A 141,880-nucleotide genomic window follows, 5' to 3' on the forward strand; every position below is an offset into this window, starting at 1 on the left:
ACACACATAATGGGGCTCACCCAACTTTTATACAGTTGATTTCAGTATAGAAGTACCCTCCCCCTTACATTCTTCTACCTCCTGGATGAGTTTGGCATTAGGCAATCCTGTCTGCCTACTTGCTGTTTCTGTGAACTTGGAGGAACAGGGGGTATCCTGTCGGTGTCTCATCATGTCATTATCCTCATTGTCTTTATTCACAAACCTGCTGTTGTTCTAATTCACACCTTCCCGACTCTCAGGGCTACAACTTTCTAATATGCAGAACTTGCTAATTCTGTCTAAGGCTAGAAGACCCTTATCTTATTCAGACTAACTTTACTTCCTACATTCTAATATCTATTCTTATCCTATTCATACTGGCTTTATTCATTACACATATATCTATACTAGTTTCCTCATCTTCATATTTTTCTATCAGTTTTACTCATCTCTCACAATCCTCACTTTTCTTTTAGATCAGTGTTACCCATCTCTCACAATCCTCACTTTTCTTTTAGCTATGCTTCGTGACTTCTCAACTGGAATGTATTACTTGCAAACTTGGTCTTTTTCCCAGCTGGTCAGTAAACGAACTGCAGTCTCAGCATCATCAGACAGAATTAGGGAAACATACATCCTTTGGGTTATAGTGTTCTGACGAGGGGTTCGATGAATGAAATACTGCACAGAAGTCTTTAAGCAGGGGAGAACCAGAATGGCCAGAAGAGCGAGTCCAGCTGCTATAAGGGCTGTGGGTATCAGACTCCAGTTACCAATAAAAAGTCTAGTCCATCCCACAGCGGACCAAGGTTGCCAAGTCTGAACCTGGGTATGGGAAGATTTTCGAACTCCTGAAGAAGTGTCTTTAACCGCTTGACCGTTGTGAGCATTGTCATTAACCAGTCTTTCACAAACGCTGCCTTCAGCAGCCAACGAGTAATCGAGAGCCAGGCGGTTTTGTTGAACTGTGGCTCGTATCTGTCGTCTTTCTTCAGCCCATAAATTCAGGGCCTTCACTGTCTGTTCGGTGATGATCTCCAAGGCTGCCTGGAGTCTGATTAAATGATTTAAATGCCAAGCAGCTTTAGTGTTCTGTAGCAGCTTACGTCCTCGTTTACAACTGGAACTCCCCTTAACGAGGTGGTGCTTAACATTCCGAATGTCTGTGTGACCTAAAGGATGCTTTTTTTAAAAATTTTTTTATTTTTCACACCATAAATCACATTAGCCATGATACACGCTTTTTCCTTTTCACACATATACAGTGACATTTTCTCCCCCCCTCCCTCCCTCCTCCCAACCCACCCACCCCCACTCCCCCCCTCCCATCCATTTAAGGTATACAATCTAGGATACATTAAACCAGTCAGACAATGTTGTCACTCAACAAAAATACACCAGAAATTCTACTGAGCCCTTTCTTTTCATTTCCTTCTCCTTCCATCAACTTAGATAATGATTGTCCCCGGTAGGTTTTCGCTATTGTATTTAATGTAAGGCTCCCATATTTGTTCGAATATTTCAATATTATTTCTTAAACTATATGTTATTTTTTCTAATGGAATACATTTATTCATTTCTATATACCATTGTTGTATTTTCAAATTATCTTCCAATTTCCAGGTTGACATAATACATTTTTTTGCTACGGCTAGAGCTATCTTAACAAATCTTTTTTGTGCATCCTCCAAATCAATTCCAAATTCTTTGTTTTTTATGTTACTTAGGAGAAAGATCTCTGGATTCTTTGGTATATTGTTTTCTGTTATTTTATTTAATATCTGATTTAGATCTTCCCAAAATTTTTCTACTTTCTCACATGTCCAGATTGCATGAATTGTTGTTCCCATTTCTTTTTTACATCGAAAACATCTATCAGATACTGTTGGGTCACATTTATTTAACTTTTGAGGTATAATGTATAGTCTGTGTGTCCAGTTATATTGTATCATACGTAGCCTCGTATTTATTGTATTTCTCATCATTCCAGAACATAACTTCTCCCATGTTTCCTTTTTTATCTTTATATTTAAATCTTGTTCCCATTTTTGTTTAGTTTTACCATTTGTTTCCTCATTCTCCTTTTCTTGCAGTTTAATATACATATTTGTTATAAATCTTTTGATTATCATTGTATCTGTAATCACATATTCAAGGTTACTTGCCTCTGGCAAACTCAAACTGCTTCCTAATTTATCCTTCAAGTAGGATCTCAATTGGTAATATGCCAGCGCTGTATCTTGAGTTATATTGTATTTATCTTTCATTTGTTCAAAGGATAAGAATCTATTTCCTGAAAAACAATTTTCTATTCTTTTAATCCCTTTTTTTCCCCATTCTCTAAAGGAAAGGTTATCTATTGTAAAAGGGAGTAACTTGTTTTGCGTCAATATTAGTTTTGGTAATTGATAATTTGTTTTATTTCTTTCTACATGAATCTTCTTCCAAATATTGAGGAGATGATGTAATACTGGACAACTTCTATGTTGTACCAATTTTTCATCCCATTTATATAATATGTGTTCAGGTATCTTTTCCCCTATTTTATCTAATTCTAATCTCGTCCAATCTGGCTTTTCCCTTGTTTGATAAAAATCTGATAGGTATCTTAATTGTGCGGCTCTATAATAATTTTTAAAGTTTGGCAGTTGTAAGCCTCCTTGTTTATACCATTCTGTTAATTTATCTAGTGCTATCCTCGGTTTCCCTCCTCTCCATAAAAATTTCCTTATTATTTTCTTTAACTCCTTGAAGAATTTTTCTGTCAGTTGTATTGGCAATGCCTGAAATAAGTATAATATCCTTGGAAAAATGTTCATTTTAATACAGTTTATCCTTCCTATTAGTGTTAGTGGTAAATCTTTCCAATGCTCTAAATCGTTTTGCAATTTTTTCGTTAGTGGATAATAATTGAGTTTATATAGTTGGCCGAGATTTTTGTTTATTTGTACACCTAGGTATCTTATTGCTTGCATTTGCCATCTAAATGGTGATTCCTTCTTAAATTTTGAGAAATCCGCATTATTCATAGACATTGCTTCACTTTTATTTACGTTTATCTTGTAACCCGACACTTCTCCATATTCCTTCAATTTCTTATATAATTCTTTTATTGATAGTTCTGGTTCTGTTAAGTACACTATAACATCATCTGCAAATAGACTGATTTTATATTCCTTGTCTTTTATTTTTATTCCTTTTATATTATTATCTATTCTTATCAATTCTGCTAGTGGTTCTATAGCTAACGCAAACAATAAAGGTGATAGTGGGCATCCCTGCCGTGTTGACCTGCTTAAGTTAAATTGCTTTGATACATGTCCATTTACTGTCACTTTCGCTAACGGTCCCTTATATAATGCTTTAATCCAATTAATATACTTCTCCAGTAAACTGAATTTTTGCAATACTTTGAACAAATAATTCCATTCTACTCTGTCAAAGGCCTTCTCTGAGTCTAAAGCAACTGCTACTATAGGTGCTTTATTTCTTTCTACTGCATGAATTAAGTTAATAAATTTACAAATATTGTCTGTTGTGCGTCTTTTTTTGATAAATCCAGTTTGGTCTAAATTTACCATTTTCGGTACATGCTCTGTTAATCTGTTTGCTAATAGTTTAGCTATTATCTTATAATCTGTGTTAAGTAAAGATATTGGTCTATATGACGCTGGTGAGAGTGGATCTTTCCCTTGCTTTAGTATTACTGTAATTATTGCTGTTTTACATGAATCTGGTAAGCTTTGTGTTTCATCAATCTGGTTGATTACATCCAGGAGGGGCGGAATTAATAAGTCTTTAAATGTTTTGTAGAATTCTATTGGGAATTCATCCTCTCCTGGTGTCTTATTATTTGGTAATTTTTTTATTATCTCTTGTATTTCTACTATTCCAAATGGCTCTGTTAATTTATTTTGTTCCTCTATTTGTAGTTTTGGTAGTTCAATTTTAGTCAGAAATTCATCTATTTTCCCTTCTTTCCCTTCGTTTTCAGTTCGGTATAATTGTTTATAGAATTCTCTGAAGTTTTCCTTAATTTCTTTTGGATTATATGTAATTTGTTTGTCTTTTTTCCTTGATGCCAATACCATTTTCTTAGCTTGTTCTGTCTTAAGCTGCCATGCTAGGATTTTGTGCGTTTTTTCACCCAGTTCATAATATTTCTGTTTTGTCTTCATTATATTCTTCTCCACCTTATATGTTTGTAGTGTTTAATATTTTATTTTTTTATCCGCCAATTCTCTTCTTTTAGTTGTATCTTCCTTCATTGCTAATTTTTTTTCTATATTGACTATTTCCCTTTCCAACTGCTCTGTTTCCTGATTATAGTCCTTCTTCATCTTGGTTCATAACTTATTATTTGCCCTCTAATGAATGCTTTCATTGCATCCCATAGTATAAACTTATCTTGCACTGATTCCGTATTTATTTCAAAATACATTTTTATTTGTTTTTCAATAAATTCTCTAAAATCCTGCCTTTTAAGTAACATGGGGTTTAATCTCCATCTATACATTCTTGGAGGGATGTCCTCTAGCTTTACTGTCAATATTAAGGGTGAATGGTCCGATAGTATTCTAGCTTTATATTCTGTTTTTCTTACTCTATCTTGCATACTAGCTGATAACAAAAATAGGTCTATTCTTGAGTATGTTTTATGTCTAGCTGAGTAATATGAATATTCCTTTTCTTTTGGGTGTTGTTTCCTCCATATATCCAAAAGTTGCATTTCTTCCATTGATTTAATTATAAATTTGGTTACTTTGTTCTTTCTGTTAATTTTTTTCCCAGTTTTATCCATATTTGAATCCAAATTCAGGTTGAAATCCCCTCCTATTAATATGTTCCCTTGCGTATTTGCTACCTTCAAAAAGATATCTTGCATAAACTTTTGATCTTCTTCGTTAGGTGAATATACGTTGAGTAGATTCCAAAACTCCGAATATATCTGACATTTTATCATTACATACCTCCCTGCTGGATCTATTATTTCCTCTTCTATTTTAAATGGCACATTTTTACTAATTAATATAGCTACTCCTCTTGCTTTTGAATTATACGATGCTGCTGTTACATGTCCTACCCAATCTCTCTTTAAGTTCTTGTGCTCCAATTCAGTTAAGTGTGTTTCTTGCACAAATGCTATATCAATTTTTTCTTTTTTCAGTAAATTTAGCAGTTTCTTCCTTTTAATTTGGTTATGTATTCCATTAATATTTAAAGTCATATAGTTCAACGTAGCCATTTTATACTTTGTTTATCTTCCCTTTCCTTTTTTCCATCATTACCTTTCCTCCTTTTCCATTTCTGTTTTCTTGTTTTAAACCCTTTATAAGACAACATTCCTAAATCATCAAACATTTGACCCAAAGGATGCTTTACAGGAGACCAAGTTGGGGAGGGTTGTTTCTTATCACTTAAGCTGTGAGTTGCAGCTTGTCTGCGAACATTAGCATAAGTATCACTGAACCTGTGAGTTGCAGACTGTCTGTGTACATTAGCATATGTATTCACTCTATCTCTGCTACGTGTACAATCCTGACTAACATTCTGTCTGTCTTTGTCCCACCATTTTCTTTGTGCTATCCCTTTAAAACTCCTCTTTTTAATACCTGTAGAGGCCAAAATACAAATCAAATCTACTCCTCTAGAGCCGTTCTGTTCCCCTGGTCCATGTTGGGATCCTATATTAACCCATACCTCACTGTGATTATAACCTATATCTATGCCCTGTCTACATTCTAAAGGTAAATAATGTCACCTCTGCTGCCCCTATTCCAGGAGGACTTAATTCATTGTGAGTAATTTAGTGATGTCTCAAAAATTGGGAACCAACAAGTAAACAATACAGTAAATGGTAAAAACATTACAGCACTTTTTCCCGGCGTAGTGTAACTTTCAGATTAGAAGGATGAAGGACTGCACGCCAGGTGGAGGGTAGATTATCAATGTCGTTAGTCTGTGGTTCAGTAGCTTGTTTAATACGTTGGATGTGGCTCCATCCTTTTTCTTTCGTTCGCACGGCAGTGTCTATAATCAAAAGTACACAATAGGGGCCATCCCAGACAGGTTTTAGTTGGTGATCTTGCCATGCTTTTACATATACCCAATCACCCGGTTTAATAGAATGAATAGGATACTCCAGGGGTGGAGTTTGAGCTAATAAACCCCTCTGTCGTAAGCCATGGAGAGAAGTAGAAAGTCCCTGTAAATATTTAGATATATATTGGTCATTAGCCTCAGGGATACGGGTATCAGTGTGGAATCCCATGTAAGGAAGACCAAACATCATTTCATATGGTGAGACAGCAAGGTCCTTACGAGGGGCTGTGCGAGTCCTAATTAGAGCTAAGGGTAAGCATTTAATCCAGGAGAGACCAGTTTCCTCATGAAGCCGAGTGAGCTGATTTTTCAAGGTCTGATTCATTCGTTCAACACGGCCTGAGCTCTGGGGGTGCCATGGGGTATGTAGCTGCCAGTCTATTCCCAGTCTTTTGCACACACCCTGGAGTACCTGAGAGGTAAAATGTGTACCTTGATCTGAGTCCATGGTTTGAATCATACCATATCGTGGAATCACAGACTCCAGTAGTATCCTGATAACGGTGCTGGCACGATCATTAGGGGTCGGGAAAGCCTCAACCCATCGTGTGAAATGATATACCATCACCAGGAGGTATTTGTAAATCCCGATCAATTTGTATCCGTTGAAACGGGCGTACAACTATATCGCGACCGCCAGGCATTTCCTGGTGCACAGCTTTCTTATTTACTCTCTGACAGATTGGAGAACCCCGAGTACTTTGTTTGGCTATTGTATATACGCCTGAGAAATAAAAGGACCGTACAAACGTATCCACAAGTGCCTGTGTTCCCCAGTGTGTATGCTGGTGTATCTGATCAAAAATTTGCCAAGCCAAGGCTTTGTACAGCACTTGACGTCCTTCTGCCGTCCACCACAACCCATCGGCAGTTTGACGCATTCCCTGGTCTTTCATGAAAACCCCCTCTTCCCGTGAAAAGATGGGAGTCTTTTTAACCTCAAGTGGGGTGGGCAGTAACAGCTGCATGTCTATTTTCTCCGTGAGCGCAGCCAGTTTGGCAGCTGCATCTGCCTGTCTGTTCCCCTGGGCTTCAGGACTGTCACCACTTTGATGGCTTCGTACATGTACTACAGCTATTTCCTCAGGTAATGTAAGAGCATCTAGGGATTGGACAATTAAGTTTTCATGGATTAACTTTTGTCCTTTTCCAGTTATCATTCCCCGCTCTTTCCAGATCTTCCCAAAGGTGTGCACATCACCAAAAGCGTATTTTGAGTCCGTGTAGATAGTGCCCACCTTGTTCTCTAGACCCTGGAGAGCTCTACAGAGGGCATACAATTCACAAGATTGTGCTGACCAATGACCGGGAAGGCGACCGGCTTCGATCACCACTCCTTCTTTCCCATCCACCACACTATACCCGTTATGGCGAGTGCCATCAATGCAACGAGAAGATCCATCAATAAACCACCTTTCACCCTCCTGTAAAGGCTCATCACTTAAATCCTCTCTAATTTTGGTCTGTAAATCTATTACCTCTAAACATACATGCTCTAACTCATTTATGGTATTGTCAGAATTTGGAGAAACCAAGAAAGCTAGGAGTCACGTGATGGAGTAGTGGCCGGTCGGGGAACTCCAGCCCTCTCCGGAAAAGTTTAAAAAAAACAGAGAAAACGCAAAGGCACAAACACGAAAATTAAAATAAAGTGAAAGTAAAGGTGGGAATAAAATGTCAACGAAGAAAGAAAAGTCGAAAGCAACGGGAAGAAGAGAAGAAGAAAAGACATCGGAAGAAGAAGGTGAAGGCCTTACCTGTCCGAGGAGGCCCGCTGTGGAGAGAGAAGCCCGCTCCCTAAGTTCAGTCGAAGTCCCGAGCTCGGGACTACAAAAATGGCTCGTGGAGCCAAGCAAAAGTGCGCAACCACAGAAGCGAGGGGGAGGCGGTGGCCCTGGCCTCGGCAGAGCGAAGCAGGCAGAGGCCCCGGTCTGGGCAGAAAGAAGGAGGTGGCGGCCCCAGTCCGGGCACAGGGAAAGCAGCAGAGGCCCCGGTCCCGGTCCGGGCAGTATGGTCCGACCTAGGAGGGGAGGCAGGCCCCTCCAGCCTGGGTAAGAAACCTGCATAGGAGAAGGCCACTCCGATATAAAACCTACGACCCAAGGACCTCGATGCCACGTCCCAGCTTGCTTGGCCACGGCACACGAACCATGGGTGTAAAGGGTGGGGCCAGTACTGCGCACACTGCACTCCACCTAAAAGCTCCTTTGCGCAGGCCCGAGGACATGTCCACATTCTCCCCCTCCACGTCCTCCCCCTCAAAACATGCTTACAAACTCAAGCTAGCATGCTGGAACAACAGAACCATGCTAGACAAGGCTGACAGCCACCGACCTGAACGTTGGTCTGCCCTCATCGCACATGAACTCCTCAGACTTGACATCGACATAGCCGCTCTCAGTGAAGTCCGCCTTGCAGATGTAGGCAGCCTCCAAGAACGCGGCACGGGCTACACACTCCACTGGTCTGGCAAGCCTATGGATGAACGACGCCTATCTGGTGTAGGCTTCATGGTCAAGAACTCCATTGCCTCCAATCTCGAAAACCTCCCGACAGGCCACTCGGACCAGATCATGTCCATGTGACTCCCCCTTCAAAACAAGCGTCGCATCAACCTCATCAGTGTCTATGCTCCAACCTTCCAGGCGGAACAAGCAGAAAAGGACAAGTTCTACACTGAGCTGCGCAACCTCATTCAACGCACCCCTACAGTCGAAAAGGTTGTCATCCTTGGTGACTTCAACGCTCGCGTCGGCAAAGACTCAGAAACCTGGCCATGAATCCTGGGCAAGAATGGTGTCGGCAAGTGCAACGACAACGGGCGCCTCCTGTTGGAGCTCTGCGCAGAACAGCGGCTTGTCATTACAAACACCCTTTTTCAGCAGAGGGACAGCCTGAAGACTACCTGGATGCATCCCCGATCTAAACACTGGCACCTCCTGGACTACGTCCTGGTGCGAGAAAGGGACAAATGAGATGTGCTCCACACCAGGGTCATGCCCAGCGCGGAATGCCACACTGACCACCGGTTGGTTCGCTGCAAGCTCAACCTTCACTTCAAGCCAAAGTCCAGGAACAGTAAAGCCCCCAGAAAGAGGTTCAATGTTGGAAACCTGCTGTCAGCCGAAGTGAGAGGAAACTTCCAGGCAAACCTCAAAGCAAAGCTCAAGGATGCAATCCGCCTCATGGACTCGAGCCCTGAAACCTTCTGGGATCAGCTGAAGACTACCATACTGCAATCCACTGAAGAGGTACTGGGCTTCTCCTCCAGGAAAAACAAGGACTGTTTCGACGAAAACAACCAGGAAATCCAGGAGTTGCTGGCAAAGAAGCGAGCTGCCAACCAGGCTCACCTTACAAAGCCGTCCTGGCCAGAGAAGAAACAAGCCTTCCGTCGCGCATGCAGTCATCTTCAGCGCAAACTCCGGGAGATCCAAAATGAGTGGTGGACTAGCCTTGCCAAACGAACCCAGCTCAGCGCAGACATTGGCGACTTCAAGGGTTTTTACGAGGCTCTAAAGGCTGTGTACGGCCCCTCACCCCAAATCCAAAGCCCGCTGTGCAGCTCAGACGGCAAAGTCCTCCTCAGCGACAAGATCTCCATTCTCAACCGATTGTCAGAACACTTCCAAGCTCTTTGCAGTGCCAACCGCTCAGTCCAAGAATCCGCCCTGCTCCAGCTCCCTCAACAGCCCCCAAGGCTAGAGCTGGATGAGGTCCTCACCCGGGAAGAGACATATAAGGCAATTGAACAACTGAAAAGTGGCAAACCATCAGGTATGGATGGAATCCCCCCAGAGGTCTGGAAGGCTGGCGGCAAAACTCTGCATGCCAAACTGCATGAGTTTTTCAAGCTCTGCCTGGGACCAAGGAAAATTGTGTCAGGGCTGGTGGAGAGCGGTGGGGTTTGAACCGCTAACGGTTCGGGCGCCGGAGGCCCTCGGACGGACACGGAGCTCCGTGCAGGGTGAGGACCCCCCACCCCCTTCCTCCGTCCCGCTCCCCCCTCCACTCCTTTCTCCCGACTCCCCGTGAGGAAAACCCACGCATTCAGCCGGTGAAGCGGAGGTGGGCGAAGGAACTAAGCAGACACCGGCGGTGCCCTCCGAAGCCTGGGTCCGGGTCCGGGTCCGCCCCCCCCCACCCCGGTCGCCGCGATGGGCTGCAACATGAGTACCGAGGACAAGGCGGCGATGGCGAGGAGCAGGATGATCGACCGCAACCTGCGCGAAGACAGCGAAAAGTCGTCCCGGGAGGTCAAGCTGCTGCTGCTCGGTGCTGGAGAATCTGGAAAAAGTACCATTGTGACCTTTATGATGCCATCATCATCACCCTGTACAAAAACAAAGGTGATAAATCAGACTGCTCAAACTATAGGGGAATTACGCTGCTCTCCATTGCAGGCAAAATCTTCGCTAGGATTCTCCTAAATAGAATAATACCTAGTGTCGCCGAGAATGTTCTCCCAGAATCACAGTGCACCTTTCGCGCAAACAGAGGAACTACTGACATGGTCTTTGCCCTCAGACAGCTGCAAGAAAAGTGCAGAAAACAAAACAAAGGACTCTACATCACCTTTGTTACTAGAGCGCCTCGGATGCCCCCCAAAGTTCCTCAACATGGTTATCCAACTGCACGAAAACCAACAAGGTCAGGTCAGATCCAGCAATGAGCTCTCTGAACCCTTCTCCATTAACAACGGCGTGAAGCTTATTGAATGACAACATTGTTTGACTGGTTTAATGTATCCTAGATTTTGTACTTTAAATGGACGGGAGGGGGGAGGTAGGGAGGGTGGGATGGGAGGAGGGAGGGAGAAAATGGCACTGTATATATTTGAAAAGGAAAAAGTATGTATCATGGTTAATATGGTTTATGGTGTGAAAAATAAAAAATTAAAAAATTTAAAAAAACGGCGTGAAGCAAGGCTGCGTTCTCGCACCAACCCTCTTTTCAATCTTCTTCAGCATGATGCTGAACCAAGCCATGAAAAACCTCAACAATGAAGACGCTGTTTACATCCGGTATCGCACGGATGACAGTCTCTTCAATCTGAGGCGTCTGCAAGCTCACACCAAGACACAAGAGCAACTTGTCCGTGAACTACTCTTTGCAGATGATGCCGCTTTAGTTGCCCATTCAGAGCCAGCTCTTCAGCGCTTGATGTCCTGTTTTGCAGAAACTGCCAAAATGTTTGGCCTGGAAGTCAGCCTGAAGAAAACTGAGGTCCTCCATCAGCCAGCTCCCCACCATGACTACATCTCCATCGGGCACACAAAACTCAAAACGGTCAACCAGTTTACCTATCTCGGCTGCACTATTTCATCGGATGCAAGGATCGACAACGAGATAGACAACAGACTTGCCAAGGCAAAAAGTGCCTTTGTAAGACTACACAAAAGAGTCTGGAAAAACAACCAACTGAAAAACCTCACAAAGATGAGCGTATACAGAGCCGTTGTCATACTCACACTCCTGTTTGGCTCCGAATCATGGGTCCTCTACCGGCATCACTTACGGCTCCTAGAACGCTTCCACCAGCGTTGTCTCCGCTCCATCCTCCACATTCATTGGAGCGACTTCATCCCTAATGTCGAAGTACTCGAGATGGCAGAGGCCGACAGCATCGAATCCACGCTGCTGAAGATCCAACTGCGCTGGGTAGGTCACGTCTCCAGAATGGAGGACCATCGCCTTCCCAAGATCGCGTTATATGGCGAGCTCTCCACTGGCCACCGTGACAGAGGTGCACCAAAAAAGAGGTACAAGGACTGCCGAAAGAAATCTCTTGGTGGAGGAGTCACGTGATGGAGTAGTGGCCGGTCGGGGAACTCCAGCCCTCTCCGGAAAAGTTTTAAAAAAACACACAAAACACAAAGACACAAACATAAAAATTAAAACAAAGTGAAAGTAAAGGTGGGAAGAAAATGGCAGCGAAGAAAGAAAAGTCGAAAGCAACGGGAAGAAGAGAAGAAGAAAGAACGTCGGAAGAAGAAGGTGAAGGCCTTTCCTGTCCGAGGAGGCCCGCCGCGGAGAGAGAAGCCCGCTCCCTAAGGTCAGTTGAAGTGCTGAGCTCAGGACTACAAAAATGGCTCACGGAGCCAAGTAAAAGTGCGCAACCGCGCATGCGCGACTCTTCGCACATGCGCGATGCGCATGGAAAAAAAAACACTGATGGGAGGGGGGACCAGCTGAGAGTCGATCTCCACAGCTGAGAATGACAGCTGCAACACAACAACAGGAAGAGAACATAGAAAATAAAGAGAACAAGAAAGAAGAGAGTAAAAAGAAAACAAGGAAACAACAGATGACCAACCCAGAGGAAGAAGAAGAAGAAGAACATAGAGAAATGGAAGAAGAAGGGAAAGGCAAGACAATGGATATATTTTTTTGAAAAGAATATATGGAATCAGTAAAAGAATGGCAAATACAAGAATTTAGTGAAATAAAAAGAAGTATTAAAAGTACAGAAGAAAAAATGAATAGATTAGAGATGGTCATGTCGGATAAAGGAAAAAGAGTGGACAAGGTGGAAGAACGAGAAACAGCCGTAGAAATGGAAGTAGAGGAATTAAAAAAGAAATTAGAAGAATCTAATAAAAAAGTTAAAGAGACACAAGAGCTGTTAGCTCAGAAGATAGATATAATGGAAAATTATAATAGAAGAAATAATATAAAGATAGTGGGCCTTAAGGAAGATGAAGAAGGCAAGAATATGAGAGAATTTATAAAAGATTGGATCCCCAGGGTCCTAGGAAGACCAGAATTACAGGAAGAAATGGAAATAGAAAGGGCACATAGAACATTAGCCCCGAAACCACAGCCACAACAAAAACCAAGATCCATTTTAGTAAAATTCTTAAGATATACAACAAGAGAAAATATATTGGAGAAAGCAATGAAGAAAATAAGAGAAGACAAAAAGCCGCTGGAATACAAAGGTCAAAATTTTTTTTTCTATCCAGACATAAGTTTTGAACTCCTGAAGAAGAGAAAGGAGTTTAATACAGCAAAAGTGATCCTATGGAAAAAAGGATATAAATTTATGCTAAAGTACCCACTACTTAAAATAGTTATTCCAGGGCAGCAAAACAGACTATTCTCGGATCTGGAGGAAGCACAAAAATTTGCAGAACAACTACAAAACAGACAGAGAGATGAAGACATGTAACAAGAGTCAAAATGACCACGAACTATATGTGTGTGTGTGTGTGTGTGTGTATGTATATTTGTGTGAACATGAGTGTATCCGTATTTAGAGGAAAATATATAGAGTATAGATAAGAATTAATAAGGGAATGAAAGGGAACAGAGGAAGTAAGGAGGGAATTAAAAGAGTGACCTTTGTTATATATGAAAATTGAATTCTTTTCCGGGGGGGGGGGGGCTGGGTGGGGAGGAGTTACGGTCACTGCAAAATCAGTTGACGCTTGCGAGTGAATTCGCAAATCCAAATGGAGAGGGGAGATGTGGTTGCCCGACAAGGGATAAAGGGCAACTCAGGAAGGGGAGGGGATAGTGGGGTTAAAGAAATTTTAGATAGGAGAATAAGGGAAATGTTTGATGTTTTAGAAATCTTATCTTATAAAGTGTTCAAAACAAGAAAGCAGAAATGGATAAGAAGGAAAGGTGATGATGGAGAAACGGAAAGGGAAGATAAACAGAGTATGAAATGGCTACGTTGAACTATATGACTTTAAATATTAACGGAATACATAACCAAATCAAAAGGAAGAAACTGCTAAATTTACTGAAAAAAGAAAAAATTGATATAGCATTCGTGCAAGAAACACATTTAACTGAAATGGAGCACAAGAAATTAAAGAGAGATTGGGTAGGACATGTAACAGCAACGTCATATAATTCAAAAGCTAGAGGAGTAGCTATATTAATCAGTAAAAATGTACCAATTAAAATAGAAGAGGAAATAATAGATCCAGCAGGGAGATATGTAATGATAAAATGTCAGATATATTCGGAGTTTTGGAATTTACTCAATGTATATTCACCTAATGAAGAAGATCAAAAATTTATGCAAGATATTTTTTTGAAGATAGCAGACACGCAAGGGAACATACTCATGTATGATTTCAACCTTAATTTGGATTCAAACATGGATAAAACTGGGAAAAAATTAACATAAAGAACAAAGTAACCAAATTTATAATTAAATCGATGCAAGAAATGCAACTTTTGGATATATGGAGGAAACATCATCCAAAGGAAAAGGAATATTCATATTATTCGGGTAGACATAAAACATATTCAAGAATATTATCGGACCACTCACCCCTGATATTGACAATAGAGTCAGAGGACATCCCTCCAAGAATGTATAGATGGAGATTAAACTCCATGCTACTTAAAAGGCAGGATTTTAGAGAATTCATTGAAAGACAAATTAAAATGTACTTTGAAATAAATATGGAATCAGTGAAAGATAAGTTTATACTATGGGATACAATGAAAGCGTTCATCAGAGGGCAAATAATAAGTTATTTAAGATGAAGGACTACAATCAGAAAACAGAGCAGTTGGAAAGGGAAATAGTAAATATAGAAAAAGAATTAGCAATGAAGGAAGGCACAACTAAAAGAAGAGAATTGGCAGATAAAAAAATAAAATATGAAACACTACAAACATATAAGGTGGGGAAGAACATAATGAAGACAAAACAGAAATATTATGAACTAGGAGAAAAAACGCACAAAATTCTAGCGTGGCAGCTTAAGACAGAACAAACTAAGAGAATGGTATTGGCATCAAGGAAAAAAGACAAACAAATCACATATAATCCAACGGAGATTAATGAAAACTTCAGAGAATTCTACGAACAATTATACCAAACTGAAAACGAAGGGAAAGAAGACAAAATAGATGAATTTTTAACTAAAATTGAACTACCAAAATTACAAACAGAGGAACAAAATAAATTAACAGAACCATTTGAAATAGTAGAAATACAAGAGATAATAAAAAAAATTACCGAATAATAAAACACCAGGAGAGGATGGATTCCCAATAGAATTCTATAAAACATTTAAAGATTTATTAATTCCTCCCCTCCTGGAAGTAATCAACTAGATTGATAAAACACAAAGCTTACCAGATTTGTGCAAAACAGCAATAATTACAGTAATACCAAAGACAGGGAAAGATCTACTTGCACCAGTGTCATATAGACCAATATCTCTACTTAACACAGATTATAAAATAATAGCAAAACTATTAGCAAACAGATTAGCTGACTATGTACCAAAAATAGTAAATCTAGACCAAACTGGATTTATTCAAAAAAAGACGAACAACAGACAATATTTGTAAATTTATTAACAATTCATGCAGTAGAAGGAAATAAAGCTCCAACAGTAGCGGTTGCTTTAGACGCAGAGAAGGCCTTTGACAGAGTAGAATGGAATTATTTATTCAAAGTATTACAAAAATTCAGTTTACCAGAGAAGTATATTAATTGGATTAAAGCATTATATAAGGGGCCTTTGGCGAAAGTGACAGTAAATGGATATATATCAAAGCAATTTAACTTAAGTAGATCAACAAGGCACGGATGCCCACTATCACCCTTATTGTTCGCGTTAGCTACAGAACCACTAGCAGAATTGATAAGAACATAAAATAAAATAAAAGGGATAAAAATAAAAGACAAGGAATATAAAATCAGTTTATTTGCAGATGACGTTATTGTATACTTAACAGAACCAGCAATATAAATAAAAGAATTATATAAGAAATTGAAGGAATATGGAGAAGTGTCGGGTTACAAGATTAACGCAAATAAAAGTGAAGCAATGCCAATGAATAATGCGGATTTCTCAAAATTTAAGAAAGAATCACCATTCAGATGGCAAATGCAAGCAATACAATACCTAGGTATACAAATAAATAAAAACCTCAGCCATCTATATAAACTCAATTATTATCCACTAATGAAAAAATTACAGGATGACTTAGAGCATTGGAAAGACTTATTACTAACACTAATAGGAAGGATAAACTGTATTAAAATGAACATTTTCCCAAGGATACAATACTTATTTCAAGCATTGCTAATACACTTGACGGAGAAATTCTTCAAGGAGTTAAAGAAAATAATAAGGAAATGTTTATGGAAAGGGGGGAAACCGAGGATAGCACTAGATAAATTAACAGAATGGTATAAACAAGGAGGCTTACAACTGCCAAACTTTAAAAATTATTATAGAGCCGCACAATTAAGATACCTATCAGATTTTTATCAAACAAGGGAAAAGCCAGATTGGACTAGATTAGAACTAGATAAAATAGGGTAGAAGATACCTGAACACATATTATATAAATGGGATGAAAAATTGGTACAAGATAGGAATTCTCCAGTATTACATCATCTGCTCAATATTTGGAAGAAGATTCATGTAGAAAGGAATGAAACAAATTACCAATTACCAAAACTAATACTGATGCAAAATCAGCTAATCCCTTTTACAATAGATAACCTTTCCTTTAGAGAATGGGAGAAAAATGGGATCAAAAGAATAGAAAATTGCTTTTCAGGAAATAAATTACTATCCTTTGAACAAATGAAGGATAAATATAATATAACTCAAGATACAGTGTTGGCATACTACCAACTGAAATCCTACTTGAAGGACAAATTTGGAAGCATTCTGAGGTTACCAGAGGGAAGTAATTTTGAATATGTGATTACAGACACAATGATAATCAAAAAATTTATAACAAATATGTATATTAAACTGCAAGAAAAGGAGAATGAGGAAACAAATGGTAAAACTAAACAAAAATGGGAACAAGATTTAAATATAAAGATAAAGAAGGAAACATGGGAGAAGTTATGCTCTGGAACTATGAGAAATACAATAAACATGAGGTTACGTATGATACAATATAACTTGATACACAGGCTATACATTGCACCTCAAAAGTTAAATAAATGGGACCCAACAGTATCTGACATGTTTTCGCTGTAAACAGGAAATGGGAACAACAATTCATGCAATTTGGACATGTGAGAAAGTGAAAACATTTTGGAAAGATCTAAACCAGATATTAAATAAAATCACAAAAATCAATATACCAAAAAACCCAGAGATCTTCCTCCTAAGTAACATAAAAAACAAAGAATTTGGACTTGATTTGGATGGTGCACAAAAAAGATTTGTTAGGATAGCGCTAGCTGTAGCAAAAAAATGTATTATGTCAGCCTGAAAATTAGAAGATAACTTGAGAATACAACAATGGTATAGTGAAATGAATAAATGTATTCCACTAGAAAAAATAACATATAATTTAAGAAATAACATTACAATATTTGAACAAATATGGGAGCCATACATGAAACACAATAGAGAAAACCTACTGGGGACATCTACCACCTAAAATGACAGAAGGAGAAGGATATGAAAAGAATTGTCTCAGTGGAATTTCTTGTTTATTTTTATTGAGTGACAACATTGTTTGACGGGTTTAATGTATCTTAGATTCTGAACTTTAAATGAATGGGAGGGGAGGTAGGGAGGGTGGGATGGGAAGTGGGGGGGGGGGAGAAAACGACACTGTATATATTTGAAAAGGAAAATGTATGTATCTTGATCAATGTGGTTTATAGTGTGAAAAATAAAAAATTTAAAGGAAAAGAAATCTCTTGGTGCCTGCCACATTGACCACCGCCAGTGGGCTGATATCGCCTCAAACCGTGCATCTTGGTGCCTCACAGTTCGGCGGGCAGCAACCTCCTTTGAAGAAGACTGCAGAGCCCACCTCACTGGCAAAAGACAAAGGAGGAAAAACCCAACACTCAACCCCAACCAACCAATTTTCCCCTGCATCCACTGCAACCGTGTCTGCCTGTCCCGCATCGGACTTGCCAGCCACAAACAAGCCTGCAGCTGATGTGGACATTTACCCCTCCATAAATCTTCGTCTGTGAAGCCAAGCCAAAGTGAGAGAGAGAAAGATGGGAAGCACCCAACTTTGCATTGTTGTATAATATATGTATTTTGTTCTCAATTTTTGTCTCGAGCAATTTCTGTGAAGGCACTTCTGTTTCTCACAATGCCTTCTGGTTGGAGGGTGCCCAGAAGGAATTTGTGGGTGGGCCACGGTTTCAGAGTGGAAACAGAGACGTTCTCTCCGTAATGCGGTGTTAAAAACAGATGTACCTTCACAGAATTTGCTCGGGACAAAAATTGAGAACAAAGAACATTCATTATACAACAATCCAAAGTTGGGTGCTTCCCCTTACCCTGGGAATACACACATACACTGGGGCTCACCCAACTTTTATACAGTTGATTTCAGTATAGGAATACCCTCCCCCTTACATTCTTCTGCCTCCTGGATAGTTTTGGCATTAGGCAATCCTGCCTGCCTACGTGCTGTTTCTGTGAACTTGGAGGACCAGGGGGTATCCTGTCGGTGTCTCATCATGTCATTATCCTCATTGTCCTTATTCACAAACCTGCCTTTGTTCTAATTTACACCTTCCCAACTCTCACTACAACCTCTTCATATGTAGAACTTGCTAATACTGTCTAGGGCTTACTAATTACATATGCAAAACCTGCTAATTCTATCTAGGGCTAGAAGACGCTTATCTTACTCAGACTGACTGCTTCCTACATTCTAATATCCATTTCTTATCCTGTTCATACTGGCTTTATTCATTTACCCATATATCTATATTAGTTTCCTCATCTTCATATTTTTATATCAGTTTTACTCATCTCTTACAATCTTCACTTTTCTTTTAGATCAGTATTACTGATCCCTCAACTGAAATGTATTCCTTGCAAACTTGGTCTTTTTCCCAGCTGGTCAGTAAACAAACTGCAGTCTCAGTATCATTAGACAGAATTGGGGAAACATACATCATTTGGGTTCTAGTGTTCTGACGAGGGGTTCGATGAATTAAATAATGCACACAAGTTTTTAGGCAGGGGAGCTCCATAATGGCCAGAATAGTGAGTCCAGCTGCTATAAGGGCTGTGGGTATCAGACTCCAGTTACCAATAAAAAGTCTAGTCCATCCCACATCGGACCTGGGCATGGGAAGATTTTCGAACTCCTGAAGAGGTGTCTTTAACCGCCTGACCGTTGTGAACATTGTCCTTAACCAGTCTTTCACAAACGCTGCCTTCAGCAGCCAACGAGTAATTGAGAGCCAGGCGGTTTTGTTGAACTGTGGCTCGTATCTGTCGTTTTTCTTCAGCCCCTAAATTCAGGGCCATTGCTATCTGTTCGGTGATGATCTCCAAGGCTGCCTGGAGTCTCATTAAATGATTTAAATGCCAAGCAGCTTTAGTATTCTGGAGCAGCTTACTTCGTTTACAGCTGGAACTCCCCTTACAGTGGTGGGTTTTTTTTAACATTCCAAATGTCTGTGTGACCCAAAGGATGCTTTACAGGAGACCAAGTTGGGGAGGGGTGTTTCTTGTCACTTAACCTGTGAGTTGCAGCTTGTCTGCGAACATTAGCATAAGTATCACTGAGCCTGTGAGTTGCAGCCTTTCTGTGAACATTAGCATATGTATTAACTCTATCTCTGCCACATGTACAATCCTGACTACCATTCTGTCTGTCTTTGTCCCACCATCTCCTTTGTGCTATCCCTTTAAAACTCTTCTCTTTAATACCTGTAGAGGCCAAAATACAAATCAAATCTACTCCTCTAGAGCCGTTCTGTTCCCCTGGTCCATGTTGGGATCCTATATTAACCCATACCCCACTATGACTATACTTTATATCTATGCCCTGTCTACATTCTAAAGGTAAATAATTGTCACCTCTGCTGCCCCTATTCCAGGAGGACTTAATACATCGTGAGTAATTTAGGGATGTCCCAAAAACGGGGAACCAACAAGTAAACAATACAGTAAATGGTAAAAACAACATTACAGCACTTTTTCCCGGCGTAGTGTAACTTTCAGATCAGAAGGATGTAGGTCAGCACGCCCGGTGGAGGGTAGATTATCAATGTCTAGTCTGTGGTTCAGCATCTCGTTTAATTTGTTGGATGTGGCTCCATCCCTTTTCTTTTGTTCGCACTGCAGTGTCTGTAATCAAAAGTACACAATAGGGGCCATCCCAGACAGGTTTTAGTTGGTGATCTTGCCATCCTTTTACATATACCCAATCACCAGGTTTAATAGAATGAATAGGATACTCCAGGGGTAGGCAGTAACAGCTGCATGTCTATTTTCTCCATGAACGCAGCCTGTTTGGCAGCTGCATCTGCCTTTCTGTTCCCCTGTGCTTCAGGACTGTCACCACTTTGATGGCTCCGTACATGAACTACAGCTATTTCATCAGGTAATGTAAGAGCATCTAGAGATTGGACAATTAAGTTTTCATGGATCAAGTTTTGACCTTTTCCAGTTATCATTCCCCGTTCTTTCCAGATCTTCCCAAAGGTGTGCATTACACCAAAAGCATACTCTGAGTCTGTGTAGATCGTGCCCACCTTGTTCTCTAGACCCTGGAGAGCTCTACAGAAGGCAGACAATTCACAAGATTGTGCTGACCAATGACCGGGAAGGTGACCGGCTTCAATCACCACTCCTTCTTTCCCAACCACTACACTATACCCGCTATAGCGAGTGCCATGAATGCAACGAAAAGATCCATCAATAAACCACCTTTCACCCTCCTGTAAAGGCTCATCACTTAAATCCTCTCTAATTTTGGTCTGTAAATCTATTACGTCTAAACATACGTGCTTTAACTCATTTATGGTATTGTCAGAATTTGTAGAAACCAAGAAAGCTGCTGGATTGTGTTCTTTATTCGTAATCAGGGTCAAATCATCCCTATCCATTAGGATCGCTTCATATTTTAAAATTCTAGAGTCTGTGAGCCACCTTCCAGCACGTTGTAAGAGAATATTGCGGACTGTGTGAGGGGTGTGAACTATCATCGGGGCATCAAACATAATCTTTCGTCCTTCCTCAACTAAAATAGCAGTGTCTGCGATGGCTTGCACACACTCTGGCCAACCACGACAAACAGGGTCTAAAACTTTTGACAGAAAAGCAACTGGCTGTCTGCAGCCTGCCCTCTCTTGTGTTAGTACTCCGGTGGCCACACCTCCTTTCGCATTGGTATATAGGTCAAATGGCTTATTTAGGTTGGGTAAAGCCAACAATGGGGCACTAATAAGGTGCTGTTTCACCAAGTTAAAATCTTTAATCTCTTCCTCTGTCCAGACAACAGCTTCGCCCCCTAGAATTGTGAGTTTATCATAGAGAAATCTGACCAGGCTAGAATAATTTTCAATCCAGATTCTACAGTATCCCACTAAACCAAGGAATTTCCTAAGTTCTTGGGAGGGGGGATCTGTAGAATACCACGTATCCTCTCTGGACTTATTTTCCTAGTTCCCTGACTTACCAGATGACCTAAGTATTTAACTTCTGATTGAACAAATTGTAATTTGGATTCGCTCACCCTGAGACCCTTATTCTCCAGAAAATTCAACTGTTCAACAGAATTTAACTAATTCGTAAGTTTTTCTCATAATTAACAAATCATCAACATATTGTATCAACTGACAATTCTCTCTCCGAGGAGCCTCATCTAGTATTTGTTCCAAGTCCTGGCTGAATAAATTTGGTGATTCTGTAAAGCCCTGGGGAAGGACCGTCCACCGGTATTGATTCTTACGTCCAGTAAAAGGATTTTCCCATTCAAAGGCAAACATGTCTCTGCTCTCTGTTGCTAATGGACAGGTCCAGAAAGCATCTTTGAGGTCAATCACACTAAACCATTTACTATGGGGATCGATTTTACCCATTATTGTATAGGGATTAGGTACAACCGGGTGACGGGTGAGAATAATTTTGTTCAGCTCCCTCAAGTCCTGCACTAATCAATAGGTACCGTCTGGTTTTTGGACAGGTAAAATTGGGGTATTAAAAGGTGACATACAAGGTTCGAGTATACCATCTTTCACCAACTGGTCAATTACTGGCTGCAGCCCTTTTCGGCCAGCCATAGGAATTGGATACTGTTTTCGTCTAATTACTTGTTCAGAATCTTTTAAAGTAACTTGCAGGGGAGGAATATCTAACACTCCTCTATTGCCTCTTTCTGCCCATACTCCAGGATTTATTAGTTCTCGATCTTCCTCGCTTAATACATACAATTGAACCCTGATAACTGATTCCTGTGGTCTGGTGCCGATAGCCAATTGGTCCTGTAAATCTCGTCCTAACAAACAAACTCCAGCTTGGGGAACTAGTAAAATATCCTCTGTTGTTACCTTTTCTCCCATTTGTATTCTTACATCTCTTAATACAGTAAAATCTCTTCCTCCTACTCCTGAAATCATCACTGTCCCCTCTATCTTAACACCCTCGGGTGGTTGTAAAATACTAGACCGGGCTGCCCCAGAATCTACTAAAAATACCATCTTGTCACTGTGGGGTCCTATGCTTAAATTTACCAATGGTTCTCCATGCAGCCCCACGGTGTGTATTGACTGAGAACCGTGACCCCCCCCATTCATAATCTGCACCCATCTGTTGGACTCTGGCTTTACCCTACCCTTAATTTAGTCTATGTGTCGTCTGAGTCCAGCGTGTTTGTTAAATGAAGTGATAGGAGAATCAGTTTATTACACAGCATAAGAATAAAGCTTAACAGACCACACATAGACTAAATTAAGAGTAAGGTAAAGCCAGAGTCCGACAATTTGGTGACCCCGGAACGGGCAGAGGGTAGGCGGCGGCGGCCCCGATCCGGGCAAGAGCTAAGGGGAGGCGGCGGCCCCGGCCTCGGTCGAGTGAGGCTGGCGGAGGCCCCGGTCTGGGCAGAAAGTAGGAGGCGGCGGCCCCAGTCCGGGCACAGGGAAAGCAGCGGCGGCCCCGGCCCCGGTCCGGGCAGAGGGTAGGCGGCGGCGGCCCCGATCCGGACAAGAGCTAAGGGGAGGCGGCGTCCCCGGCCTCGGTCGTGTGAGGCTGGCGGAGGCCCCGGTCCGGGCAGAAAGTAGGAGGCGGCGGCCCCAGTCCGGGCACAGGGAAAGCAGCGGCGACCTTGGCCACAGTCCAGGCAGTATGGACCGACCTAGGAGGGGAGGCAGACCCCTCCAGCCTGGGTAAGAAACCTGCATAGGAGAAGGCCACTCTGATATAAAACCTACGACCCAAGGACCTCGCTGCCACATCCCAGCTTGTTTGGCCACGGCACACGAACCATGGGCGTAAAGGGTGGGGCCAGTACTGCGCGCACTGCACTCCACCTAAAAGCTCCTTTGCGCAGGCCTGAGGACAGGTCCACGTCCTCCACCTCCACGTCCTCCCCCTCCACGTCCTCCCCCTCAAAAGATGCTCACAAACTCAAGCTAGCATGCTGGAACAACAGAACCATGCTAGACAAGGCTGACCGACCTGAGCGTCGGTTTGCCCTCATTGCACATGAACTCCTCAGACTTGACATCGACAGTGAAGTCCGCCTTGCAGATGTAGGCAGCGTCCAAGAACGCGGCGCGGGCTACACACTCTACTGGTCTGGCAAGCCTATGGATGAACAACGCCTATCTGGTGTAGGCATCATGGTCAAGATCTCCATTGCCTCCAAACTCGAAAACCTCCCGACAGGCTACTCGGACCGGATCATGTCCATGTGACACCCCCTTCAAAACAAGCGTCGCATCACCCTCATCAGTGTCTAGGCTCCAACCCTCCAGGCGGAACAAGCAGAAAAGGACAAGTTCTACACTGACCTGCGCAACCTCATTCAACGCATTCCTACAGCCTACAAGGTTGTTATCCTTGGCGACTTCAACGCTCGTGTCGGCAAAGACTCAGAAACCTGGCCAGGAATCCTGGGCAAGAATGGTGTCGGCAAGTGCAACGACAATGGGCGCCTCCTGTTGGAGCTCTGCGCAGAACAGCGGCTTGTCATTACAAACACCCTTTTTCAGCAGAGGGACAGCCTGAATACTACCTGGATGCATCCCCAGTCCAAACACTGGCACCTCCTGGTCTACGTCCTGGTGCGAGAAAGGGACAAACGAGATGTGCTCCACACCAGGGTCATGCCCAGCACGGAATGCCACACTGACCACCGGCTGGTTCGCTGCAAGCTCAACCTTCACTTCAAGCCAAAGCCCAGGAACAGTAAAGCCCCCAGAAAGAGGTTCAATGTCGGAAACCTGCAGTCAGACGAAGTGAGAGGAAACTTCCAGGCAAACCTCAAAGCAAAGCTCAAGGATGCAATCCGCCTCAAGGACTCGTCCCCTGAAACCCTCTAGGATAAGCTGAAGACTACCATACTGCAATCCACTGAAGAGGTACTGGGCTTCTCCTCCAGGAAAAACAAGGACTGGTTCGACGAAAACAGCCAGGAAATCCAGGAGCTGCTGGCAAAGAAGCGGCTGCCCACCAGGCTCACCTTACAAAGCCATCCTGGCCAGAGAAGAAACAAGCCTTCCGTCGCGCATGCAGCCATCTTCAGCGCAAACTCCGGGAGATCCAAAATGAGTGGTGGACTAGCCTCGCCAAGCGAACCCAGCTCAGCACGGATATTGGCGACTTCAGGGGTTTTTACAAGGCTCTAAAGGCTGTGTATGGCCGCTCACCGCAAGTCCAAAGCCCGTTGCGCAGCTCAGACGGCAAAGTCCTCCTCAGTGGCAAGATCTCCATCCTCAACCGATGGTCAGAACACTTCCAATCTCTTTTCAGTGCCAACCGCTCAGTCCAAGATTCCGCCCTGCTCCAGCTCCCTCAACAGCCCTTAAGGCTAGAGCTGGATGAGGTCCTCACCCGGGAAGAGACATATAAGGCAATTGAACAACTGAAAAGTGGCAAAGCAGCAGGTATAGATGGAATCCCCCCAGAGGTCTGGAAGGCTGGCGGCAAAACTCTGCATGTCAAACTGCATGAGTTTTACAAGCTTTGTTGGGACCAAGGAAAACTGCCTCAGGACCTTTGTGATGCCATCATCATCACCCTGTACAAAAACAAAGGCGAGAAATCAGACTGCTCAAACTACAGGGGAATCACGCTGCTCTCCATTGCAGGCAAAATCTTCGCTAGGATTCTCCTAAATAGAATAATACCTAGTGTCGCCGAGAATGTTCTCCCAGAATCTCAGTGCGGCTTTCGCGCAAACAGAGGAACTACTGACATGGTCTTTGCCCTCAGAGAGCTCCAAGAAAAGTGCAGAGAACAAAACAAAGGACTCTACATCACCTTTGTTGACCTCACCAAAACCTTCGACACCGTGAGCGGGAAAGGGCTTTGGCAAATACTAGAGCGCATCGGATGCCCCCCAAAGTTCCTCAACATGGTTATCCAACTGCACGAAAATCAACAAGGTCAGGTCAGATACAGCAATGAGCTCTCTGAACCTTGCGTGAAGCAAGGCTGCGTTCTCGCACCAACCCTCTTTTCAATCTTCTTCAGCATGATGCTGAACCAAGCCATGAAAAACCTCAACAATGAAGACGCTGTTTACATCCGGTACCGCACGGATGGCAGTCTCTTCAATCTGAGGCGCCTGCAAGCTCACACCAAGACACAAGAGCAACTTGTCCGTGAACTACTCTTTGCAGACGATGCCGCTTTAGTTGCCCATTCAGAGCCAGCTCTTCTGCGCTTGACGTCCTGTTTTGTGGAAACTGCTAAAATGTTTGGCCTGGAAGTCAGCCTGAAGAAAACTGAGGTCCTCCATCAGCCAGCTCCCCACCATGACTACCAGCCCCCCCACATCTCCATCGGGCACACAAAACTCAAAACGGTCAACCAGTTTACCTATCTAGGGTGCACCATTTCATCAGATGCAAGGATGGACAACGAGATAGACAACAGACTCGCCAAGGCAAATAGCGCCTTTGGAAGACTACACAAAAGAGTCTGGAAAAACAACCAACTGAAAAACCTCACAAAGATGAGCGTATACAGAGCCGTTGTCATACCCACACTCCTGTTCGGCTCCGAATCATGGGTCCTCTACCGGCATCATCTACGGCTCCTAGAACGCTTCCACCAGCGTTGTCTCCGCTCCATCCTCAACATTCATTGGACCGACTTCATCCCTAACATCGAAGTACTCGAGATGGCAGAGGCCGAAAGCATCGAATCCACGCTGTTGAAGATCCAACTGCGCTGGGTAGGTCACGTCTCCAGAATGGAGGACCATCGCCTTCACAAGATCATGTTATATGGCAAGCTCTCCACTGGCCACCGTGACAGAGGTGCACCAAAGAAGAGGTACAAGGACTGCCTAAAGAAATCTCTTGGTGCCTACCACATTGACCATCGCCAGTGGGCTGATATCGCCTCAAACCGTGCATCTTGGCGCCTCACAGTTCGGTGGGCCGCAATCTCCTTTGAAGAAGACCGCAGAGCCCACCTCACTGACAAAAGGCAAAGGAGGAAAAACCCAACACCCAACCCCAACCAACCAATTTTCCCCTGCAACCGCTGCAATCGTGTCTGCCTGTCCCGCATCGGACTTGTCAGCCACAAACGAGCCTGCAGCTGACGTGGACTTTTTACCCCCTCCATAAATCTTCGTCCGCGAAGCCAAGCCAAAGATATTCCAACACATCAGTGCGTAAGGTCGCGTCTCCCTGGCTTGCATTGGTAATTCTCTCTTAAAATTACACACCTCCAGACTAGTCAGGGGCACATTTACAAAACCGAGACCCCCTCCCATGGGAACTTCCCGTAAAGGTCTCATTCAGTTAGTTTCTGGCTTATTATGTCTAGGTTCCTGCTCTCTGGGAAATGAATCAAAGGGTTCTGCCCTTTCTTCCCGGAGGGTCTCACACTGCTCTGAATTAAAGTCACCTCTCTCTCTTGTCAATAGAGGTGGTAATCAAGTACTTTGTGAAGGGTCATCATACCACTCCTACTTTCTTCTCTTTTCTCTAGCTGTGGGGGAGGAGGGGAAGGTGCAGAAGAGTAGAGCATAGGAGGGGGGGGGGGAAGATAGGAGCCGGCATAGGAGGAACATAAGGTGGAGGAAGGGAATGTAACACATCCCATCCTTGTGGTTCAGGGACAAAAGGTTCCTCATCTCTCTTGTCCTTGCATTCCTTTTCATTCAAAACCAGTTGATCAAATGATCCCCTGAGCCAGCAGGCTGCATATTCCCTGCTCTCAAGATTATCTCTTTGGTTTTGATAGAGCCAGATGTTCAATGCTTGACACATTCAGTCATCCTCGGATCCGAGTTTTGGCCAATATACAGAGCTCCCCTTAATATACAGAGCTCCCCTTGATCGGGCTTTTAACCCATTCCAAACAACAATACCTGACCATGGTCAGTTTGTCCTTCCCACGGGTTCTCCCCGCAACCCAATCAGATAACTTTAATCCCAACGGGCTTTGCTTGGTTATTTGATCCTCTCATCCTTCACTAGGACTCTCTTCCTTACTACTCACACCTCCCATGTTAACAGGTAAGTAAAATTTCTCTTACCGAGGTCCAGTAGCTAGTTCTAGCGTGCTTCCTTAACGTCCTCTCGTTGTTTGTTCTCAATGCCTCTTCTCGGATATCACTCGTTTCATCCACTGACCAGTCACCCTTCGTCTGTGAGTCCAGCTGAATCAGCTGGGGTGCACCTACCCCCGTCGTCGGGCATTCTGTCAGTGGAGGGAGTGGGATCCCGGACGAGTCCCCATTTGTTAGAAACAGAAGTACCTTCACAGAATTTGCTCGAGACAAAAATTGAGAACAAAGAACATTTATTAAACAACAATGCAAAGTTGGGTGCTTCCCCTTACCCTGGGAATACACACATACACTGGGGCTCACCCAACTTTTATACAGTTTATTTCAGTATAGGAATACCCTCCCCCTTACATTCTTCAGCCTCCTGCCTGCCTACGTGCAGTTTCTGTGAGCTTGGAGGACCAGGGGGTATCCTGTCGGTGTCTCATCATGTCATTATCCTCATTGTCCTTATTCACAAACCTGTCTTTGTTCTAATTTACACCTTCCCAACTCTCAGGGCTACAACCCCTTCATATGTAGAACTTGCTAATACTGTCTAGGGCTTACTAATTACATATGCAAAACCTGCTAATTCTATCTAGGGCTAGAAGACCCTTATCTTACTCAGACTGACTGCTTCCTACATTCTAATATCCATTTCTTATCCTGTTCATACTGGCTTTATTCATTTACCCATATATCTATATTAGTTTCCTCATCTTCATATTTTTATATCAGTTTTACTCATCTCTCACAGCGGTGACTCCCCCAATGCAAAAGCTGGTGGGTGGTGTTGGAATCTAGGGGTTAAAACATTATGAAATAAATGATTAATTAATAATTTTATATTTACTGCATGGTTCAGGGGAAAAGAGGAATGTGATTAAGTGGCAATCACAGCATGGAGCAAAGTTGGCCGAGCAAAATTGTCTGCTCCGAAAATACAGGGAGAGGAAATGCATAAAACGATTTAGGAGGAATGCTCAAACTGAAGGAGGTGGTGAGTAGCACAGGAGACACAGGCCAGACCAGAACAAAGAATGGCCTGCAAGAAACAAAGGGAATGGAAAACCTGTCTAGGAGGAAGATTAAGGCAGGAGGAGGTGTTAAAGAGTACAGCAGAAATTGGCCAGACAGGAACAGAATGGTGATTAGAAATATCTGGGGATGAATTAATTTCTGATCAAAACAACAGGATAGTCTGGCCTGGAGGATTAAGATGGGAACGCTACACCCCAGATATCTGCAAAACAGGAGATGACTTGTGATAACCCTTATGCAAAAAGATCTAGCAAAGGAAGACAACTTTTGTTCTGTATGATAATGAAATCTAGCAAAGGAAGCCAACTTTTGTTCTGTATGATAAGGTTGATCTATATAAACTGAGCCAACTGGACAATAGGGGTAGTCTTGGGGAATAGCTCACTGTGCAGGTGACCTATGAACTAACGACTGACCCAGAGCTCTGTTAAGTTTTATTCTTGTGCTGTGTAATAAACTGACTGTTGAACCGAATACCTTCTCCTATCACTTCATTCAAAGAACACGCTGGACTCAGACCACACATAGACTAAATTAAGAGTAAGGTAAAGCCAGAGTCTGACAGTGGGGGGGGGGGGGGGGGATTAAAATCAATCATGGTGGCTGAGATTCAGAGACACTGAAGGGGAACGAGGACGGCATAGAGGGGACCACACTGTCTCGTCGCTGTGTCTTCACGTATGCAGAACACGCCGGCGTATGGCCAACCCGTTTTCACTGATCCCCTTCCGATCAACTTCCCCCTCACCTGCACATTGGGGTCCACTGACACCACATGAACCTCCGGAGTCATGGAAAGGAACTGGGGAGCGAATGAGGGTCTCCCTGGAGGGAGAAAAAGAATGGGAGGCGGGAGGGACGGGAGAGTGAGAGGGGCAGAGGAGAGTGAGAGGGGCAGGGGAGGGAGAGAGAGAATTACAGGTGGAGAAGGGGAGAGAGAATGGGAGGCAGAGAGAAGTGTGGGACAGAGAGAGAGAGAGAGAGACGGGGACAGAAGAGAGTGAGAGGGGCAGAGGAGAGGGAGGGGCAGGGGAGAGAGAATTGGAGACAAGAGGAGGGGCAGACGGGAGAGAGAATGGAGCAGGAGAGGTGTGGGGTAAAGAGGCAAGGAGAGAGAATGTAGGGTAGGAGAGAGGGGAGAGTGAGGGGCAGAGAAGAAAAAGGAGAGGGAGAGAGGGGAAAGGGAGAGAATTGCAGGCAGGAGGGGAGAGAGAATGGGAGGCAGAGAGAAGGTGAGGTGTGGGGCAGAGAGAGAGAAAGAGAGTGGCAGAGGAGGGAATCGATCCCCCAGGTACCACATTGGTTTCTCTTGTGTGATCTGTGAAGACGTCTCGCACACCGATTGGGCTCTGGATCAAATCCCTCTGAGGTGGCGGGGTGGGGAGGAAGCAAGGGGCACGGGCATTCACACCACCCTGGCAATGGCCCGTGAGATCAGGTCCATGGCCACAAAGGGGAACTCCAATGGACACTATCCCAAGCATAGATCTCCAAGCCAACATTCCCAATCTTCTGCTCCCCATCTGGAGGAAGCCCTGCCACTGGACTCCCACATTCGGCAATAACCTGAAAACTGCAAGCCTGAACAGGAGCTGCCAACTCCTACCCAAGCTTCCAGCCTCCACCTCTCCAAACAGGCCAGGTTAGTATCCCAGTTCAGAGGGGAGCGGGCGGGAACTGTGGCAACGAGGCAAGTTACTCCCTGAATCTTTAAAGTTCATGTTACTGTGCCCTGTGTGTGATATGTGACTGACCCCGGGAGTGTGTGATGGGACAGGTCAGAGGGAGCTTCATTCTTTGTCTGACCCGGAGGGGGAGGGGGTGTGTAATGGGACGTTGTGGAGGGAGCTTCACTCAGTGACTGACCCCTTTAAAAAAATGTTTTTATTCATCAAACAGTAGTTAACATTACACTTTCAGTCCAACTATGCTCATTACATCATGTCATATTAAAATATATCTTTGTCCACGTTACCGTCGATCTCTTGGGGTGCCCACCATTCCCGGGAAACTCCAAGGTGCACGTAAGCATCGAGAGCCCCTTCTCCAAGGACACCTTCGGGCACTCGACTGCCTGTTGCCTGGACCCCGTGGATAGCCATCTTGGCCATGCTCAGAACCAGACGGACGAGGACGTCCCTCCCTCAACCAACCCTCCCCCCTCCGTTCTGATATGCCCACATATCAGAAGCGTGAGAGTGAAATGCAACCAAAGTTTTCGGACCAACCCCCCTCAAGTTCGCGAACAGAGGCTGTAACCTTACGCACTACATAAATATGTGTGAAACACAGTCTGGTCCAAGCCACAAGGACAAGCAGCTGGTGAATTGACTCAAAAAACCGATTACAGCTTCATGCAACACCCTTCACCCGATGTAAAAGGTCTGGACTCTGCAATGGGGATCCTCCTCACTGCCAACGGGTAAGACAGACCAGCATGGCGTACCTGGCGGCAGACAAGGCGAGGAAGTGTAGGAGTCGGTATATATCCCGCTTCCCCACACAAAGGGCATCTCGTCGGGCGACATGAAGTTCTGGGACCTGTGATCAGTTGCTCTGCTGCCGTTAATATTCAGACGTCGTGAGAGTGTGTTGCCTGCTGTTCCTCGTTCCCAGACGCCTTACGGTGCTGAATCAGAGAATCTCGGAAATCTTTCATCTTACACCATTCATTCCCATGAGCGCACCCCATCTGGGCCCCCTTCATCAGTGACCCCTTCCAAATCCAGCCAGCTGGCTGCAGCCGACTGATGGCACCAAACGCGTCGATGAGAAACCCTGAATCTCCCTGTCTGTAACACATGACGTCACGTCAGGGTTGGATAAAAGCGTCCTTCATCTCACTGCTCCTCGGGACCCCAGCTACTGCTGGACCTGGAGCAGCGGGGGCCGCGAACTCACTTGTAGGCATACCTCTGTCACTGTCCCACCCCCCCCCCACCCCAGGAGGGGCCGTCTCTCTGCCCATCCTGAGGGAATGGACCTGCTGGGTGCTGCCCAGCAGAGATCTCCTCTGCCGTGTGTGTCGGGCCCAATGACAGCTCCAACACCCCCAGCTCCAGGGATCCCTCAGGGGCCTGGCTTGTTCCCACGGCACTGGGATCAACCAGGATCAGACACAGAGCGAAGCTCCCTGCGCACCATCCCATCACATACTCCCGGGGTCAGAGGGTCCGATCCTGGACCCCAGTCTTGAAGCAGGGTCCCACCACCACCCTCTCGCCGGCCTTTGGGATGGCCTGTGTCGCCGAGAGTTGTCTAGTCTATAAGCCATGGTTCAGGGACCCTCACTCCCATCCCCTTGCAAACCTCTCCAGCCCCCCCCCCCACCCTTCCCCCTAGTCCTCGGCCCTCGGCTCTACCAGGGACACCTGCTTGGCCCTGGTCTCCGCCAAGAGCTCCAGCAGGTTTTCGAGGCCCAGGAGGTAGCCGTCCTCTCGGTTGCCTTCCTGCCAGGCCTGGTCATGCCTCAGCGTCTGGCCTGCCGGCAGCATCCTTGTCTTCCCGAAGTCGATCATCCAGACGTTGACACAGCGGCCCCTCTCGTGGACAAAGAGCAGGGAGCTCCCGATTACCTAGGCGGGGTGGGGAAGAGAGGAGAGCGCTGTGAATGATCTGGATGGGAGACGAAGGAACTGTGGACGATCTGTGGAGGGGGAGGGGACGTAGCAGGGGACAGACGGTTTTCTAAATGGGGAGAAAATCGAAATTTCCCAGATGTAAAGGGACCTAGGAGCCCTTGTGTAGGACGGCCTGAAGATTGAGTCGGGAGTGAAGGCGGCAAATGCTGGTGTTCGTTTCAAGAGAAATAGAATATAAGAGCAGAAATGCGATGTTCAGGCTTTATAAGGCACTGGTGGGACCTCACATGGAGGATTGGGAGCAGTTTTGGGCTCATCCTTTAAGGATGCGCTGGCATTGGAGAGCGTCCAGAAGAGATTCTGGGAATCTTTGAGAGTTGACGGCTCTCAGCCTATATCTGTTGGGATTTAGGAGAACTGGGGGTGGGGGGGAGGAATCTCATTGAAACATTCTGAATGTTGAAAGGGGTGGAAGTAGAAAAAGTTGTCTCCCCATTGTGGGAGATTCGGGACAAGAGGATTGAAGGGGGTCTGCTGAGAGCAGAGACGTGGAGGAATTTCTTCAGCCGGAGGGAATTTGTTGCCTCAGGTGGGTGCGGAGGCCAGGTCATTGGGTGTATTTAGGGCGATTTGGGTCCTCAGTGGCCAGGGTCTGGAAGGTTGTGGGGAGTGGGGCTGTGTGGGGAGATGGATCACCTCATGATGACTTGATGGGCTGAATGGCCTTGTCTCTGCTCCTGTGTCTCATTACCTCAACTCCAGTGATTTGACCTCCTTCAGATGGCTCCGCTTTCCGGAATTAACCTCTGCCCCTTTCCCCAGTGAGTGGAGTAGAACTGCGCTCAGCGATGGGGAGGTGGGGGTGAGGGTTTGAGGGGGCAGTGTAGCTCTGGGAAGAATCCCCATCGGCCCATTGATTCTGCCATTCTAATCGTGAGCTGATCCTTCTGACCACAGTCCCATTCCCCGGAGTTTCTCCCCGAAACCCTTAACAGATACCTGTCAATCTCGAAGGACCTTGTTTCCACGGCCGCAACACGTTCCACATACTTGCGACCCTCTGGCTGACGAACATTTTCCATGTCCCTGTATTAAATTAACGCCCCTTTTACCCTGAGTCTTGCCCTGTACTCTCCAACTCCGGGAAACAACCTTGCCACATCTATTCTGTCCGGGCCTTTCGAAATGCCTGTCTGAGGTCCACCCCTCATCCTCTGGACCACAACGTGTCCAGTCGGCAAGATGAAGACACGACTTTGGGGTGAAGGGGGAGAGGTTTAAGGGGAAGTTCTTCACTCAGAGAGGGGTGGGTGTGTGGAACGAGCTGCCATCCGACGAGGTCAATGCCAGCCCACAGGTTTTAAGAATATGGGGGAAGTCTGGAGGGTTCTGGACTGGGCGCAGGGTAAGCGCAATGATGCGTTGGCAGAAGCTAGAAGGGCCAAGTGGCCTGTTTTCAGTGCTGTAGCGATCTATGATTCCCTGGTTTGGTGCCGGTTGATCTTCTCTGAATCCTCTCCAATGCCAGCCCGTCTTTTCTCAAATCGGGGGCCCAAAACTGTGCCCCGGCCTCCCGACGAAACCTCGCCAGCGCTTTGTCAAGACACTTTCTTCACCACCGACTCAATCCGGAGGACAATCTTCCGGGTGTCCAGCATGGGGACTCCCTCCCACCCCCCACCCCCCCAGCAGACTGATCGACGCGGAGGGGCAGGTCCCTTCGCCCCGCGCACCGGGTCCCTGGTCGCGCAGGCCAGTGGGGGGAAGAGGGGAGTGCGAACAGCCCAAGTGGAGCACAGCAGTAAAACCCCCAGCTCGGCGAGGGGGGGCGAAAGTGTGGCGTAACTTCCCGTCCACACCCACCACCCCAGCCCTCTCCGGGTTCCACCCCTCACTCACCGAAAAGGGAAGGCATTCAACTTACCGATAGTACGACGCTGTCACAGCGCCAGCGACCCCATGTCTGCGTGGGTTTTCTCTGGGGGCTCCCACCTTCTGGGGTGTGTGGGCGGCAGGGGCTCCTGGGCCGGAGGGGGGCTGAGGGTCTACATTTAAAACTGTATGGCTGTGCGAGGACATGCGTACTCACCAATACCCCAACGTACCTCATGAGTTTGGAAAAACTGGGAGCGAAGCAGGGCCTCTTTCATGGCCTGTAGTCGTTCTGAGTAGCCTTTCTGGGGACAGGAGACGGGGAGAGGGGCTGTCAGTCTCTGCCCATCCACAGCAAGGAGACTCACTGGGCGGCTGGTCCGGGAGAGGGGCAACTCACGCACTCTTCCAGTGGACATGACCGCCAGTGTCTGGAGGGCTACTGCTGCATGGGGCAGGGCCCTCTCCCCCCTCCCCCCCACCTTCACACGCCTATTATTCCCCACCCCCCTTCCGTCTCCTGGCCCCAAACATTGACCGGCCGTCTCTTTCCCTCCACGGATGCTGCCCGACCCTTCTCCACCCGCGATGACAGAACAGTGCCCACACTCATGCTGACACCACACACTTACGCTGACAGTCACACCGACACCGACCCTCACACTGTCATACACACACCCCCACACACAAGGGCAGACCCACAGTAAGCAGACACAGTCCCACAGAGACTGTGCACATGCACACTCAGACAGGCACACTGACCCCACCCCTCCACCCCCGCCACTCCATGGGCGAGATTGTCCTCGGAGCACCGTGAGAGGTTCTGCTCCACCCAGCTGCAGGAAGGACATCATTCAACTGGAGCAGGTTCATAAAAGATCCCCCCCCAGGGTGTTCCTGTGATCGGTAGGGGGTTGGGTTACAAAGAGAGGTTGGGACTTTTCTCCCTGGAGCGGAAAAGCTCATAGAGGTTTATAATATCAGGAGTGGAGTGTGTGGAATGAGCTCCGGAAAAGGCGGGGATAGTTGCAACGTTTAAAAGACATTTAGGCAGCTCAGCGACAAGGGAGGGTTTGGAGAGATACAGGCCAGGCATAAGTCAATGGGGCTAGGACAGTGTGCAAGATGGGCTGAATGGCCCACCTGAGATCCAAACGTCCCGTGGTAAGAGGCCACATTTACACCCAATCGTTGGTGGTGTTAGGGTAATGGTTCCTGCAGGCCACGGCAGCTCGTGAGAGGAGGGTCTGGCCAGAACTGTGGTTATCAACGTGGCTGTGAACTCCGGGAAGTACAGGCTTGTTCCACGGACAACACATCTTGTCCCAGCCTGCATTCCCAGCCCTTCACACGCTGTCTATCACATAATCACAAGGTCAGGTCTCTTCCTCTCTCCTGTCCCTCTCCCCCCTCCACTCTCTCCCCCTCACTCTACCTTCCCTCTACTCTCTCCTCCTCCTCCAGTCTCTCCCCTCTTTCTCTAACCCCCATGCACTCTTTATCCCCCTCCACTCTCCACTCCCTCTCCTCTCGCTCCTCCTCACTGCCCACCCTTCCTCGTTCTCACCCTCCATCTCTCCCTCTCCTGAAGTTCTGAAGGATAATTGGAAGGTGGAGAGATGACACAGGGAAGTGAATGGGCTCAACCAAACCACAGTGAATCTTCCTCCGCACTGTCCCATCACACACTCCCAGGGCAGGTTCAATATGGACTGAATATCGGGTACAAGAGGCTGTGGGGTGATGTATTCAAAATTAGGTGCAGCCATGGATTAGGTAGGTGGGGAGAAACCATGCTCATCTTCAGAGGTTCATCGACGCAGGGGCCGAGACAAGGACTGGGGGAAGAATGTGCTTTCATCCAGGGGAACACATTTTCCCCTGAGGGTTGGTGGCCACAATGACTCACAAGCCACACACAGGAGGCCAATGATGGCAGGTATTGGATGATTGGATGGCCAGTGTGGCCAAGCTCTGCTGCATTGGTCTAGCACCAGAGACTTTCTTTTTGGATTCCACCTGGGGAGGAGTAGACAGCCCCCGACCCATCACTCACACCCACCAGTACTTCTATGCTCCCCTCAGAGAAGCGTGCGAGGGTTAGGATTATCTGCTCCCGGGCCTTTGTCTTCTTGAAGTCTTTCATAACCGTCCTGTTGCCCATCTGGAAGGTAAGAAATCCGATAGATTCATCACTCCATTTGGTCCATCGCACGTGTGCTGGCCCAACCTCTCCGTCGAACCATGCACACATAGGCCACACTGGGGGGGGGGATCTCCCTCTGCACTGACCCATCACACATTCCCGGGGTCAGAGACAGAGTGAAGCTCCCTCCACACCATCCCGTCACACACTCCTGGGGTTGGGACTTTATTCCCTGGAGCGAGGGGAGATTTGATAGAGGTATTTAAAATTATGAGGGGGGAGGGATAGACAGAGTAAATAAGGTTGGGTGAGATCAGAAAGAGAGGACACGGGTTCAGGGAGAAAGGTGAGATGTTTTGTGGGAGGTACATAGTGGGAGTGTCAAACGAGTGGTCGAATTCTGACATTTAAGAAAGGACGAATAAACTGAACATCGTTCTTCAAATTCAATTTTTTTCAATCTATTTCCCTGCAAGATTCCTCAAAAATGTTTTAAAGGCCTGAATGCTTTGGTAAGGAGGATTTTAATGGAAAGATAAAGTGGTCATTATAGAGATTAACTTGGAAAAATGCATTAGGAGGTTTGCAATTTCCTAATTTTCTAAATTAGGATGAATCAGAAAAAGGGAAAAAGATTTGTAAAGTCTCAGCGTGACTAACAGCATAAAAGTCAGGTACAGATTGGCTCATTGTAATTGTTTTCATCAGTTATATTAAACCCCCGAGAAATTAAGGAAATATACATTTATTCCTTCAGATTAATGTTTCAGATGCCATAAGGAAGTTGGCTTCTTTTGACATTCTACTTGTCTGCGTGGGATGGGGGTAAACCTTTTTGGGGTAGATTTAAGGAAGTCTGAGAAGCTGCTTTAAAATTGAAAATTCCATATAATCCTTTGGTTTTTTTTTATTGAGTTAGATTAAAAAATTGAGCTTGGAGTAAAAAATTAATTTCAAATCGCTTTTTCGAGATTGGCTTATGCTGTGACTAATGTGAGTATTCAATGGTAGTATTTGGAAATGAGATCTGGAAAATGTATAATTTACGTAATAATTACTCTTCTGTTAAAAACTTGGAGCCTGTATGTGGGCTGAATTATTAATCCTTTTTCCTACGCTTATCCAAACCACAGAGTTTACGGTATCTCTTTCATTTTTGGGGTAGTCTAGAGGGGGGTGGGTTAGGGTAGGGTATTATTTACAAAAACATCATGTTTTCCTTTATTTATATATTTTTAAAATCATGATTAATGAATAAAATCTTCAAAAAAGGACAGGTTCATGGATGGGAGGGCCGTGGACTGGGTGTGGGTCAGTGGGATAATGGTAGTTTGGCACAGACTAGAGAACGGCCGAGTTGGGCCCATTTCTAGGCTGTAATGTTCCCGAACGGGCAGAGAAGTGGCGAATGATGTTGGAAAATGTTGGGTCAGGCACTTTGGTAGAAGAAATAAACGGGCCAGACAGTTTTTTCATTGAAATTTCTCAGATGCAAAGGGCCTGAAGGCTGAGTTAGGGGTGAAGAAGGCAAACGCTGGTGTTCATTTCAAGGGGAATAGAATATACAAGGAAGGATGCCCTGCCTGGTGGGACCTCACGTGGAGCGTTGGGAGCAATTTTGGGCTCTTCGTTCAAGAAAGGATGTGCTGATGTGGAGAGAGTTCAGGGGAGGTTCAAGAGGATGATTCCAGGAATGAAAGGGTTATCATACGAGGAGTGTTTGATGGCTCTTGGCCTGTACTTGTTGGGATTTAGAAGAATGGGGGGCATCTCATTGAAACATTTCAAAGGTTGAAAGACAGAGTAGATGTAGAAAGGTTGTTTCCCATGGTGGTAGAGTCCAGGACAAGAGGGGACAAGGTCAGGATTGAAGGGATCCACTGAGAGCAGAGATGCGGAGGGATTTCTTCAGCTGGAGGGTAGTGAATCTGTGGAATTTGTTGCCATGGGCGGGTGTGGAGGCTGGGTCATTGGGAATATATAAGGCAGAGATTGATAGATTCTTGATTAGCCAGGGCATCAAAGGTTGTAGGGAGAAGGCTGGGCAGTGGGGAAATGGTGGGGTAGAAACGATGGGCTGAATGGCCTATTTCTGCTCATGCTCTGATGTGGCAGAATTGGCGTTGAGGTCGGCACGGTCTGTCTGCGGTCCGTGGGGTGGGGCTGCAATCATACCGTGATGCCTTCAATCCGGAAACCCAGGGTGGCAGTGGAGCTGAGGGTCTCCCTCCACTGCATGTAGCGCGGTTTGGTGACGCCAGCCTGCCGGTGCTCGTCGGCGGTGGGTGCGCTGGGATCCACCTTGGTCATTTTCTGGTACAGGTCCTTGCGGATGGCTAGCCTCTGACGCGCCTTCATCAGCTCCTCCTCCAGGTAGGTGCTTGGGTGGGGGTGTGGGGGGAGAGAAGAGACTGTGAGGAAGCCCTCCCCGGTATTCACCCTGCCCGCCTGGCAATTGCCCCGCGCCCCGGCCGTCATCGAGGTCGGAATGCCGGGAGGTCCTACGATAGGCTGTGGCTGGGTGGATGTGGGGGGAGGGGGTGGGGGGGGCACTTGTGGGGACTTAAGGGGGTGGGGGAAGGAATAAGGAGGCCCACCATTCTGCGCCTCATCAGTAACGCCAGGTCCACACTGGATCGGGGCGGGGGAAGAGGGATCGACTCCCCATCTCTGACCCTCCCTCACCTGGTTCCAGGTGCAGGGGATACTGATTTCAACCCTCCCTTCTCCACACCCCCCTCCTTTCTGTCCCTCCCCACCTCTTCTCTCCCTGCCCCTTACTCTCCCCCCCACCGCCCCGTCCCCCCACTCCCTCCCTATTCCTTCCCCTCTTCTCCCCCACTCCCTCCCTTCGCTCCTCTCCTCCCTCTCTCCTTCCCCTCCTCTCCCCCAGATTCCCTCCCTATCATTTACCCTTCTCCCCTCACTCCCTCCCTTCCCTTCCCCTCCTCTCCTCCATCCCTCTACTCCTCCCCTCCCCATTCCTTCCCCCACTCTCTCTCCCCATCCATTCCCCTCCTCTCCCCATCCCTCCCTTCCCCTCCTCTCCATCCCTCTGCACAACCCACTCCCTCCCCATTCCTTCACTTCTCCCACACTCACTCCCTCCCTTCCCCTCTTCTCCTCTCCCCTACATCCCACCCACTCCACCACATGCCATCTTGTCCATGCTGCAGGGGACACCTCCCCTCCCTTCCCCTCTCCTCACCGCACACCCATCTTGCAGTCCATGATGCAGGGGGCATTGAGTCCATCCAGGAGATCCTCCATCTGGATGTAGCTCTCTCCATCCCGCTCCACCACGCCGTGATAGGCCGGCACGTGCGGCCGCAGCGCATCTCCCATCAGCTCCTCCAGGCACGCGCTCTCAGTGGCGCAAAATTTCTTCAAGATCAGGCCCCGGTTGCTCTGCTGGAAATGCCCTGGGAATGGTGAGGGGGTCAAGAGTGAACGGTTAAAGGGCAAAACCTCCCCATGCCCAACACTCACTCATGTACAGACAGAAACCTGCACACACAGCCCGCGCACACACAAACCCGTACACACAACCTGCACACCCAACCCTGTACATACAGACAAACCCTGTACACAGAGCCTGCGCGCACACAAACCGTACACACAACCTGCACACCCAACCCTGTACACACAGACAAACCCTGTAGACCCCGCCCGCGCGCACGCAAACCCTGTAGCCCCCGCCCGCGCGCACGCAAACCCTGTAGCCCCCGCCCGCGCGCACGCAAACCCTGTAGCCCCCGCCCGCGCGCACGCAAACCCTGTAGCCCCCGCCCGCGCGCACGCAAACCCTGTAGCCCCCGCCCGCGCGCACGCAAACCCTGTAGCCCCCGCCCACGCACGGAAACCCTGTAGACCCCGCCCGCGCGCACACAAACCCTGTAGACCCCGCCCGCATGCACCCCGCGCCCGCGCGCACCCGCACGTGCACGACCTACTCACGTGTGCATACACAAACCTATACACATAACCCCCACACAAACTGGTGTATATCAACCCATACACATAAACCATATATACAAACCTACACACATTTACACACGCATGCAAAATCCTATACACACATTACTCGCACAAACCTACGAACACACTCACACAAACCTACACACACAACCCACAGAATCAGAATACACGCAAAGCGTACATGAATGTGCATATACACATCATTTATGTACACAATCTGGACACAAACTTCGCGTGCATGCATACAAATCTAGCCACATGCCCACACACAAGCCTATGACAAGTACCTGCAGACACACACCTACACACAATGTATTCCTGCACACTATAAACTATCTATACAGCCTGCACACACATGCACATGCCCATGCACAGCCCCCACCCTCTGGGTGGGGTTTGTTGATGGCTCTCGCCCTCTGTGCCCTCACCTTCGTGGCCTGCAAGCTGCACCCAGGAGTTCGATCTTTGGAAGGTCCACTGCAGCGCTGTGAAGAAGGTTTTCCATGATTTGGTCTGGGAGAGATTGAGGAGGGAGGGGATGGGTGGAGGGGAGAAGGGGAAACGGGAGAGAGAGGCAGAAGGGTGAGGGGGGGGGTGGCAGGGAGGGGAAGGGTGAGATGGGGTGGTGTGGAGGGGGAGAGGGAAAAAGGGAAAGTAGGCAGTAAATCACACGTTCTCATGGCCGTGGAGGGAAACCTGATCCCATCCCCATCCCACCTCCTCACTCTCTGATTCTGCTTGAGATCCCGATGAGCTTTCTGATGGACGAGATGTCGAGGCCATGGTTCCCCATGTCAGACAGGTCGAGACTGGAGGGCGTGGGGTCAGGGTGCTTTGGGGAGGGGGAGGGGGTGGAAATCTGGGATCACCTTGATGCTCTGAATATATTTCTCGATGAGAGCAGTGGGCAACGTGTTGTGGATATGTCCACCGCTACATAAATGCACCTCTCCCGCTCTCTTCACCTGCCTCCTCTCTCCCCAAACCCCCTTCCTGCCTTCTATTCTCTCTCCCCTCGCCCCTGCCTTCGCCTGTCCTCTCCCTCCCTCTCTCCCTCTCTACCACTCTCACCTTCCCCACCCCCTCTCTCTTTCTCCCACTGCCTCTCATCCACTTCCCTTTCTCCCACCCCCTCAGCCCTTCCCTCCCTCCCTCCCTCCCTCCGACCCACCCTCCCCAGCAGGTCTGGCACCCCGTTGTTGGTGCGTTGAGACGCCGCAGTGTTCATGTCTGGGACTGCAGCCAACAGGACTGTTTCGGGAAACACCTTTTCATGTTTCTCCCAAAAGGTTGAACCAGTTCCTCACATGGAAAGCCCCATGAGGTCACAAGCACACCCCTTCAGCCCACTGAAACAATGCTGGCCATTGTCCATCCATTGTAACTGTTCCTACTCTTATACATCCCACACTCCCATCAACTCCCCCGACTCTCAAATTCTACCCCCTACCCACACAACTGAGGTGTAATTCACAGCAGTTGATTAACCTTGTACACACTCACTATCACACACACTACCACTCACACATTAACCCATGAACACACACCCACTACACACACTCACTAACATACCCAAATATACACACTCACTCACACACATTAACTCACGAACCCACACCCACTACCACACACTCAGACACTCACACACCCACAATACAAATACATAGACACACACCCACTCAACACACAAATACACATATATACAGACAATAACACACACACATACAGACACTAGCACACACAGACACACAGCCACTCACAACAGACACAAGCACATACAGATACACACAGACACTAACACACACTCACAGATACTAACACACACAGAGACACTGACACACACAGAGACACTGACACACACACACAGACAGTAACACAGACACTAGCACACACACCAGTACACACATGCACAAGTACACACACGTGGACACACACATTCCCAAATACACACTCGCTCAAACTGATACCAACAGATACACATGCACACACAGACACACTTTCAGACACACATACCGACATATATGCTTGCAGACACTCACATACACGCACAAACACATACACTTACACATGCGCACACACACCCATACATCCATAAAGACACACATGCAGACACGCACCCAGATATGCACACACACACACTTGCTCACAGACACAGGCATATCCTCACTAACTCACACAGCCACACTCGCTTGCTCACAGACACATGGACCCCCCTCACTAACTCACACACACATGCTCGCTTGCTCGCAGACAAACGCACCCCCAAACTCGCTCGCTCGCACGCTCACAGACACAAGCACCCTCCTCACTAACTCACACAGCCACATACATACGGTGTGGAACTCGGGATGTCGATGCAGTGTGATTCAGCAGGATGGAGTTGCACGAACAGACAGGGCAAGTCTGCAGCAGATCGAATATTGAGAGGTCTGGAAAGTGGAAACAGTGAATGATCAACGGTTGTTATGCAGTTGGACCCGGCTGTCTCTGCACAGGATTTGAAGAGAGTTAAACAGTTAGGAAGGCAAATTAAATATCGCTTATTTCAGGTATAAAATCGAGATCTGTCTGAACTGGGTCAGGTGGTATCCGTGGAGGGGAAATCAATAGTTGATATTTTGGGTGGAAACCCTGCTTCAGTGCTCGGGTGGTTGAGGGGAGGGATGGATGGGTGAAAGAGATGGGGGCAGGAGTCCATTCCCCCTCATTCTTTCCTCTACCTTCTCTGCTTCCACCTCTCGCCCATCTCCCGACCCCACCGTCCCACTCTCCAACCATCTGTCCCTCAGCATCTGCAGATGGTCCTGTTTAACTCCACCCCCACCCCAACTACCCGTTTTGTGTCGAGAGGCCGGGACATTTGGCTCCGATTTTCTTGGTGAAATGGCTCCCAGGCACTGGAGTGATGCCCACACCGACGGGAAAAAGGGAGATCCGGTGGGCAGCGGTGTCCCTGGGGTTGGAGTCACTCAGGACTGTGTAACTTGTGGTCTCACCCTCTTTAGATTATATGAATACTAACAACCAAATTGTCTTGTAAAATCCATCCGCACTGAATTAGATTAGTAACTGAGTGGAACCCTTTTCCGATATTTCTCCTTCCTTCCCGTTTATTACAGCTTCGTTCTCAAAATAAAGTCATTGATTCCGGGTTCTCAAACCCTAATTCCCACAAGATCGTCTCTGAAGCACCAGAAAACGTGACTGAACCAGCGACTGCGAAATCCCTGGCAGCAACAAAAACAACAGCACTTGCTTATTTTTGTGGGCAGGTGGAACCGTGCGATCCGAAGCCCCGTCGCCATCGGGTAACAATGGCTGCCCTGGCCCGGGGTGCATTGGAAGGCTCAAAATGGAAATGAGCGTCGAGAATTAGCCTCGCAGGCCTATTGGTTCATGTTGCACTGGGCCGACGAAAATTGTTTTAGTTGTTATAACCAACCGCAGGGGTATTTTTAAAATAAAAACAGAATAAATTTCTGCTGAAATGTTGCACAGAAATTTTATAGGCTGTCCTTTAGGTGTCACCCCCACCCCTGAAGGTGTCACCCGGTGCGGACCGCACTCTCCGCATGACGCCTATGCCGGTGGAGTTCACCGGGACCAGTTCGTGCGGTAGTAGGCTTTGCACTGCCAGCAGGAATTAAGACGAGAGGGCCACGCATGCCCCAGAGTTCAGGGGAGTGAATATTGGGATTATTAACAGTGCGGAGGAACAGAGGGACCCTCGGGGTACAAACCTGAGGTTGCCGCGCAGGTTGCTAGGGTAGCCAAGATGGCCACTGGGCCGCCGGGCTTCATTAATTGGGGGATCGAATTCAAGAGTCATGAGGTGATGTGCAGCACCAAAAATCTCCGGTGAGACCACACTTGCAGCATTGTGTTCAGTTCAGGTCACCTCATGACAGGAAGTGGATGTGGAGAGGGGGGAGAGGAGATTCACCAGGATGTCGCCTGGATTGGAGAAGGTGTCTTACAAGGCAAGGTTGGTAGAACTGGGACTTTTCTCTCTGGAGTATAGAAGGATGAGAGACTTGATCCAGGCCAACAATATTATGAGAGAAAATAGATAGGGTGGACAGCTTATCACAGGGCAGGGTCAGCAAACATCAGAGGACACGTGTACAAAGGAGGGAAGCTTAGGGGAGACGTCAGGTTGGAATATTTTTTTAAAAACAGAGTGTGGAATGCACTGTGAGAGGGGAACAAAGGGGAGATGAGCAGACAGGGGAATGGGGAGCTACAGGGAGGAGGAGGGGAGGGGGAGAGGATTGGGAGATGGAGGAGAGAGAAGGAGAGGAGGTGAGGACAGGATGAGATCGCGAGGGGGAGAGGGGGAGCGGGAGCGGGAGCGGGGGGGAGGGGGAGCGGGAGCAGGGGGGCGGGGGAGAGAGAGCGGGTGACGAGGGGCAAGGCGTGAGAGAGCGGGGGGATGGGGTGGTAGAGCTCGTGGGGCAAGAGCGCGGGTGTCGAGAGCGCGTGCGGGGCGAGAAAGCAGGGGCGAGAGCGCGCGGGGACGAGGGGGAAAGAGTGCGGGGTCTGAGAGACGTCACCACTTCCTGGGGTGGAGGTGGGGGGGGGGGGCGGGGGAGAGGAAACCCCATGGTTGGCTCCGACCGTCTGATGTCAGAGTTTCCATTGCCGTCTCTCTGCTACTTCCTTGTGTCAAATCCTGTGAGTAGCTCCTAACCTCGTCTTCCACTCACCGCTTGTTAACCCCTAGAATGGTCAGATGTCCTCTGCTTCGAGACACGCCATTCAACCCACCACGACCGTGCTAGCCCACCTGCCTGCACTCAGCCCCGAATTTGATCCTAACCCCACGTGAACCTTGCATCAATCTCCCCCCCCCCCCACTGACTTCCCCAGCAGCTCCTCACACGTTCTGCTGCCCCCACCCACCCACCCACTCACTCACTCGGGTGTGGAGGATCGTGGGGGAGAGGGGATCGAGGGAAGAGGGGATTGAGATTGGAGGGGATCGAGGGGGAGCGGGGAGAGACGAGGGGAGAGGAGAGCAAAGGTGAAAGGGGAGAAAGAGGAGGGGATTGACGGGGAGAGGTGGAAGAAAGGGGAGGAGAGTGGGGAGTAGGGAAGTAAGGGGAGGGGGATAGGGAAGGTGAGCGAGGGAGGAGGGTGTAGGGAGGGGGAGCGAGGGGGTGAAGGGAAGCAACGGGAGGGGGGGTTTGTGAGTGATGGAGGGGTGGGGACTGAGGGAGTGGGGATGGGAGCAAGGGAGGGGTGTGAGGGAGGAGGGGGAGGGGAGAAAAGGCAAGGGGGAGTGAGAGAGAATGAGGGAGCAGCGTAGCGAGGGGAGGAGGAGGGGAGTGAGGGAGGTGGAGGGGAGGGGGCAGGAGAACGAGGGAGAAAGTGAGAGGGGAGGGAGTGGGAGGCATAGGGAGTACCGGGGGAGGTGCAATGAGAGACATCACCCCCCCATCATTTCCTGGAAGGAGGGGGTGGGGGGAGAGGAAACCCCAGGGTTGGCTCCGTCTGTCGATGTCAGATTTTCCACTGTGGTCTCTCTGCTCCTTCCTTGTGTCAAATCCTGTGAGCAGCTCCTAACCTCGTCTTCCACTCACCGCTGGTTAACCCCTATAATGGTCAGAGGTCCTCTGCTCCGAAACACGCCGTTCAACCCACCTTGACTGTACTAGTCCACTCAGCCCCAAATTAGACCCTTGGTCCCACCGAATCTGCACTGGCCATAACCCCACAAGATCCCCACCCACTCACACTGGGAGCAGAGACACCACAGGGTCCGACTGCCCTGTCCGAAGGCCAGTAGCCAATAGGGGTCTTAGTTTAAAACCCTGCAACCGCGGTGTGCGTGCCCAAGATGGTGGCGCCCGTGCTATGCAGTGAACTAGCCTCCTGGTGGGGGGAGCAGCGGGCACCAGAAATGGGGAGAACGCCCCCCCCCCCCCCACCATCCCCGACAAGAAGGAGAAGCAGAGGAGACGACCCAATAGGATGGTGACCGGTGACCCCCCCTCCCTCCCAGCAGCGGACGAATGAGGGGGATCAGAGGCAGAGGGTGCCGTGCAGGCCGCTGGCAGCCCGCAGGAACTGGGCATCGGAGCCGGGATTCAAGAGGGCACCATGGGCAAGGTGTGAATCAAGATAGAGGTTTTGATCTGGAGCTTGGGCAGCCGATGGACCGAATAGGGGTCTGTGTGGCTGCGGGAGACGAATCCATGGACACTCAGTGTCTCTGAAGGGACTCTGTTTTGTTTCTCTTTCCCTCGTCCTGTGAGGGGAACCGGGTGACGCCAACATTGACTCTTTGCTTTACGGCAGCAGAGGGCAATTCTATGTAATACTACACGTTCTGGTCTATTATTTGTTTTGGTCCATTCTGGTTTATTACATGACAATAAAGAAACCTTGAATCTTTCCCCTCATGGTTTTGAGGTAACAGGCCCTTTTGGCCCACGAGTCTGTGCCGCCCATCAATCTACAGCCCCGGTACGTTTCAAATGGTGAGAGGCCCCCGGGGTGGAGGGGGGGGGGGAACCTCCACACAGACACGGGGAGAATTCACCGACTCCTTTCGGAGAGTGCGGGATTCAAACCCGCACCAACTGGGTCCCCCGTTGAAGGCTGGGGGACGTCTGCCTGTGAGCAGGTAGGCCCGGATTTGGGTAACCGGGGTTCTGGGGAAATCTGAGCGACAGTTCCATCGAACCGGGGAATCAGGCCCTTCAGCCCTTCTACTCTATGCCCATCCATGGACCTTATTCTGTTAAACGTCAAAACATTGAGCCTGCATTCACCAATTCTGCTCGTTCTGTGTGAAGATCCCATTAATCGTCTCCCTTTTCACCCTTAACCTGTTACCTCTGGGAATCTCTCCTAACCTCAGCAGAAAAAACCTGCTATGTCAGGGATGGCCAAACTGCGGCCCCTGGGCCCAAACTGCGGCCAGCTCCCCATTTTTAAGAGGCTTAGGGTGAATTTTAAAAATGAAAGGGAACACAGGGAGTCCCCGGGTTACGAGCGTCCGACCAACGGACAACTCATACTTAAGAACAAATTGCGCCCCCAATCCACGCATCCACGTAATGTTCTCTAACGAATGCCCCTTTTGGTAACGCAATGGAACGAGAGTAACTTTTAATCATGGTCTTTTTTCCCCCCTATCTGAACTGTAATGTTTTTGTACAACACTAAGACAAACATTTGACTAACTGACGCTAGATAAGGACCTGTTCTGACTTATCTCCATAGAACGTTACAGCCAGAAAACAGGCTAGTGCCCACCACCCTCTCCCTCGTCCCACTGACCTGGTCCCATCCTACCACTGTCCAGGCCTCTCCCATCCATGTATCTGTCCAATTTATTCTTAAAATGCGTTCACCACACCAGATGGCAGCTCATTCCACTCTCCTGCCACCCTCTGTTCCCCCTAAACCTTTCCCCCTTTCAGCTTAAAACTATGACCCCCTCCTATTGATCTCCCCTCAATCTATGTGGAAAAAGCCTATTCGCACCCACTCTGTCTTGTACCTCTCATAATCTTGTGAACTTTGATCAAATTTCCCCTCTTATACACTCCAAGGAATAAAGTCCTGACCTGTTTAATCTCTCCCTGTAACTCAACTCCTGAAGACCCGGCAACATCCCAGTAAATCTTCTCTGCCCTCTTTCTATCTTACTGATATCCTTCCTGTAGTTTGGTGCCCAGATCTACACACAATACTCCACATGTGGCCTCACCAATGTCTTAAACAACTTCAACACAACATCCCAACTCCTAGACTCAATGCTTTGATTTATAAAGGCTAAGATGCCAAATGTTTTCTTCACAACCCTGTCCACCGGCGACACCACCTTCAGGGAATGATGTACCTATATCCCCAGATCTCTCTGCTCCCCCGCACTCCTCAGTGCCTGACCATTTACCGTCTGTGTCCTACCTGGGTTGGCCCTTCCAAAACGCATCACCTCTCACTTGCCTGCATTAAACTCCATCTGCCATTTTGTGGCCCACTCTTCCAGTTGGTCCTGATCCCTTTGAAAATCTTCCTCGCTCTCCACAACACCTCCGATCTTCGTGTCATCAGCGACCTTGCTGATCCAATTGACAAATTTGTCTGAAAGACAGGCGCAGGAACGGATCTTGTTCGAAACCTGGAGACCCCCCTGTATGGCCCGTTGGAAAATGGTCTCCAACAATAAATTGCACTGGATGTACTGATGCACTTCATAGTTTCAACACTAGCTGCCATTTTGAACAACTACTAGACCGACTGTTGCAATGAAAAATGTTGAATTAGTTAATTGCTGCTTAAAAATGGCAGAACCAAAAAGCCAGAAAAATAACGGGAGAGTTGAGAATTTCAGACACAGTGGGAAATGAATACTTTACACAAGAAGTCAAGTCAAACTGAGGTCCCAGATGTCAGGGACTGAGTTTCAGGGAGAGGTTAGATAGGTCAGGACTTTATTCCCTGGAGCAATAGAAGAATGAGGGGAGATTCGATAGAGGTTTTTAAAATTATGAGGTGGGGGGGGACAGACAGAGAAAATGAAGGTCGGCTTTTCCCACTGAGGGTGGGTGAGATACAAACCAGAGGACATGGGTTGAGGGGGAAAGGCTTAGAGGGAATACGATGAGGAAACGTCTTCCCACAGAGGGAATGGTGGGGGATGTGGAACGAGCTTCCAGCTGAAGTAGTGAATATGGGCTGAACATTTAATTTGGACAGATACGTGGATGGGAGGGGTATGGACTGGGTGCAGGTCAGTGGAAAGCGGCAAGGAAAAGCGGATCAGCAGACTAGAAGGACTGAAGGGGCCTGTTTCTGTGCCCACCCCCCCACCCCAAAATTCAGTCGTCAGTGGGGAAAATTCGGGGAAAGCCAGGAGACCTGACTGATTCAGGTCTCCTGTCTCCCCGGCTTTGCCTGATCTCCTCTTCCCTCTTTACCGCACAGCTGCAACCCTTAGGCCGGCGGGGTCCGGTCCTGCGGCCTGTTGGCTCTGAGCTTTATTCTTTTACGCGTACCGGCAGGCTTGTGTGTGGAGGGCCGACACCAGGCAGAGTTGGGCCCAAGAGGTTGGGGGGGGAGGGGGCTCCATGGTGGGGTGCCTGGGTCTGCACTTTGTTGACCAAGGCGAGTGAGGGTCCCCACTCCCCTTGCTCTGCCTATTCACACCCCCCAATCCCATTCAGCCCGCCAGCAACTGGTCCAGGGAGGAGGTTAGCGGCTTGTGTCCAGGCCCAGGAGCGAGATGTGGGACGGCCGGGGCGCAGTGCATGTAAAATTTTGGGCAAATCAACATCTCTGCCCCCCCCCAACCAAAGAGTACCCCATACGCCGATGGAATCTGTTCACTTTAACAGCCTATCTGCAGATCCACACATTGCACCAGAAACATTGGGGTGGATGGACACTTGGGCCATGAACTGAATTCACTGAGAGTTGCGGGAGAATGTCGGAGACAGTCTCATTCCTTTCTGAATCTTTTCTCCTGTTCTCCTTTTGAGACCAGATTTTTTTTTTTTGCACTGCTTTTTGAATGAGAATTTTAAAGTATTTAAAATACGATAAAGTATTTAAGAGCAGCATATAAAGAAATGCTCCCTGTAATAGGTGGCCAGTAAATCACGGAGGTTTGCGGACCCCGCGGTTGAAGTAAAAACTGGAGAAACTCAGCAGGTCAAACCGTGTCCTATATGTAGCAACAGTAAAACCCGCTTTCAGGTGGCCAGAATACACCGACTGTAAACCCACCTATTCTACCCCAATGTGGTTGTTGGGTGGCCACCTGAAAGTGGAGAACCCAGCCCCGAGGAGCACTTACCTAACCCTCTTCAGGTCGGTATATTCTCCAGCTTGGAGAATCCCCCATTGCACCTGACAGCAGTCCCTGCTGCCTGACAGCCTCCCGGCGCGGGACTACGGCCCTGGGGGGCTGTCGGGCATTGAGGAGGTGGCTGTTGGCAGCAGGGAGGGGGCTGTCAGACAGCTGCCCTGCCCGACTCAGGAACTGGCATTTGCTCTGTGGCCCCTCTCCCCGCTGCCGACCTTTCAGGTGGCAGAACACCGCTTTCAGCGCTGCCACCTGAATGTTCCCTTGCAGACACCCGCAGCCAGCTCCGGAGCTGCATTCTCCTGGCAATTCCACCTGAAAGCGGCTTTAAAGATACAGAAACGACGTTTCAGGCTTGATCCCTGCATCATGGTGTGAGAAAAAGTTGGCAGGCGTCTGAACAAAAAGGTGGGGGGGGGAAAGCAGTGAGGCCAATGTTAAGGCTAGAAAATCAGGCGTTTGGTCCTCCAGCCTAAGGGTAGTTAGGGTGGGACGGTACGCAAGGCCGCGGGGCGGACATGCGAGTGTGACCCGGAATTGAGCTGTGGACGGAGAGGAGGCACTGAGCGAAGTGATCTCCCCAGTCTGCGACCAGTCTCTCCGATGTAGCGAGCTCATCAATAAACTACTGTTAAACAGTTCAGTACTGACGCAGAGTTGATAGAGAATGAATTTTCGATTGTACAGGGGGGATTTCGGGTCCAAAATCCCAGTTTATCTTGCAGTCTGAGGTGATGCATTTTGGAAGGATAAACCAGAAGGCTGGGTACAGGGTAAATGGTCAGTTACTTAAGAGTTATGGAATGGGTACAGGTCAGTGGGACTAGTGAAGCAATGCCTTGGCACAGACTAGATGGGCTGAATGGCCTGCTTTCTGTCCTGTAGTGATCTATGATTCTAACAGAGGGACTTCAATCCATACATCCCTCAAAGTTGCCGCACAGGTTGATAGGATAATTAAGAAGGCCCATGGGATGCTGGGCTTCATTAATAGGGGGACTGGGTTCAGGAGTAGAGAGGCCATGTTGGCAGCTCTACAAATCTCTGGTGGAACCACCCTTGGCATAGTGCTGATCACCTCATTAGAGGAAGGATGTGGAAGCCACGGAGAGGGGGCAGAGGAGATTCACCAGGTTGTTACCCTGCTGGTCACCTCATTATGGGAAGAATGTGGAAGCCACAGAGAGGGGGCAGAGGAGATTCACCAGGTTGTCACCCGGATTGGGGAAACAGTCTTAAGGTTTAGCAGAGCCGGGACTTCTCTCTTTGGAGTGTAGAAGGGCAAGAGGAGACTCGACAGAGGTCAGCAAGAGGCACAGACAGGGTGGATGGCCAGCGCCTGTTTCCCAGGGCAAGAACAGCAAACACCAGAGGAAGTCTGTACAAAGTGGAGGGAGGGTTTTTTTAAAATTGCCCAGAGAGTTGTGGGTGCCTGGAATGCCCGGCCAGGGGTGGTGGGGAGAAGACTCTCAGCCACTTGGGATGGAAGGAAAACAGAGGGTTACAGGGTAGTACATTATTTATGGGCTGGCACCACATCGAGGGCCGAAGGGCCTGTTCTGCGTTCTATGTTACGGCCCGTGACTCGTATTTTTCTGTATGTGACCCATAGGGTCTCAGAGAATCACCATGTGTTGTGTCCCCCTTACCCAACAGGGGAAGGGGGGGGGGGGAAAATAGGGGAGTGTTCTGCAGAGAGACCTTACCTTCCTGAGGACACCTCGCCTTCTCGGTCGCTGGTGCTCTTCGTCGCTGAACACCTCGTCTTCGGACTCCTCCAGAGACGAGTCGTTGTGGGAGGAGATCCGGAGGTCCGACGCCCTTCGGCCCACTTCCTCGGTCCCCGGCGGCTCGTCGGGCGAGCAGCTGAAGACTTCCAGCTCCGAGGCAGATCCCGGCTGGGACGCGGGCCCCCTCTCGCACGAACCCAGGGAGTCCATGTTCGGGGACGCAGACTCTTCCCAAAAGTAGACCTTCGGCGCACGCCTTTTTCAGAGCCCCCCGGGGGGAACTCAATCCTCAAAAAAGTTAGCTGCAAATGCTGAAAACCCAAATCTTACATCGCAGGTCCGCGATTGCAAACTTTCAAAATCCCGGTTCCTGATGACAAACTTTTTACAAAAGCAACTTGTCTGCAAACTTTCAAAAATCAGTTGAATGCAAATGTTTAAAATGTCAGTCCTCGATTCCAAACTTTCAAAAACTATCCTTGAAACTTTTTTTAAAAGCCTCTTGTTTGTAAACGTTTCAAAACTCCGCCGATTGCCAACTTTTAACACGCTGCTTGCTTTAAACACTCAGTCTTTGATCGCATACTTCACACAGCCGGTGCTTTGAGGAACTCCTCTCCAGTTACCGCTCTCAGTGCAAACTCGCCCCGACCTGCCCAGTGTTGATTGCAACCTCCGGGGTTCCGGCTTCGGTGTGAACGGGAGCCGCTGCAAACTGCTTGGAGGCGACCCTCCGTCATGCTGCCTCTCCCCGCGACCGGCTGCAGAGAGGGTCCGACGGCTGCATCGCTCGCTGCGGGGAGGGAGGGAGCCGTCTCTCCGCTGTGCTGCGTTCCGGGAGATTGTGTGGGGGGGGGGGGGGGGGGGGGGGGAGTTCTCCCCAACCAGCCGCGGGCCGTGAGCGCCCTCCAGCCTCGCCGGCTCGTAGTGCAGCCCGATCCCACGGGCAGGCGAGGAGGGGCTGGCACCGCCCCTACCACAGTGCGGAGCTCCTCATTGCACTTCCCCACAGAGTGCGGCTCGCACACTGCCCTTCCTACAGTGCGGGGCTCCCTCATCGCCCGTCCCTCCGTACGGGACTCCCTTACTGCCCCTCCCACAGTACGGGGCTTCATAACCGCCCGTCCCACAGTGCGAGGCTCACTCACCGCCCCTCCCACAGTGTGGGGCTCCCTCACTGCTCCCCCCAGAGTGCAGGGCTCCCTTATTCAAACGGGTTAAGGGGAGAGTGTCCCCTTCACACCCTTGAGTGTCCAATCCAAGAGGAAATTCATTCCTTCTCGCAACACCCCACAAACCTCCCTCAACTCCATCTACATCTCCCAGAGAGTGAGGATGAGGTGACCCGATAGAGCCGAACACAGGGATGAGGGGGCATTGATTGTGTGGACAGTCAGAGGCTTTCTCCCCCAGGGCCGAAATGGATAACACGAGGGGGGATAGTTTTGTGGTGGGGAGTAAGTATGGGAGGTGGGTTCACACAGAGTGGGTGTGCACATGGAATGCGTTGCCGGCAAAGGTGCTGGAGGCAGGTAAAGAGACTTTTAGATCAGTGCATGGACCAGAGAGAAATGGAGGGTTGAGCTTATGGGGAAATTCAGGGGAGCTGCTGGAGGAGGTTATTGGGGGCATGACACCATGGGCCGAAGAGCCTGGAAGGACCCATCCTACCCCCCAGACCCACTCCTCTCTCCCCCCATTGGGTAGAAGGCTCAAGAATGTGAAATCCCACAGTAGTGTCAATGGTGGTCACCTGGTGGGGGGAGGGCTCATGAACCAAGTGTACTGAGTAGGTGTGCATTCCTTATACGTTCATGGTGGGGTAGCGGGGGTCTCTGACCTGGAGTGTGGCAAGGTGGAGGTAGGACGAAAACGTGGTAAGTCACCTCTCCCTAACTGGACTGTTTCAAACCCGAACATTTTGGACTGTTTAATCTAATGAACAATCAGGAAAAGTTCTTTAACTTTAGAGAATGAAAGAAGCGAACAACAAAGGAAAAGTACAACAACCTAAAAAACTGTATTTTAAAGCACTGGAAGAAACACAAGATTCTGGGCCTACCGGACAATTGAAACCCCAGGATCAATTTATGTTGGAGCCTAAGTCTCAGCGAGCATCTCCGGCAAAGATGGGAGGAGCGTCGGCGTGCTCTGTGTGCGGAGCGGCGCATGATAGTGCCGGCGCAACTTCACTGGCGTCGTTCCAAGACGTTTGCGGGAGTGCCGTGACATGCGAGGCCAGTAGTGCAGCTGAGAAGGGGGGTGGGGGGGCGGCGAGGGACGCCATCCTGAGCGTGTCAGCACGGCTTTGAGCGGGCTGACTCGTAGCAACGTGTTGTCTTCGGGGTGCTCAACTCTGTGAGGGTGGCGCTGTAGGTATGCGCATAACTACGCGCATGTGAAAGCTTCTTGAATGGCTCCAGGCGGCGGGGGGGGGGGGGGGGGGCGGCGGGGGGGGTGGGAACGATGTCGACCCGGTGTGGAGAGGGGTCCAGACCCACAGCCAGGCGGCCAGAGAAGAGATCCTAATACCTGAGGAAGAAGAAGAAGAGATCAATTATTTGGATGAAGAAGATCAAGATTTGTTAATTGCTGCTGACAATGTGATTGAAGGTAGGCCCAGAACATTAAAGGCACCTTCACCTTACAAGTCTCCAGTTTTAATGAGTCCTGTCTCACAGTTTTCATAGTATTGAGGAACAGTTTGCTGACATTAAAGTTAGAATATCTGATATGTCAAGAGAAATTGCCTCAATTAAACTGGAAAGTGTCTGACAGCTCTTGACGTGGTTCAAGTGAGAGTATGTTGAAGATAGAGTTGATCATATTGAAGAGTTGGTTGTGGGATGACAATCTTCTGCAGAAAATTGATTCATTGGAGAACCAAAGACATTAGAATAATATTAAAATAGTGGGTCTTCCAGAGGGTATTGAAGGAGCGAATCATATAAGATTTTTTAAGGAATGGATTTTGGATATGTTGGGGACTGAATATTTTCCAGAAGGTTTGGAACTGGATAGAGAACATTGTGCCTTAAGAAAGAAGCCTTTTCCAGGTCAACCCCCCGAGGGCAGTATTGATTAGGTGTCTGAGATAGCAAGAGCGGGAAATGATTTTACGTGCAGCGATTCAACAAGCTTGTATGAACCAGGGCCCGATAATGGTACAGGGTAATAAGGTTTTTTTAAAATGCAGATTTAAGCCAAGAGGTTATTCAGAGGCGTAAGGAGTTTAATCCGGCTAAAGCTGTGTTGTGCCTTTCGATATCCAGTGATATTGAAGGTATCCTATGGGCAATTTCAGTCGCAGTATTTTTAAAAGGCACAAGATGCGCTAACTTTTGCTAATTCTTTGCCAGATTCCAAGTGGACTCAAGATTTCTCTCCAAAACCCTTGGTGGCATAGACAAAACTGGAAATGGAAAGGGGAGTGGGAAGTTGGAAACTGAACAATTGATGGACTTGGAGGTGGATCTGAGTCATGAATGGACTATATAGTTTATCACCATGAAGTCTGGTCGGGGGAGGAGGACGACCTGGTTGTTTCCAAAGTCGTCAGCCACTGGTGGTATTAACCGCACCCAGTTAATAGAAGGAGTTGTTACTGCTCTAGCAGTCTTTTTTTTTGGGGGGGGGGTTATTTTTCAGTTTTAGTTTAGGATTTTTTTATAAAAAGGAGTTTTTATATTTTCTGGAGCCTTTATTTTTTATCTGTATTTTTGGTGTGACGTGTCTGGACAGTTGTTGTTAATATGTCTAATTTGAATTTTGCAACTTTTAATGTTAAGGGTTTGAATAAACAGATAAAAAGGAAGCGTATATTAAGAAAATGAAAGTGGATATAGCCTTTCTACAAGAAACTCATTTGACAAAAAGAACATTTAAAATTAAAAAGGGATTGGGTGGATCAAGTTATTGCACCTTCTTTTAATTCTAAGGCCCTTGGGACTGAATCAAGCGAACAATAATATTTTGGTGGGAGGAGACTTTGTTTGCATCCATTGTTGGATAAATCTCCAAAGTATTTAAAAAATCTAAGATGGCAGAACTTTTGGTAGAGGTTATGAAAGATCTAAATTTGGTAGAAATTTGGAGAAGATTAAATCCGACAGAGAAAGATTTTTCATTTTATTTGGCTAGACTTGAATCTTTTTCCATAATTGATTTTTTAAAAATATCTGCTCAGTTACAAGGGAGAGTAATTAATACAGATTATAAAAGTCAAACATTGTCAGATCATTCACTTCTATTAATGTCATGTAGTTCTGATATGGTACAAAATAGTTATAGATGGAGATTTAATATAGCGTTATTGAAACAATCTGAGTTTGTTATTTTTATTAGAGATCAAATTGTTGTTTATATAATTGAATGAGAATTCAGTACAAAGTAAATTTACACTATGGGATGCATTGAAAGCATATTTAAGAGGACAAATTATTAGTTATACGACTAAACTTAAGAAAAAATATTTGGCGGGCAGTCATAAACTCGAGGAGGAGATTAAAGAATTGGAGAAGGATCGGAAGATAAAAAGATATGACTATCTAATTTGAAAATGCATTATAATACTTTACAGACATATCATTATGAGAAGTTAATTCAAAGATCTAAGCAATGGTATTATGAGTTAGGAGAAAGAGCCCATAAAGAATTAGCTTGGCAATTGAAAACAGAACTGGTTTCTAGGATGATAAGAAGAGGTTCAAAGGTTACTAATAAAGCTCAGGAAATTAATAATGAGTTTCATTCTTTTTATCAGGATTTATACACATCAGAGATTGGACAGGATACTGACCGAGTAGAATCATTTTTGGCTGGGTTAGATCTTCTGTTTTTGAACGAATTAGATGTTCAGGAATTAGATTGTTCATTTACAGATTTGGAAATTAAAGAGGTTAAAGAAATTAAAGTCACCTGGAGAAGATGGATTCACGTTAGAGTTTTATAAGGAATTTTATGATTTATTACTTCCAGTATTTCGACAGGTATTAATCCAGGCCTCTGAAACATCTTCTCTTCTGGAATCTTTTTATAGAGCCTTGATTACAGTTATTCGAAAAAAAAGATAGGGATCTTTTGAAAGTAGCATCATATAGACAAATTTCTTTGTTGAATGTAGATTATAAAATTGTGGCTAACGTGTTGGCAAATAGGATTGCAAAATATTTGCCAAAGTTGATTCATGTGGATCAAGCAGGTTTTATTCAGCTGACAATATTGTTAAGTTGGTTACATTAATTAATGCATCTAAAAATCAACATGATTTACCTTTAATAGCAGCTTTGGATGCTGAAAAGGCTTTTGATAGAGTTGAGTGGTATTTTTTATTTAAGGTATTTGACCATTTTAAATTTGGTCCACTTTTTATTGGGTGGGTAAAAGCTTTACATAATAATTCTTCAGCTAGAATAGTGACAAATGGATTAATTTCACCATCATTTAACTTGTCAAGGTCAACTCGAAAAGGCTGCCTATTATCTCCAGCATTATTTGCTCTGGTTATTGAACCATTGGCTCAATTTATTAGACAGAATATTAATATTAAAGGTAGGAGAATTGGAATATAAAATTAATTTATTTGCCGATGATGTGTTAATATATTTAACAAATCCTAAAGATTCTTTAGTACATTTGCAAAATTGTTTGGAAAAGTATGGAAAAATGTCTGGATATAAGGTTAATTGGAATAAGAATGAATCATTACCGGTCTCAATGAAGATTATTCAGATTGTAAACAAATTACTCAATTCCGTTGGTCTGATAAGATAAAGTATTTGGGAGTCATAGTAAATGTGGAGTATTGAAAGTTGTATCAATTGAATTATATAACCTTATTGAAAAAAATTAAGGCAGATTAGAAGTGGAAAGACTTACCTTTAACTTGAATGGGAAGAGTGAATTGTATTAAAATGAATGTGTTTCCTCTTATACAGTATCTCTTTCAATCTATTCCTTGTTTTTTTAATCAAAGACTTTTTTAAAGAACTGAATTCTGCAGTTCATCTATTTTCATGGAAAAGTAAATTATCTAGAGTTCCTTTACAAAAGTTGACTTGGAAATATGCTTTAGGAAGTTTACAGTTACCAAATTTTCAGAATTATTATGAAGCTGCGCAACTGAAGTTTATTAATCGATTGTCAGACACTGAACAAATTCCAATATGGGCTAAAGTTGAGTTGTCACAGCTTTCAGTGTAATGCCAATGATTTTATATATAAATGGAGACCAAATGTTCTAAAGACTTATCATGTTCTTGTACTTAAATATTTATTGGAAATTTGCTATGAGAGAGATTATATTATTGGAACTAAGGGTAAAATTACTGCTTAAATCAACTATTTCTAGGAATAGGATCATTCCATTTTCGATGGTTAGTCGATATTTCAAGGAGTGGAATTTGAAAGGTATTCGAATGGTGGGAGATTGTTTAGAGACGGGTGCCTTTCTTTTGCTCAATTGCAAGGAAAATTTGGGGTATCGTTGAATATTATCAAATACGACCTTTTTTAAAAGAAAGTTTTGGACAGGAACTTAAACTTCCCAATTTGACTAGGTTTGAAAAATTAATTATGGAATCCTTGAAAAAAGGTTTTATTTCAGATATGTATGCTCTATTGCAAGAAAAGATGAAGAAACCTAATGTTTTAAAATAAAGGATAAATGGGAGATGGATTTACAACTTTTTATATTGGAGGAAGACTGGCTAAAGATGTGTGAAGCTGATGCAACAAGGTTGATTAATGTGAGATTGTAGTGTAGCTACAGCGAAGAAACTCACAGCCACTACGTTGGAAGCACTTAACGACTATTTTATTCAAATCCCGCGCACGCCCCTTTAAGGGTAGCATGAGTTTGGTCACCACATGTGTGGTGACATCATAACGGCTGACCGGACCGTCCGCTGGGCTGGAAACATGAAGCAAGGGAGAACCCCTGACGACGCCATCTTCTCATGGCTGCCCCGCCATGTGGCGGTTCGCCACGAGAGAGTGTATCGCCACAATATATAGTTAATTATAATTTTTTTTAACCTCAATTCTATTTGACACCAGAAAAGTTAAAAAAGATATGATTTTAGCGAGTCAGACATGGAATGCAAAAAGGGACATTTTTACATTCAGTTTGGCCTTGCAAAGTTTTTGGGTGAAAGTTAGAGAATTTTCAGCTATTAATTGATCCATTACTTTTTTCTTAATCTGGGATTTATGACGAATTTAAAAGAGAGATTAAAATTGGATAAATTTCAGGTCTCATTCATTCTCTTGGTTCTAGCTGTGGCAAGAAAATGTAACATGGGAGGTCAATGTAGAGATGAGTATCCAAAGATGGCATAATGAGTTGAAATCATGTATTTATTTAGAAAAAGTAACATATAACTTACATAATAATTATTCTTTACTAAAATGTGGGAACCTTATCTAAAATATATAGGTTTGAATATATGTTAGTTTTATTTTATATATTAAAGAGGCACTTACCTTTGTATGTAAGAGGGTCTGCTATGTAGAAATAGGAGTAGTTTGGTTTTTTTTGTAGTGGGGTGGTTGGGTGGGGAGAGGGATAGAATACTAATTTACCATATTGTATTTTATTAATGATGAACTCTAACAGGGATTTTTAAAATATATATTCTTGTATTTTATATACTATAAATAAAGTTTTAAAAAAAAAGTAAACGAGTGTCGAGTTTTTGCCTTGATACATGTACAAAAAATGTTTTGGTTGTTCTGACCAACAAAAGAGATATTTTTTATTAAAAAATAATAAATTTCTGCTAAAACACTGCACAAAAATTTATAGATGGTCACCCTCACCACCCTCCCCACTGATGGTGAGGTTTGTCCACACCCCCTCCCCTCCAGTGATGCCAGCAAAGCACAACCCCAATGGGATTAAAGCTAGTTACAGATGGGGCATAGCGGTTAATGGCACCAGCAGCCCCAGGTTCGAATCCGGCACTGCCTGTGAGGAGTTTTCTCCCCTCACTCCTGTGTGGGTTTCCTCCCTGGTTTTCTCCTGCCCTTTGAAAGTGAATGGCTGGAGGTGGTGGTGGTTTTGTAGGTTAATTGAGCAGTATGTCAAATTTAATTCATGTAAAAGTTTCTTCCCTTCAGCCATCAGGCTCCTGAATGAACCACACATCTGTGCTCTCACGCTGCCCTTCCTTGATGCTAATTTATCTTTTTGTTCCCTGTAAATTGTGTCCTTATTCTTCAATTTCATACGTCACAAGTAGGCAGGGTCGTGAAGTAGGCAGGGTCGTAAAGAGAACATCGGCACATTGGCCTTCAAAAATCAAAGGACTGAGTATAAGCCCGATGTTAGGCCATTTAGAATACAGAGAAAAATTGAGTAGACTGGGTCTTATTCATTGGAGTGTAGAAGGTTGAGGGGAGATTTGATAGAGGTGTTTAAAATTATAAGGGGAATAGATAGAGTAGATGTGAATAGGCTCTTCCCCTTGAGGGTAGGAGAGATTGGAACGAGGGGTGATAAGTTAAGGGTTAGGGGGCAAAAGTTTAGAGGTAACATGAGGGGGAGTTTCTTCACTCAGAGAGTGGTGGCTGAGTGGAATGACCTTCTGGAAGAGGTTGGATGAGTGCATGGATGTGAGGGGGTTGGGGGGGGTTATGGGCAGGGAGCGGGTAGCTGGGACGACAGGTGTTCACTTAAATCGGTGTAGACTAGAGGGACAGAGATGGCCTGTTTCTGCACTGTAATTGTTATCTGGTTTTGGTCATCGAACTACAGGAAGGATGTCAATAAGATTGAAAGAGTGCCGAGGAGATTTTTGTACATTAAAATTGTTAATTTAGACATACCGCGTGATAACAGGCCCACATGGAATGTGGCCCACCAGTCTGCGCCACCCAATTTACACCCCCCTGGGACATTTCAAACAGTGGAGGAAACCGGAACACCACCCCCCCCCCCCCGGGGAAATCCCATACAGACACGGGGAGAACGTACAAACTCTTTACAGACGGTGTGGGATTCGAACCCCGGCGTTGTAACGGTGCAACGCTTACCAGGCTGCCCACTTCAAGGGTGTTGTTGGCACTTAAGTTACAGGGAGAGGTTAAACCGATCAGGAGTGTAGAAGAACGAGGGGAGATTTGACTGAGGTGATTGAAACTACGAGGGGGATGGGCAGAGTCTAACCCCCCTCATAATTCTTCTTCCCATTGGCAGTGAGAACACCGAACAACCAAAGGAACTGCTCATGAGAAGCACCCGTGACTCTTGTTTGTACAAAACAAATGTTTATTTACTTATTTTTACAGAAGTAATACTTGCCCTGCAATTGAACCATAGAATGCTGCAGCACAGAGAAAGAGGCCATTCAGCAATTCTAACCTGTGTCCACCATCATTCAGCTGGTCCCACTGACCCCTCACCCTCTAGTCCTCACCTGTCCATGCTTCCATCCAATTTATTCTTAAAACCCGAGATCGAGCCCGCGTTCACCACATCAGATGGCAGCTCATTCCACACTCCCGCCCCTCTCCGAGTGAAGAACTTCCCCCTAATGTTCCCCCGAAACCTTTCCCCCTTTCAGCATAAAACTATTACCCCTCTTATTTATCTTCCCTCAATCTAAATGGGAAAGCCTCTTTGCATCCACTCTGTCTACACGTTTTGTAATCTTGTAAACCTCGATCAAATCTCCCCTCATTCTTCTTCGCTCCAGGGAATAAAGTCCCAACCTGTTTAACCTTTCCCTGTAACTCAATTCCTGAAGACTTGGCAACATCCTAGTAAATCTTCTAAGCATTGCTTAAGGTAGAAACAGCACTTCTAAGACCATTACACGGAGCATGGGGGCACCCCAGGGCGAACGGCCTGTAACCGTATGCTGTATGCCTAAATTTAAAATAAACTCAATCAAGGACTTATTTAACAACTCTTAACTTGGCATTTTACTGATTTTATTCTCTGTATTGCACAGTGAGTTTCAGAATCAGAATTTATTGTCATGAACAAGCCATGAAATTTGGTGTTTTGCGGCAGCGTCATAATTCAAACATTCATATTATAACCATCTGATAATGTTACTATAAAAGTAATAGTGCACGAAAAGTCAGGCAGCGTCTTCGGTTCTTTGATCCTTCAGGAATCTGGTGGCAGCAGGAAAGAAGCTGCCCTCGTGCTCGTCTTCAGGCTCCTGGACCTTTTCCTCGATGGCAGCAGAGTGAAGGGGGCCTGGGCTTGGGTGATCAGTCTTTGAGGATAGAGGCTGCTTTTTGAAGACCCCGCCTCATGTCGATTTCCTTGACGGAGTGGAGTCTGGTGTCTGTGACATCACAGGCCGAGGAAATGACCCTCTGGAGTTTATTCTTGTCCTGAGAGTTTGCATCTCCATCCCAGGCCGTGATGCGACTGGCCAGAAGGCTCCCAACCTGTAGAAGTTTGTGGGAATTTCTGGTGACGTTGCGAAACTCCTCCGAAACCTCACAAAGTCTAACTGCTGGCGAGCCTTCTTTGTGATTGCATTGATGTAGAGGCTCCAGAACAAATCCTTGGAGATGTTGACCCCCCCCCCCCCCATGGATTTGAAGTTCTCCACTACGGAGCCCTCGATTAGGACTGGGCCGTGTTCCCCTGACTCCCTCCTGAAGTCTATGATCATCTCCTTGGTTTTGCTGACATTTTGCTCTGTTAAAGTAAGTCGTTTATTTGATATTGTTCTGTGTTTAGTTTGTGTTTTATTGAAATAAATGATTTGTTAAATAAAAGGGGAAGTCGGGTTGGGGGTGCATGGGAGACGGTTGGTTCAAATGGGGAAGTTGGATTGGACATCACTGTGGACCTTATTTGCGTGGGCAGTGGGGGTCCGATTAGTATCGGATGGGGAGATGGGTGGGTGGGGTCTCTTTGCTCCACCAGAGCTGCTGGGATCTGGCAGGAGAGTGAGTGAGAGGATGGAGAGGCAGAGGAAAGGAGGAGCAGTGGTGGGCAGGTCTTCAGCCAGTGTTCTGCCATCCACTGTGACTCAGAGTCATGTTGGGTCCAGTGGGTGGACAGGGGTGGGAGTTGTTTGTGGGGAGGGTGGGGGTTGATCACCCTCTCCATCTCATAGAGAGGTCAAGGGTTTGAGACTCCCTCCAGCTCGGTTCAGTCTCACTGATGGGGGGGGGGGGGGTGAGGAAGCTCCACACTAAGGGATGGGAGGTGAGGGAGCCTCACACTGAGGGAACAGCAGTGAGGGAGCCTCACACTGAGGGAACAGCAGTGAGGGAGCCTCACACTGAGGGAACAGCAGTGAGGGAGCCTCACACTGAGGGAACAGCAGTGAGGGAGCCTCACACTGAGGGAACAGCAGTGAGGGAGCCTCACACTGAGGGAACAGCAGTGAGGGAGCCTCACACTGAGGGAACAGCAGTGAGGGAGCCTCACACTGAGGGAACAGCAGTGAGGGAGCCTCACACTGAGGGAACAGCAGTGAGGGAGCCTCACACTGAGGGAACAGCAGTGAGGGAGCCTCACACTGAGGGAACAGCAGTGAGGGAGCCTCACACTGAGGGAACAGCAGTGAGGGAGCCTCACACTGAGGGAACAGCAGTGAGGGAGCCTCACACTGAGGGAACAGCAGTGAGGGAGCCTCACACTGAGGGAGGGGCGGTGGTGGTCCAGCAGTGGGGGTTCACTAAATGGCCAATGTCCAGGACTGATGCCTGATGAGAGCTTCCCCCCCGCCTCACCAGGGTTGCCCCTTTCCAGCACCTGGGGTTGAATTTCTGTCCCGACCCCATGACCCTGTGATTGAGGGGTGGGGTGAGAATCCCCCTCCCGCCCCAGGCTTTCATTTGCAAAACAATATTTATTTCTTTGTATAGATGAACACTTGTCCTGCATACGTGTTGTTTGACTGCACATGTGTTATTTCTGGGTGTGTGTCTGCGTGTTTTGCTCCGAGGTCTGGAGAATGCTGTTTCGTCGGGTTGTACTTGGACAATCAGATGACGATAAACTTGACTTGGCACCAGTCCCATTCTCTACCCTTGTCGGATGCTGCATTAATACGTTACACACCCTCATTCTCCCTCCTCTCTCCAATCCTGTTCTCCGTCTCCCTCTCTTCCACACCTCCTATCGCCCTCCTCTTCTCTGCCCAAACGCGATCCCTCTCCTCCTCTCACTCTGTCCTTCACCGGCAGAGGAGAATCGTTTCCGGATCTTCGTGGAGAATCTGGGGAGGGCTCGAAAGTGGCAGCAGGAGGACAGAGGGACGGCCGTGTACGGCGTGAACAAATTCAGTGACATGTCAGGTACCAGCGCCCGGCCCTCTGAAGTCCCCCGCCACTCCCTTCCCGGCTGCGTGCTGTGGGAGGTGCCCAGCTGTCATGTTGGGAAGGGAATCAGGTTCGGTGGGTTCACAGAGAGACGAGTCTCGTCTCGAGTGTTACGCTCACAAGTAACTTTAATTAACACATAAAAGACAAACGGGAGGGAACATTGGTTGATTATAATACAGGTGCGATGAGTTAAGCCCAGCAAACCTACAAAATTCGTAAGTTGTAAAATACCGCACCTACCGTTTTTTATAATTAAATTTGGAATCCCTTTACTCCGCGTTGAACAAACTATTCATGTACACAGCTGAAAGCGCACTGGGCCTGAAGAATGCCGTCCGATACTCTTGCGCGATGCTGCTGTCGCCCAGGAACGCGAGAGGGGAGCGACCCGCAGATTCCAAGCAGATCGGAATTCGAAATTGGAAGTTTCGGAAAATCGTTAAGATGGGCCATCATAAGCCAGTTTAATTCAACAAGGATGCAGACGTTCACCTCAGTATTATGGCTCAGCTTCAGTGTAGAGCCCACCTTGCCCGTGACACTTCCAGTCACGTCCACTGTTGCGACTTCGTGGGCGCGGGGAGGCGTCCGGGGCTTGGACGACGAGACGGAGAGAGAGAGAATGTGCTGTGCGTTGGTGTTCTATACAGAGCGAGTTTGTGCTTCCAGTCAATAACGATTTAAATTAGCCAATGGCAAGACGGGCACTAATGGTGGCCGGAGTCCATCCCTGATTGACAAGTGAGGTGACTTCCGAATAAGTTTCAGACACGTTACCAGACAGGCTGGGAAGCCACTTACCCTCCACCCACAACACCGGTAGGCAGAAATCCGTGACCTCTGTGCTGGGATTTCATGGGGGCACACATTGTGTAACAGAAATGGCCAAATTGCTTAACGCAAGAGCCACACACAACAGATATTTGAGAGCTGCAAGACATGGAAAAAATATCACATACACTTTTTAACTCTTACATGTATGTTTTGTTACAAAAAAATTATATAACCGGTAAGAAATAAATTAAATTTTATATAGTCGTACACCCTTTTGGGCCACGAGCCCGTCCTGCCCAATTGACCCCCGGTATGTTTTGAAGGGTGGGTGTCCCAGGGGGAAACCCAGACAGACACGGAGAGAAGGTACCAACTCCTTACAGACAGTGTTGGATTCGAGCCCCCGTCCCGATCGCTGGGTGCTGCTATGCCAACCGTGATTATATTTATTTCATGTATGTCGCTTTTAAACTGAGAAAGTACCCGTACACAGGCCAAGTATTTGACTGATTTGCTGCGGAGATCTCTTCCCGAGGAAGCAGTTAAAACTAGTTAAGGCACAGTAAGGTAGATTTTTGCATCAGGGGATTTATTAAGGGTCACGAGAGAAAGGTGTAGCTGGGTCCACGGCCAGATTAGCTGCGATCTCACTGAATGTGGGAGCGGAGCGGGCCGGGCGGACGAGTCCTGCTCCTGTTTCTGACGCCTTCTCTTCGGGAGCGCTGTTGCCATTGGTCTCTGCAGACGACCACCCCAGTGCAGCGGCCACGGCCGAGCGCCCGGGTGCAAAAGCTGCCTCCTGCCCGCGGCAGGGCGAGGCCAGGTCTGCTCCTCCCTGCTTCCCAGGGATGTGCACGGAGGGTGGTTTCAGTTGAAATACCCGGCCGAGACGGCGTCGCCTATTAATCGGCAGTAGCCGCGAGGGCCTGAAGTCTCCGGGGAAGCGGAGGACTGGAGCGGCCCACCAGAAGACGGGAAGACCAACCCCCGGTCGGAGAAGGAGGAGGACAGCGACCACGGCGGCGGACCAGTGAGGGGGCCCTGCGGCTGAGGTTCCACTGCGGAGGCTGTGTGCTGCTGGAGACCGCTGTTGGGGTACTCGCGCCGGGCTGCGGATTGCGAGCGACCGGTCGGGGGTGCTAGGTATCGGAGATGTCGACAGCACTGAAGGGTCCCTGGCTGTGAGGGAGGTTTGGATCTGGAACGCGAGTCGCCGCCGATGGTTTGGACTGGATTCTGTGAAGCTGTGGAAGGGCTGGAGGCGAATTTACGGCTGCATGATGACTCTGGGGACTGCTTTTCTCTCTGACTGGAAGGGGCACCGGGCAATTCCTGCCCACCTTGCAGCAGGCAAAAACAAATTTCACGAAATATGACCCTGTTTTATCACTACGACAACAATTTTTCTCTTGAATGGACAGACCGCTCCATACCAGGGTCTATCTCTGCCCTGCCTGGTGCTAACTCTCCATCCGGTTTGGGCCAGGGCTTGCCCGTGCCTGGATTAGGTCCTCATTGTGGGAACCCCTCCTTCCTTGATGACGATCTTGGTTCTTCCCGACCACACCCCCAACCCCTGCTGGAGTGCCCGAGACAAGACACCCCGCTTCTGGGGCAGGCCGCGCCTGACCCAGCCCCGGCTTCGCCGACCCTCCGACCGCTCAGCCCAAGTTGGCGGCGCTCTGCCGCGGTGCAGCCGGGCCCGAGCGAGGAGAACCCGACTCCACTGTTCGCTTCCCCTCTGAGGGGCCGTTCCTCCAGTGCCCACTCCCTCTCCTCGTCACGCAGCCCATTGCGGGACCCCCACCCCACCCCGGTCTGGCTGCAGGGATTCAGAGTGTCCAAGGCCATCTTCAGGGGCTGCACGTTGTATGTCAAAGAGCCGCGTGTGGTTCAAGAGCCGCGGTTTGGCCATCCCTGCTGTACAACTTACACACTGTTGAACAGGCAAATAACAGAATGTGGAAAAAGGCCGCAGACTGTACTGCTGACCGCCAGCCACTCATTTCAACCATTGCCATGTTATTAGACCATAAGAGCAGAAATAGGCCGTTCAGTCCACCGAGTCTGCCCCGCCATTCAATCATGAGCTGATCCATTCTCCCATTCAGCCCCACTACCTGGCCTCCCCATAACCTTTGATGCCCTGGCAAATCCAGAACCTATCAATCTGTCTTAAAACCACCCAATGACCCGGCCTCCACACCCGTGTGTGGCAACAAATTTCACAGATTCACTACCTTCTGGCTGAAGAAATTCCTCCACATCTCTGCTGGAAGGGACGCCCTTCAATCCTGACGTCACGCCCTCTTGTCCCGGACTCTCCCACCGTGGGGAAACACCTTTCTACATCTATGGACAGCCATGCCTTTCAACATGCTAAATGTTATTGATCCCACCTCATTCTCCTAAATTCCAAAGTTGAAAGGCCAAGAGCAGTCAAAACTATGATAACCCTTTCATTCTCTGAATCATCTTTATGAACCTCCCTCTGAACCCTCTCCAACTTCAGCCTTTCTTAAATGAGAAGACCAAACTGCTCCCAATCCTCGACGTGAGGACTTATAAAGCCTCAACATCACATCCCTGCTCTTAGATTCTATTCTTCTTGAAACGAACGCCAACGTTTGCCTTCTTCACCCACTGACTCAACCTGCACATTTACCTTTAGGCTATCCTGCATGAGGGCTCCCAGGTCCCTTTTTGTATCTGGGAAGTTTTAATTTTCTCCACATTTAAAAAACAGTCTGCCCATGTATCTTTTCCCAACTGAGTGCCTGACCAAACACTTTCCAACACTGTGATTCATTTGCCACTTATCTGCCCATTCTCCTCACCTTCTGCAGACGCCCCACTCCCTCTACACGACCTGCTTCTCCACCAACCGTCATAGCATCTGCAAACTTGGCCGCAGAGCCATTCATTCCAGAATGCAAATCATTAATATACGACATAAAAAGAAGCGGCCCAAACCTGAGCCCTGTAGAACACCTCTGGAAAGTGGCAGCAAACCAGAGCACGATCCCTGTATGCTGACTTTCTGCTTCCTGCCAATCAGCCAATGGTCTCCAAATGCTAGTATGTTTCCTGATCTACCATGGGCTCTAATCTTCTTACGTGGCCTCATGACAAAAATCTTCAGAAAATCCATTGCTTCTCCCTTACCCAGCCAGCTCGTCTCTTCTTCACTTTATCTCCCTTAACCAGCCGGCTTGTCTCTTCTTCAATTCTTCTCCCTTAACCAGCCGGTTCATCTCATCTTCTCTGAATCTCCCTGACTGAGCCAGCTTGTCTTTTCTTCACTGCTTCTCCTTCACTCAGCCGGCTCGTCTCTTCTTCAATGCTTCCCCCTTTACCAGCCGGCTCGTCTCTTCTTCACTGCATTTCCCTTACCCAGCTGGCTCATCTCTTCTTCAATGCTTCTCGCTTATCCAGCCGGCTCATCTCTTCTTCACTGCATCTCCCTTACCCAGCCGGCTCCTCTCTTCTTCATTGCATCTCCCTTACCCAGCCGGCTCTTCTCTTCTTCACTGCATCTCCCTTACCCAGCCGGCTCTTCTCTTCTTCACTGAATCTCCCTAACTCAGCCAGTTTGTCTCTTCTTCAATGCTTCTCCCTTACCTTGTCTCTTCTTCAATGCTTCTCCCTTACCTAGCCACTCGTCCCTAATTCACTGCATCTCCCTTACCCCGCCGGCTCATCTCTTCTTCAATGCTTCTCCCTTACCCAGACAGCTCGTCTCTGCTTCACTGCATCTCCCTTACCCTGCTGGCTCATCTGTTTTTCAATGTTTCTCCCTTACCCAGCCGGCTCATCTCTTCTTAACTGCATCTCCCTTACCCAGCCAGCATTTCTCTACTTCACTGCATCTCCCTTATCCAGCTGGCTCGTCTCTTCACTGCATCTCCCTGATCAAGCCAGTTCCACTCTTCTTCAATGCTTCTCCCTTAACCAGCCAGTTCATCTCTTCTTCACTGAATCTCCCTTACCGAGCCAGCTTGTCTCTTCTTCACTGCTTCTCCCTCACTCAGCTGGCTCATCTCTTCTTCAATGCTTCTCCATTTCCCAGCCGGCTCGTCTCTTCGTCACTGTATCTCCCTTACCCAGCTGGCTCATTAATGTTTCTCTCTTACCCAGCCGGCTCATCTCTTCTTCACTGCATCTCCGTTACCCATCTGGCTCATCAATGTTTCTCCCTTATCCAGCCGGCTCATCTCTTCTTAGCTGCATCTCCCTTACCTAGTCGGATTCACTCTTCTTCATTGCATCTCCTTTACCCAGCCGGTTCGTCACTTCTACAGTGCATCTCCCTTACCCAGCCGGGTCGTCCCTTCTTCAATGCTTCTTCCTTACCAGTCCAGCCCATCTCTTCTTCACTGCATCTACTTTACCCAGCCGGCTCATCTCTTCTTAACTGCATCTTCCTGACCCAGCCGGCTCGTTTCTTATTCACTGCATCTCCCTTAACCAGTCGGCTCGTCTCTTCTTCACTTTATCTCCCTTAACCAGCTGGCTCGTCTCTTCTTCACTGCATCTGCCTTACCCTGCTGGCTCATCAATTTTCTCCCTAACGCAGCCGGTTCTTCTCTTCTTAACTGCATCTCCCTTTCCCATCTGGCTCATCTCTTCTTCATTGCATCTCCCTTACCCAGCCGGCTCTTCTCTTCTTCACTGCATCTCCCATACCCAACCGGCTCATCTCTTCTTCACTGCATCTCCCTTACCCAGCCGGCTCTTCTCTTCTTCCCTGCATCTCCCTTACCCAGCCCGCTCCTATCTTCTTCATTGCATCTCCTTTACTCAACCGTCTCGTCTCTTCTTCACTGCTTCTCACTTACACAGCCAGCTATTCTCTTCTTCAATGCATCTCCCTTACCCAGCCGGGTCATCTCTTCTTCAATGCTTCTCCCGTACCCAGCCGGCCCTTCTTTTCTTCACTGCATCTACCTTACCAAGCCGGCTCCTCTCTTCTTGATTGCATCTCCTTTACCCAGCTGGTTCGCCTCTTCTCCTTTGCTTCTTTTACTCATTGAAGAATAGACGACCCACTGGGTAAGGGAGATGCATTGAGAAGAGAAGAGCCGGCTGTGTAAGGGAGAAGCATTGAAGAAGAGACGACCTGGCTGGGTAAGGGAGATGCACTGAAGAAGAGACGATCCGGCTGAGTAAAGGAGATGCAATGAATAAGAGAGGAGCCGGCTGGGTAAGGGAGATGCGCACTTATACTCGGCTCTGCGAGCTATTTTTGTAGTCCCGAGCCCGGGACTTCCACTGACCTGAGGGAGCAGGCTTCTCTCTCCGCGGCAGGCCTCTTCGGACAGGTAAGGCCTTCACCTTCTTCTTCCAACATTCTTTCTTCCTCTTTTCTTCCCGTTGTTTTCGACTTTTTTCTCTTCGCTGCCATTTTCTTCTCACCTTTATTTTTACACTATTATAAATTTTAATCTTGTACCTTTGTGCTTTGTGTGTTTTTTTTTAAACGTTTCGGGAGAGGGCTGGAATTCCCTGACCGGCCACTACTCCATCACGTGACTCCCTCTGTAAGGCAGAAGCATTGAAGAAGAAACGAACCAGCTGGTTAAGGGAGAAAAAGTGATGAAGGGACGAGATGACTGGGTAAGGGAGATGCAGTGAAGAAGAGACGAGCCAGCTGTGTAAGGGAGATGCAGTGAAGAAGAGAAGAGCCGGCTGGGTAGGCATATGGAGTGAACAAGAGACGAGCCAGATGGGTAAGGGAGATGCAGTTAAGAAGAGACGACCCGGCTAGGTAAGGGAGATGCAGTGAAGAAGAGAGGAGCCGGCTGGGTAAGGGAGATGCAGCTAAGAAGTGATGAGCCGGCTGGATAAGGGAGAAACATTGATGAGCCAGCTGGGTAACGGAGATGCAGTGAATAGAGATGAGCCTGCTGGGTAAGGCAGAAGCATTGAAGAATAGATGAGCCAGCTGGTTAAGGGGGATAAAGTGAAGAAGAGACGCGCCGACTTGGTAACGGAGATGCAGTGAAGAAGATACGAGCCAGCTGGGTAAGGGAGATGCAGTGAAGAAGAGAAGAGCCGGCTGGGTAAGGGATATAAATTGAAGAAGAGACGAGCCAGCTGGGTAATGGAGATGTAGTGAAGAAGAGAGGAGCTGGCTGGATAAGGGAGAAGCATTGAAGAAGAGATGAGCAGACTGGGTAAGGAAGATGCAGTAAAGAAGAGAGGAGCTGGCTGGGTAAGGGAGAAGCATTGAAGAAGAGATGAGCCAGATGCGTAAGGGAGTTGCAGTGAAGAAGAAATGAGCTGGCTTGGTAAGGGAGAAGCATAAAAGAAGAGACGAGCCAGCTGATTGTGGAAGAAGCAGTGAAGAAGAGACAAGCTGGCAAGGTAAGGGAGATGCAATGAAGAAGAGATGAGCTGTCTGGTTAAGGCAGAAGCATTGAAATGGAGACGAGTCAGCTAGTTAAAGGAGATAAAGTGAAGAACAGACAAGTTGGCTAGGTAATGGACATGCAGTGAAGAAGAGAAGAGCCGGCTAGGTAAAGGAGAAGCATTGTAAGAAGAGATGAGCCAGCAGGATCAGGGAGATACAGTGAATAAGGGACTAGCCGGCTGGGTAAGGGAGATGCAGAGAAAAAGAGAGAAGCTGGCTGGGTAAGGCAGATGCAGTGAAGAAGAGAAAAGCTGGCTGGGTAACAGACAAGCATTGAAGAATAGACGAAACCGCTGGGTAAGGGAGATGCAGTGAAGAAGACGAGCCAGCTGGGTAAGGGAGATGCAGTGAAGAAGAGACGAGCTGCCTGGGTAAGGGATAAGCATTGAAGAAGAAATGGGGAAGGAGTCACGTGATGGATTAGTGGCCGGTCAGGGAATTCCAGCCCTCTCCCGAAAAGTTAAAAAAACAGACAAAGCACAAAGGTACAAGATTAAAATTTATAATAAAGTAAAAATAAAGGTGAGAAGAAATAGGCAGCGAAGAGAGAAAAGTCGAAAACAATGGGAAGAAAAGAGCAAGAAAGAATTCGGAAGAAGAAGGTGAAGGCCTTACCTGTCCGAAGAGGCCCGCCACGGAGAGGGAAGCCTGCTCCCTCAGGTCAGTGGACGTCCCGGGCTCGGGACTACAAAAATGCCTCGCAGAGCCGAGTAAAAGTGCGCATCTCCCTTACCCAGCCGGCTCCTCTCTTCTTCATTGCATCTCCTTTACTCAGCCGGATCGTCTCTTCATCAGTGCATCTCCCTTACCCAGCCGGGTCGTCTCTTCTTCAATTGCTTCTCCCTTACAGAGCCAAATCATCTCTTCTTCAATGCATCTCCCTTACCCAGCCGGGTAGTCTATTCTTCAATGCGTAAAAGAAGCAAAGGAGAAGATGCGAACCGGCTGGGTAAAGGAGATGCAAAGAAGAAGACAGGAGTCGACTAGATAAGGGAGATGCAGCTAAGAACAGATGAGCCGGCTGGATAAGGGAGAAACATTGATGAGCCAGCTGGGTAACGGAGATGCAGTGAAGAAGAGACGAGCCGACTGGGTAAGGGAGATGCAGTGAAGAAGACACGAGCTGGCAGGGTAAGGGAGAAGCAGTGAAGAAGAGATGAACCGACTAGGTAAAGGAGATGCAATCAAGAAGAGAGGAGCGGCTGGGTAAGGTAGATGCAGTGAAGAAAAGAAGGGCCGGCCGGGTACGGAAGCAGCATTGAAGAAGAGATGACCCGGCTGGGTAAGGGAGATGCATTGAAGAAGAGAAGAGCTGGCTGTGTAAGGGAGAAGCAGTGAAGAAGAGAGGAGCCGGTTGGGTAAAGGAGATGCAGTGAAGAAGAGAAGAGCAGGCTGGGTTAGGGAGATGCAGTGAAGAAGAGACGAGCCAGATGGGTCAGCAAGATGCAGTGAAGACGAAATGAGCTGGCTTGGTAAGGGAGAAGCATAGAAGAAGAGGTGAGCCGGCTGATTGTGGAAGAAGCAGTGAAGAAGAGACAAGCTGGCATGGTAAGGGAGATGCAGTGAAGAAGAGATGACCCGGCTGGGTAAGGGAGATGCATTGAAGAAGAGAAGAGCTGGCTGTGTAAGGGAGAAGCATTGAACAAGAAACGACCTGGCTGGGTAAGGGAGATGTACTGAATAAGAGATGACCGGCTGGGTAAAGGAGATGCAATGAAGAAGAGAGGAGCCGGCTGGGTAAGGCAGATGCAGTGAAGAAGAGCGAGCCAACTGGTTATTGGAGATAAAGTGAAGAAGAGACGAGCCAACTGGGTAAGCGAGATGCAATGAAGAAGAAACGAGACGGCTGGGTAAGGTAGAGCAGTGAAAAAGGGAAGGGCCGGCCGGTAAAGGGAAAGGCATTGAAGAAGAGACGACCCAGCAGGGTAAGGAAGATACATTGAAGATGAGAAGAACCGGCTGGGTAAGGGAGATGCAGTGAAGAAGAGAAGAGCCAGCTGGATAAGGGAGCAACATTGATGAGCCAGCTGGGTAACGGAGATGCAGTGAAGAACAGATGAGCCTGCTGGGTAAGGCAGAAGCATTTAAGAATAGACAAGCCAGCTTGTTAAGGGAGATAAAGTGAAGAAGGTTAAGGGAGATGCAGTGAAGAAGAGACGAACTGGCTGGGTAAGGGAGATGCAGTGAAGAAGAGAATAGCCGGATAGGTAAGAGAGATGCAGTGAAGAAGCCAGGAATCGGCTGGGTAAGGCAAATGCAGTGAAGAAGAGAAGAGCTGGCTGGGTAAGGCAGTTGCAGTGAAGAAGAGAAGAGCCGGCTGGGTAAGGCAGATGCAGTGAAGAAGAGAAGAGCCAGCTGGTTATGGGAGATAAAGTGAAGAAGAGACGAGCCAACTGGGTAAGGGAGATGCAGTGAAGAAGAGACGAGCTGCCTGGGTAAGGGACAAGCATTGAAGAAGAGACGACCCGGCTGAGTGAGGGAGAAGCAGTGAAGAAGTGACAAGCTGGCTAGGTAATGGAGATGCAGTGAAGAAGAGAAGAGCCAGCTGGGTAAAGGAGAAGCATTGAAGAAGAAATGGGGAGGGAGTCACGTGATGGAGTAGTGGCCGGTCAGGGAATTCCAGTCCTCTCCCGAAAAGTTAAAAAAAAACAGACAAAGCACAAAGGTACAAGATTAAAATTTATAATAAAGTTAAAATAAAGGTGAGAAAAAATGGCAGCGAAGAGAGAAAAGTCGAAAACAATGGGAAGGAAAGAGGAAGAAAGAACATCGGAAGAAGAAGGTGAAGGCCTTACCTGTCCGAAGAGGCCTGCCGCGGAGAGAGAAGCCTGCTCCCTCAGGTCAGTAGAAGTCCCGGGCTCGGGACTACAAAAATGGCTCGCAGAGCCGAGTAAAAGTGCGCATCTCCATTACCCAGCCGGCTGCTCATTTCTTCATTGCATCTCCTTTACTCGGCCGGATCGTCACTTCTTCAGTGCATCTCCTTTACCCAGCCGGGTCATCTCTTCTTCAATGTTTCTCCCTAACACAGCCAGCTCATCTCTTCTTCAATGCATCTCCCATACCCAGCCGGGTCGTCTCTTCGTCAATGCGTAAAAGAAGCAAAGGAGAAGAGACGAAGCGGCTGGGTAAAAGAGATGCAAAGAATAAGAGTGGAGTCGACTAGGTAAGGGAGATGCAGCTAAGAAAAATGAGCCGGCTGGATAAGGGAGAAACATTGATGATCCAGCTGGGTTACGGAGATGCAGTGAAGAAGAGAGCAGCCGGCTGGGTAAGGGAGATGCAGTGAAGAAGTGATGATGCGGCTGAGTAAAGGAGATGCAATGAAGAAGAGAGCAGCCGGCTGGGTAAAGGAGATTCAGTGAAGAAGAGACGAGCCAGATGGGTAAGAGAGATGCAGTGAAGAAGAAATGAGCTGGCTTGGTAAGGGAGAAGCATAGAAGAAGAGATGAGCCATCTGATTGTGGAAGAAGCAGTGAAGAAGAGACAAGCTGGCAAGGTAAGGGAGATTCAGTGAAGAAGAGATGAGCTGGCTGGTTAAGGCAGAAGCATTGAAGAAGAGACGAGTCAGCTGGTTAAAGGAGATATAGTGAAGAACAGACAAGCTGGCCAGGTAATGGAGATGCAGTGAAGAAGAGATGAACCGGCTGGGTAAAGGAGATGCAATGCAGAAGAGAGGAGCCGGCTGGGTAAGGGAGATGCAGGGAAGAAGAGAAGAGCCGGCGGGGTTAGGGAGATGCACTGAAGCAGTGATAAGCCAACAGGATAAGGGAGATGCAGTGAAGAAGAGATGAGCTGGCTGGTTAAGGCAGAAGCATTGAAGAAGAGACAAGCCAGCTGGTTATGGGAGATAAAGTGAAGAAGAGATGAGCCAACTGGGTAAGGGAGATGCAATGAAGAAGAAACGAGGCGGCTGGGTAAGGTAGAGGCAGTGAAAAAGGGAAGGGCCTGTCGGTAAAGGGAAAAGCATTGAAGAAGAGACGACCCGGCTGGGTAAAGGAGATGCACTGAAGGAGAGTGGAGCTGGGTGGGTAAGGGCGATGCAGCTAAGAAGAGAAGAGCCAGCTGGATAACGGAGAAACATTGATGAGCCGGCTGGGTAAAGGAGATGCAATGAAGAAGAGAGGAGCCGGCTGGGTAAGGGACATGCAGGTAAGAGGAGAAGAGCCGGCTGTATAAGGGAGAAACATCGATGATCCAGCTGGGTAACAGAGATGCAGTGAAGAAGTGATGAGCCAGCAGGTTAAGGGAGATGCAGTGAAGAAGAGATGAGCAGGCTGGGTAAGGTCGATGCAGTGAAGAAGAAAAGGGCCGGCCGGGTGAGGGAGAAGCATTGAACAAGTGACGACCCTGCTGGGTAAGGGAGAAGCATTGAAGAAGAGAAGAGCCGGATGTGTTAAAGAGATGCAATGAAGAAGAGAGGAGCCGGCTGGGTAAGGGAGATGCACTGAAGGAGAGTGGAGCCGGCTGGGTAAGGGAGATGCAGGTAAGAGGAGATGAGCCGGCTGGATAAGGGAGAAACATCGATGAGCCAGCTGGGTAACGGAGATGCAGTGAAGAACAGATGAACCTGCTGGGTAAGGCAGAAGCATTGAAGAAGAGACGAGCCAGCTGGTTAAGGGAGATGCAGTGAAGATGAGAATAGTCGGTTGTGTAAGAGAGATGCAGTGAAGATGAGAGGAGTCGTCTGGGTAAGGCAGATGCAGTGAAGAAGTGAAAAGCCGGCTCGGTAAGGTAGATGCAGTGAAGAAGATACGAGCCAACTTGTTAAGGGAGATAAAGTGAAGAAGAGATGAAGCAACAGGGTAAGGGAGATACAGTGAAGAAGAAACGAGCCGGCTGGGTAAGGGAGATGCAGGGAAGAAGAGAAGAGCCGCCTGGGTAATGAGATGCACTGAAGAAGTGATGAGCCAGCAGCTTAAGGGAGATGCACTGAAGAAGAGATGAGCAGGCTGGGTAAGGTAGATGCAGTGAAGAAGAGAAGGGCCGGCCGGGTGAGGGAGAAGCATTGAAGAAGTGACGACCCTGCTGGGTAAGGGAGATGCATTGAAGAAGAGAAGAGCCGGTTGTGTAAGGGAGAAACATTGAAGAAGAGATGACCCGGCTGAGTAAGGGAGATGCACTGTAGAAGAGAGAAGCCGGCTGGGTAAGGCAGATGCAGTGAAGAAGAAAAGAGCTGGTCGGGTAACGGCGAAACATTGACGAATAGACAAGTCCGCTGGGTAAGGGAGATGCAGTGAAGAAGACGAGCCAGCTGGTTAAGGGAGATGCAGTGAAGAAGAGACGAGCTGCCTGGGTAAGGGATAAGCATTGAAGAAGAGACGACCCGGCTGAGTGAGGGAGAAGCAGTGAAGAAGTGACAAGCTGGCTAGGTAATGGAGATGCAGTGAAGAAGAGAAGAGCCCGCTGGGTAAAGGAGAAGCATAGAAGATGAAATGGGGAGGGAGTCACGTGATGGAGTAGTGGCCGGTCAGGGAATTCCAGCCCTCTCCCGAAAAGTTAAAAAAAATCAGACAAAGCACAAAGGGACAAGATTAACATTTATAATAAAGTAAAAATAAAGGTGAGAAAAAATGGCAGCGAAGAGAGAAAAGTCGAAAACAATGGGAAGAAAAGAGGAAGAAAGAACATCGGAAGAAGAAGGTGAAGGCCTTACATGTCCAAAGAGGCCCACCGCGGAGAGAGAAGCCTGCTCCCTCAGGTCAGTAGAAGTCCCGGGCACGGGACTACAAAAATGGCTCGCAGAGCCGAGTAAAAGTGCGCATCTCCCTTACCCAGCCGGCTGCTCTCTTCTTCATTGCATCTCCTTTACTCAGCCGGATCGTCACTTCTTCAGTGCATCTCCTTTATCCAGCCGGGTAATCTCTTCTTCAATGTTTCTCCCTTACACAGCCAGCTCATCTCTTCTTCAATGCATCTCCCATACCCAGCCGGGTCAATGCGTAAAAGAAGCAAAGGAGAAGAGGCGAAGCGGCTGGGTAAAGGAGATGCAAAGAAGAAGAGTGGAGCCGACTAGGTAAGGGAGATGCAGCTAAGAAAAATGAGCCGGCGGATAAGGGAGAAACATTGATGAGCCAGCTGGGTAACGGAGATGCAGTGAAGAAGAGATGAGCCGACTGGGTAAGGGAGATGCAGTGAAGAAGTGACGATGCGGCTGAGTAAAGGAGATGCAATGAAGAAGAGAGCAGCCGGCTGGGTAAGGGAGATTCAGTGAAGAAGAGACGAGCCAGATGGGTAAGAGAGATGCAGTGAAGAAGAAATGAGCTGGCTTGGTAAGGGAGAAGCATAGAAGAAGTGATGAGCCGTCTGATTGTGGAAGAAGCAGTGAAGAAGAGACAAGCTGGCAAGGTAAGGGAGATGCAGTGAAGAAGAGATGAGCTGGCTGTTTAAGGCAGAAGCATTGAAGAAGAGAGGGGTCAGCTGGTTAAAGGAGATATAGTGAAGAACAGAGAAGCTGGCTAGGTAATGGAGATGCAGTGAAGAAGAGACGAACCGGCTGGGTAAAGGAGATGCAATGCAGAAGAGAGGAGCGGGCTGGGTAAGGGAGATGCAGGGAAGAAGAGAAGAGCCGGCTGGGTTAGGGAAATGCACTGAAGCAGTGATGAGCCAACAGGATAAGGGAGATGCAGTGAAGAAGAGATGAGCTGGCTGGTTAAGGCAGAAGCATTGAAGAAGAGAGAAGCCAACTGGTTAAGGGAGATAAAGTGAAGAAGGGCCGAGACGACTGGTTAAGGGAGATGCAGTGAAGAAGAGACGAACTGGCTGGTTAAGGGAAATGCAGTGAAGAAGAGAATAGCAGGCTAGGTAAGAGAGATGCAGTGAAGAAGCCAGGAGTCGGCTGGGTAGAGCAGATGCAGTGAAGAAGAGACGAGCCGACTAGGTAAGGGAGATGCTGTTAAGAACAGATGAGCCGGCTGGATAAGGGAGAAACATTCATGAGCCAGCTGGGTAACGGAGATGCAGTGAAGAACAGATGAGCTTGCTGGGTAAGGCAGATGCATTAAACAAGAGACAAGCCAGCTGGTTAAGTGAGATAAAGTGAATAAGGGCGGAGACGACTGGATAAGGGAGATGCAGTCAAAAAGAGACGAACCAGCTGGGTAATGGAGATGCCGTGAAGAAGGGAGGAGCCGGCTAGGTAAGGGAGATGCACTGAAGGATAGTGGAGCTGGTTGGTAAGGGAGATGCAGCTGAGAAGAGATGAGCCGGCTGGATAAGGGAGAAACATTGATGAGCCAGCTGGGTAACGGAGATGCAGTGAAGAAGAGATGAGCCTGCTGGGTAAGGCAGAAGCATTGAATAAGAAACGAGCAACCTGGTTAAGGGAGATAAAGTGAAGAAGGGACGAGACGACTGGGACAAGCTGGCAAAGTAAGGGATATGCAGTGAAGAAGAGATGAGCTGTCTGGTTAAGGCAGAAGCATTGAAATGGAGATGAGTCAACTGGTTAAAGGAGATAAAGTGAAGAACGGACAAGTTCGCTAGGTAATGGAAATGCAGTGAAGAAGAGAATAACCGGCTGGGTAAAAGAGAAGCATGGAAGAAGAGATGAGCCTGTTGGACAACGGAGATACAGTGAAGAGTGGACAAGCCAGCTGGCTAAGAGAGATACAGGGAAGAAGAGAAGAGCCGGCTAGGTGAGGGAGATGCACTGAAGAAGTGAAGAACCAGCAGGTTAAGGGAGATGCAGTGAAGAAGAGATGAGCAAGATGGGTAAGGTAGATGCAGTGAAGAAGAGAAGGGCCGGCCGGGTGAGGGAGAAGCATTGAAGAAGGGACGACCAAGCTGGGTAAGGGAGATGAATTGAAGAATGGAAGAGCTGGCTGTGTAAGGGAGAAGCATTGAAGAAGAGACGACACGGCTGTGTAAGGGAGATGCAATGAAGAAGAGAGGAGCCAGCTGGGTAAGGAGGATGCACTGTAGAAGAGACGAACCGGCTGGGTAAAGGAGAAGCAGTTAAGAAGAGATGAGCATGCTGGTTAAGGGAGATGCAGTGAAGAAGAGAAGGGCCGGCCGGGTGAGGGAGAAGCATTGAAGAAGAGACAAGCCAGCTGGTTAAGGGAGATAAAGTGAATAAGTGTGGAGACGACTGGGTAAGGGAGATACGGTGAAGAAGAGAGCAGCCGGCTAGGTAAGGGAGATGCACTGAAGAAGACTAGCCGGCTGGGTAAGTGAGATGCAGCGAAGAGAGAAGAGTCGGCTGGGTATGGAGACGCAGTGAAGAAGAGACGAGCCAGATGGGTAAGGGAGATGCAGTTAAGAAGAGAAGGGCCGGCCCGGTGAGGGAGAAGCATTGAAGAAGAGACGACCCGGCTGGGTAAGGGAGATGCAATGAAGAAGAGAGGAGCCGGCTGTGTTAGGGAGAAGCATTGAAGAAGACACGAACCAGCTGGGTAAGGGAGATGCACTGAAGAAGAGAAGAACCGGCTGAGTAAAGGAGATGCAATGAAGAAGAGAGGAGCAGTCTGGGTAAGGGAGATGCAGCTAGGAAGAGATGAGCCGGCTGGATAACGGAGAAACGTTGAAGAGCCAACTGAGTAACGGAGATGCAGTGAAGAAGAGACGAGCCGACTGGGTAACGGAGATGCAGTGAAGAAGAGACGAGGTGGTAGGGCAAGGGAGATGCAGTGAAGAAGAGACGAGCCAGATGGGTAAGGGAGATGCAGTTAAGAAGAGATGAGCCGGCTGTGTGAGGGAGAAAATTGATGAGCCAGCAGGGTAAGGCAGATGCAGTGAAGAAGAGACGAGCCAGCTGGTTAAGGGTGATAAAGTGAAGAAGAGACGAGCCGACTGGTTAAGTGAGATGCAGTGAATAAGAAATGAGCCTGCTGGATAAGGGAGATGCAATGAAGAAGAGATGAGCCAGCTGGGTAAGGTAGATGCAGTGAAGAAGAGAAGGGCCGGCCTGGTATGGGAGAAGCATTGAAGAAGGGACGATCCGGCAAGGTCAGTGAGATGCAATGAAGATGAGGATAGCCGTCTGGATAAGGAGGATGCACTGGAGAAGAGACGTACCGGATGGGTAAAGGAGATGCAATGAAGAAGAGTGGAGCCGACTAGTTGAGGGAGATGCAGCTAAGAAGAGATGAGCCGGCTGGATAAGGGAGAAACATTCATGAGCCAGCTGGGTAATGGAGATGCAGTTAAGAACAGATGAGCATGCTGGGTAAGGCAGATGCATTGAAGAAGAGACAAGCCAGCTGGTTAGGGATATAAAGTGAATAAGGGCGGAGACGACTGGGTAAGGGAGATGCAATGAAGAAGAGACGAGCGGGCTGGGTAAGGGAGATACGGTGAAGAAGAGAGGAACCGGCTAGGTAAGGGAGATGCACTGAAGAAGACTAGTCGGCTGCGTAAGTGAGATGCAGCGAAGAGAGAAGAGCTGGCTGGGTATGGAGACGCAGTGAAGAAGAGACGAGCAAGATGGGTAAGGGAGATGCAGTGAAGAAGAGAAGGGCCCGCCGGGTGAGGGAGAAGCATTGAAGAAGAGACGACCCGGCTGGGTAAGGGAGATGCAAGGAAGAAGAGAGGAGCCGGCTGGGTAAGTTGGATGCACTGTAGAAGAGACGAACCGGCTGGGTAAAGTAGAAGCAGTTAAGAAGAGATCAGCAGGCTGGTTAAGGGAGATGCAGTGAATAAGAGAAGGGCCGGCCGGGTGAGGGAGAAGCATTGAAGAAGAGACGACCCGGCTGGGTCAGGGAGATGTATTGAAGAAGAGAAGAGCCGGCTGTGTTAGGGAGAAGCATTGAAGAAGAGACGAACCAGCTGGGTAAGGGAGATGCACTGAAGAAGAGACGAACCGGCTGAGTAAAGTAGACGCAATGAAGAAGAGAGGAGCAGTCTGGGTAAGGGAGATACAGCTAAGAAGAGATGAGCCGGCTGGATAACGGAGAAACGTTGATGAGCCAGCTGAGTAACGGAGATGCAGAGAAGAAGAGACGAGCCGACTGGGTAACGGAGATGCAGTGAAGAAGAGACGAGCTGGTAGGGCAAGGGAGATGCAGTGAAGAAGAGACGAGCCAGATGGGTAAGGGAGATGCAGTTAAGAAGAGAAGGGCCGGCCGGGTGAGGGAGAAGCATTGAAGAAGAGAGGAGCCGGCTGGGTAAGGAGGATGCACTGTAGAAGAGACGAACCAGCTGGGTAAGGGAGATGCATTGAAGAAGAGACGAACCGGCTGAGTAAAGGAGATGCAATGAAGAAGAGAGGAGCAGTCTGTGGAAGGGAGATGCAGCTAAGAAGAGATGAGCCGGCTGGATAACGGAGAAACGTTGATGAGCCAGCTGAGTAACGGAGATGCAGTGAAGAAGAGAGGAGCCGACTTTGTAACGGAGATGCAGTGAAGAAGAGACGAGCTGGTAGGGCAAGGGAGATGCAGTGAAGAAGAGACGAGCTAAATGGGTAAGGGAGATGCAGTGAAGAAGCGACGAGCCAGCAGGTTAAGGGAGATAAAGTGAAGAAGAGACGAGCCGACTGGTTAAGGGAGATGTAGTGAATAAGAAACGAGCCTGCTGGATAAGGGAGATGCAATTAAGAAGAGATGAGCCGGCTAGGTAAGGTAGATGCAGTGAAGAAGAGAAGGGCCGGCCTGGTATGGGAGAAGCATTGTAGAAGGGACGACCCGGCAAGGTCAGGGAGATGCATTGAAGAAGAGGATAGCCGGCTAGGTAAGGAGGATGCACTGGAGAAGAGACTTACCGGCTGGGTAAAGGAGATGCAATGAAGAAGAGTGGAGCACACTAGGTAAGGGAGATGCTGCTAAGAAGAGAGGAGCCGGCTGGATAAGGGAGAAACATTCATGAGCCAGCTGGGTAACGGAGATGCAGTGAAGAACAGATGAGCCTGCTGGGTAAGGCAGATGCATTGAAGAAGAGACAAGCCAGCTGGTTAAGGGAGATAAAGTGAATAAGGGCGGAGACGACTGGGTAAGTGAGATGCAGTGAAGAAGAGACGAGCGGGCTGGGTAAGGGAGATGCAGTGAAGAAGAGAGGAGCCGGCTAGGTAAGGGAGATGCACTGAAGGATAGTGGAGCCGGGTGGTAAGGGAGATGCAGCTAAGAAGAGATGAGCCGGCTGGATAAGGGAGAAACATTGATGAGCCAGCTGGGTAACGGAGAAGCAGTGAAGAAGAAATGAGCCTGCTGGGTAAGGCAGAAGCATTGAAGAAGAAACGAGTCAGCTGATTAGGGGAGATAAAGTGAAGAAGGGACGAGACGACTGGGACAAGCTGGCAAGGTAAGGGAGATGCAGTGAAGAAGAGATGAGCTGTCTGGTTAAGGCAGAAGCATTGAAATGGAGATGAGTCAACTGTTTAAAGGAGATAAAGTGAAGAACAGACAAGTTGGCAAGGTAATGGAAATGCAGTGAAGAAGAGAAGGGCCGGCCTGGTATGGGAGAAGCATTGAAGAAGGGACGACCCTGCAAGGTCAGGGAGATGCATTGAAGAAGAGGATAGCCTGCTGGGTAAGGAGGATGCACTGTAGAAGAGACGTAGCGGCTGGGTAAAGGAGATGAAATGAAGAAGTGTGCAGCCGACTAGGTAAGGGAGATGCTGTTAAGAACAGATGAGCCGGCTGGATAAGGGAGAAACATTCATGAGCCAGCTGGGTAACGGAGATGCAGTGAAGAACAGATGAGCTTGCTGGGTAAGGCAGATGCATTAAACAAGAGACAAGCCAGCTGGTTAAGTGAGATAAAGTGAATAAGGGCGGAGACGACTGGATAAGGGAGATGCAGTCAAAAAGAGACGAACCAGCTGGGTAATGGAGATGCCGTGAAGAAGGGAGGAGCCGGCTAGGTAAGGGAGATGCACTGAAGGATAGTGGAGCTGGTTGGTAAGGGAGATGCAGCTGAGAAGAGATGAGCCGGCTGGATAAGGGAGAAACATTGATGAGCCAGCTGGGTAACGGAGATGCAGTGAAGAAGAGATGAGCCTGCTGGGTAAGGCAGAAGCATTGAATAAGAAACGAGCAACCTGGTTAAGGGAGATAAAGTGAAGAAGGGACGAGACGACTGGGACAAGCTGGCAAAGTAAGGGATATGCAGTGAAGAAGAGATGAGCTGTCTGGTTAAGGCAGAAGCATTGAAATGGAGATGAGTCAACTGGTTAAAGGAGATAAAGTGAAGAACGGACAAGTTCGCTAGGTAATGGAAATGCAGTGAAGAAGAGAATAACCGGCTGGGTAAAAGAGAAGCATGGAAGAAGAGATGAGCCTGATGGACAACGGAGATACAGTGAAGAGTGGACAAGCCAGCTGGCTAAGAGAGATACAGGGAAGAAGAGAAGAGCCGGCTGGGTGAGGGAGATGCACTGAAGAAGTGAAGAACCAGCAGGTTAAGGGAGATGCAGTGAAGAAGAGATGAGCAAGATGGGTAAGGTAGATGCAGTGAAGAAGAGAAGGGCCGGCCGGGTGAGGGAGAAGCATTGAAGAAGGGACGACCAAGCTGGGTAAGGGAGATGAATTGAAGAATGGAAGAGCTGGCTGTGTAAGGGAGAAGCATTGAAGAAGAGACGACACGGCTGTGTAAGGGAGATGCAATGAAGAAGAGAGGAGCCAGCTGGGTAAGGAGGATGCACTGTAGAAGAGACGAACCGGCTGGGTAAAGGAGAAGCAGTTAAGAAGAGATGAGCATGCTGGTTAAGGGAGATGCAGTGAAGAAGAGAAGGGCCGGCCGGGTGAGGGAGAAGCATTGAAGAAGAGACAAGCCAGCTGGTTAAGGGAGATAAAGTGAATAAGTGTGGAGACGACTGGGTAAGGGAGATACGGTGAAGAAGAGAGCAGCCGGCTAGGTAAGGGAGATGCACTGAAGAAGACTAGCCGGCTGGGTAAGTGAGATGCAGCGAAGAGAGAAGAGTCGGCTGGGTATGGAGACGCAGTGAAGAAGAGACGAGCCAGATGGGTAAGGGAGATGCAGTTAAGAAGAGAAGGGCCGGCCCGGTGAGGGAGAAGCATTGAAGAAGAGACGACCCGTCTGGGTAAGGGAGATGCAATGAAGAAGAGAGGAGCCGGCTGTGTTAGGGAGAAGCATTGAAGAAGACACGAACCAGCTGGGTAAGGGAGATGCACTGAAGAAGAGAAGAACCGGATGAGTAAAGGAGATGCAATGAAGAAGAGAGGAGCAGTCTGGGTAAGGGAGATGCAGCTAGGAAGAGATGAGCCGGCTGGATAACGGAGATGCAGTGAAGAAGAGACGAGCCGACTGGGTAACGGAGATGCAGTGAAGAAGAGACGAGGTGGTAGGGCAAGGGAGATGCAGTGAAGAAGAGACGAGCCAGATGGGTAAGGGAGATGCAGTTAAGAAGAGTTGAGCCGGCTGTGTGAGGGAGAAAATTGATGAGCCAGCAGGGTAAGGCAGATGCAGTGAAGAAGAGACGAGCCAGCTGGTTAAGGGTGATAAAGTGAAGAAGAGACGAGCCGACTGGTTAAGTGAGATGCAGTGAATAAGAAATGAGCCTGCTGGATAAGGGAGATGCAATGAAGAAGAGATGAGCCAGCTGGGTAAGGTAGATGCAGTGAAGAAGAGAAGGGCCGGCCTGGTATGGGAGAAGCATTGAAGAAGGGACGATCCGGCAAGGTCAGTGAGATGCAATGAAGATGAGGATAGCCGTCTGGATAAGGAGGATGCACTGGAGAAGAGACGTACCGGATGGGTAAAGGAGATGCAATGAAGAAGAGTGGAGCCGACTAGTTGAGGGAGATGCAGCTAAGAAGAGATGAGCCGGCTGGATAAGGGAGAAACATTCATGAGCCAGCTGGGTAATGGAGATGCAGTTAAGAACAGATGAGCATGCTGGGTAAGGCAGATGCATTGAAGAAGAGACAAGCCAGCTGGTTTAGGGATATAAAGTGAATAAGGGCGGAGACGACTGGGTAAGGGAGATGCAATGAAGAAGAGACGAGCGGGCTGGGTAAGGGAGATACGGTGAAGAAGAGAGGAACCGGCTAGGTAAGGGAGATGCACTGAAGAAGACTAGTCGGCTGCGTAAGTGAGATGCAGCGAAGAGAGAAGAGCTGGCTGGGTATGGAGACGCAGTGAAGAAGAGACGAGCAAGATGGGTAAGGGAGATGCAGTGAAGAAGAGAAGGGCCCGCCGGGTGAGGGAGAAGCATTGAACAAGTGACGACCCTGCTGGGTAAGGGAGAAGCATTGAAGAAGAGAAGAGCCGGATGTGTTAAAGAGATGCAATGAAGAAGAGAGGAGCCGGCTGGGTAAGGGAGATGCACTGAAGGAGAGTGGAGCCGGCTGGGTAAGGGAGATGCAGGTAAGAGGAGATGAGCCGGCTGGATAAGGGAGAAACATCGATGAGCCAGCTGGGTAACGGAGATGCAGTGAAGAACAGATGAACCTGCTGGGTAAGGCAGAAGCATTGAAGAAGAGACGAGCCAGCTGGTTAAGGGAGATGCAGTGAAGATGAGAATAGTCGGTTGTGTAAGAGAGATGCAGTGAAGATGAGAGGAGTCGTCTGGGTAAGGCAGATGCAGTGAAGAAGTGAAAAGCCGGCTCGGTAAGGTAGATGCAGTGAAGAAGATACGAGCCAACTTGTTAAGGGAGATAAAGTGAAGAAGAGATGAAGCAACAGGGTAAGGGAGATACAGTGAAGAAGAAACGAGCCGGCTGGGTAAGGGAGATGCAGGGAAGAAGAGAAGAGCCGCCTGGGTAATGAGATGCACTGAAGAAGTGATGAGCCAGCAGCTTAAGGGAGATGCACTGAAGAAGAGATGAGCAGGCTGGGTAAGGTAGATGCAGTGAAGAAGAGAAGGGCCGGCCGGGTGAGGGAGAAGCATTGAAGAAGTGACGACCCTGCTGGGTAAGGGAGATGCATTGAAGAAGAGAAGAGCCGGTTGTGTAAGGGAGAAACATTGAAGAAGAGATGACCCGGCTGAGTAAGGGAGATGCACTGTAGAAGAGAGAAGCCGGCTGGGTAAGGCAGATGCAGTGAAGAAGAAAAGAGCTGGTCGGGTAACGGCGAAACATTGACGAATAGACAAGTCCGCTGGGTAAGGGAGATGCAGTGAAGAAGACGAGCCAGCTGGTTAAGGGAGATGCAGTGAAGAAGAGACGAGCTGCCTGGGTAAGGGATAAGCATTGAAGAAGAGACGACCCGGCTGAGTGAGGGAGAAGCAGTGAAGAAGTGACAAGCTGGCTAGGTAATGGAGATGCAGTGAAGAAGAGAAGAGCCCGCTGGGTAAAGGAGAAGCATAGAAGATGAAATGGGGAGGGAGTCACGTGATGGAGTAGTGGCCGGTCAGGGAATTCCAGCCCTCTCCCGAAAAGTTAAAAAAAATCAGACAAAGCACAAAGGGACAAGATTAACATTTATAATAAAGTAAAAATAAAGGTGAGAAAAAATGGCAGCGAAGAGAGAAAAGTCGAAAACAATGGGAAGAAAAGAGGAAGAAAGAACATCGGAAGAAGAAGGTGAAGGCCTTACATGTCCAAAGAGGCCCACCGCGGAGAGAGAAGCCTGCTCCCTCAGGTCAGTAGAAGTCCCGGGCACGGGACTACAAAAATGGCTCGCAGAGCCGAGTAAAAGTGCGCATCTCCCTTACCCAGCCGGCTGCTCTCTTCTTCATTGCATCTCCTTTACTCAGCCGGATCGTCACTTCTTCAGTGCATCTCCTTTATCCAGCCGGGTAATCTCTTCTTCAATGTTTCTCCCTTACACAGCCAGCTCATCTCTTCTTCAATGCATCTCCCATACCCAGCCGGGTCAATGCGTAAAAGAAGCAAAGGAGAAGAGGCGAAGCGGCTGGGTAAAGGAGATGCAAAGAAGAAGAGTGGAGCCGACTAGGTAAGGGAGATGCAGCTAAGAAAAATGAGCCGGCGGATAAGGGAGAAACATTGATGAGCCAGCTGGGTAACGGAGATGCAGTGAAGAAGAGATGAGCCGACTGGGTAAGGGAGATGCAGTGAAGAAGTGACGATGCGGCTGAGTAAAGGAGATGCAATGAAGAAGAGAGCAGCCGGCTGGGTAAGGGAGATTCAGTGAAGAAGAGACGAGCCAGATGGGTAAGAGAGATGCAGTGAAGAAGAAATGAGCTGGCTTGGTAAGGGAGAAGCATAGAAGAAGTGATGAGCCGTCTGATTGTGGAAGAAGCAGTGAAGAAGAGACAAGCTGGCAAGGTAAGGGAGATGCAGTGAAGAAGAGATGAGCTGGCTGTTTAAGGCAGAAGCATTGAAGAAGAGAGGGGTCAGCTGGTTAAAGCAGATATAGTGAAGAACAGAGAAGCTGGCTAGGTAATGGAGATGCAGTGAAGAAGAGACGAACCGGCTGGGTAAAGGAGATGCAATGCAGAAGAGAGGAGCGGGCTGGGTAAGGGAGATGCAGGGAAGAAGAGAAGAGCCGGCTGGGTTAGGGAAATGCACTGAAGCAGTGATGAGCCAACAGGATAAGGGAGATGCAGTGAAGAAGAGATGAGCTGGCTGGTTAAGGCAGAAGCATTGAAGAAGAGAGAAGCCAACTGGTTAAGGGAGATAAAGTGAAGAAGGGCCGAGACGACTGGTTAAGGGAGATGCAGTGAAGAAGAGACGAACTGGCTGGTTAAGGGAAATGCAGTGAAGAAGAGAATAGCAGGCTAGGTAAGAGAGATGCAGTGAAGAAGCCAGGAGTCGGCTGGGTAGAGCAGATGCAGTGAAGAAGAGACGAGCCGACTAGGTAAGGGAGATGCTGTTAAGAACAGATGAGCCGGCTGGATAAGGGAGAAACATTCATGAGCCAGCTGGGTAACGGAGATGCAGTGAAGAACAGATGAGCTTGCTGGGTAAGGCAGATGCATTAAACAAGAGACAAGCCAGCTGGTTAAGTGAGATAAAGTGAATAAGGGCGGAGACGACTGGATAAGGGAGATGCAGTCAAAAAGAGACGAACCAGCTGGGTAATGGAGATGCCGTGAAGAAGGGAGGAGCCGGCTAGGTAAGGGAGATGCACTGAAGGATAGTGGAGCTGGTTGGTAAGGGAGATGCAGCTGAGAAGAGATGAGCCGGCTGGATAAGGGAGAAACATTGATGAGCCAGCTGGGTAACGGAGATGCAGTGAAGAAGAGATGAGCCTGCTGGGTAAGGCAGAAGCATTGAATAAGAAACGAGCAACCTGGTTAAGGGAGATAAAGTGAAGAAGGGACGAGACGACTGGGACAAGCTGGCAAAGTAAGGGATATGCAGTGAAGAAGAGATGAGCTGTCTGGTTAAGGCAGAAGCATTGAAATGGAGATGAGTCAACTGGTTAAAGGAGATAAAGTGAAGAACGGACAAGTTCGCTAGGTAATGGAAATGCAGTGAAGAAGAGAATAACCGGCTGGGTAAAAGAGAAGCATGGAAGAAGAGATGAGCCTGTTGGACAACGGAGATACAGTGAAGAGTGGACAAGCCAGCTGGCTAAGAGAGATACAGGGAAGAAGAGAAGAGCCGGCTAGGTGAGGGAGATGCACTGAAGAAGTGAAGAACCAGCAGGTTAAGGGAGATGCAGTGAAGAAGAGATGAGCAAGATGGGTAAGGTAGATGCAGTGAAGAAGAGAAGGGCCGGCCGGGTGAGGGAGAAGCATTGAAGAAGGGACGACCAAGCTGGGTAAGGGAGATGAATTGAAGAATGGAAGAGCTGGCTGTGTAAGGGAGAAGCATTGAAGAAGAGACGACACGGCTGTGTAAGGGAGATGCAATGAAGAAGAGAGGAGCCAGCTGGGTAAGGAGGATGCACTGTAGAAGAGACGAACCGGCTGGGTAAAGGAGAAGCAGTTAAGAAGAGATGAGCATGCTGGTTAAGGGAGATGCAGTGAAGAAGAGAAGGGCCGGCCGGGTGAGGGAGAAGCATTGAAGAAGAGACAAGCCAGCTGGTTAAGGGAGATAAAGTGAATAAGTGTGGAGACGACTGGGTAAGGGAGATACGGTGAAGAAGAGAGCAGCCGGCTAGGTAAGGGAGATGCACTGAAGAAGACTAGCCGGCTGGGTAAGTGAGATGCAGCGAAGAGAGAAGAGTCGGCTGGGTATGGAGACGCAGTGAAGAAGAGACGAGCCAGATGGGTAAGGGAGATGCAGTTAAGAAGAGAAGGGCCGGCCCGGTGAGGGAGAAGCATTGAAGAAGAGACGACCCGGCTGGGTAAGGGAGATGCAATGAAGAAGAGAGGAGCCGGCTGTGTTAGGGAGAAGCATTGAAGAAGACACGAACCAGCTGGGTAAGGGAGATGCACTGAAGAAGAGAAGAACCGGCTGAGTAAAGGAGATGCAATGAAGAAGAGAGGAGCAGTCTGGGTAAGGGAGATGCAGCTAGGAAGAGATGAGCCGGCTGGATAACGGAGAAACGTTGAAGAGCCAACTGAGTAACGGAGATGCAGTGAAGAAGAGACGAGCCGACTGGGTAACGGAGATGCAGTGAAGAAGAGACGAGGTGGTAGGGCAAGGGAGATGCAGTGAAGAAGAGACGAGCCAGATGGGTAAGGGAGATGCAGTTAAGAAGAGATGAGCCGGCTGTGTGAGGGAGAAAATTGATGAGCCAGCAGGGTAAGGCAGATGCAGTGAAGAAGAGACGAGCCAGCTGGTTAAGGGTGATAAAGTGAAGAAGAGACGAGCCGACTGGTTAAGTGAGATGCAGTGAATAAGAAATGAGCCTGCTGGATAAGGGAGATGCAATGAAGAAGAGATGAGCCAGCTGGGTAAGGTAGATGCAGTGAAGAAGAGAAGGGCCGGCCTGGTATGGGAGAAGCATTGAAGAAGGGACGATCCGGCAAGGTCAGTGAGATGCAATGAAGATGAGGATAGCCGTCTGGATAAGGAGGATGCACTGGAGAAGAGACGTACCGGATGGGTAAAGGAGATGCAATGAAGAAGAGTGGAGCCGACTAGTTGAGGGAGATGCAGCTAAGAAGAGATGAGCCGGCTGGATAAGGGAGAAACATTCATGAGCCAGCTGGGTAATGGAGATGCAGTTAAGAACAGATGAGCATGCTGGGTAAGGCAGATGCATTGAAGAAGAGACAAGCCAGCTGGTTAGGGATATAAAGTGAATAAGGGCGGAGACGACTGGGTAAGGGAGATGCAATGAAGAAGAGACGAGCGGGCTGGGTAAGGGAGATACGGTGAAGAAGAGAGGAACCGGCTAGGTAAGGGAGATGCACTGAAGAAGACTAGTCGGCTGCGTAAGTGAGATGCAGCGAAGAGAGAAGAGCTGGCTGGGTATGGAGACGCAGTGAAGAAGAGACGAGCAAGATGGGTAAGGGAGATGCAGTGAAGAAGAGAAGGGCCCGCCGGGTGAGGGAGAAGCATTGAAGAAGAGACGACCCGGCTGGGTAAGGGAGATGCAAGGAAGAAGAGAGGAGCCGGCTGGGTAAGTTGGATGCACTGTAGAAGAGACGAACCGGCTGGGTAAAGTAGAAGCAGTTAAGAAGAGATCAGCAGGCTGGTTAAGGGAGATGCAGTGAATAAGAGAAGGGCCGGCCGGGTGAGGGAGAAGCATTGAAGAAGAGACGACCCGGCTGGGTCAGGGAGATGTATTGAAGAAGAGAAGAGCCGGCTGTGTTAGGGAGAAGCATTGAAGAAGAGACGAACCAGCTGGGTAAGGGAGATGCACTGAAGAAGAGACGAACCGGCTGAGTAAAGTAGACGCAATGAAGAAGAGAGGAGCAGTCTGGGTAAGGGAGATACAGCTAAGAAGAGATGAGCCGGCTGGATAACGGAGAAACGTTGATGAGCCAGCTGAGTAACGGAGATGCAGAGAAGAAGAGACGAGCCGACTGGGTAACGGAGATGCAGTGAAGAAGAGACGAGCTGGTAGGGCAAGGGAGATGCAGTGAAGAAGAGACGAGCCAGATGGGTAAGGGAGATGCAGTTAAGAAGAGAAGGGCCGGCCGGGTGAGGGAGAAGCATTGAAGAAGAGAGGAGCCGGCTGGGTAAGGAGGATGCACTGTAGAAGAGACGAACCAGCTGGGTAAGGGAGATGCATTGAAGAAGAGACGAACCGGCTGAGTAAAGGAGATGCAATGAAGAAGAGAGGAGCAGTCTGTGGAAGGGAGATGCAGCTAAGAAGAGATGAGCCGGCTGGATAACGGAGAAACGTTGATGAGCCAGCTGAGTAACGGAGATGCAGTGAAGAAGAGAGGAGCCGACTTTGTAACGGAGATGCAGTGAAGAAGAGACGAGCTGGTAGGGCAAGGGAGATGCAGTGAAGAAGAGACGAGCTAAATGGGTAAGGGAGATGCAGTGAAGAAGCGACGAGCCAGCAGGTTAAGGGAGATAAAGTGAAGAAGAGACGAGCCGACTGGTTAAGGGAGATGTAGTGAATAAGAAACGAGCCTGCTGGATAAGGGAGATGCAATTAAGAAGAGATGAGCCGGCTAGGTAAGGTAGATGCAGTGAAGAAGAGAAGGGCCGGCCTGGTATGGGAGAAGCATTGTAGAAGGGACGACCCGGCAAGGTCAGGGAGATGCATTGAAGAAGAGGATAGCCGGCTAGGTAAGGAGGATGCACTGGAGAAGAGACTTACCGGCTGGGTAAAGGAGATGCAATGAAGAAGAGTGGAGCACACTAGGTAAGGGAGATGCTGCTAAGAAGAGAGGAGCCGGCTGGATAAGGGAGAAACATTCATGAGCCAGCTGGGTAACGGAGATGCAGTGAAGAACAGATGAGCCTGCTGGGTAAGGCAGATGCATTGAAGAAGAGACAAGCCAGCTGGTTAAGGGAGATAAAGTGAATAAGGGCGGAGACGACTGGGTAAGTGAGATGCAGTGAAGAAGAGACGAGCGGGCTGGGTAAGGGAGATGCAGTGAAGAAGAGAGGAGCCGGCTAGGTAAGGGAGATGCACTGAAGGATAGTGGAGCCGGGTGGTAAGGGAGATGCAGCTAAGAAGAGATGAGCCGGCTGGATAAGGGAGAAACATTGATGAGCCAGCTGGGTAACGGAGAAGCAGTGAAGAAGAAATGAGCCTGCTGGGTAAGGCAGAAGCATTGAAGAAGAAACGAGTCAGCTGATTAGGGGAGATAAAGTGAAGAAGGGACGAGACGACTGGGACAAGCTGGCAAGGTAAGGGAGATGCAGTGAAGAAGAGATGAGCTGTCTGGTTAAGGCAGAAGCATTGAAATGGAGATGAGTCAACTGTTTAAAGGAGATAAAGTGAAGAACAGACAAGTTGGCAAGGTAATGGAAATGCAGTGAAGAAGAGAAGGGCCGGCCTGGTATGGGAGAAGCATTGAAGAAGGGACGACCCTGCAAGGTCAGGGAGATGCATTGAAGAAGAGGATAGCCTGCTGGGTAAGGAGGATGCACTGTAGAAGAGACGTAGCGGCTGGGTAAAGGAGATGAAATGAAGAAGTGTGCAGCCGACTAGGTAAGGGAGATGCTGTTAAGAACAGATGAGCCGGCTGGATAAGGGAGAAACATTCATGAGCCAGCTGGGTAACGGAGATGCAGTGAAGAACAGATGAGCTTGCTGGGTAAGGCAGATGCATTAAACAAGAGACAAGCCAGCTGGTTAAGTGAGATAAAGTGAATAAGGGCGGAGACGACTGGATAAGGGAGATGCAGTCAAAAAGAGACGAACCAGCTGGGTAATGGAGATGCCGTGAAGAAGGGAGGAGCCGGCTAGGTAAGGGAGATGCACTGAAGGATAGTGGAGCTGGTTGGTAAGGGAGATGCAGCTGAGAAGAGATGAGCCGGCTGGATAAGGGAGAAACATTGATGAGCCAGCTGGGTAACGGAGATGCAGTGAAGAAGAGATGAGCCTGCTGGGTAAGGCAGAAGCATTGAATAAGAAACGAGCAACCTGGTTAAGGGAGATAAAGTGAAGAAGGGACGAGACGACTGGGACAAGCTGGCAAAGTAAGGGATATGCAGTGAAGAAGAGATGAGCTGTCTGGTTAAGGCAGAAGCATTGAAATGGAGATGAGTCAACTGGTTAAAGGAGATAAAGTGAAGAACGGACAAGTTCGCTAGGTAATGGAAATGCAGTGAAGAAGAGAATAACCGGCTGGGTAAAAGAGAAGCATGGAAGAAGAGATGAGCCTGATGGACAACGGAGATACAGTGAAGAGTGGACAAGCCAGCTGGCTAAGAGAGATACAGGGAAGAAGAGAAGAGCCGGCTGGGTGAGGGAGATGCACTGAAGAAGTGAAGAGCCAGCAGGTTAAGGGAGATGCAGTGAAGAAGAGATGAGCAAGATGGGTAAGGTAGATGCAGTGAAGAAGAGAAGGGCCGGCCGGGTGAGGGAGAAGCATTGAAGAAGGGACGACCAAGCTGGGTAAGGGAGATGAATTGAAGAATGGAAGAGCTGGCTGTGTAAGGGAGAAGCATTGAAGAAGAGACGACACGGCTGTGTAAGGGAGATGCAATGAAGAAGAGAGGAGCCAGCTGGGTAAGGAGGATGCACTGTAGAAGAGACGAACCGGCTGGGTAAAGGAGAAGCAGTTAAGAAGAGATGAGCATGCTGGTTAAGGGAGATGCAGTGAAGAAGAGAAGGGCCGGCCGGGTGAGGGAGAAGCATTGAAGAAGAGACAAGCCAGCTGGTTAAGGGAGATAAAGTGAATAAGTGTGGAGACGACTGGGTAAGGGAGATACGGTGAAGAAGAGAGCAGCCGGCTAGGTAAGGGAGATGCACTGAAGAAGACTAGCCGGCTGGGTAAGTGAGATGCAGCGAAGAGAGAAGAGTCGGCTGGGTATGGAGACGCAGTGAAGAAGAGACGAGCCAGATGGGTAAGGGAGATGCAGTTAAGAAGAGAAGGGCCGGCCCGGTGAGGGAGAAGCATTGAAGAAGAGACGACCCGTCTGGGTAAGGGAGATGCAATGAAGAAGAGAGGAGCCGGCTGTGTTAGGGAGAAGCATTGAAGAAGACACGAACCAGCTGGGTAAGGGAGATGCACTGAAGAAGAGAAGAACCGGATGAGTAAAGGAGATGCAATGAAGAAGAGAGGAGCAGTCTGGGTAAGGGAGATGCAGCTAGGAAGAGATGAGCCGGCTGGATAACGGAGATGCAGTGAAGAAGAGACGAGCCGACTGGGTAACGGAGATGCAGTGAAGAAGAGACGAGGTGGTAGGGCAAGGGAGATGCAGTGAAGAAGAGACGAGCCAGATGGGTAAGGGAGATGCAGTTAAGAAGAGTTGAGCCGGCTGTGTGAGGGAGAAAATTGATGAGCCAGCAGGGTAAGGCAGATGCAGTGAAGAAGAGACGAGCCAGCTGGTTAAGGGTGATAAAGTGAAGAAGAGACGAGCCGACTGGTTAAGTGAGATGCAGTGAATAAGAAATGAGCCTGCTGGATAAGGGAGATGCAATGAAGAAGAGATGAGCCAGCTGGGTAAGGTAGATGCAGTGAAGAAGAGAAGGGCCGGCCTGGTATGGGAGAAGCATTGAAGAAGGGACGATCCGGCAAGGTCAGTGAGATGCAATGAAGATGAGGATAGCCGTCTGGATAAGGAGGATGCACTGGAGAAGAGACGTACCGGATGGGTAAAGGAGATGCAATGAAGAAGAGTGGAGCCGACTAGTTGAGGGAGATGCAGCTAAGAAGAGATGAGCCGGCTGGATAAGGGAGAAACATTCATGAGCCAGCTGGGTAATGGAGATGCAGTTAAGAACAGATGAGCATGCTGGGTAAGGCAGATGCATTGAAGAAGAGACAAGCCAGCTGGTTTAGGGATATAAAGTGAATAAGGGCGGAGACGACTGGGTAAGGGAGATGCAATGAAGAAGAGACGAGCGGGCTGGGTAAGGGAGATACGGTGAAGAAGAGAGGAACCGGCTAGGTAAGGGAGATGCACTGAAGAAGACTAGTCGGCTGCGTAAGTGAGATGCAGCGAAGAGAGAAGAGCTGGCTGGGTATGGAGACGCAGTGAAGAAGAGACGAGCAAGATGGGTAAGGGAGATGCAGTGAAGAAGAGAAGGGCCCGCCGGGTGAGGGAGAAGCATTGAAGAAGAGACGACCCGGCTGGGTAAGGGAGATGCAAGGAAGAAGAGAGGAGCCGGCTGGGTAAGTTGGATGCACTGTAGAAGAGACGAACCGGCTGGGTAAAGTAGAAGCAGTTAAGAAGAGATCAGCAGGCTGGTTAAGGGAGATGCAGTGAATAAGAGAAGGGCCGGCCGGGTGAGGGAGAAGCATTGAAGAAGAGACGACCCGGCTGGGTCAGGGAGATGTATTGAAGAAGAGAAGAGCCGGCTGTGTTAGGGAGAAGCATTGAAGAAGAGACGAACCAGCTGGGTAAGGGAGATGCACTGAAGAAGAGACGAACCGGCTGAGTAAAGTAGACGCAATGAAGAAGAGAGGAGCAGTCTGGGTAAGGGAGATACAGCTAAGAAGAGATGAGCCGGCTGGATAACGGAGAAACGTTGATGAGCCAGCTGAGTAACGGAGATGCAGAGAAGAAGAGACGAGCCGACTGGGTAACGGAGATGCAGTGAAGAAGAGACGAGCTGGTAGGGCAAGGGAGATGCAGTGAAGAAGAGACGAGCCAGATGGGTAAGGGAGATGCAGTTAAGAAGAGATGAGCCGGCTGTGTGAGGGAGAAAATTGATGAGCCAGCAGTGTAAGGCAGATGCAGTGAAGAAGAAACGAGCCAGCTGGTTAAGGGAGATAAAGTGAATAAGAAATGAGCCTGCTGGAAAAGGGAGATTCAATTATGAAGAGATGAGCCGGCTGGGTAAGGTAGATGCAGTGAAGAAGAGAAGGGCCGGCCTGGTATGGGAGAAGCATTGAAGAAGGGACGACCCGGCAAGGTCAGGGAGATGCATTGAAGAAGAGGATAGCCGGCTGGGTAAGGAGGATGCACTGGAGAAGAGACGTAGCGGCTGGGTAAAGGAGATGAAATGAAGAAGTGTGGAGCCGACTAGGTAAGGGAGATGCTGCTAAGAAGAGATGAGCCGGCTGGATAAGGGAGAAACATTCATGAGCCAGCTGGGTAACGGAGAAGCAGTGAAGAACAGATGAGCCTGCTGGGTAAGGCAGATGCATTGAAGAAGAGACAAGCCAGCTGGTTAAGGGAGATAAAGTGAATAAGGGCGGAGACGACTGGGTAAGGGAGATGCAGTGAAGAAGAGACGAGCGGGCTGGGTATGGGAGATGCTGTGAAGTAGAGAGGAGCCGGCTAGGTAAGGGAGATGCACTGAAGGATAATGGAGCCGGTTGGTAAGGGAGATGCAGCTGAGAAGAGATGAGCCGGCTGGATAAGGGAGAAACATTGATGATCCAGCTGGGTAACGGAGATGCAGTGAAGAAGAGATGAGCCTGCTGGGTAAGGCAGAACCATTGAAGAAGAAACGAGCCTGCTGGTTAAGGGAGATAAAGTGAAGAAGGGACGAGACGACTGGGACAAGCTGGCAAGGTAAGGGAGATGCAGTGAAGAAGAGATGAGCTGTCTGGTTAAGGCAGAAGCATTGAAATGGAGATGAGTCAACTGATTAAAGGAGATAAATTGAAGAACAGACAAGTTGGCTAGGTAATGGAAATGCAGTGAAGAAGAGAAGAACCGGCTGGGTAAAGGGGAAGCATTGAAGAAGAGATGAGCCTGATGGACAACGGAGTTACAGTGAAGAATGGACAAGCCAGCTGGGTAAGAGAGATACAGGATGAAGAGAAGAGCCGGCTGGGTTGGGGAGATGCACTGAAGAAGTGATGAGCCAGCAGGATAATGGAGAATCAGTGAAGAAGAGAGAGATGAGCAGGCTGGGTAAGGTAGATGCAGTGAAGAAGAGAAGGGCCGGCCGGGTGAGGGAGAAGCATTGAAGAAGGGACGATCCAGCTGGGTAAGGGTGATGACTTGATGAAGGGAAGAACCGGCTGTGTAAGGCAGAAGCATTGAAGAAGAGACGACCCGGCTGGGTAAGGGAGAAGCAATGAAGAAGAGAGGAGCCAGCTGGGTAAGGAGGATGCACTGTAGAAGATACGAACCGGCTGGGTAAAGGAGAAGCAGTTAAGAAGAGATGAGCAGGCTGGCTAAGGGAGATGCAGTGAAGAAGAGACGAGCTGGTAGGGCAAGGGAGATGCAGTGAAGAAGAGACGAGCCAGATGGGTAAGGGAGATTCAGTTATGAAGATATGAGCCGGCTGTGTGAGGGTGAAAATTTATGAGCCAGCAGGGTAAGGCAGATTCAGTGAAGAAGAGACGAGCCAGCTGGTTAAGGGAGATAAAGTGAAGAAGAGACGAGCCGACTGGTTAAGGGAGATGCAGTGAATAAGAAACGAGCCTGCTGGATAAGGGAGATGCAACTAAGAAGAGAAGAGCCCGCCGGGTGAGGGAGAAGCATTGAAGAAGAGACGACCCGTCTGGGTAAGGGAGATGCAATGAAGAAGAGAGGAGCCGGCTGTGTTAGGGAGAAGCATTGAAGAAGAGACGAACCAGCTGGGTAAGGGAGATGCACTGAAGAAGAGACGAACCGGCTGAGTAAAGGAGATGCAATGAAGAAGAGAGGAGCAGTCTGGGTAAGGGAGATGCAGCTAAGAAGAGATGAGCCGGCTAGATAACGGAGAAACGTTGATGAGCCAGCAGGGTAACGGAGATGCAGTGAAGAAGAGATGAGCCTGCTGGGTAAGGCAGAAGCATTGAATAAGAAACGAGCCAGCTGGTTAAGGGAGATAAAGTGAAGAAGGGACTAGACGACTGGGACAAGCTGGCAAGGTAAGGGAGATGCAGTGAAGAAGAGATGAGCTGTCTGGTTAAGGCAGAAGCATTGAAATGGAGATGAGTCAACTGGTTAAAGGAGATAAAGTGAAGAACAGGCAAGTTGGCTAGGTAATGGAAATGCAGTGAAGAAGAGAAGAACCGGCTGGGTAAATGAGAAGCATTGAAGAAGAGGTGTGCCTGATGGACAACGGAGATACAGTGAAGAATGGACAAGCCGGCTGGGTAAGAGAGATACAGGGAAGAAGAGAAGAGCCGGCTCGGTTAGGGAGATGCACTGAAGAAGTCATGAGCCAGCAGGATAAGGGAGATGCAGTGAAGAAGAGATGAGCAGGCTGGGTAAGGTAGATGCAGTGAAGAAGAGAAGGGCCGGCCGTGTGAGGGAGAAGCATTGAAGAAGGGACGACCCAGCGGGGTAAGGGAGATGAATTGAAGAAGGGAAGAGCCGGCTGTGTAAGGGAGAAGCATTGAAGAAGAGACGACCCGGCTGGGTAAGGGAGATGCAATGAAGAAGAGAGGAGCCAGCTGGATAAGGAGGATGCACTGTAGAAGAGACGAACCGGCTGGGTAAAGGAGAAGCAGTTAAGAAGAGATGAGCAGGCTGGCTATGGGTGATGCAGTGAAGAAGAATGGAGCCGACTTGATGAGGGAGATGCAGCTAAGAAGAGATGAGCCGGCTGGATAAGGGAGAAACATTCATGAGCCAGCTGGGTAATGGAGATGCATTGAAGAACAGATGAGCCTGCTGGGTAAGGCAGATGCATTGAAGAAGAGACAAGCCAGTTGGTTAAGGGAGATAAAGTGAATAAGGGCGGAGACGACTGGGTAAGGGAGATGCAGAGAACTAGAAACGAGCCTGCTGGATAAGGGAGATGCAATTAAGAAGAGATGAGCCGGCTGGGTAAGGTAGATGCAGTGAAGAAGAGAAGGGCCGGCCTGGTATGGGAGAAGCATTGAAGAAGGGACGACCCGGCAAGGTCAGGGAGATGTATTGAAGAAGAGGATAGCCGGCTGGGTAAGGAGGATGCACTGGAGAAGAGACGTAGCGGCTGGGTAAAGGAGATGCAATGAAGAAGTGTGGAGCCGACTAGGTAAGGGCGATGCTGCTAAGAAGAGATGAGCCGGCTGGATAAGGGAGAAACTTTCATGAGCCAGCTGGGTAACGGAGATGCAGTGACGAACAGATGAGCCCGCTGGGTGAGGCAGATGCATTGAAGAAGAGTCAAGCCAGCTGGTTAAGGGAGATAAAGTGAATAAGGGCGGAGACGACTGGGTAAGGGAGATGCAGTGAAGAAGAGACGAGCGGACTGGTTAAGGGAGATGCTGTGAAGAAGAGAGGAGCCGGATAGGTAAGGGAGATGCACTGAAGGATAGTGGAGCCGGTTGGTAAGGTAGATGCAGCTGAGAAGAGATGAGCCCGCTGTATAAGGGAGAAACATTGATGAGCCAGCTGGGTAACGGAGATGCAGCGAAGAAGAGATGAGCCTGCTGGGTAAGGCAGAAGCATTGAAGAAGAAACGAGTCAGCTGGTTAATGGAGATAAAGTGAAGAAGGGACGAGACGACTGGGACAAGCTGGCAAGGTAAGGGAGATGCAGTGAAGAAGAGATGAGCTGTCTGGTTAAGGCAGAAGCATTGAAATGGAGATGAGTCAACTGGTTAAAGGAGATAAAGTGAAGAACAGACAATTGGCTAGGTAATGGAAATGCAGTGAAGAAGAGAAGAACCGGCTGGGTAAAGGAGAAGCATGGAAGAAGAGATGAGCCTGATGGACAACGGAGATACAGTGAAGAATGGACAAGCCTGCTGGGTAAGAGAGATACAGGGAAGAATAGAAGAGCCGGCTGGGTGAGGGAGATGCACTGAAGAAGAGATGAGCAGGCTGGGTAAGGTAGATGCAGTGAAGAAGAGAAGGGCCGGCCGGGTGAGGGAGAAGCATTGAAGAAGGGATGACCCAGCTGGGTAAGGTAGATGAATTGAAGAAGGGAAGAGCCGGCTGTGTAAGGGAGAAGCATTGAAGAAGCGACGACCCGGCTGGGTAAGGGAGATACAATGAAGAAGAGAGGAGCCAGCTGGGTAAGGAGGATGCACAGTAGAAGAGACGAACCGGCTGGGTAAAGGAGAAGCAGTTAAGAAGAGATGAGCATGCTGGTTAAGGGAGGTGCAGTGAAGAAGAGAAGGGCCGGCCGGGTGAGGGAGAAGAATTGAAGAAGAGACAAGCCAGCTGTTTAAGGGAGATAAAGTGAATAAGTGCGGAGACGACTGGGTAAGGGAGATGCAGTGAAGAAGAGATGAGCGGGCTGGGTAAGGGAGATACGGTGAAGAAGAGAGCAGCCGGCTTGGTAAGGGAGATGCACTGAAGGAGACTAGCCGGCTGGGTAAGTGAGATGCATCGAAGAGAGAAGAGTCGGCTGGCTATGGAGACGCAGTGAAGAAGAGACGAGCCAGATTGGTAATGGAGATGCAGTTAAGAAGAGAAGGGCCGGCCCGGTGAGGAAGAAGCATTGAAGAAGAGACGACCCGTCTGGGTAAGGGAGATGCAATGAAGAAGAGAGGAGCCGGCTGTGTTAGGGAGATGCAATGAAGAAGAGAGGAGCAGTCTGGGTAAGAGAGATGCAGCTAGGAAGAGATGAGCCCCCTGGATAACGGAGAAACGTTGAAGAGCCAGCTGAGTAACGGAGATGCAGCGAAGAAGAGACGAGCCGGCTGGATAAGGGAGAAACATTCATGAGCCAGCTGGGTAATGGAGATGCAGTTAAGAACAGATGAGCCTGCTGAGTAAGGCAGATGCATTGAAGAAGAGACAAGCCAGCTGGTTAAGGGAGATAAAGTGAATAAGGTCGGAGACGACTGGGTAAGGGAGATGCAGTGAAGAAGAGACGAGCGGGCTGGGTAAGGGAGATACGGTGAAGAAGGGAGGAGCCATCTAGGTAAGGGAGATGCACTGAAGAAGACTAGACGGCTGCGTAAGTGAGATGCAGCGAAGAGAAAGAGCTGGCTGGGTATGGAGATGCAGTGAAGCAGAGACGAGCCAGATGGGTAAGGGAGATGCAATGAAGAAGAGAGGAGCCGGTTGGGTAAGGAGGATGCACTGTAGAAGAGACGAACCAGCTGGGTAATGTAGAAGCAGTTAAGAAGAGATGAGCAGCCTGGTTAAGGGAGATGCAGTGAATAAGAAAAGGGCCGGTCGGGTGAGGGAGAAGCATTGAAGAAGAGACGACCCGGCTGTGTCAGCGAGATGCATTGAAGAAGAGAAGAGCCGGCTGTGTTAGGGAGAAGCATTGAAGAAGAGACGAACCAGCTGGGTAAGGGAGATGCACTGAAGAAGAGACGAACCGGCTGAGTAAAGTAGATGCAATGAAGAAGAGAGGAGCTGTCTGGGTAAGGGAGATGCAGCTAAGAAGTGATGAGCCGGCTGGATAACGGAGAAACGTTGATGAGCCAGCTGATTAACGGAGATGCACTGAAGAAGAGACGAGCCGACTGGGTAACGGAGATGCAGTGAAGAAGAGACGAGCTGGTAGGGCAAGGGAGATGCAGTGAAGAAGAGACGAGCCAGATGGGTAGGGGAGATGCAGTTAAGAAGAGATGAGCCGGCTGTGTGAGGGAGAAAATTGATGAGCCAGCAGGGTAAGGCAGATGCAGTGAAAAAGAGACGAGCCAGCTGGTTAAGGGAGATGCAGTTAAGAAGAGAAGGGCCGGCCGGGTGAGGGAGAAGCATTGAAGAAGAGACGACCCGGCTGGGTAAGGGAGATGCACTGAAGAAGACTAGCCGGCTGGGTAAGTGAGATGCAGCGAAGAGAGAAGTGCCGGCTGGGTATGGAGACGCAGTGAAGAAGAGACGAGCCAGATGGGTAAGGAAGATGCAGTTAAGAAGAGAAGGGCCGGCCGGGTGAGGGAGAAGTATTGAAGAAGAGACGACCCGGCTGGGTAAGGGAGATGCAATGAAGAAGAGAGGAGCCGGCTGGGTAAGAAGGATGCACTGAAGAAGAGACGAACCGGCTGAGTAAAGTAGACGCAATGAAGAAGAGAGGAGCTGTCTGGGTAAGGGAGATGCAGCTAAGAAGAGATGAGCCGGCTGGATAACGGAGAAACGTTGATGAGCCTGCTGAGTAACGGAGATGCACTGAAGAAGAGACGAGCCGACTGGGTAACGGAGATGCAGTGAAGAAGAGACGAGCTGGTAGGGCAAGGGAGATGCAGTGAAGAAGAGACGAGCCTGATGGGTAAGGGAGATGCAGTTAAGAAGAGAAGGGCCGGCCGGGTGAGGGAGAAGCATTGAAGAAGAGACGACCCGGCTGGGTAAGGGAGATGCACTGAAGAAGACTAGCCGGCTGGGTAAGTGAGATGCAGCGAAGAGAGAAGAGCCGGCTGGGTATGGAGACGCAGTGAAGAAGAGACGAGCCAGATGGGTAAGGGAGATGCAGTTAAAAAGAGAAGGGCCGGCCGGGTGAGGGAGGAGCATTGAAGAAGAGACTACCCGGCTGGGTAAGGGAGATGCAATGAAGAAGAGAGGAGCCGGCTGGGTAAGGAGGATGCACTGTAGAAGAGACGAACCGGCTGGGTAAAGTAGAAGCAGTTAAGAAGAGATGAGCAGCCTGGTTAAGGGAGATGCAGTGAATAAGAGAAGGGCCGGCCGGGTGAGGGAGAAGCATTGAAGAAGAGACGACCCGGCTGTGTCAGGGACATGCATTGAAGAAGAGATGAGCCGGCTGTGTGAGGGAGAAAATTGATGAGCCAGCAGGGTAAGGCAGATGCAGTGATGAAGAGACGAGCCAGCTGGTTAAGTGAGATGCAGTGAATATGAAATGAGCCTGCTGGATAAGGGAGATGCAATTAAGAAGAGATGAGCCGGCTGGTAAGGTAGATGCAGTGAAGAAGAGAAGGGCCGGCCTGGTATGGGAGAAGCATTGAAAAAGGGACAACCCGGCAAGGTCAGGGAGATGCATTGAAGAAGAGGATAGCCGGCTGGGTAAGGAGGATGCACTGGAGAAGAGACGTAGTGGCTGGGTAAAGGAGATGAAATGAAGAAGTGTGGAGCTGACTAGGTAAGGGAGATGCTGCTAAGAAGAGATGAGCCGGCTGGAAAAGGGAGAAACATTCATGAGCCAGCTGGGTAACGGAGATGCAGTGAAGAACAGATGAGCCTGCTGGTTAAGGGAGATAAACTGAATAAGGGCGGAGACGACTGGGTAAGGGAGATGCAGTGAAGAAGAGACGAGCGGGCTGGGTAAGGGAGATGCTGTGAAGAAGAGAGGAGCCGGCTAGGTAAGAGAGATGCACTGAAGGATAATGGAGCCGGTTGGTAAGGGAGATGCATCTCAGAAGAGATGAGCCGGCTTGATAAGGGAGAAACATTCATGAGCCAGCTGGGTAACGGAGATGCAGTGAAGAAGAGATGAGCCTGCTGGGTAAGGCAGAAACATTGAAGAAGAAACGAGCCTGCTGGTTAAGGGAGATAAAGTGAAGAAGGGACGAGACGACTGGGACAAGCTGGCAAGGTAAGGGAGATGCAGTGAAGAAGAGATGAGCTGTCTGATTAAGGCAGAAGCATTGAAATGGAGATGAGTCAACTGGTTAAAGGAGATAAAGTGAAGAACAGACAAGTTGGCTAGGTAATGGAAATGCAGTGAAGAAGAGAAGAACCGGCTGGGTAAAGGAGAAGCATTGAAGAAGAGATGAGCCTGATGGACAACGGAGATCCAGTGAAGAATGGACAAGGCAGCTGGGTAAGAGAGATACGGGGAAGAAGAGAAGAGCCGACTGGGTTAGGGAGATGCACTGAAGAAGTGATGAGCCAGCAGGATAAGGGAGATGCAGTGAAGAAGAGAGAGATGAGCAGGCTGTGTAAGGTAGATGCAGTGAAGAAGAGAAGGGCCGGCCGGGTGAGGTAGAAGCATTGAAGAAGAGACGACCCGTCTGGGTAAGGGAGATGCAATGAAGAAGAGAGGAGCCGGCTGTGTTAGGGAGAAGCATTGAAGAAGAGACGAACCAGCTGGGTAAGGGAGATGCACTGAAGAAGAGACGAACCGGCTGAGTAAAGGAGATGCAATGAAGAAGAGAGGAGCAGTCTGGGTAAGGGAGATGCAGCTAAGAAGAGATGAGCCGGCTAGATAACGGAGAAACGTTGATGAGCCAGCAGGGTAACGGAGATGCAGTGAAGAAGAGATGAGCCTGCTGGGTAAGGCAGAAGCATTGAATAAGAAACGAGCCAGCTGGTTAAGGGAGATAAAGTGAAGAAGGGACTAGACGACTGGGACAAGCTGGCAAGGTAAGGGAGATGCAGTGAAGAAGAGATGAGCTGTCTGGTTAAGGCAGAAGCATTGAAATGGAGATGAGTCAACTGGTTAAAGGAGATAAAGTGAAGAACAGGCAAGTTGGCTAGGTAATGGAAATGCAGTGAAGAAGAGAAGAACCGGCTGGGTAAATGAGAAGCATTGAAGAAGAGGTGAGCCTGATGGACAACGGAGATACAGTGAAGAATGGACAAGCCGGCTGGGTAAGAGAGATACAGGGAAGAAGAGAAGAGCCGGCTCGGTTAGGGAGATGCACTGAAGAAGTCATGAGCCAGCAGGATAAGGGAGATGCAGTGAAGAAGAGATGAGCAGGCTGGGTAAGGTAGATGCAGTGAAGAAGAGAAGGGCCGGCCGTGTGAGGGAGAAGCATTGAAGAAGGGACGACCCAGCGGGGTAAGGGAGATGAATTGAAGAAGGGAAGAGCCGGCTGTGTAAGGGAGAAGCATTGAAGAAGAGACGACCCGGCTGGGTAAGGGAGATGCAATGAAGAAGAGAGGAGCCAGCTGGGTAAGGAGGATGCACTGTAGAAGAGACGAACCGGCTGGGTAAAGGAGAAGCAGTTAAGAAGAGATGAGCAGGCTGGCTATGGGTGATGCAGTGAAGAAGAATGGAGCCGACTTGATGAGGGAGATGCAGCTAAGAAGAGATGAGCCGGCTGGATAAGGGAGAAACATTCATGAGCCAGCTGGGTAATGGAGATGCAGTGAAGAACAGATGAGCCTGCTGGGTAAGGCAGATGCATTGAAGAAGAGACAAGCCAGTTGGTTAAGGGAGATAAAGTGAATAAGGGCGGAGACGACTGGGTAAGGGAGATGCAGAGAACTAGAAACGAGCCTGCTGGATAAGGGAGATGCAATTAAGAAGAGATGAGCCGGCTGGGTAAGGTAGATGCAGTGAAGAAGAGAAGGGCCGGCCTGGTATGGGAGAAGCATTGAAGAAGGGACGACCCGGCAAGGTCAGGGAGATGTATTGAAGAAGAGGATAGCCGGCTGGGTAAGGAGGATGCACTGGAGAAGAGACGTAGCGGCTGGGTAAAGGAGATGCAATGAAGAAGTGTGGAGCCGACTAGGTAAGGGCGATGCTGCTAAGAAGAGATGAGCCGGCTGGATAAGGGAGAAACTTTCATGAGCCAGCTGGGTAACGGAGATGCAGTGACGAACAGATGAGCCTGCTGGGTGAGTCAGATGCATTGAAGAAGAGTCAAGCCAGCTGGTTAAGGGAGATAAAGTGAATAAGGGCGGAGACGACTGGGTAAGGGAGATGCAGTGAAGAAGAGACGAGCGGGCTGGTTAAGGGAGATGCTGTGAAGAAGAGAGGAGCCGGATAGGTAAGGGAGATGCACTGAAGGATAGTGGAGCCGGTTGGTAAGGTAGATGCAGCTGAGAAGAGATGAGCCCGCTGTATAAGGGAGAAACATTGATGAGCCAGCTGGGTAACGGAGATGCAGCGAAGAAGAGATGAGCCTGCTGGGTAAGGCAGAAGCATTGAAGAAGAAACGAGTCAGCTGGTTAATGGAGATAAAGTGAAGAAGGGACGAGACGACTGGGACAAGATGGCAAGGTAAGGGAGATGCAGTGAAGAAGAGATGAGCTGTCTGGTTAAGGCAGAAGCATTGAAATGGAGATGAGTCAACTGGTTAAAGGAGATAAAGTGAAGAACAGACAATTGGCTAGGTAATGGAAATGCAGTGAAGAAGAGAAGAACCGGCTGGGTAAAGGAGAAGCATGGAAGAAGAGATGAGCCTGATGGACAACGGAGATACAGTGAAGAATGGACAAGCCTGCTGGGTAAGAGAGATACAGGGAAGAATAGAAGAGCCGGCTGGGTGAGGGAGATGCACTGAAGAAGAGATGAGCAGACTGGGTAAGGTAGATGCAGTGAAGAAGAGAAGGGCCGGCCGGGTGAGGGAGAAGCATTGAAGAAGGGACGACCCAGCTGGGTAAGGTAGATGAATTGAAGAAGGGAAGAGCCGGCTGTGTAAGGGAGAAGCATTGAAGAAGCGACGACCCGGCTGGGTAAGGGAGATGCAATGAAGAAGAGAGGAGCCAGCTGGGTAAGGAGGATGCACAGTAGAAGAGACGAACCGGCTGGGTAAAGGAGAAGCAGTTAAGAAGAGATGAGCATGCTGGTTAAGGGAGGTGCAGTGAAGAAGAGAAGGGCCGGCCGGGTGAGGGAGAAGAATTGAAGAAGAGACAAGCCAGCTGGTTAAGGGAGATAAAGTGAATAAGTGCGGAGACGACTGGGTAAGGGAGATGCAGTGAAGAAGAGACGAGCGGGCTGGGTAAGGGAGATACGGTGAAGAAGAGAGCAGCCGGCTTGGTAAGGGAGATGCACTGAAGGAGACTAGCCGGCTGGGTAAGTGAGATGCATCGAAGAGAGAAGAGTCGGCTGGCTATGGAGACGCAGTGAAGAAGAGACGAGCCAGATTGGTAATGGAGATGCAGTTAAGAAGAGAAGGGCCGGCCCGGTGAGGAAGAAGCATTGAAGAAGAGACGACCCGTCTGGGTAAGGGAGATGCAATGAAGAAGAGAGGAGCCGGCTGTGTTAGGGAGATGCAATGAAGAAGAGAGGAGCAGTCTGGGTAAGAGAGATGCAGCTAGGAAGAGATGAGCCCCCTGGATAACGGAGAAACGTTGAAGAGCCAGCTGAGTAACGGAGATGCAGCGAAGAAGAGACGAGCCGGCTGGATAAGGGAGAAACATTCATGAGCCAGCTGGGTAATGGAGATGCAGTTAAGAACAGATGAGCCTGCTGAGTAAGGCAGATGCATTGAAGAAGAGACAAGCCAGCTGGTTAAGGGAGATAAAGTGAATAAGGGCTGAGACGACTGGGTAACGGAGATGCAGTGAAGAAGAGACGAGCTGGTAGGGCAAGGGAGATGCAGTGAAGAAGAGACGAGCCAGATGGTTAGGGGAGATGCAGTTAAGAAGAGATGAGCCGGCTGTGTGAGGGAGAAAATTGATGAGCCAGCAGGGTAAGGCAGATGCAGTGAAAAAGAGACGACCCGGCTGGGTAAGGGAGATGCACTGAAGAAGACTAGCCGGCTGGGTAAGTGAGATGCAGCGAAGAGAGAAGTGCCGGCTGGGTATGGAGACGCAGTGAAGAAGAGACGAGCCAGATGGGTAAGGAAGATGCAGTTAAGAAGAGAAGGGCCGGCCGGGTGAGGGAGAAGTATTGAAGAAGAGACGACCCGGCTGGGTAAGGGAGATGCAATGAAGAAGAGAGGAGCCGGCTGGGTAAGAAGGATGCACTGAAGAAGAGACGAACCGGCTGAGTAAAGTAGACGCAATGAAGAAGAGAGGAGCTGTCTGGGTAAGGGAGATGCAGCTAAGAAGAGATGAGCCGGCTGGATAACGGAGAAACGTTGATGAGCCTGCTGAGTAACGGAGATGCACTGAAGAAGAGACGAGCCGACTGGGTAATGGAGATGCAGTGAAGAAGAGACGAGCTGGTAGGGCAAGGGAGATGCAGTGAAGAAGAGACGAGCCTGATGGGTAAGGGAGATGCAGTTAAGAAGAGAAGGGCCGGCCGGGTGAGGGAGAAGCATTGAAGAAGAGACGACCCGGCTGGGTAAGGGAGATGCACTGAAGAAGACTAGCCGGCTGGGTAAGTGAGATGCAGCGAAGAGAGAAGAGCCGGCTGGGTATGGAGACGCAGTGAAGAAGAGACGAGCCAGATGGGTAAGGGAGATGCAGTTAAGAAGAGAAGGGCCGGCCGGGTGAGGGAGGAGCATTGAAGAAGAGACTACCCGGCTGGGTAAGGGAGATGCAATGAAGAAGAGAGGAGCCGGCTGGGTAAGGAGGATGCACTGTAGAAGAGACGAACCGGCTGGGTAAAGTAGAAGCAGTTAAGAAGAGATGAGCAGCCTGGTTAAGGGAGATGCAGTGAATAAGAGAAGGGCCGGCCGGGTGAGGGAGAAGCATTGAAGAAGAGACGACCCGGCTGTGTCAGGGACATGCATTGAAGAAGAGATGAGCCGGCTGTGTGAGGGAGAAAATTGATGAGCCAGCAGGGTAAGGCAGATGCAGTGATGAAGAGACGAGCCAGCTGGTTAAGGGAGATGCAGTTAAGAAGAGAAGGGCCGGCCGGGTGAGGGAGAAGCATTGAAGAAGAGACGACCCGGCTGGGTAAGGGAGATGCACTGAAGAAGACTAGCCGGCTGGGTAAGTGAGATGCAGCGAAGAGACAAGTGCCGGCTGGGTATGGAGACGCAGTGAAGAAGAGACGAGCCAGATGGGTAAGGAAGATGCAGTTAAGAAGAGAAGGGCCGGCCGGGTGAGGGAGAAGTATTGAAGAAGAGACGACCCGGCTGGGTAAGGGAGATGCAATGAAGAAGAGAGGAGCCGGCTGGGTAAGAAGGATGCACTGAAGAAGAGACGAACCGGCTGAGTAAAGTAGACGCAATGAAGAAGAGAGGAGCTGTCTGGGTAAGGGAGATGCAGCTAAGAAGAGATGAGCCGGCTGGATAACGGAGAAACGTTGATGAGCCTGCTGAGTAACGGAGATGCACTGAAGAAGAGACGAGCCGACTGGGTAACGGAGATGCAGTGAAGAAGAGACGAGCTGGTAGGGCAAGGGAGATGCAGTGAAGAAGAGACGAGCCTGATGGGTAAGGGAGATGCAGTTAAGAAGAGAAGGGCCGGCCGGGTGAGGGAGAAGCATTGAAGAAGAGACGACCCGGCTGGGTAAGGGAGATGCACTGAAGAAGACTAGCCGGCTGGGTAAGTGAGATGCAGCGAAGAGAGAAGAGCCGGCTGGGTATGGAGACGCAGTGAAGAAGAGACGAGCCAGATGGGTAAGGGAGATGCAGTTAAGAAGAGAAGGGCCGGCCGGGTGAGGGAGGAGCATTGAAGAAGAGACTACCCGGCTGGGTAAGGGAGATGCAATGAAGAAGAGAGGAGCCGGCTGGGTAAGGAGGATGCACTGTAGAAGAGACGAACCGGCTGGGTAAAGTAGAAGCAGTTAAGAAGAGATGAGCAGCCTGGTTAAGGGAGATGCAGTGAATAAGAGAAGGGCCGGCCGGGTGAGGGAGAAGCATTGAAGAAGAGACGACCCGGCTGTGTCAGGGACATGCATTGAAGAAGAGATGAGCCGGCTGTGTGAGGGAGAAAATTGATGAGCCAGCAGGGTAAGGCAGATGCAGTGATGAAGAGACGAGCCAGCTGGTTAAGTGAGATGCAGTGAATATGAAATGAGCCTGCTGGATAAGGGAGATGCAATTAAGAAGAGATGAGCCGGCTGGTAAGGTAGATGCAGTGAAGAAGAGAAGGGCCGGCCTGGTATGGGAGAAGCATTGAAAAAGGGACAACCCGGCAAGGTCAGGGAGATGCATTGAAGAAGAGGATAGCCGGCTGGGTAAGGAGGATGCACTGGAGAAGAGACGTAGTGGCTGGGTAAAGGAGATGAAATGAAGAAGTGTGGAGCTGACTAGGTAAGGGAGATGCTGCTAAGAAGAGATGAGCCGGCTGGAAAAGGGAGAAACATTCATGAGCCAGCTGGGTAACGGAGATGCAGTGAAGAACAGATGAGCCTGCTGGGTAAGGCAGATGCATTGAAGAAGAGACAAGCCAGCTGGTTAAGGGAGATAAAGTGAATAAGGGCGGAGACGACTGGGTAAGGGAGATGCAGTGAAGAAGAGACGAGCGGGCTGGGTAAGGGAGATGCTGTGAAGAAGAGAGGAGCCGGCTAGGTAAGAGAGATGCACTGAAGGATAATGGAGCCGGTTGGTAAGGGAGATGCATCTCAGAAGAGATGAGCCGGCTTGATAAGGGAGAAACATTCATGAGCCAGCTGGGTAACGGAGATGCAGTGAAGAAGAGATGAGCCTGCTGGGTAAGGCAGAAACATTGAAGAAGAAACGAGCCTGCTGGTTAAGGGAGATAAAGTGAAGAAGGGACGAGACGACTGGGACAAGCTGGCAAGGTAAGGGAGATGCAGTGAAGAAGAGATGAGCTGTCTGATTAAGGCAGAAGCATTGAAATGGAGATGAGTCAACTGGTTAAAGGAGATAAAGTGAAGAACAGACAAGTTGGCTAGGTAATGGAAATGCAGTGAAGAAGAGAAGAACCGGCTGGGTAAAGGAGAAGCATTGAAGAAGAGATGAGCCTGATGGACAACGGAGATCCAGTGAAGAATGGACAAGGCAGCTGGGTAAGAGAGATACGGGGAAGAAGAGAAGAGCCGACTGGGTTAGGGAGATGCACTGAAGAAGTGATGAGCCAGCAGGATAAGGGAGATGCAGTGAAGAAGAGAGAGATGAGCAGGCTGTGTAAGGTAGATGCAGTGAAGAAGAGAAGGGCCGGCCGGGTGAGGTAGAAGCATTGAAGAAGAGACGACCCGTCTGGGTAAGGGAGATGCAATGAAGAAGAGAGGAGCCGGCTGTGTTAGGGAGAAGCATTGAAGAAGAGACGAACCAGCTGGGTAAGGGAGATGCACTGAAGAAGAGACGAACCGGCTGAGTAAAGGAGATGCAATGAAGAAGAGAGGAGCAGTCTGGGTAAGGGAGATGCAGCTAAGAAGAGATGAGCCGGCTAGATAACGGAGAAATGTTGATGAGCCAGCAGGGTAACGGAGATGCAGTGAAGAAGAGATGAGCCTGCTGGGTAAGGCAGAAGCATTGAATAAGAAACGAGCCAGCTGGTTAAGGGAGATAAAGTGAAGAAGGGACTAGACGACTGGGACAAGCTGGCAAGGTAAGGGAGATGCAGTGAAGAAGAGATGAGCTGTCTGGTTAAGGCAGAAGCATTGAAATGGAGATGAGTCAACTGGTTAAAGGAGATAAAGTGAAGAACAGGCAAGTTGGCTAGGTAATGGAAATGCAGTGAAGAAGAGAAGAACCGGCTGGGTAAATGAGAAGCATTGAAGAAGAGGTGAGCCTGATGGACAACGGAGATACAGTGAAGAATGGACAAGCCGGCTGGGTAAGAGAGATACAGGGAAGAAGAGAAGAGCCGGCTCGGTTAGGGAGATGCACTGAAGAAGTCATGAGCCAGCAGGATAAGGGAGATGCAGTGAAGAAGAGATGAGCAGGCTGGGTAAGGTAGATGCAGTGAAGAAGAGAAGGGCCGGCCGTGTGAGGGAGAAGCATTGAAGAAGGGACGACCCAGCGGGGTAAGGGAGATGAATTGAAGAAGGGAAGAGCCGGCTGTGTAAGGGAGAAGCATTGAAGAAGAGACGACCCGGCTGGGTAAGGGAGATGCAATGAAGAAGAGAGGAGCCAGCTGGGTAAGGAGGATGCACTGTAGAAGAGACGAACCGGCTGGGTAAAGGAGAAGCAGTTAAGAAGAGATGAGCAGGCTGGCTATGGGTGATGCAGTGAAGAAGAATGGAGCCGACTTGATGAGGGAGATGCAGCTAAGAAGAGATGAGCCGGCTGGATAAGGGAGAAACATTCATGAGCCAGCTGGGTAATGGAGATGCAGTGAAGAACAGATGAGCCTGCTGGGTAAGGCAGATGCATTGAAGAAGAGACAAGCCAGTTGGTTAAGGGAGATAAAGTGAATAAGGGCGGAGACGACTGGGTAAGGGAGATGCAGAGAACTAGAAACGAGCCTGCTGGATAAGGGAGATGCAATTAAGAAGAGATGAGCCGGCTGGGTAAGGTAGATGCAGTGAAGAAGAGAAGGGCCGGCCTGGTATGGGAGAAGCATTGAAGAAGGGACGACCCGGCAAGGTCAGGGAGATGTATTGAAGAAGAGGATAGCCGGCTGGGTAAGGAGGATGCACTGGAGAAGAGACGTAGCGGCTGGGTAAAGGAGATGCAATGAAGAAGTGTGGAGCCGACTAGGTAAGGGCGATGCTGCTAAGAAGAGATGAGCCGGCTGGATAAGGGAGAAACTTTCATGAGCCAGCTGGGTAACGGAGATGCATTGACGAACAGATGAGCCTGCTGGGTGAGGCAGATGCATTGAAGAAGAGTCAAGCCAGCTGGTTAAGGGAGATAAAGTGAATAAGGGCGGAGACGACTGGGTAAGGGAGATGCAGTGAAGAAGAGACGAGCGGGCTGGTTAAGGGAGATGCTGTGAAGAAGAGAGGAGCCGGATAGGTAAGGGAGATGCACTGAAGGATAGTGGAGCCGGTTGGTAAGGTAGATGCAGCTGAGAAGAGATGAGCCCGCTGTATAAGGGAGAAACATTGATGAGCCAGCTGGGTAAACGGAGATGCAGCGAAGAAGAGATGAGCCTGCTGGGTAAGGCAGAAGCATTGAAGAAGAAACGAGTCAGCTGGTTAATGGAGATAAAGTGAAGAAGGGACGAGACGACTGGGACAAGCTGGCAAGGTAAGGGAGATGCAGTGAAGAAGAGATGAGCTGTCTGGTTAAGGCAGAAGCATTGAAATGGAGATGAGTCAACTGGTTAAAGGAGATAAAGTGAAGAACAGACAATTGGCTAGGTAATGGAAATGCAGTGAAGAAGAGAAGAACCGGCTGGGTAAAGGAGAAGCATGGAAGAAGAGATGAGCCTGATGGACAACGGAGATACAGTGAAGAATGGACAAGCCTGCTGGGTAAGAGAGATACAGGGAAGAATAGAAGAGCCGGCTGGGTGAGGGAGATGCACTGAAGAAGAGATGAGCAGGCTGGGTAAGGTAGATGCAGTGAAGAAGAGAAGGGCCGGCCGGGTGAGGGAGAAGCATTGAAGAAGGGACGACCCAGCTGGGTAAGGTAGATGAAATGAAGAAGGGAAGAGCCGGCTGTGTAAGGGAGAAGCATTGAAGAAGCGACGACCCGGCTGGGTAAGGGAGATGCAATGAAGAAGAGAGGAGCCAGCTGGGTAAGGAGGATGCACAGTAGAAGAGACGAACCGGCTGGGTAAAGGAGAAGCAGTTAAGAAGAGATGAGCATGCTGGTTAAGGGAGGTGCAGTGAAGAAGAGAAGGGCCGGCCGGGTGAGGGAGAAGAATTGAAGAAGAGACAAGCCAGCTGGTTAAGGGAGATAAAGTGAATAAGTGCGGAGACGACTGGGTAAGGGAGATGCAGTGAAGAAGAGACGAGCGGGCTGGGTAAGGGAGATACGGTGAAGAAGAGAGCAGCCGGCTTGGTAAGGGAGATGCACTGAAGGAGACTAGCCGGCTGGGTAAGTGAGATGCATCGAAGAGAGAAGAGTCGGCTGGCTATGGAGACGCAGTGAAGAAGAGACGAGCCAGATTGGTAATGGAGATGCAGTTAAGAAGTGAAGGGCCGGCCCGGTGAGGAAGAAGCATTGAAGAAGAGACGACCCGTCTGGGTAAGGGAGATGCAATGAAGAAGAGAGGAGCCGGCTGTGTTAGGGAGATGCAATGAAGAAGAGAGGAGCAGTCTGGGTAAGAGAGATGCAGCTAGGAAGAGATGAGCCCCCTGGATAACGGAGAAACGTTGAAGAGCCAGCTGAGTAACGGAGATGCAGCGAAGAAGAGACGAGCCGGCTGGATAAGGGAGAAACATTCATGAGCCAGCTGGGTAAGGGAGATGCACTGAAGAAGAGACGAACCGTCTGAGTAAAGTAGATGCAATGAAGAAGAGAGGAGCTGTCTGGGTAAGGGAGATGCAGCTAAGAAGTGATGTGCCGGCTGGATAACGGAGAAACGTTGATGAGCCAGCTGATTAACGGAGATGCACTGAAGAAGAGACGAGCCGACTGGGTAACGGAGATGCAGTGAAGAAGAGACGAGCTGGTAGGGCAAGGCAGATGCAGTGAAAAAGAGACGAGCCAGCTGGTTAAGGGAGATGCAGTTAAGAAGAGAAGGGCCGGCCGGGTGAGGGAGAAGCATTGAAGAAGAGACGACCCGGCTGGGTAAGGGAGATGCACTGAAGAAGACTAGCCGGCTGGGTAAGTGAGATGCAGCGAAGAGAGAAGTGCCGGCTGGGTATGGAGACGCAGTGAAGAAGAGACGAGCCAGATGGGTAAGGAAGATGCAGTTAAGAAGAGAAGGGCCGGCCGGGTGAGGGAGAAGTATTGAAGAAGAGACGACCCGGCTGGGTAAGGGAGATGCAATGAAGAAGAGAGGAGCCGGCTGGGTAAGAAGGATGCACTGAAGAAGAGACGAACCGGCTGAGTAAAGTAGACGCAATGAAGAAGAGAGGAGCTGTCTGGGTAAGGGAGATGCAGCTAAGAAGAGATGAGCCGGCTGGATAACGGAGAAACGTTGATGAGCCTGCTGAGTAACGGAGATGCACTGAAGAAGAGACGAGCCGACTGGGTAACGGAGATGCAGTGAAGAAGAGACGAGCTGGTAGGGCAAGGGAGATGCAGTGAAGAAGAGACGAGCCTGATGGGTAAGGGAGATGCAGTTAAGAAGAGAAGGGCCGGCCGGGTGAGGGAGAAGCATTGAAGAAGAGACGACCCGGCTGGGTAAGGGAGATGCACTGAAGAAGACTAGCCGGCTGGGTAAGTGAGATGCAGCGAAGAGAGAAGAGCCGGCTGGGTATGGAGACGCAGTGAAGAAGAGACGAGCCAGATGGGTAAGGGAGATGCAGTTAAGAAGAGAAGGGCCGGCCGGGTGAGGGAGGAGCATTGAAGAAGAGACTACCCGGCTGGGTAAGGGAGATGCAATGAAGAAGAGATGAGCCGGCTGTGTGAGGGAGAAAATTGATGAGCCAGCAGGGTAAGGCAGATGCAGTGATGAAGAGACGAGCCAGCTGGTTAAGTGAGATGCAGTGAATATGAAATGAGCCTGCTGGATAAGGGAGATGCAATTAAGAAGAGATGAGCCGGCTGGTAAGGTAGATGCAGTGAAGAAGAGAAGGGCCGGCCTGGTATGGGAGAAGCATTGAAAAAGGGACAACCCGGCAAGGTCAGGGAGATGCATTGAAGAAGAGGATAGCCGGCTGGGTAAGGAGGATGCACTGGAGAAGAGACGTAGTGGCTGGGTAAAGGAGATGAAATGAAGAAGTGTGGAGCTGACTAGGTAAGGGAGATGCTGCTAAGAAGAGATGAGCCGGCTGGAAAAGGGAGAAACATTCATGAGCCAGCTGGGTAACGGAGATGCAGTGAAGAACAGATGAGCCTGCTGGGTAAGGCAGATGCATTGAAGAAGAGACAAGCCAGCTGGTTAAGGGAGATAAAGTGAATAAGGGCGGAGACGACTGGGTAAGGGAGATGCAGTGAAGAAGAGACGAGCGGGCTGGGTAAGGGAGATGCTGTGAAGAAGAGAGGAGCCGGCTAGGTAAGAGAGATGCACTGAAGGATAATGGAGCCGGTTGGTAAGGGAGATGCATCTCAGAAGAGATGAGCCGGCTTGATAAGGGAGAAACATTCATGAGCCAGCTGGGTAACGGAGATGCAGTGAAGAAGAGATGAGCCTGCTGGGTAAGGCAGAAACATTGAAGAAGAAACGAGCCTGCTGGTTAAGGGAGATAAAGTGAAGAAGGGACGAGACGACTGGGACAAGCTGGCAAGGTAAGGGAGATGCAGTGAAGAAGAGATGAGCTGTCTGGTTAAGGCAGAAGCATTGAAATGGAGATGAGTCAACTGGTTAAAGGAGATAAAGTGAAGAACAGACAAGTTGGCTAGGTAATGGAAATGCAGTGAAGAAGAGAAGAACCGGCTGGGTAAAGGAGAAGCATTGAAGAAGAGATGAGCCTGATGGACAACGGAGATCCAGTGAAGAATGGACAAGGCAGCTGGGTAAGAGAGATACGGGGAAGAAGAGAAGAGCCGACTGGGTTAGGGAGATGCACTGAAGAAGTGATGAGCCAGCAGGATAAGGGAGATGCAGTGAAGAAGAGAGAGATGAGCAGGCTGTGTAAGGTAGATGCAGTGAAGAAGAGAAGGGCCGGCCGGGTGAGGTAGAAGCATTGAAGAAGAGACGACCCGTCTGGGTAAGGGAGATGCAATGAAGAAGAGAGGAGCCGGCTGTGTTAGGGAGAAGCATTGAAGAAGAGACGAACCAGCTGGGTAAGGGAGATGCACTGAAGAAGAGACGAACCGGCTGAGTAAAGGAGATGCAATGAAGAAGAGAGGAGCAGTCTGGGTAAGGGAGATGCAGCTAAGAAGAGATGAGCCGGCTAGATAACGGAGAAACGTTGATGAGCCAGCAGGGTAACGGAGATGCAGTGAAGAAGAGATGAGCCTGCTGGGTAAGGCAGAAGCATTTAATAAGAAACGAGCCAGCTGGTTAAGGGAGATAAAGTGAAGAAGGGACTAGACGACTGGGACAAGCTGGCAAGGTAAGGGAGATGCAGTGAAGAAGAGATGAGCTGTCTGGTTAAGGCAGAAGCATTGAAATGGAGATGAGTCAACTGGTTAAAGGAGATAAAGTGAAGAACAGGCAAGTTGGCTAGGTAATGGAAATGCAGTGAAGAAGAGAAGAACCGGCTGGGTAAATGAGAAGCATTGAAGAAGAGGTGAGCCTGATGGACAACGGAGATACAGTGAAGAATGGACAAGCCGGCTGGGTAAGAGAGATACAGGGAAGAAGAGAAGAGCCGGCTCGGTTAGGGAGATGCACTGAAGATGTCATGAGCCAGCAGGATAAGGGAGATGCAGTGAAGAAGAGATGAGCAGGCTGGGTAAGGTAGATGCAGTGAAGAAGAGAAGGGCCGGCCGTGTGAGGGAGAAGCATTGAAGAAGGGACGACCCAGCGGGGTAAGGGAGATGAATTGAAGAAGGGAAGAGCCGGCTGTGTAAGGGAGAAGCATTGAAGAAGAGACGACCCGGCTGGGTAAGGGAGATGCAATGAAGAAGAGAGGAGCCAGCTGGGTAAGGAGGATGCACTGTAGAAGAGACGAACCGGCTGGGTAAAGGAGAAGCAGTTAAGAAGAGATGAGCAGGCTGGCTATGGGTGATGCAGTGAAGAAGAATGGAGCCGACTTGATGAGGGAGATGCAGCTAAGAAGAGATGAGCCGGCTGGATAAGGGAGAAACATTCATGAGCCAGCTGGGTAATGGAGATGCAGTGAAGAACAGATGAGCCTGCTGGGTAAGGCAGATGCATTGAAGAAGAGACAAGCCAGTTGGTTAAGGGAGATAAAGTGAATAAGGGCGGAGACGACTGGGTAAGGGAGATGCAGAGAACTAGAAACGAGCCTGCTGGATAAGGGAGATGCAATTAAGAAGAGATGAGCCGGCTGGGTAAGGTAGATGCAGTGAAGAAGAGAAGGGCCGGCCTGGTATGGGAGAAGCATTGAAGAAGGGACGACCCGGCAAGGTCAGGGAGATGTATTGAAGAAGAGGATAGCCGGCTGGGTAAGGAGGATGCACTGGAGAAGAGACGTAGCGGCTGGGTAAAGGAGATGCAATGAAGAAGTGTGGAGCCGACTAGGTAAGGGCGATGCTGCTAAGAAGAGATGAGCCGGCTGGATAAGGGAGAAACTTTCATGAGCCAGCTGGGTAACGGAGATGCAGTGACGAACAGATGAGCCTGCTGGGTGAGGCAGATGCATTGAAGAAGAGTCAAGCCAGCTGGTTAAGGGAGATAAAGTGAATAAGGGCGGAGACGACTGGGTAAGGGAGATGCAGTGAAGAAGAGACGAGCGGGCTGGTTCAGGGAGATGCTGTGAAGAAGAGAGGAGCCGGATAGGTAAGGGAGATGCACTGAAGGATAGTGGAGCCGGTTGGTAAGGTAGATGCAGCTGAGAAGAGATGAGCCCGCTGTATAAGGGAGAAACATTGATGAGCCAGCTGGGTAACGGAGATGCAGCGAAGAAGAGATGAGCCTGCTGGGTAAGGCAGAAGCATTGAAGAAGAAACGAGTCTGCTGGTTAATGGAGATAAAGTGAAGAAGGGACGAGACGACTGGGACAAGCTGGCAAGGTAAGGGAGATGCAGTGAAGAAGAGATGAGCTGTCTGGTTAAGGCAGAAGCATTGAAATGGAGATGAGTCAACTGGTTAAAGGAGATAAAGTGAAGAACAGACAATTGGCTAGGTAATGGAAATGCAGTGAAGAAGAGAAGAACCGGCTGGGTAAAGGAGAAGCATGGAAGAAGAGATGAGCCTGATGGACAACGGAGATACAGTGAAGAATGGACAAGCCTGCTGGGTAAGAGAGATACAGGGAAGAATAGAAGAGCCGGCTGGGTGAGGGAGATGCACTGAAGAAGAGATGAGCAACCTGGGTAAGGTAGATGCAGTGAAGAAGAGAAGGGCCGGCCGGGTGAGGGAGAAGCATTGAAGAAGGGACGACCCAGCTGGGTAAGGTAGATGAATTGAAGAAGGGAAGAGCCGGCTGTGTAAGGGAGAAGCATTGAAGAAGCGACGACCCGGCTGGGTAAGGGAGATGCAATGAAGAAGAGAGGAGCCAGCTGGGTAAGGAGGATGCACAGTAGAAGAGACGAACCGGCTGGGTAAAGGAGAAGCAGTTAAGAAGAGATGAGCATGCTGGTTAAGGGAGGTGCAGTGAAGAAGAGAAGGGCCGGCCGGGTGAGGGAGAAGAATTGAAGAAGAGACAAGCCAGCTGGTTAAGGGAGATAAAGTGAATAAGTGCGGAGACGACTGGGTAAGGGAGATGCAGTGAAGAAGAGACGAGCGGGCTGGGTAAGGGAGATACGGTGAAGAAGAGAGCAGCCGGCTTGGTAAGGGAGATGCACTGAAGGAGACTAGCCGGCTGGGTAAGTGAGATGCATCGAAGAGAGAAGAGTCGGCTGGCTATGGAGACGCAGTGAAGAAGAGACGAGCCAGATTGGTAATGGAGATGCAGTTAAGAAGTGAAGGGCCGGCCCGGTGAGGAAGAAGCATTGAAGAAGAGACGACCCGTCTGGGTAAGGGAGATGCAATGAAGAAGAGAGGAGCCGGCTGTGTTAGGGAGATGCAATGAAGAAGAGAGGAGCAGTCTGGGTAAGAGAGATGCAGCTAGGAAGAGATGAGCCCCCTGGATAACGGAGAAACGTTGAAGAGCCAGCTGAGTAACGGAGATGCAGCGAAGAAGAGACGAGCCGGCTGGATAAGGGAGAAACATTCATGAGCCAGCTGGGTAAGGGAGATGCACTGAAGAAGAGACGAACCGGCTGAGTAAAGTAGATGCAATGAAGAAGAGAGGAGCTGTCTGGGTAAGGGAGATGCAGCTAAGAAGTGATGTGCCGGCTGGATAACGGAGAAACGTTGATGAGCCAGCTGATTAACGGAGATGCACTGAAGAAGAGACGAGCCGACTGGGTAACGGAGATGCAGTGAAGAAGAGACGAGCTGGTAGGGCAAGGGAGATGCAGTGAAGAAGAGACGAGCCAGATGGGTAGGGGAGATGCAGTTAAGAAGAGATGAGCCGGCTGTGTGAGGGAGAAAATTGATGAGCCAGCAGGGTAAGGCAGATGCAGTGAAAAAGAGACGAGCCAGCTGGTTAAGGGAGATGCAGTTAAGAAGAGAAGGGCCGGCCGGGTGAGGGAGAAGCATTGAAGAAGAGACGACCCGGCTGGGTAAGGGAGATGCACTGAAGAAGACTAGCCGGCTGGGTAAGTGAGATGCAGCGAAGAGAGAAGTGCCGGCTGGGTATGGAGACGCAGTGAAGAAGAGACGAGCCAGATGGGTAAGGAAGATGCAGTTAAGAAGAGAAGGGCCGGCCGGGTGAGGGAGAAGTATTGAAGAAGAGACGACCCGGCTGGGTAAGGGAGATGCAATGAAGAAGAGAGGAGCCGGCTGGGTAAGAAGGATGCACTGAAGAAGAGACGAACCGGCTGAGTAAAGTAGACGCAATGAAGAAGAGAGGAGCTGTCTGGGTAAGGGAGATGCAGCTAAGAAGAGATGAGCCGGCTGGATAACGGAGAAACGTTGATGAGCCTGCTGAGTAACGGAGATGCACTGAAGAAGAGACGAGCCGACTGGGTAACGGAGATGCAGTGAAGAAGAGACGAGCTGGTAGGGCAAGGGAGATGCAGTGAAGAAGAGACGAGCCTGATGGGTAAGGGAGATGCAGTTAAGAAGAGAAGGGCCGGCCGGGTGAGGGAGAAGCATTGAAGAAGAGACGACCCGGCTGGGTAAGGGAGATGCACTGAAGAAGACTAGCCGGCTGGGTAAGTGAGATGCAGCGAAGAGAGAAGAGCCGGCTGGGTATGGAGACGCAGTGAAGAAGAGACGAGCCAGATGGGTAAGGGAGATGCAGTTAAGAAGAGAAGGGCCGGCCGGGTGAGGGAGGAGCATTGAAGAAGAGACTACCCGGCTGGGTAAGGGAGATGCAATGAAGAAGAGAGGAGCCGGCTGGGTAAGGAGGATGCACTGTAGAAGAGACGAACCGGCTGGGTAAAGTAGAAGCAGTTAAGAAGAGATGAGCAGCCTGGTTAAGGGAGATGCAGTGAATAAGAGAAGGGCCGGCCGGGTGAGGGAGAAGCATTGAAGAAGAGACGACCCGGCTGTGTCAGGGACATGCATTGAAGAAGAGATGAGCCGGCTGTGTGAGGGAGAAAATTGATGAGCCAGCAGGGTAAGGCAGATGCAGTGATGAAGAGACGAGCCAGCTGGTTAAGGGAGATGCAGTTAAGAAGAGAAGGGCCGGCCGGGTGAGGGAGAAGCATTGAAGAAGAGACGACCCGGCTGGGTAAGGGAGATGCACTGAAGAAGACTAGCCGGCTGGGTAAGTGAGATGCAGCGAAGAGAGAAGTGCCGGCTGGGTATGGAGACGCAGTGAAGAAGAGACGAGCCAGATGGGTAAGGAAGATGCAGTTAAGAAGAGAAGGGCCGGCCGGGTGAGGGAGAAGTATTGAAGAAGAGACGACCCGGCTGGGTAAGGGAGATGCAATGAAGAAGAGAGGAGCCGGCTGGGTAAGAAGGATGCACTGAAGAAGAGACGAACCGGCTGAGTAAAGTAGACGCAATGAAGAAGAGAGGAGCTGTCTGGGTAAGGGAGATGCAGCTAAGAAGAGATGAGCCGGCTGGATAACGGAGAAACGTTGATGAGCCTGCTGAGTAACGGAGATGCACTGAAGAAGAGACGAGCCGACTGGGTAACGGAGATGCAGTGAAGAAGAGACGAGCTGGTAGGGCAAGGGAGATGCAGTGAAGAAGAGACGAGCCTGATGGGTAAGGGAGATGCAGTTAAGAAGAGAAGGGCCGGCCGGGTGAGGGAGAAGCATTGAAGAAGAGACGACCCGGCTGGGTAAGGGAGATGCACTGAAGAAGACTAGCCGGCTGGGTAAGTGAGATGCAGCGAAGAGAAAAGAGCCGGCTGGGTATGGAGACGCAGTGAAGAAGAGACGAGCCAGATGGGTAAGGGAGATGCAGTTAAGAAGAGAAGGGCCGGCCGGGTGAGGGAGGAGCATTGAAGAAGAGACTACCCGGCTGGGTAAGGGAGATGCAATGAAGAAGAGAGGAGCCGGCTGGGTAAGGAGGATGCACTGTAGAAGAGACGAACCGGCTGGGTAAAGTAGAAGCAGTTAAGAAGAGATGAGCAGCCTGGTTAAGGGAGATGCAGTGAATAAGAGAAGGGCCGGCCGGGTGAGGGAGAAGCATTGAAGAAGAGACGACCCGGCTGTGTCAGGGACATGCATTGAAGAAGAGATGAGCCGGCTGTGTGAGGGAGAAAATTGATGAGCCAGCAGGGTAAGGCAGATGCAGTGATGAAGAGACGAGCCAGCTGGTTAAGTGAGATGCAGTGAATATGAAATGAGCCTGCTGGATAAGGGAGATGCAATTAAGAAGAGATGAGCCGGCTGGTAAGGTAGATGCAGTGAAGAAGAGAAGGGCCGGCCTGGTATGGGAGAAGCATTGAAAAAGGGACAACCCGGCAAGGTCAGGGAGATGCATTGAAGAAGAGGATAGCCGGCTGGGTAAGGAGGATGCACTGGAGAAGAGACGTAGTGGCTGGGTAAAGGAGATGAAATGAAGAAGTGTGGAGCTGACTAGGTAAGGGAGATGCTGCTAAGAAGAGATGAGCCGGCTGGAAAAGGGAGAAACATTCATGAGCCAGCTGGGTAACGGAGATGCAGTGAAGAAGAGATGAGCCTGCTGGGTAAGGCAGATGCATTGAAGAAGAGACAAGCCAGCTGGTTAAGGGAGATAAAGTGAATAAGGGCGGAGACGACTGGGTAAGGGAGATGCAGTGAAGAAGAGACGAGCGGGCTGGGTAAGGGAGATGCTGTGAAGAAGAGAGGAGCCGGCTAGGTAAGAGAGATGCACTGAAGGATAATGGAGCCGGTTGGTAAGGGAGATGCATCTCAGAAGAGATGAGCCGGCTTGATAAGGGAGAAACATTCATGAGCCAGCTGGGTAACGGAGATGCAGTGAAGAAGAGATGAGCCTGCTGGGTAAGGCAGAAACATTGAAGAAGAAACGAGCCTGCTGGTTAAGGGAGATAAAGTGAAGAAGGGACGAGACGACTGGGACAAGCTGGCAAGGTAAGGGAGATGCAGTGAAGAAGAGATGAGCTGTCTGATTAAGGCAGAAGCATTGAAATGGAGATGAGTCAACTGGTTAAAGGAGATAAAGTGAAGAACAGACAAGTTGGCTAGGTAATGGAAATGCAGTGAAGAAGAGAAGAACCGGCTGGGTAAAGGAGAAGCATTGAAGAAGAGATGAGCCTGATGGACAACGGAGATCCAGTGAAGAATGGACAAGGCAGCTGGGTAAGAGAGATACGGGGAAGAAGAGAAGAGCCGACTGGGTTAGGGAGATGCACTGAAGAAGTGATGAGCCAGCAGGATAAGGGAGATGCAGTGAAGAAGAGAGATGAGCAGGCTGTGTAAGGTAGATGCAGTGAAGAAGAGAAGGGCCGGCCGGGTGAGGTAGAAGCATTGAAGAAGAGACGACTCGTCTGGGTAAGGGAGATGCAATGAAGAAGAGAGGAGCCGGCTGTGTTAGGGAGAAGCATTGAAGAAGAGACGAACCAGCTGGGTAAGGGAGATGCACTGAAGAAGAGACGAACCGGCTGAGTAAAGGAGATGCAATGAAGAAGAGAGGAGCAGTCTGGGTAAGGGAGATGCAGCTAAGAAGAGATGAGCCGGCTAGATAACGGAGAAACGTTGATGAGCCAGCAGGGTAACGGAGATGCAGTGAAGAAGAGATGAGCCTGCTGGGTAAGGCAGAAGCATTGAATAAGAAACGAGCCAGCTGGTTAAGGGAGATAAAGTGAAGAAGGGACTAGACGACTGGGACAAGCTGGCAAGGTAAGGGAGATGCAGTGAAGAAGAGATGAGCTGTCTGGTTAAGGCAGAAGCATTGAAATGGAGATGAGTCAACTGGTTAAAGGAGATAAAGTGAAGAACAGGCAAGTTGGCTAGGTAATGGAAATGCAGTGAAGAAGAGAAGAACCGGCTGGGTAAATGAGAAGCATTGAAGAAGAGGTGAGCCTGATGGACAACGGAGATACAGTGAAGAATGGACAAGCCGGCTGGGTAAGAGAGATACAGGGAAGAAGAGAAGAGCCGGCTCGGTTAGGGAGATGCACTGAAGAAGTCATGAGCCAGCAGGATAAGGGAGATGCAGTGAAGAAGAGATGAGCAGGCTGGGTAAGGTAGATGCAGTGAAGAAGAGAAGGGCCGGCCGTGTGAGGGAGAAGCATTGAAGAAGGGACGACCCAGCGGGGTAAGGGAGATGAATTGAAGAAGGGAAGAGCCGGCTGTGTAAGGGAGAAGCATTGAAGAAGAGACGACCCGGCTGGGTAAGGGAGATGCAATGAAGAAGAGAGGAGCCAGCTGGGTAAGGAGGATGCACTGTAGAAGAGACGAACCGGCTGGGTAAAGGAGAAGCAGTTAAGAAGAGATGAGCAGGCTGGCTATGGGTGATGCAGTGAAGAAGAATGGAGCCGACTTGATGAGGGAGATGCAGCTAAGAAGAGATGAGCCGGCTGGATAAGGGAGAAACATTCATGAGCCAGCTGGGTAATGGAGATGCAGTGAAGAACAGATGAGCCTGCTGGGTAAGGCAGATGCATTGAAGAAGAGACAAGCCAGTTGGTTAAGGGAGATAAAGTGAATAAGGGCGGAGACGACTGGGTAAGGGAGATGCAGAGAACTAGAAACGAGCCTGCTGGATAAGGGAGATGCAATTAAGAAGAGATGAGCCGGCTGGGTAAGGTAGATGCAGTGAAGAAGAGAAGGGCCGGCCTGGTATGGGAGAAGCATTGAAGAAGGGACGACCCGGCAAGGTCAGGGAGATGTATTGAAGAAGAGGATAGCCGGCTGGGTAAGGAGGATGCACTGGAGAAGAGACGTAGCGGCTGGGTAAAGGAGATGCAATGAAGAAGTGTGGAGCCGACTAGGTAAGGGCGATGCTGCTAAGAAGAGATGAGCCGGCTGGATAAGGGAGAAACTTTCATGAGCCAGCTGGGTAACGGAGATGCAGTGACGAACAGATGAGCCTGCTGGGTGAGGCAGATGCATTGAAGAAGAGTCAAGCCAGCTGGTTAAGGGAGATAAAGTGAATAAGGGCGGAGACGACTGGGTAAGGGAGATGCAGTGAAGAAGAGACGAGCGGGCTGGGTAAGGGAGATACGGTGAAGAAGAGAGCAGCCGGCTTGGTAAGGGAGATGCACTGAAGGAGACTAGCCGGCTGGGTAAGTGAGATGCATCGAAGAGAGAAGAGTCGGCTGGCTATGGAGACGCAGTGAAGAAGAGACGAGCCAGATTGGTAATGGAGATGCAGTTAAGAAGAGAAGGGCCGGCCCGGTGAGGAAGAAGCATTGAAGAAGAGACGACCCGTCTGGGTAAGGGAGATGCAATGAAGAAGAGAGGAGCCGGCTGTGTTAGGGAGATGCAATGAAGAAGAGAGGAGCAGTCTGGGTAAGAGAGATGCAGCTAGGAAGAGATGAGCCCCCTGGATAACGGAGAAACGTTGAAGAGCCAGCTGAGTAACGGAGATGCAGCGAAGAAGAGACGAGCCGGCTGGATAAGGGAGAAACATTCATGAGCCAGCTGGGTAATGGAGATGCAGTTAAGAACAGATGAGCCTGCTGAGTAAGGCAGATGCATTGAAGAAGAGACAAGCCAGCTGGTTAAGGGAGATAAAGTGAATAAGGGCTGAGACGACTGGGTAACGGAGATGCAGTGAAGAAGAGACGAGCTGGTAGGGCAAGGGAGATGCAGTGAAGAAGAGACGAGCCAGATGGGTAGGGGAGATGCAGTTAAGAAGAGATGAGCCGGCTGTGTGAGGGAGAAAATTGATGAGCCAGCAGGGTAAGGCAGATGCAGTGAAAAAGAGACGAGCCAGCTGGTTAAGGGAGATGCAGTTAAGAAGAGAAGGGCCGGCCGGGTGAGGGAGAAGCATTGAAGAAGAGACGACCCGGCTGGGTAAGGGAGATGCACTGAAGAAGACTAGCCGGCTGGGTAAGTGAGATGCAGCGAAGAGAGAAGTGCCGGCTGGGTATGGAGACGCAGTGAAGAAGAGACGAGCCAGATGGGTAAGGAAGATGCAGTTAAGAAGAGAAGGGCCGGCCGGGTGAGGGAGAAGTATTGAAGAAGAGACGACCCGGCTGGGTAAGGGAGATGCAATGAAGAAGAGAGGAGCCGGCTGGGTAAGAAGGATGCACTGAAGAAGAGACGAACCGGCTGAGTAAAGTAGACGCAATGAAGAAGAGAGGAGCTGTCTGGGTAAGGGAGATGCAGCTAAGAAGAGATGAGCCGGCTGGATAACGGAGAAACATTGATGAGCCTGCTGAGTAACGGAGATGCACTGAAGAAGAGACGAGCCAACTGGGTAACGGAGATGCAGTGAAGAAGAGACGAGCTGGTAGGGCAAGGGAGATGCAGTGAAGAAGAGACGAGCCTGATGGGTAAGGGAGATGCAGTTAAGAAGAGAAGGGCCGGCCGGGTGAGGGAGAAGCATTGAAGAAGAGACGACCCGGCTGGGTAAGGGAGATGCACTGAAGAAGACTAGCCGGCTGGGTAAGTGAGATGCAGCGAAGAGAGAAGAGCCGGCTGGGTATGGAGACGCAGTGAAGAAGAGACGAGCCAGATGGGTAAGGGAGATGCAGTTAAGAAGAGAAGGGCCGGCCGGGTGAGGGAGGAGCATTGAAGAAGAGACTACCCGGCTGGGTAAGGGAGATGCAATGAAGAAGAGAGGAGCCGGCTGGGTAAGGAGGATGCACTGTAGAAGAGACGAACCGGCTGGGTAAAGTAGAAGCAGTTAAGAAGAGATGAGCAGCCTGGTTAAGGGAGATGCAGTGAATAAGAGAAGGGCCGGCCGGGTGAGGGAGAAGCATTGAAGAAGAGACGACCCGGCTGTGTCAGGGACATGCATTGAAGAAGAGATGAGCCGGCTGTGTGAGGGAGAAAATTGATGAGCCAGCAGGGTAAGGCAGATGCAGTGATGAAGAGACGAGCCAGCTGGTTAAGTGAGATGCAGTGAATATGAAATGAGCCTGCTGGATAAGGGAGATGCAATTAAGAAGAGATGAGCCGGCTGGTAAGGTAGATGCAGTGAAGAAGAGAAGGGCCGGCCTGGTATGGGAGAAGCATTGAAAAAGGGACAACCCGGCAAGGTCAGGGAGATGCATTGAAGAAGAGGATAGCCGGCTGGGTAAGGAGGATGCACTGGAGAAGAGACGTAGTGGCTGGGTAAAGGAGATGAAATGAAGAAGTGTGGAGCTGACTAGGTAAGGGAGATGCTGCTAAGAAGAGATGAGCCGGCTGGAAAAGGGAGAAACATTCATGAGCCAGCTGGGTAACGGAGATGCAGTGAAGAACAGATGAGCCAGCTGGGTAAGGCAGATGCATTGAAGAAGAGACAAGCCAGCTGGTTAAGGGAGATAAAGTGAATAAGGGCGGAGACGACTGGGTAAGGGAGATGCAGTGAAGAAGAGACGAGCGGGCTGGGTAAGGGAGATGCTGTGAAGAAGAGAGGAGCCGGCTAGGTAAGAGAGATGCACTGAAGGATAATGGAGCCGGTTGGTAAGGGAGATGCATCTCAGAAGAGATGAGCCGGCTTGATAAGGGAGAAACATTCATGAGCCAGCTGGGTAACGGAGATGCAGTGAAGAAGAGATGAGCCTGCTGGGTAAGGCAGAAACATTGAAGAAGAAACGAGCCTGCTGGTTAAGGGAGATAAAGTGAAGAAGGGACGAGACGACTGGGACAAGCTGGCAAGGTAAGGGAGATGCAGTGAAGAAGAGATGAGCTGTCTGATTAAGGCAGAAGCATTGAAATGGAGATGAGTCAACTGGTTAAAGGAGATAAAGTGAAGAACAGACAAGTTGGCTAGGTAATGGAAATGCAGTGAAGAAGAGAAGAACCGGCTGGGTAAAGGAGAAGCATTGAAGAAGAGATGAGCCTGATGGACAACGGAGATCCAGTGAAGAATGGACAAGGCAGCTGGGTAAGAGAGATACGGGGAAGAAGAGAAGAGCCGACTGGGTTAGGGAGATGCACTGAAGAAGTGATGAGCCAGCAGGATAAGGGAGATGCAGTGAAGAAGAGAGAGATGAGCAGGCTGTGTAAGGTAGATGCAGTGAAGAAGAGAAGGGCCGGCCGGGTGAGGTAGAAGCATTGAAGAAGAGACGACCGGTCTGGGTAAGGGAGATGCAATGAAGAAGAGAGGAGCCGGCTATGTTAGGGAGAAGCATTGATGAAGAGACGAACCAGCTGGGTAAGGGAGATGCACTGAAGAAGAGACGAACCGGCTGAGTAAAGGAGATGCAATGAAGAAAAGAGGAGCAGTCTGGGTAAGGGAGATGCAGCTAGGAAGAGATGAGCCGGCTGGATAACGGAGAAACGTTGAAGAGCCAGCTGAGTAACGGAGAAGCAGTGAAGAAGAGACGAGCCGACTGGGTAACGGAGATGCAGTGAAGAAGAGACGAGCTGGTAGGGCAAGGGAGATGCAGTGAAGAACAGATCAGCCTGCTGGGTAAGGCAGATGCATTGAAGAAGAGACAAGCCAGCTGGTTAAGGGAGATAAAGTGAATAAGGGCGGAGACGACTGGGTAAGGGAGATGCAGTGAAGAAGAGACGAGCGGGCTGGGTAAGGGAGATACGGTGAAGAAGAGAGGAGCCGGCTAGGTAAGGGAAATGCATTGAAGAAGAGGATAGCCGGCTGGGTAAGGAGGATGCACTGGAGAAGGGACGTAGCGGCTGGGTAAAGGAGATGCAATGAAGAAGTGTGGAGCCGACTAGGTAAGGGCGATGCTGCTAAGAAGAGATGAGCCGGCTGGATAAGGGAGAAACTTTCATGAGCCAGCTGGGTAACGGAGATGCAGTGAAGAACAGATGAGCCTGCTGAGTAAGGCAGATGCATTGAAGAAGAGACAAGCCAGCTGTTTAAGGGAGATAAAGTGAATAAGGGCTGAGACGACTGGGTAAGGGAGATGCAGTGAAGAAGAGACGAGCGGGCTGGGTAAGGGAGATACGGTGAAGAAGGGAGCAGCCATCTAGGTAAGGGAGATGCACTGAAAAAGACTAGCTGGCTGCGTAAGTGAGATGCAGCGAAGAGAAAGAGCTGGCTGGGTATGGAGACGCAGTGAAGAAGAGACGAGCCAGATGGGTAAGGGAGATGAAATGAAGAAGAGAGGAGCCGGCTGGGTAAGGAGGATGCACTGTAGAAGAGACGAACCGGCTGGGTAAAGTAGAAGCAGTTAAGAAGAGATGAGCAGCCTGGTTAAGGGAGATGCAGTGAATAAGAGAAGGGCCGGTCGGGTGAGGGAGAAGCATTGAAGAAGAGACGACCCGGCTGTGTCAGGGAGATGCATTGAAGAAGAGAAGAGCCGGCTGTGTTAGGGAGAATCATTGAAGAAGAGACGAATCAGCTGGGTAAGGGAGATGCACTGAAGAAGAGACGAACCGGCTGAGTAAAGGATATGCAATGAAGAAGAGAGGAGCAGTCTGGGTAAGGGAGATGCAGCTAAGAAGAGATGAGCCGGCTGGATAACGGAGAAACGTTGATGAGCCTGCTGAGTAACGGAGATGCACTGAAGAAGAGACGAGCCGACTGGGTAACGGAGATGCAGTGAAAAAGAGACGAGCTGGTAGGGTAAGGGAGATGCAGTGAAGAAGAGACGAGCCAGATGGGTAAGGGAGATGCAGTTAAGAAGAGATGAGCCGGCTGTGTGAGGGAGAAAATTGATGAGCCAGCATGGTAAGGCAGATGCAGTGAAAAAGAGACGAGTCAGCTGGTTAAGGGAGATGCAGTTAAGAAGAGAAGGGCCGGCCGGGTGAGGGAGAAGCATTGAAGAAGAGACGACCCGGCTGGGTAAGGGAGATGCACTGAAGAAGACTAGCCGGCTGGGTAAGTGAGATGCAGCGAAGAGAGAAGAGTCGGCTGGGTATGGAGACGCAGTGAAGAAGGGACGAGCCAGATGGGTAAGGGAGATGCAGTTAAGAAGAGAAGGGCCAGCCGGGTGTGGGAGGAGCATTGAAGAAGAGATGACCCGGCTGGGTAAGGGAGATGCAATGAAGAAGAGATGAGCCGGCTGGGTAAGGAGGATGCACTGTAGAAGAGACGAACCGGCTGGGTAAAGTAGAAGCAGTTAAGAAGAGATGAGCAGCCTGGTTAAGGGAGATGCAGTGAATAAGAGAAGGGCCGGCCGGGTGAGGGAGAAGCATTGAAGAAGAGACGACCCGGCTGTGTCAGGGAGATGCATTGAAGAAGAGATGATCCGGCTGTGTGAGGGAGAAAATTGATGAGCCAGCAGGGTAAGGCAGATGCAGTGATGAAGAGACGAGCCAGCTGGTTAAGGGAGATAAAGTGAATAAGGGTGGAGACGACTGGGTAAGGGAGATGCAGTGAAGAAGAGAGGAGCGGGCTGGGTAAGGGAGATACGGTGAAGAAGAGAGGAGCCGGCTAGGTAAGGGAGATGCACTGAAGAAGACTAGCCGGCTGGGTAAGTGAGATGCAGCGAAGAGAGAAGAGCCGGCTGGGTATGGAGACGCAATGAAGAAGAGACGAGCCAGATGGGTAAGGGAGATGCAGTTAAGAAGGGACGACCCGGCAAGGTGAGGGAGAAGCATTGAAGAAGAGACGACCCTGCTGGGTAAGGGAGATGCAATGTAGAAGAGAGGAGCCGGCTGGGTAAGGAGGATGCACTGTAGAAGAGACGAACCGGCTGGCTAAAGGAGAAGCAGTTAAAAAGAGATGAGCAGGCTGGTTAAGGGAGATGCAGGAAAGAAGAGAAGTGCCGGCTGGTTAAGGGAGATGCAGTGAATAAGAAATGAGCCTGCTGGATAAGGGAGATGCAATTAAGAAGAGATGAGCCGGCTGGGTAAGGTAGATGGAGTGAAGAAGAGAAGGGCCGGCCTGGTATGGGAGAAGCATGGAAGAAGGGACGACCCGGCAAGGTCAGTGAGATGCATTGAAGAAGAGGATAGCCGACTGGGAAAGGAGGATGCACTGGAGAAGAGACGTAGCGGATGGGTAAAGGAGATGCAATTAAGAAGTGTGGAGCCGACTAGGTAAGGGAGATGCTGCTAAGAACAGATGAGCCGGCTGGATAAGGGAGAAACATTCATGAGCCAGCTGGGTAACGTAGATGCAGTGAAGAACAGATGAGCCTGCTGGGTGAGGCAGATGCATTGAAGAAGAGACAAGCCAGCTGGTTAAGGGAGATAAAGTGAATAAGGGCGGAGACGACTGGATAAGGGAGATGCAGTGAAGAAGAGACGAACCAGCTGGCTAAGGGAGATGCTGTGAAGAAGAGAGGAGCCGGCTAGGTAAGGGAGATGCACTGAAGGATAGTGGAGCGGGTTGGTAAGGGAGATGCAGCTGAGAAGAGATGAGCCGGCTGGATAAGGGAGAAATATTGATGAGCCAGCTGGGTAACGGAGATGCAGTGAAGAAGAGATGAGCCTACTGGGTAAGGCAAAAGCATTGAATAAGAAACGAGCCAGCTGGTTAAGGGAGATAAAGTGAACAAGGGACGAGACGACTGGGACAAGCTGGCAAGGTAAGGGAGATGCAGTGAAGAAGAGATGAGCTGTCTGGTTAAGGCAGAAGCATTGAAATGGAGATGAGTCAACTGATTAAAGGAGATAAAGTGAAGAACAGACAAGTTGGCTAGGTAATGGAAATGAAGTGAAGAAGAGAAGAACCGGCTGGGTAAAGGAGAAGCATGGAAGAAGAGATGAGCCTGATGGACAACGGAGATACAGTGAAGAATGGACAAGCCGGCTGGGTAAGAGAGATACAGGGAAGAAGAGAAGAGCCGGCTGGGTGAGGGAGATGCACTCAAGAAGTGAAGAGCCAGCAGGATAAGGGAGATGCAGTGAAGAAGAGACGAGCTGGTAGGGCAAGGGAGATGCAGTGAAGAAGAGACGAGCCAGATGGGTAAGGGAGATGCAGTTAAGAAGAGATGAGCCGGCTGTGTAAGGGAGAAGCATTGAAGAAGAGACGACCCGGCTGTGTAAGTGAGGTGCAATGAAGAAGAGAGGAGCCAGCTGGGTAAGCAGAATGCACTGTAGAAGAGACGAACCGGCTGGGTAAAGGAGAAGCAGTTAAGAAGAGATGAGCATGCTGGTTAAGGGAGATGCAGTGAAGAAGAGAAGGGCCGGCCGGGTGAGGGAGAAGCATTGAAGAAGAGACAAGCCAGCTGGTTAAGGGAGATAAAGTGAATAAGTGCGGAGACGACTGGGTAAGGGAGATGTAGTGAAGAAGAGACGAGCGGGCTGGGTAAGGGAGATACGGTAAAGAAGAGAGCAGCCGTCTCGGTAAGGGAGATGCACTGAAGAAGACTAGCCGGCTGGGTAAGTGAGATGCAGCGAAGAGAGAAGAGTCGGCTGGGTATGGAGACGCAGTGAAGAAGAGACGAGCCAGATGGGTAAGGGAGATGCAGTTAAGAAGAGAAGGGCCGGCCGGGTGAGGGAGAAGCATTGAAGAAGAGACAAGCCAGCTGGGTAAGAGGTATGCAATGAAGAAGAGAGGAGCCGGCTGTGTTAGGGAGAAGCATTGAAGATGACACGAACCAGCTGGGTAAGGGAGATGCACTGAAGAAGAGACGAACCGGCTGAGTAAAGGAAATGCAATGAAGAAGAGAGGAGCAGTCTGGGTAAGGGAGATGCAGCTAGCAAGAGATGAGCCGGCTGGATAACGGAGAAACATTGAAGAGCCAGCTGAGTAACGGAGATGCAGTGAAGAAGAGACGATCCGACTGGGTAACGGAAATGCAGTGAAGAAGAGACGAGCTGGTAGGGCAAGGGAGATGCAGTGAAGAAGAGAAGAGCCAGATGGGTAAGGGAGAAGCAGTTAAGAAGAGACGAGCCAGCTGGTTAAGGGAGATAAAGTGAAGAAGATACGAGCTACAGGTTAAGGGAGAGGCAGTGAATAAGAAATGAGCCTGCTGGATAAGGGAGATGCAATTAAGAAGAGATGAGCCAGCTGGGTAAGGGAGATGCAGTTAAGAAGAGATGAGCCGGCTGTGTGAGGGAGAAAATTGATGAGCCAGCAGGGTAAGGCAGATGCAGTGAAGAAGAGACGAGCCAGCTGGTTAAGGGAGATAAAGTGAAGAAGATACGAGCTACAGGTTAAGGGAGAGGCAGTGAATAAGAAATGAGCCTGCTGGATAAGGGAGATGCAATTAAGAAGAGATGAGCCAGCTGGGTAATGGAGATGCAGTTAAGAACAGATGAGCCTGCTGGGTAAGGCACATGCATTGAAGAAGAGACAAGCCAGTTCGTTAAGGGAGATAAAGTGAATAAGGACGGAGACGACTGGGTAAGGGAGATGAAGTGAAGATGAGACGAGCGGGCTGGGTAAGGGAGATACGGTGAAGAAGAGAGGAGCCGGCTAGGTAAGGGAGATGCACTGAAGAAGACTAGCCGGCTGCGTAAGTGAGATGCAGCAAAGAGAGAAGAGCCGGCTGGGTATGGAGACGCAGTGAAGAAGAGACGAGCCAGATGGGTAAGGGAGATGCAGTTAAGAAGAGAAGGGCCGGCCGGGTGAGGGAGAAGCATTGAAGAAGAGACGACCCGGCTGGGTAAGGGAGATGCAATGTCGAAGAGAGGAGCCGGCTGGGTAAGTTGGATGCACTGTAGAAGAGACGAACCGGCTGGCTAAAGGAGAAGCAGTTAAGAAGAGATGAGCAGGCTGGTTAAGGGAGATGCAGTGAAGAAGAGAAGGGCCGGCTGGTTAAGGGAGATGCAGTGAATAAGAAATGAGCCTGCTGGATAAGGGAGATGCAATTAAGAAGAGATGAGCCGGCTGGGTAAGGTAGATGCAGTGAAGAAGAGAAGGGCCGGCCTGGTATGGGAGAAGCATGCAAGAAAGGACGACCCGGCAAGGTCAGGGAGATGCATTGAAGAAGAGGATAGCCGACTGGGAAAGGAGGATGCACTGGAGAAGAGACGTAGCGGCTGGGTAAAGGAGATGCAATTAAGAAGTGTGGAGCCGACTAGGTAAGGGAGATGCTGCTAAGAACAGATGAGCCGGCTGGATAAGGGAGAAACATTCATGAGCCAGCTGGGTAACGTAGATGCAGTGAAGAACAGATGAGCCTGCTGGGTGAGGCAGATGCATTGAAGAAGAGACAAGCCAGCTGGTTAAGGGAGATAAAGTGAATAAGGGCGGAGACGACTGGATAAGGGAGATGCAGTGAAGAAGAGACGAACCAGCTGGGTAAGGGAGATGCTGTGAAGAAGAGAGGAGCCGGCTAGGTAAGGGAGTTGCACTGAAGGATAGTGGAGCCGGTTGGTAAGGGAGATGCAGCTGAGAAGAGATGAGCCGGCTGGATAAGGGAGAAACATTGATGAGCCAGCTGGGTAACGGAGATGCAGTGAAGAAGAGATGAGCCGGCTGGGTAAGGCAAAAGCATTGAATAAGAAACGAGCCAGCTGGTTAAGGGAGATAAAGTGAAGAAGGGACGAGACGACTGGGACAAGCTGGCAAGGTACGGGAGATGCAGTGAAGAAGAGATGAGCTGTCTGGTTAAGGCAGAAGCATTGAAATGGAGATGAGTCAACTGATTAAAGGAGATAAAGTGAAGAACAGACAAGTTGGCTAGGTAAAGGAAATGCAGTGAAGAAGAGAAGAACCGGCTGGGTAAAGGAGAAGCATGGAAGAAGAGATGAGCCTGATGGACAACGGAGATACAGTGAAGAATGGACAAGCCGGCTGGGTAAGAGAGATACAGGGAAGAAGAGAAGAGCCGGCTGGGTGAGGGAGATGCACTCAAGAAGTGAAGAGCCAGCAGGATAAGGGAGATGCAGTGAAGAAGAGATGAGCAGGCTGGGTGAGGGAGATGCACTCAAGAAGTGAAGAGCCAGCAGGATAAGGGAGATGCAGTGAAGAAGAGAAGGGCAGGCCGGGTGAGGGAGAAGCATTGAAGAAGGGAAGAGCCGGCTGTGTAAGGGAGAAGCATTGAAGAAGAGAGGAGCCGGCTGGGTAAGCAGGATGCACTGTAGAAGAGACGAACCGGCTGGGTAAAGGAGAAGAGAAGGGCCGGCCCGGTGAGGGAGAAGCATTGAAGAAGAGACGACCCGTCTGGGTAAGAGGTATGCAATGAAGAAGAGTGGAGCCGGCTGTGTTAGGGAGAAGCATTGAAGATGACACGAACCAGCTGGGTAAGGGAGATGCACTGAAGAAGAGACGAACCGGCTGAGTAAAGGAAATGCAATGAAGAAGAGAGGAGCAGTCTGGGTAAGGGAGATGCAGCTAGGAAGAGATGAGCCGGCTGGATAACGGAGAAACGTTGAAGAGCCAGCTGAGTAACGGAGATGCAGTGAAGAAGAGACGATCCGACTGGGTAACGGAAATGCAGTGAAGAAGAGACGAGCTGGTAGGGCAAGGGAGATGCAGTGAAGAAGAGACGAGCCAGATGGGTAAGGGAGATGCAATGAAGAAGAGAGGAGCCAGCTGGGTAAGGAGGATGCACTGTAGAAGAGACGAACCGGCTGGGTAAAGGAGAAGCAGTTAAGAAGAGATGAGCAGGCTGGCTAAGGGAGATGCAATGAAGAAGAGACGAGCCAGATGGATAAGGGAGATGCAGTTAAGAAGAGATGAGCCGGCTGTGTGAGGGAGAAAATTGATGAGCCATCAGGGTAAGGCAGATGCAGTGAAGAAGAGACGAGCCAGCTGGTTAAGGGAGATAAAGTGAAGAAGAGACGAGCCGACTGGTTAAGGGAGATGCAGTGAATAAGAAACGAGCCTGCTGGATAAGGGAGATGCAATTAAAAAGAGATGAGCCGGCTGGGTAAGGTAGATGCAGTGAAGAAGAGAAGGGCCGGCCTGGTATTGGAGAAGCATTGAAGAAGGGACGACCCGGCAAGGTCAGGTAGATGCATTAAAGAAGAGGATAGCCGGCTGGGTAAGGAGGATGCACTGGAGAAGAGACGTAGCGGCTGGGTAAAGGAGATGAAATGAAGAAGTGTGGAGCCGACTAGGTAAGGGAGATGCTGCTAAGAAGAGATGAGCCGGCTGGATAAGGGAGAAACATTCATGATCCAGCTGGGCAACGGAGATGCAGTGAAGAACAGATGAGCCTGCTGGGTAAGGCAGATGCATTGAAGAAGAGACAAGCCAGCTGGTTAAGGGAGATAAAGTGAATAAGGGCGGAGACGACTGGGTAAGGGAGATGCAGTGAAGAAGAGAGGAGCGGGCTGGGTAAGGGAGATACGGTGAAGAAGAGAGGAGCCGGCTAGGTAAGGGAGATGCACTGAAGAAGACTAGCCGGCTGCGTTAGTGAGATGCAGCGAAGAGAGAAGAGCCGGCTGGGTATGGAGACGCAGTGAAGAAGAGACGAGCCAGATGGGTAAGGGAGATGCAGTTAAGAAGAGAAGGGCCGGCCGGGTGAGGGAGAAGCATTGAAGAAGAGACGACCCGGCTGGGTAAGGGAGATGCAATGTAGAAGAGAGGAGCCGGCTGGGTAAGTTGGATGCACTGTAGAAGAGACGAACCGGCTGGCTAAAGGAGAAGCAGTTAAGAAGAGATGAGCAGGCTGGTTAAGGGAGATGCAGTGAAGAAGAGAAGGGCCGGCTGGTTAAGGGAGATGCAGTGAATAAGAAATGAGCCTGCTGGATAAGGGAGATGCAATTAAGAAAAGATGAGCCGGCTGGGTAAGGTAGATGCAGTGAAGAAGAGAAGGGCCGGCCTGGTATGGGAGAAGCATGCAAGAAAGGACGACCCGGCAAGGTCAGGGAGATGCATTGAAGAAGAGGATAGCCGACTGGGAAAGGAGGATGCACTGGAGAAGAGACGTAGCGGCTGGGTAAAGGAGATGCAATTAAGAAGTGTGGAGCCGACTAGGTAAGGGAGATGCTGCTAAGAACAGATGAGCCGGCTGGATAAGGGAGAAACATTCATGAGCCAGCTGGGTACGTAGATGCAGTGAAGAACAGATGAGCCTGCTGGGTGAGGCAGATGCATTGAAGAAGAGACAAGACAGCTGGTTAAGGGAGATAAAGTGAATAAGGGCGGAGACGACTGGATAAGGGAGATGCAGTGAAGAAGAGACGAACCAGCTGGGTAAGGGAGATGCTGTGAAGAAGAGAGGAGCCGGCTAGGTAAGGGAAATGCACTGAAGGATAGTGGAGCCGGTTGGTAAGGGAGATGCAGCTGAGAATAGATGAGCCGGCTGGATAAGGGAGAAACATTGATGAGCCAGCTGGGTAACGGAGATGCAGTGAAGAAGAGATGAGCCTGCTGGGTAAGGCAGATGCATTGAAGAAGAGACAAGCCAGCTGGTTAAGGGAGATAAAGTGAATAAGGGCGGAGACGACTGGGTAAGGGAGATGCAGTGAAGAAGAGACGAGCGGGCTGGGTAAGGGAGATGCTGTGAAGAAGAGAGGAGCCGGCTAGGTAAGGGAGATGCACTGAAGGATAGTGGAGCCGGTTGGTAAGGGAGATGCAGCTGAGAAGAGATGAGACGGCTGGATAAAAGAGAAACATTGATGAGCCAGCTGGGTAACGGAGATGCAGTGAAGAAGAGATTAGCCTGCTGGGTAAGGCAGAAGCATTGTAGAAGACTAGCCGGCTGGGTAATTGAGATGCAGCGAAGAGAGAAGAGTCGGCTGGGTATGGAGACGCAGTGAAGAAGAGACGAGACAGATGGGTAAGGGAGATGAAGTTAAGAAGAGAAGGGCCGGCCCGGTGAGGGAGAAGCATTGAAGAAGAGACGACCCGTCTGGGTAAGAGGTATGCAATGAAGAAGAGAGGAGCCGGCTGTGTTAGGGAGAAGCATTGAAGATGACACGAACCAGCTGGGTAAGGGAGATGCACTGAAGAAGAGACGAACCGGCTGAGTAAAGGAAATGCAATGAAGAAGAGAGGAGCAGTCTGGGTAAGGGAGATGCAGCTAGGAAGAGATGAGCCGGCTGGATGACGGAGAAACGTTGAAGAGCCAGCTGAGTAACGGAGATGCAGTGAAGAAGAGACGATCCGACTGGGTAACGGAAATACAGTGAAGAAGAGACGAGCTGGTAGGGCAAGGGAGATGCAGTGAAGAAGAGACGAGCCAGATGGGTAAGGGAGATGCAGTTAAGATGAGACGAGCCAGCTGGTTAAGGGAGATAAAGTGAAGAAGAGACGAGCCGACAGGTTAAGGGATATGCAGTGAATAAGAAATGAGCCTGCTGGATAAGCGAGATGCAATTAAGAAGAGATGAGCCAGCTGGGTAAGGGAGATGCAGTTAAGAAGAGATGAGCCGGCTGTGTGAGGGAGAAAATTGATGAGCCAGCAGGGTAAGGCAGATGCAGTGAAGAAGAGACGAGCCAGCTGGTTAAGGGAGATAAAGTGAAGAAGAGACGAGCCGACTGGTTAAGGGAGATGCAGTGAATAAGAAATGAGCCAGCTGGGTAATGGAGATGCAGTTAAGAACAGATGAGCCTGCTGGGTGAGGCAGATGCATTGAAGAAGAGACAAGCCAGCTGGTTAAGGGAGATAAAGTGAATAAGGGCGGAGACGACTGGATAAGGGAGATGCAGTGAAGAAGAGACGAACCAGCTGGGTAAGGGAGATGCTGTGAAGAAGAGAGGAGCCGGCTAGGTAAGGGAGATGCACTGAAGGATAGTGGAGCCGGTTGGTAAGGGAGATGCAGCTGAGAAGAGATGAGCCGGCTGGATAAGGGAGATACATTGATGAGCCAGCTGGGTAACGGAGATGCAGTGAAGAAGAGATGAGCCTGCTGGGTAAGGCAAAAGCATTGAATAAGAAACGAGCCAGCTGGTTAAGGGAGATAAAGTGAAGAAGGGACGATACGACTGGGACAAGCTGGCGTGGTAAGGGAGATGCAGTAAAGAAGAGATGAGCTGTCTGGTTAAGGCAGAAGCATTGAAATGGAGATGAGTCAACTGATTAAAGGAGATAAAGTGAAGAACAGACAAGTTGGCTAGGTAATGGAAATGCAGTGAAGAAGAGAAGAACCGGCTGGGTAAAGGAGAAGCATGGAAGAAGAGATGAGCCTGATGGACAACGGAGATACAGTGAAGAATGGACAAGCCGGCTGGGTAAGAGAGATACAGGGAAGAAGAGAAGAGCCGGCTGGGTGAGGGAGATGCACTCAAGAAGTGAAGAGCCAGCAGGATAAGGGAGATGCAGTGAAGAAGAGATGAGCAGGCTGGGTGAGGGAGATGCACTCAAGAAGTGAAGAGCCAGCAGGATAAGGGAGATGCAGTGAAGAAGAGAAGGGCAGGCCGGGTGAGGGAGAAGCATTGAAGAAGGGAAGAGCCGGCTGTGTAAGGGAGAAGCATTGAAGAAGAGAGGAGCCGGCTGGGTAAGCAGGATGCACTGTAGAAGAGACGAACCGGCTGGGTAAAGGAGAAGCAGTTAAGAAGAGAAGGGCCGGCCCGGTGAGGGAGAAGCATTGAAGAAGAGACGACCCGTCTGGGTAAGAGGTATGCAATGAAGAAGAGAGGAGCCGGCTGTGTTAGGGAGAAGCATTGAAGATGACACGAACCAGCTGGGTAAGGGAGATGCACTGAAGAAGGGACGAACCGGCTGAGTAAAGGAAATGCAATGAAGAAGAGAGGAGCAGTCTGGGTAAGGGAGATGCAGCTAGTAAGATATGAGCCCCCTGGATAACGGAGAAACGTTGAAGAGCCAGCTGAGTAACGGAGATGCAGTGAAGAAGAGACGAGCCGGCTGGATAAGGGAGACACATTCATGAGCCAGCTGGGTAATGGAGATGCAGTTAAGAACAGATGAGCCTGCTGAGTAAGGCAGATGCATTGAAGAAGAGACAAGCCAGCTGTTTAAGGGAGATAAAGTGAATAAGGGCTGAGACGACTGGGTAAGGGAGATGCAGTGAAGAAGAGACGAGCGGGCTGGGTAAGGGAGATACGGTGAAGAAGGGAGCAGCCATCTAGGTAAGGGAGATGCACTGAAAAAGACTAGCTGGCTGCGTAAGTGAGATGCAGCGAAGAGAAAGAGCTGGCTGGGTATGGAGACGCAGTGAAGAAAAGACGAGCCAGATGGGTAAGGGAGATGAAATGAAGAAGAGAGGAGCCGGCTGGGTAAGGAGGATGCACTGTAGAAGAGACGAACCGGCTGGGTAAAGTAGAAGCAGTTAAGAAGAGATGAGCAGCCTGGTTAAGGGAGATGCAGTGAATAAGAGAAGGGCCGGTCGGGTGAGGGAGAAGCATTGAAGAAGAGACGACCCGGCTGTGTCAGGGAGATGCATTGAAGAAGAGAAGAGCCGGCTGTGTTAGGGAGAAGCATTGAAGAAGAGACGAACCAGCTGGGTAAGGGAGATGCACTGAAGAAGAGACGAACCGGCTGGGTAAGGGAGACGTAATGAAGAAGAGAGGAGCTTTCTGGGTAAGCGAGATGCAGCTAAGAAGAGATGAGCCGGCTGGATAACGGAAAAACGTTGATGAGCCTGCTGAGTAACGGAGATGCACTGAAGAAGAGACGAGCCGACTGGGTAACGGAGATGCAGTGAAGAAGAGACGAGCTGGTAGGGTAAGGGAGATGCAGTGAAGAAGAGACGAGCCAGATGGGTAAGGGAGATGCAGTTAAGAAGAGATGAGCCGGCTGTGTGAGGGAGAAAATTGATGAGCCAGCATGGTAAGGCAGATGCAGTGAAAAAGAGACGAGTCAGCTGGTTAAGGGAGATGCAGTTAAAAAGAGAAGGGCCGGCCGGGTGAGGGAGAAGCATTGAAGAAGAGACGACCCGGCTGGGTAAGGGAGATGCACTGAAGAAGACTAGCCGGCTGGGTAAGTGAGATGCAGCGAAGAGAGAAGAGTCGGCTGGGTATGGAGACGCAGTGAAGAAGGGACGAGCCAGATGGGTAAGGGAGATGCAGTTAAGAAGAGAAGGGCCGGTTGGGTGTGGGAGGAGCATTGAAGAAGAGATGACCCGGCTGGGTAAGGGAGATGCAATGAAGAAGAGATGAGCCGGCTGGGTAAGGAGGATGCACTGTAGAAGAGACGAACCGGCTGGGTAAAGTAGAAGCAGTTAAGAAGAAATGAGCAGCCTGGTTAAGGGAGATGCAGTGAATAAGAGAAGGGCCGGCCGGGTGAGGGAGAAGCATTGAAGAAGAGACGACCCGGCTGTGTCAGGGAGATGCATTGAAGAAGAGATGATCCGGCTGTGTGAGGGAGAAAATTGATGAGCCAGCAGGGTAAGGCAGATGCAGTGATGAAGAGACGAGCCAGCTGGTTAAGGGAGATAAAGTGAATAAGGGTGGAGACGACTGGGTAAGGGAGATGCAGTGAAGAAGAGAGGAGCGGGCTGGGTAAGGGAGATGCAGTTAAGAAGAGATGAGCCGGCTGTGTGAGGGAGAAAATTGATGAGCCAGCAGGGTAAGGCAGATGCAGTGAAGAAGAGACGAGCCAGCTGGTTAAGGGAGATAAAGTGAAGAAGAGACGAGCCGACTGGTTAAGGGAGATGCAGTGAATAAGAAATGAGCCAGCTGGGTAATGGAGATGCAGTTAAGAACAGATGAGCCTGCTGGGTGAGGCAGATGCATTGAAGAAGAGACAAGCCAGCTGGTTAAGGGAGATAAAGGGAATAAGGGCGGAGACGACTGGATAAGGGAGATGCAGTGAAGAAGAGACGAACCAGCTGGGTAAGGGAGATGCTGTGAAGAAGAGAGGAGCCGGCTAGGTAAGGGAGATGCACTGAAGGATAGTGGAGCCGGTTGGTAAGGGAGATGCAGCTGAGAAGAGATGAGCCGGCTGGATAAGGGAGAAACATTGATGAGCCAGCTGGGTAACGGAGATGCAGTGAAGAAGAGATGAGCCTGCTGGGTAAGGCAAAAGCATTGAATAAGAAACGAGCCAGCTGGTTAAGGGAGATAAAGTGAAGAAGGGACGATACGACTGGGACAAGCTGGCGTGGTAAGGGAGATGCAGTAAAGAAGAGATGAGCTGTCTGGTTAAGGCAGAAGCATTGAAATGGAGATGAGTCAACTGATTAAAGGAGATAAAGTGAAGAACAGACAAGTTGGCTAGGTAATGGAAATGCAGTGAAGAAGAGAAGAACCGGCTGGGTAAAGGAGAAGCATGGAAGAAGAGATGAGCCTGATGGACAACGGAGATACAGTGAAGAATGGACAAGCCGGCTGGGTAAGAGAGATACAGGGAAGAAGAGAAGAGCCGGCTGGGTGAGGGAGATGCACTCAAGAAGTGAAGAGCCAGCAGGATAAGGGAGATGCAGTGAAGAAGAGATGAGCAGGCTGGGTGAGGGAGATGCACTCAAGAAGTGAAGAGCCAGCAGGATAAGGGAGATGCAGTGAAGAAGAGAAGGGCAGGCCGGGTGAGGGAGAAGCATTGAAGAAGGGAAGAGCCGGCTGTGTAAGGGAGAAGCATTGAAGAAGAGAGGAGCCGGCTGGGTAAGCAGGATGCACTGTAGAAGAGACGAACCGGCTGGGTAAAGGAGAAGCAGTTAAGAAGAGAAGGGCCGGCCCGGTGAGGGAGAAGCATTGAAGAAGAGACGACCCGTCTGGGTAAGAGGTATGCAATGAAGAAGAGTGGAGCCGGCTGTGTTAGGGAGAAGCATTGAAGATGACACGAACCAGCTGGGTAAGGGAGATGCACTGAAGAAGAGACGAACCGGCTGAGTAAAGGAAATGCAATGAAGAAGAGAGGAGCAGTCTGGGTAAGGGAGATGCAGCTAGGAAGAGAT

The 141,880-nt window shown here is 49.3% G+C and overlaps 1 protein-coding gene and 2 long non-coding RNA genes across 4 annotated transcripts; 1 reads left to right on the forward strand and 2 right to left on the reverse strand.

Moving 5' to 3' along the window:
* Positions 1-18,129: 18,129 nt before the first annotated feature.
* Positions 18,130-52,564, reverse strand: LOC138740770 (inositol-trisphosphate 3-kinase A-like). Of its 2 annotated transcripts, XM_069893849.1 has the most exons (8): positions 51,682-52,564; positions 40,584-40,668; positions 39,386-39,599; positions 38,353-38,557; positions 36,094-36,195; positions 34,265-34,336; positions 27,523-32,153; positions 18,130-20,150 (listed from the first exon to the last, which is right to left on the reverse strand). In XM_069893849.1, exons 1-7 carry the CDS (start codon positions 51,913-51,915, stop codon positions 31,917-31,919), a joined length of 1,149 nt encoding a protein of 382 aa, XP_069749950.1. In that variant the 5' UTR covers positions 51,916-52,564; the 3' UTR covers positions 18,130-20,150; positions 27,523-31,916. The 2 variants fall into 2 exon arrangements, with proteins under 2 accessions (XP_069749950.1, XP_069749951.1); XM_069893850.1 differs by lacking the exon at positions 34,265-34,336.
* A 1,142-nt stretch (positions 52,565-53,706) lies between these two features.
* On the reverse strand, positions 53,707-65,003 carry LOC138740772 (uncharacterized). The gene is made up of 2 exons (XR_011343159.1): positions 64,246-65,003; positions 53,707-54,237 (listed from the first exon to the last, which is right to left on the reverse strand). It is a non-coding gene; the product is annotated as an uncharacterized lncRNA (long non-coding RNA).
* On the forward strand, positions 63,840-65,046 carry LOC138740773 (uncharacterized). The gene is made up of 2 exons (XR_011343160.1): positions 63,840-63,978; positions 64,310-65,046. It is a non-coding gene; the product is annotated as an uncharacterized lncRNA (long non-coding RNA).
* The last annotated feature ends 76,834 nt before the right edge of the window (positions 65,047-141,880 follow it).

The sequence above is a fragment of the Narcine bancroftii genome, chromosome 8, assembly GCF_036971445.1.
Source record: "Narcine bancroftii isolate sNarBan1 chromosome 8, sNarBan1.hap1, whole genome shotgun sequence".
Classification (NCBI taxonomy): Eukaryota; Metazoa; Chordata; class Chondrichthyes; order Torpediniformes; family Narcinidae; genus Narcine; species Narcine bancroftii.

Bases quoted from the DNA above. Each gene is read 5' to 3' on its own strand.
- LOC138740770 (XM_069893849.1), bottom strand. From the start codon at position 51,915: ATGGACTCCCTGGGTTCGTGCGAGAGGGGGCCCGCGTCCCAGCCGGGA. The intron at 39,600-40,583 runs GTGAGGGCACAG...CACCATTCCCAG, and splicing joins GCAGCTTGCAGGCCACGAAG to GGCATTTCCAGCAGAGCAAC. The intron at 34,337-36,093 runs GTGGGTGTGAGT...TCCTGTCCCCAG, and splicing joins AGGGGAGCATAGAAGTACTG to AAAGGCTACTCAGAACGACT.